Genomic DNA, 116,567 nt, shown 5'->3' with positions numbered 1-116,567 from the left:
TGTGTGTGTGTGTGTATGTCTGCAGCTTTGAGGAGAGTGTATCTGTGTGCTAAGACCTGCATGGCATGTGTGTCAAGCGCAAGCAAATGCACACACAAAATGCAGTGAGCCGTGATAACTCTCAAGCTACTCCGTTATTCTAGGATTATTGAAAGACTTTGACTTTTCTCCACCAGGGACGTAAAACATGAAGCTTTTAATCATGAAATAATCGAAAAGTAATGTTGGGTAATCGTAAAATCACAGAAAAATAACATGAGAGATGGTCTATGGAATTGTGCAGTAAATCCCGAAAGGTGACCAGTGGTACAAATTAACAGGTAACCCTCACTGTGTTTCAACTTGTGTATTTTCGTATTTACACATGCTGTTTTGAGTGTTTAAGTGCGTTCACACTGATAATTATGGCAACTTGTAGTGTGCTACTTCTGCTGCCCAGACAGTGCACTTAAAATGGTCAAAAGGTTGATTGTCACCATCTTGGCTACGAAGCAGAAAGGGCACGACCACCAATATATTTTCAAACTTGTGAAAATGGCAGGTGAGGAAGGAGGACACATCCTCAGCGCTGATGGTGGCCTGATGTCCATGTCCAGGGGGCACACACAATATAGTAAAATGTTAATTCTAAAGTCAAACAGGAAGCAGATATTTTGGCGACAATCACGGTCAACTGTTGCGATCCTCATTTACGAGTGCACGATGGCCATGTTTGATTCGAGACAACACTACCCTCTTGAAATTCATGCCCTACACCAGTTACTATACTGTGTACACACTGTACTACATTTAAGTGCACTAACAGAAGTATCAAAATTGAGACACACGGACTGTCTCCAACCTTAAGACCTACAATTCAGGCACTTATTGCCTTCAGTGCCCTTAAGCAAAGCACAAAACCCTGAACTGTTCCAGTACTACAGCCTGGAACTGAACATTCCCTCAACCTCCCTAAGAATTTGATGATTTTAGACCTGCATGCTCTCTCTCTCTCAAACACACACAGACACACATTGTCATGCTAATATAAGGTCAATTGTTGCAAGTACTCAAAATCTACTCTCTCATAACAAGGACCAAATCATGTTATTCATGGATCAGGGTATGTTGCATAATGGAGAGGCTTTTGTGGAGATACAAATTTCAATAAACTGTCTCATGATTTTCATGATTGTTCATCTCTCACGTGATGAGACTAAAATGTTACAGGGATCGCTGAGTCCATTCATGTGAGATCCCAAACTCATCCTGCCCACACTGATCTCTCTTTGAAATTTAAGACCCACAAAGAGTTGCGGCACACTTGCTCCTCTTGTCATCTGCTGTATCTTCCCTGTGCAGGGAGGTGCACGCTCACTTATCGCGCAGCCATCTTATCTTCATGGGCATTTAAGAGAATAAGGGCAAAGGGATAACAAACTCAGCAGAGAGGAAGCGTCGCCTAAATCCCAGAGAAGCATGCAGGCTAGGCGAGTGCTGCTGTTACAGGCTGTCTACGCCGCCATTAGACCGATATATTGGTTTTTGTCAGTATTGGACTTTTAATAAATCTGATGTACACTGACTGGTGGTGTTGGAAACAGCAATGCACCAATAAAAGGCAGGAAAAAAGAAGGCAGCGTGTGTGAAAAATACATGTTTTGAAAGTTTTCAATTGTTTGACCACAAATGAATTGCATTTAATGAGTTTATTTAGCCTCAAAGATGCATAGACTAGGAAGGTGAGATGGTTCATGCAAACCCACTAACCCTGAATTGCTAAGTGCTAATTCTAGTTTCATTTTTGTCTTTAAGAGACAATGGAAAGTATACAGGAGATGAGGGCAGAGGAATGTGGGATGGCATGCAACAAAGGCCACAAGCTCAAACCAGCAACATTGCATTTACCTGGTCGATGACACCAAATTAGGTGCATTAATACAAAAATATTCACAGGGCTTAACAGTGCCATCTAGCTGCAATGACATGCTCAAGGCCAAGAACAATAGGACACAATTACTTGTAGATTTACTTATAGTTATATACAAGTTTCTGATGTCACTGGGAGCACTTCTCTGTTAACACACTGTTCACAAGATTTTCCTTTTTTTAATGCCGTACCTACACAAATATCAGTATCGGTCTTAGTTAACCAAGTGTAACTCGGTCGACTGCTTAAAACATGGTGGCCCAGTAATTCCAGCTTGCAACATCCAGATAAATGCACATCAAAGCATTACGCTGCTCCAAGACGCTGTGAGTTTGTATTTGTGTGAGATAATGGCAAACCTTTGATGCCCAAGAGTGATTTGGTGCAAGCTTTGTGGCGCATTATTTCCCTTTTGGCCTCCTGGAAAGAACTTTGATGAGGACCCAGAAGAGAAGACCCTTATTGCCTGCACTTACTGTGTCAATAATGGAATTGTTTTGGAGACTCCCCCCCACATCTCATCTTCTTCTCTTCCAGCCTCACATGCAGGCAGCCTTTCATCTATCTTTGCTATCTTCTTCCGTAGCATGCAACTGCTGAGATCACCAACCCACCGCGCTGCCGCCTCTCACTGCTGGAGGAAGTGGTCTATCTGCGCCAGTCGTCTTGATGACGCTCAGCGTTCACTCTCACTGATACACACGGGATGAGATGATGAGTGCTGTGTTTACACAACGCATTCATAACACGCACATGATATGATTCAAAGGTACTCATGAGTGAACAGACAGAGGTTCCTCTCTTTGTTACACCTTTAGATGATATTTAGCGAAGTGCTACAGGTTTTAAAACAAAAATCCTAGTGTCCTGTTATCTGAATGACACTTAACATCTTTCCTTTCATATTATTCTGCTTACATATTTTAGGGTGTGTATTAAAGGCCCAGTATAAATTGGTATGTGTTTGTGTATGTGTATTGGTGGTTTCCCCTACTTAATCTGGTCCATGAAGGGGGATGCAAATGTAATTTCCCAATTTCTCATGTAATGGCTTTAAAAGAGCTATTTGTAAGTTTTGCTATTATTAATGTTTGCATTAACAGCTGGTTACTAACCAGTCTACATAAAATGTAATGAGTTCAACATCAAACTTCATACCTTTACTCATTAATGTCTTTAAGAGTGGAAAGCAACCCTCTTGTTTTGCTTCTATTTCTATCCCTTCTTTTCTTCTACTTAACTTAGCATGCTAACTTGCTAACTCAAGCGTGGATGGACTTTCTCACCATTTTCCGATACTGAGTCACTGTGGTGTGTAGGCTGTCGCGAAGAAGTTGTGCTGCTCAGAGGATGTATCATAACCTCTTGTATTTTAAAAGCAACAACAGCTGAAGCACTTGGGAAGACTGGTAAGTGCACCATTAATGCTAACGCTGGCTATGTAGCAATAGCAAAATTTACTAGCTCCTTTAATTTTCCTGCATGTGAATAGAAAACTGCATTTATCTACAGTTTATAAGCACCTTTGTGAAAATATTACTGCCATTATGTGTTACTTCACAGGATACAGTACTTCTCATTAACAGATGCAGTAAGCAGTTGTATTTTGAAACTATAGCGCTCCATAAAGTGGAAAGTAGCTGCAGATTGAGGGAATAATTCTCTGTTGGTTCATCACTATGAATGCCATTGTCATTGTCTCATTATTTTCACGTTGTCATTTAAAAACTGTTTTTTTTTTTAAAAATCTATCAAAATCAAATCCTATCTTTTGCATGAAAGGTTACCTCACTTCTTGGTCACACACACCAGAGCCCAGAACCTAATTCCTGACAAAATTAAGAAATTGTTAAAGGCTATACATCATTTTTCAGGCCCCACTGAAGAAAGCGGCTGTTTCTAGTAATTACAGGGAATCAAAGACTAAGTGGTGCAAGATCAAAGGAAGGCATTCTTCTGTAATCCTGGGGTGTTGCAAATCTTTTGTAATCTGGTTGCTGCGTTCCACCACTGTTTGACATCTATTTACTGTATAAAAAGGAACGGTGCCATCAATTATGGGCCTGCTAGTGCTATTGTTTACTTATGCCAAACCCTGAGTGCCGGGGCCCGCTTTGTGAAATATAGATCTCCCCTCTCCCCTGTTTGCTCTCCGCAGTCGAAGGTGTGCTCTCTTGCTTGCCCTTGGCTTTGGGTCGGGGGTTGTCTGGCTGCTTCCTGGTCTGTGGTGTAGGCTGAGAGATTACAAGGGATAAGAGTTTTGGCGGTTCTCAGTTTGCATGTTTGTTCAGTGCTGAGATGTGGAAACTGACATGCCCCTGTCTATCAACTGGATGCAGTGTCGCAGTTAGTCATGTAATCTCTGCTTTCTTTTTTTATAGTTTCCAGTTTGGTATGTATTGAAGAGCTAAACCCATTCCATATGTCATTACAGAAAGACTCCATGGTATTGTGTCATGAATAAAGTTCAATGAATGATTAAACACAAAGGCAATTTTGTCCAGTTATGGCCTGTTGAATGAGGCTTTTATATTTTCTGTTTTAAACAATGAAACCACATCTAAAATCCATGGAAGACATCACAGCACTACCCAAACTGATTTGCAGGTGATCTGTGGAAAGGATACCACACTACTGAGCACAAAACACTGACAAAATCAAACACGTACATCTTGCAGGGTACCATGTTAAATAAGTAAGTTATTGTAGTGCATATGGACTATATTTTGAACTGTGTCACTATAAGCTACATCAGTGGTTCAACTTTTCTGTCTTGTGAACTCTTAAAACAAAGCAATATCCTCTTGGCTTGCAAACATATTTATTTTAAAGGAGCTATTTGTAAGTTTTGCTATTGCTCTATAGTTAACAAAGTTAGCATTAACAGCCCTACTTACATACCAATCTACAAGAAATGTTGCAAGTTGAGCGTCAAACTTCATTCCTTTATAGTAACAAAGAACTGTTTCCATCGGCGAAAAGCAACACTAATGAACTTTGTCTCTATCACGTCTTTTCTTCTCCTGAAGTTAGCACGCTAGCTAGCCACTTTCTGATAGCGACTCGCCGTAGCCTCCCATCTGCCCTGAAGATGTAGTGCTGCTCATATTATAACCTCGTCTTGTAAACGCAGTGATGGCGGAAACTCTTGTCAAGTGACCATCACCACCACTACTGGCAAGCAGAGAAAACATGCAACGTTTTTTATTGGTTTGTTTTCCTTTTCTGTTAATTATCTCGTGAGCTCGTCGACATAACTTTTAAGATATTTAAACGTAGGACTAATGGATAAAATTGAAGCTCTTTTCCAATAACTAGAGCGTGTTACACTGACTTTACTGTGAGTAAATGATGAGTTTGTCTCACAGTGTAACTGAGATATGCAGGTGGAAGGCTGGACTGGTGATGAGATTGCTGTGTCACGGAAGTCACAATCAGCAGTTTTGTGTCTTGTTGAAGTGTCTTTGAGCCCTGGGGGGGATATGGATCTTTGTCGCATATCATCCCCATCTCTTATCTGTCTCTATGGGCAGAAGTTCCATAAAAATGATCTTAAAAAGAATGCATTTGGCCCTGTTGGCTGAAATGCAATCATATAATCACAACATCCTGTGTTTGGATCTGGCCTCTGATCCTCGTTGCATGTCATCTGTGTCTCTTTAAACGATCAAATAAAGTCTTTCCTTTATTTGATATAAAACTGTGTTTGTTAAAAGGAAGATACAGAGATCAAAAGATGCCAGATTTTGAAGCCAGCCTCTGACCTGGAGTCAGACAGGGTGTACCTATTGTCTGGTTGTATTCCTCTCCTGCGAGGCTTGGCCACAGCTGGAAAATGTGGAGGTTTGGCGAGGACAACCAGTCCAGTGCACATATTTCCCAACTAATGGAGAATTTGTGAGTGAAAGCCTTTAATTTTCCGATAGGTGGGTGGATCAAAGATTTGATATGATTAAAGGAGAACTAAAGCACGCTGTTCCGTGTGAAGTAAGTGGACAAGGGATTCTTTCAGAAGCTTTCTTTACTTGTTTTGTTGTATTTAGTCACCCCCTTTGAGGACAGGGTCAAATTGAAGTGGTTTTATAGCCAAATATGCCTTACCCCATGAATGTTGTCATGAACTCAGTCCTCTGCTGTTGATAATAGAACTAAAAATATACCCCTAGTTAAGTGAGTCCTTTGTATGGACTTCTCAGGGGACTGACAGGAATATTACTTAACTCTGTGTTCAAACCACCAGCAACCATAATAATGTTATTTAATGGCTAGTGATTACTTCCTGTGCTGTCAGTTGTGTTATGCAAATCAACAGCTCTTTGCTGCAAACTGAGGAAATGAGGCAAGAATGAACGTCTAAATGGCAAAATGTAATTCAAGAAAAGATTTTATGACTAAAACCTTTTTCATAAGAGTGCAACAATCCAGTCAAATCAGTGAACACGATAAATCCAGACACTGGAGAGTAAGCGGTATTTGCAGACCAAAGAGGAACATTTCTCATTGCTCTGTCAGAAGTTTGTAGGATGTGAACATTTCAACATAACAGCCAAGTTTCAGCCCAATGTTAATCCACTGGGAAATGTTTTCTATCTCGGTGTTATAAGATCATTAGTAAATAATTAATGTTCTATGTTAAAGCTATCAGACCCAGTTTGACCAGAGATTTCCAACTCCTTTATCTTGTGATAAAACTAACCCTAATCCTTGAAGGGAGATAAAGGAATGTCTAATTGTGACTGCTTATGGCCTTAGTGTGGACATAAATGGTGAGCAGTCCAACCAAAAGCAGATTATTATTACTCAGATTGGGTCATTTTTAGGATTAATAAAGATGATGAGATATTTGACATTTTACAGGAGAAAATAAAAAAATAGAGAAAAGTTTAAAAGAAAACAAAAACAAACAAACAAACCTATCTTGTCATGTCTTGCACATGGTATCAGTGACAACTTCGCCTCATCGCGTAGAAGGAGTTTTCTCATTTACATTTGGATGACATCACAGATAAAAGATTCCTAGTTCGGTGTAGGGGGTGATCATATTTCAAATTGAATGATATTTGCATTAACTCATACCTAATTAACTAAACTTAAATCAGGCCACATGCCAGTTTAATCAAAGATCCCTAATCACCGCTGCTGCTGTGAGTGCTTTGATAAGACAAGAGGAGCCAGCCTGCTGAGTAAATCTTCTTGACTGGGTGAAGAATTGTCTGTAGGTGGTCTAATCATCTCAGCTCCTCACCCAGACTCATCTTCACAGGCACTTTTTTCCTCATGGTGACTTCACTTGAGTCTGTGACATACACACACACACACACACACACACACTCACACTCACACACAGACACACACACACACCTCACATATGTGGTGCTGCTGAACCAAGAAGACAAATCAGAAAAGCCTCAGGCCTCGGCCTGCCCGACCAAAGAGATGAGGTCATCCGACAGAACCTCATTTTCCCTCAAATTGCACCTCTGATCAGCGCGGTGTTTCCTGCAACAATTATACTGACCCCAAGTCCTCATTAGCAAATAGTGTGGAGGAGAAAAAAAAGGACAAAGACCACTTGGTTTACGAAGAGCAGGATGTTTAGTTCAGGGAGGGTTGCAGTGTTTTTCTATCCCTCCTCTTTATCTCCCGTCATGTCTTGAGGCTTCTTCTCAACATCACCTTTTGATTAGTGAAACCTGGGTTCTGCATCATTTGCTGGGAATCTGAAGATGAAAGCGCTCACAGTAATGCGGAGGTCAAGGTACCACGTCCCTCACAAGAAGCCAGTTTGGGGTTTTGATAAATGGATAGACTCATTCCAAAGGGAGATCTCTGCCATTTAAAAGAACACTCACCATTAGGAATGAAGGTAAAAAAAATTTAAGTAGTAGGTTGTTAGCTATTTTTGGGCCTTGAATTACAAATAATGAATCTTTCTTTCTTAATTCAATTCCGTCAACATGGGGTGCTTTATTAAATGTGAACTCGTATTGCAGTGAAGCTACAACTTGCTACAAATGTTTTGCATCCAATTAGCAGGATCATATTTCTCCATAATATGGTTCACACACACACACACACACACACACACACACACACACTCACAAAGACAAAGACACACAGGCAGACTCTAGACAATGTGCACCTGGCATGGTTAAGGTCAGATACAGGACAACTATGGTACCGTTTGTTTATTGTTTTGTGGCTGCGCTGGCAGCATGGCTCCAGGGATGGCAATGTCTCAGTCTCAGCGACTATGGGACATATTTGCCATGACATGTAATATAGATTTTCATGTGCTAAGGATGAAATAAGGATGGATTCCTGACTTTTTTTTTTCATAGCACCACCACAAGTTTGACATTTTTGGTTTTTAATGCCTTGTCTCAACAACTACTGGACCGATTGCTATGACATTTTGGTACAGGCATTCATGGTGCCCAGAGAATCTATCTCTTATTTTATACTATCTTATCAAACCTTATCTGATCTTCATACATGCTAAAGCCTTGGATCACCATTTGTGGTTTTGAGTGACAACATTATGTATGGATTGGCACTAAATTTGGTACAAACCTTTAAATTCCAGCCAGAATATTCATCAGTATTGTCATCTTAAAATAATGACAATCACTCTGTTTCTCTTATGCTCACACATAATTTATGCAGTGTCATCTCACTCCTTTTTTTTGCAGAATTATGTGATTTTAGGGCTGCAAAGCACAAGGAGATTTGTTAAGATGGACAGTTTGGCGATGCAGGAACTTGATTCATCCCGAAAACACGGGGGCCCTCCAAGTAAGAGCTGGAAACTGTTATAATTCATTCATGTTGCTCCAGGCCAAACAGCTCCCACTTGAATCAGTATGATCTACGAGTGTCCATGAGCCCCAGACACATGTAAATGTACACCAAACTAATTGGTGCAGCAACAGTCAGGGGTTTTAAATCAGCGCTTATATCACCTGTTCTTTCAAACCAGAGGGAGGGAGAGAAGAGAAACACCTTCTGAGATTATTTTATGATTTGTTTCAGCTTCTCACTTTCATATCTATTTGACTGTGTGCCCAGTTTGATCGTTGCTCTGTGTTACTGCATTTGGAGATACAGTTTTAGGTCATTATAAGCTTTTAAAAAGGTTCTTGTAGAGCTGCTGGAAGGACAGACAATGATGAATTGAACTTGCCCTAAACAGAAACACTGTTGAATGGGTAACTCCAAACACATGTTTATGTAGTTTTTACTTATTCTAACTCTATAGCAGTCAGGGTGCATACAATTTCACAGGGTGAAAGGAAGAGAAACCTTAAACAGCAATGCAATAAAAGTTACAAACGCAATAGATGCAAATGTTTGATTGGCCATAAAGATGCAGATTTCCTATAACAAACTCAAAACCTAACAAAAAGGTGTTAACTGGAAAGCAGGCAACAAACTGCAAGGAAATCAACACAAGACAACATAACTTGTTGGTGACATTTCAGACAAACCAGATGTTTAGAGTCATGTGAAAAATTTAATTAACCGCATGTGCTGTGCAGTTTAAAGCCAAAAAGCCAATCTGACATTTCTTTTTCTCTAAAAGGTGTCTCTGGGGATGGACATGGGCAGCACAAGACCAGACATATTCTAACTGAGCTGCCAGCAACAGCATTAGGCTGTGAGGCACTTTTGTAGTAGAGGCCAAAGTTGGAACTGCAGGTCATGTGACAGCCACTTAGCCAAAAAAGATATTTGTAAGTTTTGCTATTGCTACACAGCCAACGTTAGCAACCCTTTTGTTTTTCTTCAATTTCTGTCACTACTTTTCTTCTACTGAAGTTAGCATGCTAACTAGCTAACCGAGTCACTGTTGTATCCAGTCTGCCTCTGAAGAAGTAGCGCTGCTCAGAGGACGTATTATAACCTGTTGTATTGGAAAAGCCAAGATGGCTGAAGCTCTTGGCAAGACAGGTAGGTAAACAACTGTTAACGCTAAAGTTGGCTACGTAGCAATAGCAAAGACTTACACATAGCTCATTTAACCCCAGGCCAGCAGGGCCTCTCTGAAAAGACTTTTAGTATTATCTAAATTTTACTTATTAAGTCCAATAAAAATGAAAAACTCTTGAAGGGTTGTACCAGTAATTCACTTTCAACTGACAGTAATCTCCATCCTTAACTCATAATTCAGATTCATTCATTACTGCAGCCCACCATCCAGCACTGATAAAACAGTTCTGACTTTCAAAATATTTTGCTTTTCTCATTACTGCCTCATTGTTCATCTCATACCGCATCACTGTATCAAGACTGTCCTCTGACAGAATCTGACCCAGAAAGTACAAGACTGTCAAACATAGCATGCTTTCATTTATCTTTACAGTGCAAACCTGACACCATACCTCAGCTGTCATATAAAAAACGGGTGGGGATAGATTCAATATTTGACCTTTGCTAAACAAAATATTAACATATTTCTGTAGTGATCTTGTGTTGGCTGCCACGCTTGTCAATGAAAAATAGAAACTCTCACAGTTTGTTTGGATGACACTAAATCTAATGTCCTCGCTGCTCTCTTTGATGTCCAAAGTTTGTGTTAGCTTGCAGAAACAGCTAATGCAGCCCATACCTAAACTTTACCTGAATGACAAAACATGTTGGAGAAGCTGTCCAGGCTGAAATGATCATAAAGAACATTATAGAAGACAGACACAGTCGTTGTGCTGAAGATTTTGACACTCCCTTGGTCAGTTGAGCTGTTACAGGAAAGGCCTGTGGACTGTATGAGCACTGTGCACTTCTGTTTAACTCATATACACAGCAAACTCTCACCTTTACCTCCATTCTCCCCTCCATGACACTGTGTTGCAGACTGAGAGCGGACCAGTCAGCGAGCCTATCTTTATATTTCAGAAAGATTTCTACTTGCAAGGAACTGGTCGAGCCAATCACAACCATTCCTCTAAAAATGGAGTGGAATTGGTACGAAGACTGACACAGGAGCACTGCTGAAGTATTTTAAGGAAATAACCAAGATGGCTGACGCTGAAGCGAAGTGGTCTGTTGAATTCGTTATCACAACAGTATGAAACAAAGTGGAGTATATTTTCTCTAAAAGAGGAACAATTGCACTTGTTCCCGCTGTAGTCCTGCTGACACATTTCTGTTGCCCTGGCTACGTCACACTCTTCGTTGCTCTGATTAGCGACCACTGATGATGCCCCCTTGGAAATCAAAAATGGACTGAGAGTTTCCAGACGCATTTGCAAATGTGAATTGGTCTGGTGATGCGGGCATACAGTTCTCCCAGTTTACTAAGAGCTAAGTAGCCAGCAGGCCAAGTATCACTGTTTGCTTCCATGATGCTAATGCTAGATGTACAATTCCCGAGACTGCAACAGCATTTGACATCCACTGACCTCTTACTTGTTATGGTGGTACATTAAGCATCAGAGACCAGCTGGTTTGTCAGTATATGCATGTAATTTACTGACGTCACACCACTGTTACATCACTATCAAATATTTTCCAAATCACACCATTAAAATGAGATGTGCATATTTGTCAGGCAACATCACCAAAATTGTTGTCATTGTCTCTCCTCTGCGAATGGCTCAGACATACAGCCTCATGTCCTGCATGAAAACATTTCTATCTTTTTTTCTTTTTTTTGTCCTCCATCTTGCAGGGATTATTGAAAAGGTGTGTTACCTTCACTGGTACACACCCTCACTTTCACACCTTCACTATATCACTGACCTTACTTCAAACCAAGTCTCTCCAAAAGTTCCATCTCAATGTGCAGTCAGGGTTTCATGCAGAAACACATCAAACTAAGGATTAAAAGATAGACAGAGTATTTATAGTTTATTATGTCTGAGGCCCTGAACTCGTCTGTTCCTCACTCTGTTTTTGTAAGCACTTCTCCTTGGTGAGACATACCTGGCTCCTACCAAACACACACTGGCAAATGTTTGACAACTCTCGGCAAGTTTTCTCTCCCTGCATTGCTTTTTGACAGTACAAATGGTCTTGGAGACGAACAATACAAATGTCCAAATGAGTTGTCATAGTCAAATGTATATGCCATGTTTCAGTCAGTCATCTTGTCTAACGTGTAACCTTAGTGCTACGTGGCAAGCCGACACCACTTTTTTGTTTTCTCTTTAAATTGTTTTCATCCTTTTCTGTGCAACTGACACATCAGTTGACTGGTACGCCGATCAGGTGCCTTGCACATGCTCATGCTTGCTCCCCTGACACACGTTGGAGCCGAGTTTCCAGCAGAGACAGTGGTGCTGTCACTGCAGACACCTGAATAAAAAATGTTGCAAATAGTTTGCAAGCAGATATGTGCTGGCTCGTTGGCAGAGTCGAGGGGCTTTTGTGGTTCAACAAGAGGCAACTGAATCCAGTGTGTGCAGACAGAAGGAGAGTGAAATGCTCCCATACAAAGATAAACAGAGAAATGCATGCATGCACATACACAGACCAGAGGATATATAAATACGTGTGTGTGTGTGTGTGTGTGTGTGTGTGTGTGTGTCTGAGGCGTCTCAAGGATTCTCAACAACGGATCAGATTTTGTGCAAGAGGAAATGCTTCTAGAAATATAACCTAATACACTTGGGTTTGATCATGCAGTCATAAATATCTCTGTGGTCGTCATTTTACTCGGTTTGTATTAGTTTCCCTCAGCTTTTTTGTTCATGTGGATTGAGTTCCTGTCTTACACACACTTCAGCTTTAGTGGTTATTGCAGCTCAAGCTTACTGTGAATTTCCCCTTAATCAATAAAGCCTTATTATTTTTTTAATACTGAACAACCAGTGTCCAACTTATTTAGTCACTTGTAACATTATCAATTGTAAAATTGCATCGCTTCACGAATTATTCATCATTTCACTTACTTTTTTTTTGCACATTGGATATTCATATTTAAAACCAACAGAAAACAGAAAACAAGATTTAGCTAACATTTTGAAAAGCATTCTTTTTAATATTACAGCTATGAAATGTCCTGTCCTTACTTCATTTAATACAAATGAAAAACCCTTAACTGGTGATTGAGTGCTTTCCTTGATTGATCCATTTATTCAGGTTTACATGAAGGATTTATTTGATTAATTTGTGTGAGTTTACCCTTGTTTTATTTCTTAGCTTGGTTACAAATTAAAGAGCTGTCCCTACAGTGTCACTCTAGATTGAGATTACAGCTGTCTTGTAATTAAATGCTACAAGACAATGAGGAGGAACTGTTTCCCAGCTCTGTTGTGACTACGGCCGCCCTGTTGTTCTCCACTCAGATGGGAAAAAAATCAGTTGTCTGTTTCAGGGGAATCACACTCCTGCAACCTGGCAGAGTCGAACACCGGGTAACGCTATAACATCTTCCAGAGAACAAACATTCGCAGGACACTGGGGAAGATGATATCCAATGCCACCCAAGGACCGTAACAAATGACTCAATATTTCTTAGCATCAAAGCCACAGTGTGCAATGTGGCGTCTGACCTGCGAGGTCGCTGGACTCCATGACATCAGACCCAGCATCACGTCATGGTCAACCTCAGCCCCTGAGTTGCTAATTAACACCAGACAGAGGGATCATGGACAAAGCTCTGGGCATTACCATTCATCACTGAGCAGCTTAGTTTGTTTATTTGCAGATGTAGGAGAGAGAATAATAACAGATTGTGCAAATTAGAGGAAAGAAAACCCAGGGGATGTATCAATTAACAAATAAAAAGGTGGGTGAACTTAGCGTAGGAGGGTTTTCACCGTCTGCTACATCCCAGCATCTCTGCCACACTGCTGATTGCAATGCAGCGCCGCACTCCAGGCCTTTTCTCTCTTGTGACCCAGCAGCCCGTGAAGTGTCATCAACCTTTATGAGATGGAAGGACCCAGAACAGAGGCCTAAAAGCCTGTACATGAAAGAGACAATGTTTGCTTTGCTGCCTTTAAATAGACTCAGCAAAGAGCAGCTGAGGGAAAAAGAAATGCAAGAAGAGAGACGGTGAAAAACAGATGCAACTGATTCGTGGAAGCTCTTTCTCTAAACACTGAGCAGCAAGTCCTCCCAGTGCTTTTAAACATGAATTAATGTAGATTCCAGGCGTATTTTAAGTCTGTCTGTGACGCCTCGACTCACCGGTATGGTGGAATTTCGTAGGGGTGCGAGAATCTTGCTGTAATGGGCATTCCAGCACTGCAACATTACCACCATTTCCCAACAATCAATCATGGTTAGTGTGCTTCAGGAGGAAGAGTAAAAAAAGAGGCTGCAGGAGTCTGTCATGTGCAAGAGAGTGTGCATGTGTGTACTTACTGTAGCTAGGCCTAAGAGGTGTAGCCATGGGGGATGAGTATATATTTTTACACCAGATAACCAGTCCCATAGGACAGAGGGTAGATCCTCTTACCCTGAGAAATGGAAGGAAAAGAGAGCATAACACTGCCAGAGTTCGGGTTTAACTCTAACTTCTGGGGCCACCCATATTAAAGCAATGTATGCAATAATGGTAAAACTGTGTGTTTTGGAAAAAAGCATTTACCAAGCTAATGCCAGTCACCAGAGCCGCTGAAGGTTTTGCAGAGACCGGCATTTTTCCAGTGTCAGTAAGGTTAAGGCTACATATGCACTACTAGGTTTTAGTTTAAAAAAACATCTTGTTTGCTATGTTTACGCCTGGCATCCACACTACTACGTATTCAAGTGTCGAAAACAGAGACTTTTGGAAACATTGCTGACCCCATTTTAGTCTGAAAACTCTGTGGATGCGTTGTAGCCTGGACCTAATGTCAAACTCTGGGGATGAAAACTGAAGCCAACAGGTTAGTATCAAAAAACTGCATTTCCTCAAGTGGCCACTTGAGGCTGGCTCCAACAGTGAGTCAATCCCCACAGACTCCCATGTTAAAATGCCCAACTTCACATGTTTCTCTGTGGCTAATTTCCTCCTTCATGACAACTTTACAGGGGGTGATTTTTTATATAACTCACTTGATTAAATTTGTTAAGGCTTAAAGTTATTGATAATTGAGGGCGTGGCCGCTTTCAGTTACAGACCAGTGAGCATACGCTTGCCAAAAACTGGCATGCTCCAAAGTCTTGGCTCCATACCAACCCACCTCTTCGCCTATTTTTGGATTAGCCAGAAGTTAGGCATGGTCAGGCACTGCCAAGATGGTGACGGTGGAGCAGCCCACTTGGAGTTTCAAAACTGGTCTTCAGAAACCTGTGGGTGAGGTCACAGAGGCTACATTTATCTTTTTATACATTGTATGGTCTGGATGGGCAAAAAAAATGTTTGCACTTAACCAACTGCAGAGTAGACACTCTGCTTCCTATTTACACCATGTGTTTTCAGTTGTGTTATTACAGCCAGAGATTATTTCTGACACAGAGCTAAAATAGTTATCTGGATAGATGTAATTTTAGTTTTAAAATGCTGTTTTACAATGAAAACATATTAGTGGGGATGTAGCCTAAGTAGGAGCGTGCTGGTGCTTTTCAAAACAAAGAGGAATGTCATTTGCTTGAGGCTGGTCTTTGCTAAAGCCATACAAGAGCTGCAACTAAAAGATCAAAGACAAAGGCAGTTAAAACATGAAAAGTTACAACAATCATCACACGACTTGAGAAGGGGAACAAACACCTGTATGAACAGCCCTACTGCACTACAATATCTGCGAGGACTGGGTTGACTAATCTATGACAGTGACTAAATGTTTATGCTAAGATTTCTGTTACCGTCTGCTCCCACCCCCTAACAAGCTAGATGCAACTGTAAAGATTAAAACACCTTATTCTCAAGCCTTAAAAGGCAACCCCACAGCAGCTGAATCATCTCAGCATCATTATGCATCGTAACACATGACCTCTCTGCTCTCACTGGCTAGCTGACTCATCTCTTTGATGTGAAGGTGACTTCATTTTTTGTGTCATGCAGAAAACACACTGAAGTGCCTGACCTGTTGATATTCTTATAATTTCTACTGGATACTGATAAAGGACAATGAAAGTCATAGCTCTTAATTTGTGCCCCTTTAATGGCCACCACCCATTTAATGAGACACACACAATGTGTGCACACCCTCCTGTTGTATATCAGAAAATTATCTCATGTAACACAATGATTTTTTTTCCCATGCTTAGTGAAGTACGTAGCAACTGAGTGGTGTCATCTGTTTATATTATCTCTTCTGCTCATCATCACAACTGTTTTTACAGCATAGACAGCGAAGAAGCCCATCAACCACCAATGCACAAGTGCTTTTCTTTGCATTCATGCATAGTGCTGTTGCACTGGAGTATAGTATGTATCCATTAATCTGTAAACCATCCATATGCAAATCTTTGGAATTGGCTCATGTTGGCTTGACAGGTAAAACAAAGACATGACTGTAGCTTTATCGTCAACAAGTCCTCTTGGGTGTTGCAGTGACTTTATTGCATTAGGAAGGGTTGTGTAAACGATCTTCACTGCCACCAGATGTTGCACTAGACCACCAGCATCTCAGACCAAAACAAATGCTTTGTCAGCCACACCAGAGCCAAAAAAAAAAACAATCTAACCACAATCATTTGCCCACGCTTGCATCGGCGTGATGCGCTGACAGTCAGCCAGCTAGCGATAGCAACATTTGCCAAACAAATTCATAATATTGGTAACAGCAAGTTAGCTTATGTTATCACGTTACTGTAGTCGATCAAGACAGACATGTAACATTTTGTAACATGAAGTTACTTACACATTGTGTCAAGCTGGAGCCCTTTAGCTGTTCGTAGGATTCTGCCAGGCCAGTGCTGGCTTCATGTTTGGACTGGGAAAGAAATTCAGAAACTTTATAGACTTTGATGTCGAATGTCTATATTAATGTCCACCAGCTGACTGGGATTTGAGCCAGTTGTCCCCATGGCCTGTCAGCCTGTGCTCTGGTCTTACCTCTTTCTTTATCAGAGCCTTTTAGGCAAAAAAGTGGTTTTCCCAAGTTGAGGAAATTCATGAAGGTCACTTTCACCTGAATGCTGCGTACATCCAAATCATGCTTTCCTCATTTTTCTTTTTATCTATTTTGCTGCTGCTCTTATCCAAATCAATGTCTGATTTGTAAGCAATGGTAATTTACCATGCAAGAAACATAAGTACATAAGTAAGGGTGCACACACCTTTGATTTGAAAACAGTAACCTCGATCTCCAAGGCTGCGTCATGATCCCAACAATGCATGTACATGAGTTAGGTGGATCTTGCCCCTTTTTTTCTCTTTTACGTTTGGTCACAATGGCTGCTCAGATGTGGCCTGTAGTTTTCTCCAGTCAGGCAGAATATGATATCACTCTCTGGCAGACTCCTTCTGTAAAAACAGGTAATTGCATGAGAAGCTTTGAAAAAGACTTCCTCTGTACATATGTGTTTGAGGGCGGTTGCAGAGAAGAAGCATTGACGTGCTGGGCAGCGCCTGACTGTTTGACATTGACACTGCACATACGCTCTTTTTGACACCGCTGACGGCCGGCACATGTGCTTTGCTCGCCGTCGGATCACGATCACCCTAAAGTGAGGAGGGAGGCGGACTATGTTGTGAAGCAAAACAAGAGGGCGTTCACCACCGTGTTCCACACATTCTCAGCTAATCAGGAACTGCCCAGCTCAGAGACACACAGTCCACTGAATAACAGCATGCAGTGATAAGGTCACCAAATTAACTAAAGCTGGAATCAAGAATCCAAAGCCCTGTCTAATCCGTGACTGACAAGATTAGAGTTTTTCCACTCAACATATGAGTCACTGGAGGAATCACTCATGGACCCGAGCTGTGGTGGACTCAGAGAGGTGTCTGAATTTCAAAAGCTTCGCTCCAAAATTAAACTTCTACCTTAAAATGGAAGGTGTTTATTTGTAAGGCAGTAATCACAGGATTTGTGGTTACTGACTCTCAGTTAACAACATATAAAAGTTTCTTTGAGACAGACACTCAACCACAAGCTGCCCCTCAAGGCTCTGGCTTGATCAGCTCTGTGCTGTTTTCTGATATAAACTCTGAACACAGTCCTTTCCTTTTCACACATACAGGACAAATCAGGAGATGGTCCGTCAAATACATTCTCACCCACTGGAAATAAAGGGAGTGCTGGCTGGGTAAAGTGTGCAGGAGGCAGGAAATAACACAAAAAGTAGGCAGTGGAAATCGCTTTGTACACATTACAAACAACCAAATCTCTTCTTGGTTTCTTGCTGTGTCTTGAATTTGTCTGATGATTTTGACATAAGTTCCCCATCTCGTTGGTTACACATTTGTTGGTATTTCCTTGGTGTATAATATTGTAGTTTTAATCAGTGATGAAGACACTTCTAAGTGTTAATTAATGTATTTGTCAAAAACTGTAACTGCAATTGTAACAGAGGATGAATGAAAAATGGAGAATCAATTCATTATTTTACTAGTAAATAATCTTTATATTTATCAGTTATTTATTCATTTATAAATAATTAAACTGCAATGACACTGAGCAAACTCTGTCTGCTGATGAAGGGCATGAGAAGTGGCTAAAACCTCCAGGAGACATTGCGTTAAACCTTCAAGATCAACATGTCTCTCTTCATTATTATGTGTATAAACCATTTTAAAGGATGTGTCTGTATATGTAATATAATGTGTAATAATATCAATATCTACACATTTCCTCTCAGATTTCATTAGTTGCCGACACTCCATCATACAGTAGACTGATGAAGCTCTTTCGAATTCCAAGAAAAAAAAACAAAACACAAAATTAATTTTATAGTTTGGAGAAAAAAATAGCTGACAGGGATAACTTAAAGGTGAACTGAGGTTACAGTTCTTATGAAAATCCTCTAGTGATCTCAAACGTTGAGTGTCCTGTGCACAACAAGAAGCACAAAGAGACAGTGAGAAGAATTTGTGTCTGGTAGAAGTCGGACAATATGCAAAACGAGTGTGTGTCTTTTCCCAAAGCAAAGGCAGCCTCGTCTCTGAAAAGGTTCCATACATGAGGTAGCGAGGAGAATGCCACACAGGCTAAAAAGACGAACTGGGGAGAGGAGAGAATACACTTTCTCCCTCCCTCTCCTTGCTCAGTGATCCAGCACAGTGAACACAAAAGCTACTGTTTGCCACTGGGCTGAGGAATCCGACCAGTTACCTCAATGAGAAAAAAGCCCCAAAAGTGCTTCTCATAGAAAACACAATGCGAAGGATCAGAAATCAGAAAGACACGTCTCATTGGAAAAGTGAGATATATTATTTGAGGTGGAAAAAAGATATTTACTTCTACTAAATGATAATATAATAAACAATTATACACCTCACATTTTAGCAATATAAATTTCAGTTAACACATTATTTCAAAAACTCTGTATGTGGATCCTACAGACGTATTTTAAAATGTGCAATTAGTGTTGAGATAATTTATATGAAGCTGTATTTAAGGGCACACACACAGTTTTGATTTGATTTGATGATGCTTCAAAACAGCCACTGCTGAGACCTCCACCAGCCCAACTCCACAGCAACATCCCAATTAATCTGGATCATCGTCTCTGACAACAAGTGTCAATCATAAAAGCAGTGAAAACTATCCACAGCAAGGTTTGGGACTTGAACAAAATCTCAAGACTACTAAAGTGGTATTTTTCTGGTTATTTGATGTGGGGTTGTGTGAGGTACTTACCTATAATCAGTGTATCACCTGCAGTAGATTCAGACCAGTGTGCTCCCAGTGTAGAGAAGCAGCCAGGAGCGCTGGCACAGACGCTGAGCGATGTGCCGCCCAGACTATCACTTTAGGGTTAAAACCTGGACAAATAAAGCCCAAATATTCTCAGTTTGTAAAGGTAAATGGTGTTACTAGACCATGAATGTACCTTGACCAGTACTGTATCAACAATCATGTTCTGATGCCTCAAATATGATGTTGTTTCATTTTCCTTGGACTCATTGGATGTGCACCAGCCACTGCTTTTAATGTCAGTATCACTTAGTTTTGGGCAGGTTAACAATCATCTTGTGTGTGTTGTTACAGAGTGGATTTTATTTTAGTGCAACTGGCAAAACATTCCTTTCACATGTCAAAGATAAACAATAATAAACCTGATTAATATGTTCAAAACCATAGCTAACCTGTAGCTATTATATTGATTTACCGCTGCATAGTCAGATCTGTCCTCCTGAGATGAGATGCAGTAAACATAAAAAAGTGTCACATCTCAAAATGTAAGTACCTCACTTGAGGAAATGTGTTTTGACACTGGCTCAAGGTTAGCAGAGAAACTTTATTCATGTTACGCCTTTTTGCAGAAATTCGGTATGTGTTTATCAAATTTCTCCGCTCTTTTGCAATAAAAAATCTGAAAGCTCTGCATGGTAAACAGTGTTAAGTTGGATGAGTTATTGCGCTCAGTCCAGCCCAGATTTCTTCCAAAGATTTCTTCATCTTGGTGTCTGTTGAGAACCATGCGCATCCATGATAAATCCTCAGTGCTTTATGCTGCTTTTAGAGGAGCATAATTCTTGCAGGCTGGTGTTTTTATCACCCAGTGTTTATCCTGGGAAACACATGCTCACCAGACAAATTTCACACAGTGACTACAGGAGGACATTTATCTCTGTTGGAGGGAGATCTCTCTGCAGATCTGTGCCTTTTAACAGTACTTACCTGCACATTTCAACCTGAGGAAAAAGAAGCACTCACAGACCAGAATCAAATTATCAGCCAGAGAAGACCTGATTATGTGGTTTACAAGTGCCGCCGCATTCATAACGTTCTTTTCTATCAACACAGTTTCATGTTGCAGCGCACCTCTTGTCAAGATGTGATGGGTGAGATTACAGGGTTTTAGTTCAAGATTTGGTTTGCTATGTTACAATGCACGTATTTCATCAGGGTAAAGAATTAAGAGATGAACTTATCAGTCCCCAATTCTCAACGCCTTGATTTTCAAAACACGTCCACAGATTAGAATCTTGCACAATTTGGAGAATGTGAAAGATGAAACTCAGGTGATGAATTTTTTTTACTTAACAAAAATAGAAGTGTGGCATTTCAGCAAAGCACTTGGGTTTATTTTATTTTTCACCTGTAGCAACTGTCTCTCCTGTGTTTTATTTAGAGCAGCATTCCAACTGGACCACATTTAGAGGAAGGTTTATCATACCTGTCATACTTTCAGAGCCATTTCCCTCCCTTACGAAGCCTAATATGCTCAGTCGCATTCTCAGGATGAGACCACACAGTTTCTTACACAACAGATAGCTGAAGCCAAGCCACCTGATTGGTCGAAGATGCGTTCCAGCCGTCCCGGTAATCCCACAATGCACTGGCTGGAGGTTATGAGAAATGGAAATGGTTTTCGATACTAACTCTCGGTAACCAGGGAGCTCGAAGACAATCTGTCTTGTTTTCCCACTGTGTCAGTCTCATATTTGTAATTCATTTACCTCAACAGTTTTTTAAGAAACGTATGAAGCCTCCTCACTGCTGTTCACAAAATCGTGTTAAAGAACCCTCTCCTGGATTTTATTGCTGTAATAAAGAATATGTGCTTAAATTTCACTGGGGACCACCTGCAAATTTCAACACTGTTCACCGTTTTTTCCACTGGACTGGGTTTGTTATCCTGTACACATGTACAGTGTGTTTTCCTTTTATTTATTCATTTAATTTTATTTTTGTTTCAGTGCAATCTTGGTATAAATCATAATCTTGTTAATTTGAAAAGATTGTAATGTAAGCAAACATTTAAAACAACAAAACACTCCAGACAAATAGCAAAGAAATAAAGGTGCCTCTGAGATTATTAGTCCACATAAAAGTGTAAAAATCTGAAATGTTTTTGTATTAATACTGAAAAAAAAAATCAACTAAAAATATTTTAAAACCGCTGTTACCTTTTTGCACAGCACCATCTCCAAGTTAGAGCCCTATGAGGGACAAGGAATTCCCCCGTCAATGTGATCATGTTCCACAAACAATAATTGACCAAAAAAAAGCAAGTCAGAAAAAAATGTTTTGTCCTGTTTATTTATGAACACTATCTCAGATAGCTAAGTAAACTTATTAAATGACATAATGCTGAATTACAGGAAAAACATGATTAAAAGCAATATATGAGTAGAAAAAACACAAATGTCCATGTTTATTTCATAATAGGTAAATAAAAAACTGGCCACAGGACAATCTGATGCAGGATACAGGATCACTGCTCTGTGAGGCCAGTGTACTTTGATAAAAGCTGAAAACACACACAAAAAACTCCCAATGCACTTGTGTACTGTTGATGTTTACAGTAGCCAGTTGTGCTGTTGCTATATGAACATGTAGCCAGTGCTCTCAGGGTTTTATTTTCAAAACTGAACCGTAAAACCACAGGGTAGTAATCGGTGCCATTCTGTGCTAAACCATATTCACACTCAGCACAGGTGCAGTAGAGAAAACCTGGCCTGCAGTTTTATAATTGTAACACAATCAACACACAGTCTGAGTACTCAGTGTCAATTAAATACACAGTACACCTGGATGTACATTCAGATGGGCCTGGATGTTAATGCCACAGAGTGAAACCATTCACATACTGACCCAGCAACAGAAAGCTTTAACAATATGCCGTTAATTTTGGATCACAGCTTATCAAAATATTTTGCTCCGCCTTTCATCAAAATACCTCAGTAACCTTGGAATCTGTCAAAACAAGTTTGGGTGCATCGAGTTTACCTGACGGCATCCGATTCCGTCAGAATAGACGTCTGAGATACTCCAACGTCACAGATTAGTGGGTGTTTTGTTAAACAAAGGTGGGTTTGATTCTGAGCAGAGCTCAGCACTCCACCTCCCAGGCATTACATAAAGCGTGAGCCTCCACTTGGCATTGTCCGCCTGCAACGGCGCTCCATGAGAACATGACTGAGCAATGCTAAACCCATGACCCCACTTACGCTTGTACCCCACATCACCCTGTCACCCCCTCGACGGCTCATTCTCTCCATTTCAGTCTTTCTCCTCCCTCCCTCTGTCTTTCCGCTTACAACTCATGCTGTTTTGGATACAAAGATGTTTGCAACATTATTGTGGAGGAATGCAACAAAATGATCGCTGTAATTAGGAGAGTAGCAGCAGTATTTGCTCTACTTGAAGTTGCAATACTAACACTGCTGTAGTTGTTTAAGACTGCGTCCACACTACTACCTTTCCATTTTAAAACGGTGTTCTAAAACTAAAACAATCGCGGTCCAGACGACCATTTGAGCTCCGTATCAGAAACAATCATCATCTGTACCATCACACATGAAAACACAAACATGCATGACCATTCATGTACACTGAGCACTCACGAGCCAGTGTAAACAGCAGACTGTCTACTCTGCAGTTGATCAGTTGCAGAAAATACTACAAACGAGGAACAGCATAGACAGTTGTAATGTTAAAATGCAGGATTTAACTGCACAACAGCTGCTTGCAAAGACAACAAAGTCAGTAACGCTTGTAATTTGTTATCCTTGCTTTCACCACTCGTAGTCGAGGCTGATAAGACCCAATCAGGGAGCAACTGGGTGTGACTTCGTCATCGTTTCCAAAAGTCTCAGTCTTTGCCCGTCCAGACCACAACACAACCCCGGAGTTTTCGAACTAGCAGCATTTCCAAAAGGGTCTGTTTTAAGGAAATAAAAAAAAAAACTCGTAGTAGCGTGGACGTAGTCTTAGTAAAAGTACTAATAGTATCACTGGCAGCGGTGATAAACACTAGGTATTAGTGGTAGTACCCCTAGTGGTCATGATTAAAAACAAAAGCAGTGGAGTAATGTAGCTTTGCAAATGTTCAGTCAGGAAGAATCTCCTCGCACATGCTCTTTCTTGCTCTCTCTCAACTCCACCAGCTCGTTCTTGCTTTCACCCAATCACAACCTGACACGTTGGCCTTTAGCCAATCACATGTAAGCTGTCAAAAAGTTTAAGTGTTCCCTCTCTCTGCTGTCATTCAGCTGTCATTTCAGCACTGTGAAGATGTGGCGACCCACCTCCAGCCCCTCACCACCTCACCTGTGGATGCCTGGACGTCTCCAGTCAAACCCTCCAATCAGAAGTTTCCCTCTTACAAAAACATTCCCATCCTCAAGCTCCGTTCCTCATCACCACCACCAGTGTGTCGGCTACGGGAAAATTATTATAAAAGGACATCAACAGATTATGTCACTTTTAACTGTTCTGTGCTCTGTAGTAACAGGCTACTGTTGCATCTGCTGCTGGGTAAGAACTGGGGGCAAGACTAGCTACATCCAATCCTACTAACAACCAGTGTCATACACTGTGGTGGCTGCTGTCCACTTTCTTTAATCGATCGTGTAAAGATGCTTAATATAAAGGGGCTACTGGCAGAAAAAAAAATTCTCCTCCCTTACCAAGATTTTGGTAGTGCAGTATGGTGGTAGAGGTTTTGGAGTAAAAGATGTTGTGGCGGTTGCTGTTTAAGTGATGGTACTAGTAGTTCTAAAACAGTTTTTTTTTTTAATCATGATTGTTGTTGTTTCTGTGTCTGGCTTCGTCTCTGTGGCTGCCTGCTAAGACTTGCAGTAGTGCAGGTCCAGCCAGTACACTTTGTACCATAACATAATCTGCGATACCGGAGCTTCAAATCTTTCTCATCCTATTTGCTTTGTGCCTGACGCTGCCTCGTACATCCTTTCACGTCGTGTGTCATTTATTTAATCACACATCAAAAGGCCGCTCTGTTTGATCACAGCAAATCAAATCATATCAAAATATCATCGCTGTCAACTGCTCTGTTGTTATAAAGAGTGATGACACTCTCGTCCGCACTCTTTGCATATTTTTTGTGGCGCATCGCCAAGCAAAGTAGCTATAGGGACATCAGTTAATATTGTTTTCAGTCACCCATACACCAACTGTCTCTGTAAAGATGTAAAATATGGAGCGCAGTGCAGAGATGCAGCTTTAAAGGTTGAGAAACACAAGACAGTGGCGAGAACGGTCAAGGAAAGAACTGACACCTTCACATTTAAACTAATCTAACCAATCAATTTCAACTAACTACCTGGGCTGTTTGAGTACCACAGAGACAACAGGAACTAGGATTGACAGGTTTGGCCGATATGTGTTTTCTCCCATGTAATTTCAACATGAGTATTCTTTATTAATAGTAGAGACAGCAACATGGAGCCAGTTGAAAGGCTCAGTGATCTTCTTTTGTGTTCAATCCAAAAGTGACCAAACATTCAAACATAAAGTGTCCATCAATGTAAACATAATGAATGAACGAAATAAGGTTACTTAATCCATATGGAGACTGCTGCATGGCTCAACAATTGTGTCCTTTACAATAATTTGTATTTTGTCACATTGACCGCTTCTCCTTGACGCGACTGCCTCTCGATTTCATTTAGTGAAAGACACAATGTAAGCTCAGTTTATTCAGGGTTTGTGATAGTTGAAGCATCTGTCTAGTGTTGCAGTGGTGCCATGAAAACCAGCAGGTAAAACACCTCAGCAGAGAAGCATAAATCAGGTTTCATACTGTTGGCCACAGAAAAGCTCCAATGGAGGGCCAAGATGGAGGATATTCAAGGACGCCTGAGAACGAGCTGTTTCTGTGTGTGTGTGTGTGTGTGTGTGTGTGTGTGTGTGTGTGTGTGTGTGTGTGTGTGTGTGTGTGTGTGTGTGTGTGTGTGTGTGCGCAAATGGAGTGCTTTTCTAGTCATACCGACCACTCAAAGGGCTTTACAGTACAAGCTCATAGTTTTCACCAGGAGCTCATAGTTCATCCGAGCTCACTCACACATGCAATACAATGCATTTTCTACGCTCTTTATTATGTTTTAATCACACGTATCACTTTAGTCACACATACACTAATACACCAATGATACATCGGGGGGCAAATCAGGTTGCAGTATCTTGCCCAAGGGCCCAAGGACACTACAACATGTTGATTGGAGGAACCGGAAAATGAACCAACGACCTTTGACTGACCGAGGATTCGAGGACCACCTCCTCCTCCTGAGCCGCCACAGCAGTGTTTGTGTGTGCGTGTGTGTGTGTTTCCACAAGGTAGGGAAGTATAAGTAATCATAAAGTACTGACTGCAGACAGACCAGTGTTCAGCTCAGCTTAGTTGAGCTTGGTTTGCTTAAGATGGGTCAACACGCTCCATTAGCCAAACAATCAGCGACTGAAGACCAGGTCGAGGCCTCGGCCCTGGAGGACCTCCCCGCCCACCTCCCCACTCAGTGACAGACCGATCATTGTCTCTCCACCTCTGATGCAGCCGAGGATTCTTTGGGGATTGAATACATGCAGGTAAGTTACTGCTTTGACAGGGAAGAGAAATAGTCCTATATTGTATAAACATTACATCACCCACCCTATAAGCTGTAACTGGCAATTGTCCACAAGTTATTGGATGGATAAACGCAATGCTTTGTATCTGGGGTCTCAGTGTGAGGATCTTTATCTGAATGCAAACAAGCTCCATAGACAGACAGACAGACAGACAGACAGATAGATAGATAGATAGATAGATCTTTTCTTTGCTCAAACAGTAGCCAACCACTGGAGACTTACAGTGCATGTTATTGTGCTGTTGTGGTTCATGTGTCAGCTGTAGTTACTCACCACTTTGGATTTTCTGGGTATTTAAACCAGCAACTGGACATTCCCTTAACCCCTGAGCCGCCCCCCTCTGCAGTCAATGAACTGAGTGAAGCTTCATGGCCAATAGACACCACAACCCTGCTGGGGCTGATGACAGACAAATATTATCATCATCTACAGGATAAGCTCTGTTTAATACCAAGACATTTTCTTTTATTACCTCTTGGCGCCTTTAAAACATTCCACTTATTTTGTCCCTCATCCACTCGTCCATAAAAATCTGATAAAATAACCAGACTTAAACACTTTGGAAGAGACTGAACCTTTTTTTTGTGCAAGTCAAACATACTTTCTCCCCTTTTTTTTGTTGCGTGGGGCACTCTTCAGTGTAAACCAGACGTTTTTTAGTTTTAAAAGGTCTGTGGGAAAAGACAAGACACAGAAGTCGTCGGCAGTCAAAACTGTGAAGGCATTTCTATATTTTCCCTCCCCAGACAGAAGGAGCTGACACAGGCACACATCTGCACTGCTTTTCTGACACTGTCAAGCAATACTTTTAAAACACTGTTGTGGTTATGCTTATATTTATGCCAAAGGATCTGTGAGAAAGAATTTGAGCATGCATTCACATGATAGGAGGAGGATACATGTTGTCGTCAGGATCTGACACTGTGAATATTTGGTATATACAGTGGGGTCAAAAAATCTGAGACCACTTTCAAGTGGTTCATTCTCTTGTAAGGCGCGCTCCCTCCACCACCTCATCTCACTGGTCTGTAGGGAGGTGATTCAATAAACATATCAAAAATGTTTCTTAGTGCATGTTTAAATAAAAGCTTCTAAAGGAGCTATTTGTAAGTTTTGCTATTGCTACATAGCTAATCAAACTTGATTCCTTTACTCACCAAGAGCTGTCTCCAGCAGTGGAAAGCAACGCCAATGCCAATCTGCCCTGAAGATGTAGCACTGCTCAGCGCACATTCAGCGGCAGAGAAAACGTACAAAGTGCCCTTTAAATTCTCTTTCCCTTAAGCCAGCGGTGTATCGTGAAAGCCTGTTGGCACTCATTCATTCCAATTAAAGTTGCTAACCTAGCTCACATTGCAAAAAAGGGTTTTTGTCTCTGCTTGGTTGTTTTTCATTCTGCTACCCAGCTCTTCATACATGCCTACCTGAATTTCCTCAGTTTTTTTTTTTTTTTTTTGTTTGTATTTTTTTAATTGTCTTGTTAAGGTATTTTCTTTCCAGTGCAGTGTGGTCCTTGTCATCACACTAGCGTTGACCTAGTGAGTGTGTAGACATCTTTGTCAATTCAGATAAACATGCAGTTACCAGCCACTCCCCCTCTTTAGTAGGTCGCCTTAAGACAAGTTGCAGGTACTACAGCCAGGGATTGACTGAGGTCCCTGCAGTTGGGGTTCCTGCAAAGGTGGGTGATTTTTCCTCATTTTTACTGTGTGCACTGTACTACTTTTATATTTTATATAATGGGGTCCAAACGTCTGAGACCACTTTCACGGAATTGGACCCCAGTGCATGCAGAATTTCAAACATAGCACCCCCACCCCACGGCCCAGTTGTATTAAAAAAGACACTAAGGCAGACAGCCCTGGATACAATCCTGGGCACTGGAATGGACACACAGACTACACAACAATGTTCACTTTAATTGTCCTATTATTCAACTATCACGTATGCCATCAATAAATTAAAAGTATGCGATAATCACATATGAATTGTACACACATCTTAAACAAAATTAAACTTTGCATTTTATGTGGATACTCTGAGTCACTGGGTCATGTAACTACTTTCAAAAGATCTTTGTCATATCTACATTTCTGTCTTGTAGTCATTTATCATTTTCCTCACAGCTTGGTGGGATCGTTCTGGGCTGAAGCTCTGGTTTCTCATCTATAATAGATGATGGATCAGCAGGAGCTGCTGTAATCTGATCATAGATAATCTGAGGATAATCTGTGAGACCATACATCATAGTTGTATGACAGCCGTTTCAGTTTTGACCTCCTCCAGCTTCTTGGATGACAGTGAAGTCTGTGCAAACAAAAATCCTCTGACGGGCAATCCGTCACTATCTGTGCAACCTGTACATGACAAAGCAACAAATTGCCTTTGAATTGCTTGTTGCGGGTGAAATCCCAGCTTCAGGGTAGAGTTTTTCTCCTCCTCCCTCAAAGCAATGAATCATAAAAATATGACAAATATGGTTTGACGTTGCTTTTTGGGGCTGATTAATGAGTGTAGCTATAGTCACAGTGGAAAGTCCCACACAGACAGGTTTGAAGATTTCTGTTTAGCGCTGGAGCAGTGAAGAAAAGCCTCTTCATGTGTGTCCTGGCGTTGAACACAGGTTGGGTGGGTGACATGCAATCAGGTTGTTCTCCTCATGTGAACCTTGAAATTTACTTTAAATCTCGCTGCTGTCATTTTAACTGTGCCTACAGTTACAACAAAATGCTCAATTTGTCATGTCTGTATTAACACTTTCTGTCATTAGAGAAGTTATAGCTGTTTTGTAACAGCAGCGGGGATGTTAATGCAGTGTTTATAAGAATCATATTTGTCTTCAGTGTGCAAGATTACCCAGTACAGATAAGAACACTGTCATGGGTCTGGTGTACTTAAAATAATAAAGAAATACTGAACGTAGTGAATTGAACATAGGCAGCAGAGTAATACTAAAGTGAAGTAATATTGTACAAAAATAATGACACACCACCATAAAACTTAGGCATTAAGATTTCACTGTTTCTTCAAGGAGAGGCTGATGAAACCTGTGGTGAAACACATTGCACAGTACCACTTGTTTTACAACAACTATGAACTATTAAAGGTGATTTATACAAGGCTCCTGGCGTGTGATGATTCACTTTTGATTGTGCTGTGATCTGACACCTGCTTTGATGAGCAGCTGTGACAGCTCTGCACAGAGCAGTTCTGCTTGTATTTGGCATTTTCTATTGCTCCACCAAATGAAAAAAAAAAAAAAACATTATTAAAAATAATGGAAGTTGAACAAAGGTTTGACCTACAAAGACTGCTGGTGTTGGATGGAGCTCACACTGAAATCAGAAACACATAATCAATGTGCCTTCTAATCCTCCACATCATCATCATCTGTATTTAACCCACGTATAAATAGAAAACAAGACATTGCATTTTAACAAACAGTCCTACAATTTGGATGCATTTACTGGCCATCTAGTAGCTCTGTAGAAGTCACGACCTCAGCTGCACGGTTCACAAGACTAAACGCCAGTTCATGGTTACCGCTTGCTCTATAGATGTGGACCATCCATCCAAGGGTGTGTGTCCACATAAGCATGCTCCGTATGTGTGTATCGCTGCACATGCTCCCAAACAGCAGCAGAGATGTAAATATTGCAGCATTGAGAAGGATGTGAATGAAGCTAACACATCCCGGACCAGACTCTCTACTTAAGTCACAGCAAGATGTCAAAGAGTGTTACTGGGTTTATGTAAATACTGAAGTATTAATTGTATTCCCTTCTCCTACTGTTACTGAGAAAAGTCACTTCCTGTAATGCAATATTAAGTAATGTATTACTGCCCAATGCTAGCAGCAGTAGTGATGATAGCAGACCATTTGCAGCAGTGTAGTATTACCTGGAGTTTAGTTAGAGTGGTTATACTGGCCATTCTGAGAACAGGGAAAATAAAGGACTGTGTTGTTTCAGAGCTTCATGACAAAGAGACACAGTTTAACTGCTCAGTGGATATTTTACAGTTGAAAGAGTTATAGCAGTTAAACATGAAATCATCATCTTCAACTATAAAAAGTCGCTGGTATTTCTGGTGTCGGCGCCTGTGATAGTAACCATGACTTCATACAGAGCTGTTTGGAAACAACCTCTTCATATTCGCTAAACTCTCACCGGTTTATTTTATTTGTCACCTGTAGCAACATGTTCGTCTGTGTTTTATTTAGACGAGCATTCCAACTGGACTACATTTAGAGAAAGGTTTATCATACCTGTCATACTTTCAGAGCCATTTTCCTCCCTTATGAAGCCTAATATGCTCAGTCAGACCACACAGACCATACAGCTTATTATACAACATCCAACAGAAGTGATTGGTCAATGATGCATTCCAGTCGTGCTAGTAATACTCACAATAGCTGTGTTTTATCAAAAATCTAACTAGTTGCTGTGGTAACTAGTGGCAACAAGGTAAGAAGTCAGATGAAAATGCACGACTCTCTTAAGAAAACATACCTGACTGCATTATTTTTGCATCCATACTCAAAGTAAAGCACACTTTGTTGGGAATTACAGTGAAGTCACGTAATAGCTGTCAGGATTTCCCATTTCCTTAAATTTGCCAAAGAAACATATGCCATTGTTCAGGGTTTTTGAGGAAGGTGGAATATGCTCTAAAATATACTATTACAACCACGACTACATCACCATCCAGTGAAAACAATGTATTTTTTTATGAAAGCATTCAGAAAAGTTTGACATAGATTGTTATTTATACAGATTATTCCTTTTTTATTTGATCCTATCATTTATCGTTTTACTTGTTATTTCTTTTGTAAAGCACTTGTAACTTTGTTGAAAGTGCTATATAAATAAAGTTTATATCATTTTTATTATTACTATTATTATAATTACTGAGAACAAACAAAATGTTCTTATTTGGTGACTGCAAGATATTCACTGTCAGTGTTTTTCAGAATATTTGTTCTTTAAACGTAACATATCATGGCAACTAAAGCACAGTTAATTTACAGTTGAGATTTAAACCACTTGGCAAACTAATTCCATCAACTGAAGGGCTTTTTGTTGTGTCCAGCTCCATGCACTCTAGTCTGAAATTAATTTAGTTTAACTAAGTCTTGCACTAGTTCAATGTTAGCATTAACAGCTGCTTTAGGTCTCGCCACAAGCTTCAGCCATAGTTTGCATTTACACCATAAGATGTTATAATACAACCCCTGAGCAGCACTACTTGTTCAGGGCAGACACGACGATACAGTGACTCATTATTCTGAAGTCCTGGAGATGGTCTAACTGGGCTGGGGCTAGCTGGTTAGCATGCCAACTTCTGTAGAAGAAAATAAGCGATAGAGATAGAAATTAAACAAGACAGATGCTTTCCACACTGGAGACTGCTCTTGGTGAGGAATTATTTAACACTTCAATTTCACTTTCTGCATCTCACTCTCACACTGTTATGGTTCATTGAGACTCCTGAACCATTGTTAATGTTATTAGTAACACCTGGGGTTTTCCTACGATGACAAGTCTGAATGTCTGTTGTGAAAATGGCCTATTCATACCCTTTCCAGGAAGTACAAGGACTAGTGACGAGAAAACTCAACTAACTAGCTTATGAAAAAAAGCAGTACTGAAACAACTGCACTAAAGGACCTATGACAAAAATGCAACTATGCACTGGTTAAGACAAGGGTTTTTCCTTACTTCCTCAAAAGTTGCTATGTTTGTATCCCTGCAGACAGACAAGTAATGTATTCTAAGTGGGATAACAGTTCTGTAAAGCAACCCCACCTTTAAATGACGGATTAAACTAAATGAATAAATTATATTAGTAACTGTAAACTACACAATATCCAATACTTATTGAAAACTACTTAGAAAAATAAAAGTACTAACCTTGACAGCACAAGCTGAATGCAGCCATGATAAATTAGAGGCTATAACGTAACAACAATATAGGTTACATCAGCAATGAAGTGCATAAACAGAAATAAAATAAATTTAATAACTACAAAATCTCCACAATCACAGCAGCCATGTTTGAACACATGACCTGGATGGTCTGTAGTGATAGCATTTTTGATTGCAGGTCCATGGAAAAGAGGAATAACATTTTGCAATGGAAAAGTTATGTTGTGGAAAAAAGAAAAATGTACTGCAATGTTTATTTTGCTTTTGTTGTAAGTTAAAATTCACAAGGTTTTTCTCCTACTGAGTGAGCTCAGGCCCCTGAAACCCATTAAAACCTTTCTGTATTTATTTCAAAACCCCTTGATGTCAATAAGAAAACAAGCATTCTTGTCATTCTTTTCTCTGTGGTTTTGTCCCACAGCTGCAAAATAGCTGTAATAACTCTCGTCCCGTTACAACAGACTGTGTGATTTCAGCATTGTTTGGGAATTTCCCTGAAGCAGCTTAATATTGCAGAATATTATTATGCCACAAGACTGCATGACGACTTTGCCTTTGGAATAGGTAGAGACAATTTTTCAGATGATTCAGCTGCTACAATAATAAACATTGACATTCCTTTCTTTATCTTGCTATCTAGAGTTACCGCCAAAATGAGCAAGGTGTTTTTTTTTCCCCCCAGTCTGCGATATTTATGATTATACACAAGAATATTTGTTACATATCTTGTCAGGACACTGTGCTCTTGACCCTTAGTCTCTTTGTAGTAGTGGCTTGTAAACTTATGCTAGTAAAGCACTAAATGCTTTTAATATTTGCTTTCATGTTCATGCTGATATTTTTAGAACCTTGAAGCTAATATAAATACTCAAGATCATACTGAACATATCTGCAAAACATTCGCTGTCATTTTCAACTCACTCATAAAGCCCAGTAAAGATAAGATTAAGGTAAAACAAGTTAAACCATTTGATAAACCAAGTCAACTTTTACTGTTATATGTTTAATGCCTCGGGTTGTGCAGTGTGTTCATCCTCTACCTAATGAAGACTAACACAGGTGAAGTTAATCTTGTTTAACTTTGGGACAGCATGGTTAAACCATCATTGCTCAAAACTTAAAGTAAATTTCAGGAAGGATTACGTGTTGTAGAGTAAAGCCACAACCTGGTTTAATTTACATCCTTTCCAGGAGACAGGCCCAACTGGAGAATCCAACTACATTTACAGAGCTTTACAGCATCTTTCAGCTAATTGTTTGGGTTTTATGGTCCACAACTTGTTTTAGTTCATTCTCACCACTAATCATCAACCTTGTTTCCAGCCACAGCATACAGCTGTTTTCAGCTCAGATAAACTCACTGTACACTACATGAACATTTGGACATTTGGACACTTCAGTGAAAGAAGAATAAATGTTGGACTTACATTCATCAGGTGGCCAGAGGCACGAGTCCAATGTAATGCTAATGTTGCTCTGTGTCTGCTGGTTGTCTAAATAGGAGACTGGTTGCATGTTTGCACTTTTAACACTATAATAAGTCAATTTTGTTTCCACCGCTCCAAGTGGCAAAGAATAAATTAATGCTGCTTTAAGATTAGGCAACTTAACCTACTTGCTTAACTCATTCCATCAAATTACAGGCTTTTAGTGCAATAGTCCAGCTTTGATGAGCAGCCTCAGGCTGGTCTCTCACTAATGAGGACTAACACAGGTGATTGAAATTACTCTTGTTTAACTTAGTCCAGGCCTCTGTAGTTAAGACATCACTGATCTAAACTTAAGAAGAGTTACAGGAAGGCACCTTTTAAACAGGATTAACTGTTGTAAAGCCTACACCTGGTTTCATTTATATCCTTTCTGGGAAGTCTGCCCAACTGGTGAGTACAAGTACTAATTCTTGTAATTCTGCAGACAACTTCCTCTCCAAAACAAAGAGCATTGCAGAAAGTAGTCTCAATGACTTATTACAAAAATATAACCTTGTACAATATTGTTAATGTGTGCACAAGCAAATTGTGAACCATAGCAATGATATAAAAACACAGCAAAAACTATATTTTTTTAGTCTGTAAGCTGCGCTACTATTTTGTTTTTGGCTTCTTGGTGGCAGCAGAACAAGACACATATTAGCAAATAGCTACAGTATTAGCTTTTATTTGGAGTCAGGTCTGACCACTTGAATCCAATATGCATATTTCCCCTAAGTCCATTTTGTTTTATATCAACTCTTACCTGGAATATTTGGCTCTAAAGCTCTTTAGCTCTTTAGCTAAATGCTATGCTAGGTAGTGGCCAGCTCTGCCAATCTGTTGAGGCTGCAAATGAGAGTGTAGAGAGTGAAGTACAACAGTTAGCTGTGGGCTCTAAAACCAAAACAAAGAGCTGAAAAACACTAGAATGCTTCATGAAATCGAGGGGACCTTTAAATTTGGGTGCTACATCTCTGTGGATATAAGTGACCCCTCATGTAAATATAAAAGTGTAGACAAGTGCACCTTAAAATTGAAAATAAAAAACTTGAAACACAATGTCGCGCTGCAATAACGAAGCCTTCCATCCTCACCAGTTGAAACGCAGGAGGCTACATGCTAGTGTAGCCAAATATAAACTTTGTATCAATATGGAGCCTTATCCACCAAATCACAGTGCGTATTTACACAACACAGCATAAAAACACACTATATTCTCAGAAACCATTTCACTGAGAACTGATCACTGTTAGATGAATAACTTCTCTGTTGTGTTGCTGACTTTTTTCACACGCGTTCGGCCAGTCGTGGCAGAGTGCTGTTGGCAGTGTGCGCTGTTGCGATTGGTGGTGTTGATACGTTTCATTAAGAGGTAACTCTAGCTGCTCATATCTCTGTTTCATCCTCACAGAGTCTCCTGGGAGTGCGCTGGAAAACAAAGACTACAGGGTCCTTTGTGGGGTTCACTTAGGGCCGGTTCCGTTTACTGTAAACACACTGGCAGGGGCATCGCAGAGGTCACATATGAGTGTTTGTGTGTGGGTGTGGAGGCTTTTGTCACTGTGCTTTTACAGAGTTAGGTTGCAGTTAGTGATGGAGAATGGAAAGAGGGAGAAAAAACAGACTTCTTAGAAAATTAGGGAGGAGTAAAGAAGGTAGAATTAACATTTGGACTATTTTTGATGTTGTGAGTGAGTTCATAAATCTGACAGTAGTTAATGTTCTTTTGTGATGACACATTTTAAGACCTGATAGGTACACAGAGGGTACACAGACATGAGTTCTTATCAGGCTGATAAAATGCTTAATCCTAAAATCTTAAACTGCATTCACTATCATCAGACTATCACTCGCTAAAACCCAAACTGATCTCTGTGAAATTTTCCCGGCATCAACAGATCTTTAAAGCAGGGGTCCTCCCGATCCCAGGAGGCCATGTTGGTCCTCTCAGGTGTGCCGATATGATGTCATGCTGTTTAGTGACCTTTAGCCTGTCTTGACTAAACGGAAGAATCTCCTGCCCAATGTCAGTTATGATTATTCCCATTTTTAAAGTATAACAAATTCATTTCTGAACTTATTTTTAGGATGAGCTTGAAATTTGAAAAAATCCATGAATTTAAGAGTTTGGGTAAAACACATTTAACTAAAAATAAACATGTATGCTTGGAAAATGCATTTTAAAAAAAAGTGATCCTCTTTTGTTGATGGCAAAATTAAAACAGTTTCAGATTGACTTTTGACATGTGTACAGCTCCATTTTTTCTCGGTGTCGTCTCATAGATGATTTATTCAAATAAACACATTTCTTTATCTGTTCTCTTTTTGTTGTTTTAAGTTCAGTTTTTTTATATTAGAGGGGCAGGCTCAGTGGATATTTTTAGTGGACAACTGAAAACACCTGATCAATTTGGCCTTTAATTAGCTCTTAGAGTTTTTTTTTAACTCATTGTAATCATTTATGTTTTTAAAACATTGTTCTTATTATTTTTTGTGGTATTTTCTGGTATCATGGACGATAAGTTATAAAAGCACTTCAGATTATTGGTTTATGTTTGGTTTGATATGTGTGGTTGTAGTAAAGGACAAAAACTGCTGTCAGCTCCAGCAGTGACTCAGTACATATCCAGAAGAGGAAGGTTAATTGTTGGATGGCTAGTTAGCAGAGGAACGCCTTAGAAAAGATTTATTTGGTGTTTGCCGTTTGTCACCTTGACCCTCGGCTGTTGTACAAACACTCTGAGGTACAGGCTCTGATGAGGCTGTGCGTGAGTGTGTGTGTGTATGCGTGTGTGTTGTGCTCGTACCTTTTCTGACACAAAGGTCAACCAGTCAACTAGGTGCTGAGGGAACAATTTTTCACAGGCTTTGATTTGCCTGTGAGTAAGTTGGCAAGTATGCTTTCAAAGTCCAGTAGTCTGCGGTCCCAGCAGACCACCACAAAGGAGCTAATCCCCTCTATCACAGCCAGCGCAAACACATTAGCCACACAACATCAACACTGCACTCAAGAGCCCCATTGACAAATCCTCCCTGCTTTCTCAATGAAATTCAGACAGGGAGCCACGATGTTCCTTTCCCAGCAAATCAAGGGGCTCAGATGTTGAAATTCAAGATGCTGTGAAGAATAATTAAAGCTGCAGCCCACACAGTTTTATCTTAAAATAACAATAACTGAAAAAGACTCATTTATATTGTCGGTCTGTGTGTGCTTTTGACACATTTACTCACCATATGAACTTCAACAGGGCAAAACACAGAAGTACAGTGAACTTCTGCGGATGAGGCTCACTTGAAAACTTCCTTTGCTATTTGTTTTGTTATATGTTGTTATATGTTCGCCGTCTGTCTGCTGACTCTGCTGGCTCCACGGTTGCAGGTTACCTCAGCCTCAGGCTAGATGTTGTTTCCAAGCAGACAGGTCATCAAGATGACTGACAGGTGCTGCGGCATGAACTTGACTGAGGCAGAGTTAACAATCAACTTCCTGTCTCAAGGCCAAAAGCCATGTATTGTTGCTTTAATGGTGCTGCTTACAGTTCACTATAGAAATAATGGAGAATTCAGCCATGGACAGATTAGGAGACAATGGGCCCCTGTGCACAGACACTTATAGGCCCCTCTTCAACCTTTCTTCATGTCACTCACGGTTGGTTGCACATCTTTTTCATGCTACTTTCAGGTTATCTTTAACTGTGATGTTCTGTTGTTTGTTGAAAACTGTACCTGCACCTCAGGTACAGGTACATTTGGTTCATATAGTAGGAGATGAAACATTTCCATCCTGCTGTCAAATATGTTAAAATCTTTTAACTCTGCTGCTATATTATGTAGTAAAAGAGCAAAAATGTGATTGAAAAAAAAGTATCAGATCAGACTTAAAGGATCAGGACTAAAATGATGATAATCAGGACCTCCCTAATACTGACCGAGCTCTTTTGGGTTCATTTCTTTTGGGTTCAGTTCATTTCATTTCAAATGTTATTTGTATAATAATATTTCATACCAGGTCAGTGGTTCTCAAAGTGGGGTCCAGGGACCCCCAGGGGTTCTCGACTGGGTTCCTGGAGGTCCCCAGCAAAAAGGGGAATCATTTATTTTCACTGTATTTCCATCCATAAGTAACACAGTGACAGAGTGTATGACTATGGGTCCTGGGTTTCGAACACTTGCTGTATTAAAACATATAAAAGCAAAAATCTTATCAGATGGGGGTCCATGGTGTCAGTTTAGGGGTCCTTGATGTGCCAAAAGCTTAAGAGCCACTGCTTTACACAATATATAATAAAACAGAGGGGTAAATATTAAAATATACAAACATGCACATATCTATACAATTGTAAGATGTGTTTGTAAGGTTGATTTGGTTGGCCCATTCAGTATTCATCGTGGTTTGGAGCAAGTTTGTGCTTCTGTATTTCCCCGTCTGTGTGTGGGGGCAGAGGGAGAACAGAGACACCTGTCAGAAGCTGTTTCCTGTAACTTCACCCTTGTCTTGGCAGTTGAAATCCATCCCATCATTGCAGTCTGAGCCACAGTTCATACTGACCACAGTCACTCCTTCTCCTCATCTGACAGTAAACTTTTGGTAGACATTCCCCTCTGGCAGCCAATCACGCACCAGCGTTGCTTGATGTTCCGCCTCTCTCTGTCACTCTGTTGGCACCACACCCTGCAATCAGGCCACTGAAAAGTAGAACGCCGATGTGGATGCTAGCGGTGTGAACACAGAATTAGTGTCGAGCTCCTGAGAGGACGTCATCCGAGGCACAATGGGGAGTGGGCAGCGGGCCCTTGGGCCTCCGTGGGGGTTGCAGGCTCTCGAGTGAGAGCCCCGTGGACTCCCAGCTGTTCTATGCAACATGCTGAACAGTAGGGGGTCACCCTGTGTTTGTTTAAAACTAACAGGAGTCCCATTAAAGCCCTGACTCCCCTCATTTAGGACTGCCATGGGGACACAAAAGACAACCCTGGGAAGCGGCACGTTGCAAGGGACACCAATTATTGAGGCGAGGACACAGGCCAGCTTGTTCCTGCTCAGGGACATGTCAACTCGTTGGACGACCCCCTCCGTCAAACCCATTGACCAGAGCGCACGGAGAGGCATCTTAATTGGTGTTGGGCAAACAGATTTTGTCACAAAGTTGCAAAGGAAGCTAAGTAGCTGAATGTTCACATTGTCCAACCCCTGACCTGAGCTTCAGGGGCTGTTCCGACACATCATTATGCTCCATTACTTTGAGTAATCGTCTCAGACTCGTCCTATACCGCAGCGGGGAATCCAGGACAGCAATTAAAAGCAATATTCTGGCAATAACGACAGCGTAAATAAAAAGTGAGCCCTTTTCTCTGTGTACAATGATATGATAGTGGCAAGGGGTAAGATTTGGCACAGGAAGCAGCTGGAAGGGTCTTTGAGCTTCGCTTTGTTGAGGTTTTTCGACAACGTGAGGGTCGTCTCCATCGTCTTATTTGCTCCAACCTGTCTTCCCCTCCTCTTCAATTCCATCCCCTTGCCGGACCCCCAGAGCCCCCGCAATTCCCTCCCTCTCTGCCTCTTTGATTCTGTTTTAAAAGGGATTCTGTTAGAGGGAATCACTTGACATCATTAGTTTTGGAGAGCAGCCACCATGGCAGGGTTGCTTGTCTTGACTCATGAAAACATATGTCAGATTAGCAGCAGAGGACCTGTGTTTCGACCTCAGGTGAAAGGTCTGCATGAGTGTTTTTTTTTTTTTTTTTTTTTTTCCTCCTGTTCTTCCTCCTGTCTCTCCTACCAGAAGACTCTGGTTAGATAATGCTCCTAAATGATAATTTGCATTAGTTTTAACCTGTTCAAGGGCTGAATAGTCTGAGTTTGGCTTGTAGGATAATACAGCTGTCCCCTCTTTGCCGTCTTGCTGTAGGACAGCCCTGCTATGTGTGCAGTTTTCTTTTTGAGCTTTATGCAGGCATATGAACTCACCAGGGGTCCTGAGGCAAAAATCAACCATAGGTCCCTGCCAGCCTCCCCTCTGTGAACATCCCCTGTCTGATCCAAGTGAGTACAGTAAACACCCCGTCATACACTGTCACTTAAAACAACAGTAACACAAGAAAAAAACAGAACAGGCATAATCAAATAAGATTTGATTAAAAGGAGAGCAATCTCAAAATCGTGTCCTTGTTTGTTACACTACTTCTAAAACAAACCAGGCACAGCTTCCCTGTGACTTTGCATTTCAGATTAATGTGGAATTAATTTTTAATATGTGCATGTACAAACGCAAAGAGGAAGTAATTTGACTTTGTGGTCGTCAGTATAGTGAACCTAATCTCTTGAAATGTTAGAAACTGAGCACAGTGTTTTTTTTAAATGTACGAACCCCGTGCACGAAATATAAAAGAAGATGTGTGATAGGATTACATGATAGGAATCAAAGCAGGAAGCAGTTTGGTACTCAAATGAATGAACGTATAACATGATTATCTTCTGATATAGTGTTTACATAATCCCTTTCCTGCTACGTACACAGAATACACAGCTCATGCTCATTGCACAAAACTTCCAAGCCAGACTCACCTGCAGCTGCTCCTTTGCCTTCAAGATTAGATTTGATGAAATATTTTATTTTGTTTCTAATCATTTAAAATGTGTCCAAAAGCTTCGATTTTGTGACGGAAGTGCAGCCATCTTTAAACATCTTGCCACTTGTGTTCAATTAAACATTGAAAATATACCATGTATTAAGGATTACAGTTACCTTGATTTTTACAATTACTGTTGATTTATTTTGATTAAGCGGTTGTTATAGTGTGAGGCCAACATCTTTTTTGTTTGTTTGTTTTAATGGTCTTTTTTAAAGCTAATTTATTTATTGTCTTCAGTTTTTATTCTATTTGAGCAGTTTAATGTGTTGGCCTTTTGTTTTAATTTCTACACTGTGGGCAATTTAGTCAAGTGAGGTTTGAAAACACTTTTCCAAATCAGGAGTTAAATGGTGTAAACCGACTGTATGACAAACCGTGACAACATTTTTCAACCACGTCTATACATGTAGTCCTCTTTCCCTCTCTCACCTTGTCTTTCTGACTTTTTACACACACACACACACACACACACACACACACCACATCTGCTTGGTGCTATTTTGCAAACAAAATCAATAAAAGTTGTATTTTGACAGATTTATGACAGCCCAGCAGTCCTGGTAATAACCAACCAGAGATCACAGATTGAGGAAAATAAACAAGCCGAAGATTAAAGAGGACGATGAGTTATGACATGAAGGGCAAGATAATGAGAGAGCAGGCAGCGTAAAACTATTCATCTTCTAATAGAATCGTAGCTTAAAGTCACATAACGCCATCAGTACAACGTCAACAAAAACAACTAAATTAGAAGAAAAATCAAACCATTACTCTGTGTCACTAACGTCTGAGCCAAACAGCACGTCTCAGCTTAGTTTTAGACCAACATCAAGCTCCAGACAGGTGGAGCAGCAGATCGGGACAGCTCAGATGTCAGGTAAGTTGTCGCTTGCTGAACTAAAGTGATTCTCTGGTGATGAACCAAACTTTCAGGCACCAACTGCTTTGTTTTACATAACAAACTACAAATCTGGCACTTCTACAGACTTAAACAAACCAAAAAAAAAAAACAACTCTCAAATGATATTTGACTATAGGTAAAAGAATAAAATGGAGCAATGCATCCATTCATTTGTCATCCTGCATCTATTCTTAAAAATCACTCTTGTGTCCCGATACTTCCATTACTGGAAAAAAAAAAAAAAGGCGTCACAACTTAAAAATTTGGCCTTGATAGAATCAAGCGGCTTCTGCCCATTGGTGGGAAAGTGCTGATTAATTGTGTCGTAGCCCTGTGAGAAAGTACGCCCAGCGCAAAGCACTAATTATGGGCCCTGCCTGGCCGAGAGAAAAGGGGGCAAAACTCTCAACAAAGGATCATCTCATATCTCAAGACAATGAGGAGCCAAAAGAATAGGAGAAAGGAGAAGTTAATGAGCTGTGTCACCTGGCATCTGTTGACGCTGGGATGAGGCTTGACTGGTGTTTGTGTGTGTGTGTGTCTGTGTGTTTGTGTACATGTTTGTGAGAGATAGTTTTATATATGTTTACATGTTGTTCATCACCGTGGATCCTTCCTCCTTCTCTGTTCCAACAGAAAGAATGATGCAGCAGGTAAAAGTCATAATTGTGAATGAGGCTTTAATCCTATAGGAAAAGTATTTTATTTTGTCCCCAGCTTCGTTGCCAAGTGATCGGTGTGTTCAAGCACTTTATGTTCCACAAATCTGTTAATCAGTCAGAAAGTGGTGTGAAGTTTTCTTGATGTTTCTGTTTCTCTCTTCGTAGCGGCCGTCACTGCCCATCCTGATCACCCCGTTCACACAACACGGGGCCGATGGCCGCCCACCCTGAGTCTGGTTCTGCTCAAGGTTTCTGCTTCTGAAGTTTTTCCTTACCACTTTCGCCAAGCGCTCGCTCGTGGTGGGAATTGTCGGGTCTCCTTTAATCAATGTTATGAAGAGTGTGTTCTAGACCTGCTCTATTTGAAAGGTGCCCTCAGATAACCTCTGCTGTGATTTGGCGCTGTATAAATAAATATTGGCTTGACTTGTTTGTGGGCTTGTTTTGTTTTTTTCTTATCTTTGCATGCCACTTTTTCATTGGGTCTTGGCTGTCATCATGTGTTCCCCTACTTTGCTTTCATCACTATACCGTCAGTACTGCTGCTTATTCTATTACTCATTTGCTTTGCTGCCTTTAATACCACTGCTCTTACTTCATCAGCTGTCATGCATGTGTGTAATGATGACAAATAGATCGGCAACCTCAGTTTAGTCTTCAAATCCAAGACCGTATCAGTGCAGATGTCATTCCTGGTGGAGTCAGATCCAAGATTGTCATAACTGCATGTGGGTTTCCAGCAGCTGTAAAATTTCATTAAAGCTACTGGTGTTGTGACATGATGTTATAATGCATTTACTAAAAGGGTACTCAAACAAGTTATTGTTACACTTCCTTGACGTTGGCGGGACTGTCTCTTAACTTGAGCAGAGTTGAGAGACAGAGTTGTGAAAGTGGCCAAAACTGAAGCAGCAGAGGTTGGATTTTCGTCTGCAGTAAAAGGTCAAAAAGACATCATTTGTTAGACCCTCAGTGCCTCGTCTTTTAAACTTCACTCCCCCAGTTAATAGAAAATTGTTCAATGTCTGATTGACATCATTAGAGTTATTTTCTCAGACTTAATCTCCCTTCAGAGCCACATAAGGCAAAATACTGTTTCTGTAGGCTATGTAGTTCCCATGACAAATACACAGATCCTCATATGTAAAATTTGCGCAAATCATCCTTTAAAGTTTTATTTTAAGGTACACTGTGTAATCCAACAGTAAAAGTCAACCAACTACCAAAGTTTGCATCACAAGATCTAAAGCTGCCATCATTCTCAAAGGTCTTTTAAAATTCTCAACTAACACTGAGCCACAACTGAATCTGAAAAATGTTACGGGGATGCTAAATGTTTATTTAAAGAAGTTAAAAAAAAACTGCATTTTTTTTATAACCAGTAGAGAAAAACACAAGATGATGATTTTTAAAATGTACAATAAGTCAAACTTTTTAATTATGAATGTGACTACATTTTATATGTGTTTATTCAAATTCTAAATTAGGGATTCACCACTGGGTCCAAATAAAACTAAATAAAATATATTTCACACTAAATAAGATGGAAAATGACTGACCTTTATTTTGACCCGTATTCATAACACGCTGGCCACATGTTGTTATGAGGAGAACACAGAAGAGGTCTGGCTTTCCAGAAACTGTATGTACAGTAAGCACATTTGTAATCCTGTAAAAACACAACTCAGCCGTGTGTTCAAAAATACTTTGAGAATCACAGTGTTTCCCCTGTGGATTTCACAGTCATGAAGGGCGACCAGTCCACTGTGGTTTAGCGTGTAGAATGAGTGAGACGGGCGGCAGCAGCAGTCCTGTTTTGACAGTAAATGACGTGACGTGAAACTACATTTAATGGCACAAGGTATATTACAGCTTGGACTGTGTTTTGTTTGGCGTCAGAGTTTTGTTTTTCACTGACCTTGAGGGACAATTTCAGTAATATTCAGAGAGACAAAACTTGTTTTATGTCTCAAACAGAACAGATTTCTGTCGACAGGGCTAATTGTTAAGTGTGTGGTTGCTGATCTCGAGGCCAGAGAACCACTTTTGGTTCTTCCACTAAAATGTGTGTAACTTATTCAGAACCACAGAGTTTTTCTCTACATTGACACTGCTCTCTGGTCATACTGTACCCATTGTGCACGGTTTCAATGTGCTGAGATTTTCTAATAATAGAATATAAACTACTTGGCAAGCAGGACTGCATTTAAAGATTCCACCTCCTTTGAAAAGGGGCTGGGCTTTGCAAAAGGGAATTCTATGTTTCATTTTGAAGTTATTGGTCCAGTTCCAAGACCATCTAGCCTCCAATGATCAAAGGTTGAGTCAGAGAAAAGCCTAGCGGGAGGCTTATGCAAAAATGTCGTCTCCTTATTGCGAATCGGCCGTCGCGTTGGAAGCATTGGTGCTCGTTTAAATGTCAATATATCCAGATGCAGTTTGGCTGTGCTTGGTCAAGTTTGAAGTATGCAGATGGAGAAGAAAAAAAAAAAAAAAAAAACTTGCATTGATTAAATTCCTTGACCATGCACAAGGCTGATTTTAACTTCCAGAACCTCTGAGCACCAAATATTTGCCAACAGTGATGCACAAGACAACACTTATATAGGAAACAGTGCTTTAAACATTTTTATTAGTGGCAATTTTAATTGTTGCTGCGAAAGATTTCATATATATTATTGTCTGCAACTGCTGCTTGTCGTAGGATTTTTGTCATCATTCTTCCACAGAGGAGATAGTAAGCAGCCGAAAGAGATGAAGACAAGATGAAGGAACATAAAACATCCCGCAGTCATTTTAGCCTCTCTCACTAACCCCCCCCCCCCCCACCCCCACCCACCCACCCACCACCCACCACCGCACCGTCTCCCCAGACAAGCGGGATCTTCAGCACTGATCTATTATGTTAATGGTGAATCACTGGGTCACACATCAAGCACTATGTTTCCACCTCTAAAAGCAGACCAGACGTCCACAATCCCATGACGGAGCGGGGGGACTTCTGGATCTGTTGGAGGTAACTACCGGAGTAGAGTGAAGTTGGAGAGGGGGGGGGGCTGATAGCATTGCTAGGAATTTAAACAAAAGTATTTTTTTCTCTCTCAAAGCTGCCATCTTTCAGTCTGACGGTTACTGTAAACATCATTCCAGCACACAGCATTATAAGACATGCTACTCCACATTCCTTTGGCGCTTTTAAAAGATGGAAAATTGTCTAAAATATTCTGTGTTTACTGTGTCTGGAAAACGAAGCATTTACATCAAAGTGTGTTGTGTTTTAAGTGCTCAAAGATTAGAAAAGGTGCATCTCATATCATGTCCTTCACGCTAGACAAATAATGTGAATTTGTGTATGTTGTCACTCCTGTGCCACTTCCTACAGCTGTGATTGAACAATGAATCCAATTTCACAAACACACGTATCTTCATTTTTGACAAAAGCAAAGATAAAAGATAAAATATTACTTTCTTCGCCAGAAATGCTTACATGTCATTATGTAACAATATCAATGTTTAAAAAAAGCACCAACTGTGAAATCTCACTGCCCTCCACAGAGATATAAAAAGCCTTCAGCGATGTTGCAATAGACCTTTCTCAATTTAAAAACCACTGACCTTAAAAGCAGTCTTCACGCTTTGGGTTTGTATATAAAAATGCATACCTTGGCAGTATGCAGAGAAGGGAATGTACTCTATGTCCAACCGATCGCTGCTACCTGCAGCATTTCTCTTTTAGGCAGCATGATATTCAACGTGCACAACATCAAATTCCAGTCTAAACCAGGACATAGAGGCACATTTACCTTTCTTAACAGTGCAATAAAGACATAAAATAGATCCTGTTTTTTTAAAATATAGTCCTCATTTTATTAACAGAGGCCAAATAAAACTCATCACATTTTATTTACAAAGGGAGGCAATAAATATCTTAATAATAGTCATAAAATTATTTTTGCTTACATTTGTTTAAAAAAAAAAAAAATCATAAATGTGTCATGTTGTTAGTAGCGACTCATACAAAAACCTGCCAGCAGACAGGTGAATACATACTACTGGTGAAAAGAGGCCGGAGTTTGTCGTCAGTGAGAGGAGGAACGCTAGAAGCACAGACTTTTCCCTTTAGGATTCAGACACAAACTCTACCACATGTTGCGAAGAAAAAAACGTTCCCTGAATCCTGGACAAGTTGGTCATCTGGGTTTTTAAGGGGGGAAGTCTTAATTGTCATGTGGATTTATGAAATGATCAGCTGCAGTGTTCCTGTGTGGATCACTCATCTGACAAACAAGCACAGGGCTACACTTTCCAAAAGCATCTTTGAGACTTTTCATCCAATGACAGTGAAAGGAGCGATGATGAGCTCAGAGAAACAAAAAGATGATTGCGGGAAGAAGAAGAAGAAGAAGAAGAAGTAGAAGAAGAGCCTAGTTCAAGCTCAGCGTTGACTGAAAAATTCTTGAGATTATCTGAACCCAGACAATCAGACTAGATAAAGATAAACTTAAAGAACAAGGAGATAGAGGAAGTCTTCATCACCAACCCCAAAATATTAGCTAGCTCACACTCAAAGAATCAAGGTATCCTTTCCCGGAACAACTGTTTAACACATGCGATGAAGAACTGTTGGAAAAGTGAGTCTGATGGGAGACAAAAGGGATTAACATCCATCTCTTATATGTGATGAAGCTGGAAGACTCTGTGGAATTATGAATCACATCAGCTGTTATTTTTTTGTTTGTATTGAGTTTTTTTTTTTCTTACTGTTTAAACAAGACTAAAGCCACGGCTGGTGCCTGACTAGTCAAAGCATGTCGTGTTTTAGCTGAATCACAAGCTGCATGGAAATGTCAAGGAAATCACACACAGTACTCGGAGGGTTCAGCGCATTCCAGGAGCCACGAGTGAAGCTGAGGTTGAGAGACATATGGAAAAAAAAAGAGAGAGAGAAAGAGAGAGAGAGGGAAAGAGAGAGACCTGTAAAATATTGCACTCAAAGCTACACAGTCATCCCGGCAGCACAGTGTCACCTGCGACTGCCACCTCTCTCCGTTCCGTCTCCATGGTGTCTGATTCCAGTGGAAAGTATGGGATCCGCGTTGTCAGGGGCAACACAAACAAAAACCGACAGGTATTCCAATAAATCTCTAGTTGGCTGATTTTTATAACATTGCGTCCACTCCTGCTTCAGCCCCCACTGTCAAAAAGAAAGTACGCCTTCAGCTTGCAGTTCAAACGTAGCTGAGGACGACAGCGACAGGAATTCTCTCAAGGTCCTTTAGTTTATCCAGTATAAATAACATGACAGACACATTAGCACAATGACATCAACCCAGAAGAATCCAAGAGTTAGGAAATATTCAGTCATCCTGAAATACAAAAATAAAACATCTTTGACTTTTTTTTTGTTCTTTTTTTCTGTCTTTCTTTTACAGAAGTGAAGTCTTTAAGGTGATTCTTTTAAGACAAGAAGCTTGAGATTTTCAGTTACAGTTTTTTTTTTCCTCCCCCTTGAGGAAAATTAGTGCTGTCCCATTGGTCCCATCAGTTCCTCTTGGGGTTGGGTTTTAATCGCCGAGCCCTTCGTGTCCGCTTAGTTACTGTGGTGAAACGAAACTCTTCCAGTGGGTCCACCCTGCCCTTTGGCTGGCGCTTCATGAAGTGGACTTCCTGTTGCCTCTGCGTGGTCCGCGAGCCTTTCTTGGGCCGCCCCTTCCGGTTGAAGCCAAGGTACCATCCTTTGTACTTGGCCGACACGAGAGCTGTGTAATTGTTCTCCAGGAATTCCTCGACAAAGACGCACTCCTGTTTCCTTCCATCGGGCTGGAGGAAAATAAAATAGGTCATTGATTAATAATTAACATAGCTGCGTGGCCCCATGTTCAGCTAACAGTCTTGCTTATTGCCATTACATCATTGCATTGTGGCTCAGAGTGATTTGCTTTTCTTTTGGTATTTTTTGCATTTTCCAGTTTCGTGTAAAATCAACAGTTCATTACATGTCGTTACATGATGTTACAAGGTGAATATATCATTTTCACAAATCTATAGAATTGGGAGGGTTGGCTAAAACATACATTCAGGCAAGTAAAATGTCATTGAAGGACAGAGTTAGCTCAGCTGGCTCAAATTGAAGGTTTCACTCACAGTAGAAAAGATTAAACTAAGGTTAACAAAACTGAGGTAAAATGCAAAAGTTCACATGCCCAGTCCCCTAACCTGCAAACAGTTTCACATTTTGGGTGATGCACTTATTCGTTTTCCAATTACCATATCAGTCCCATGTCTGTAAGCTAAACGGTTAGCTAGTATTGGGACATAGTTAGCTTAGATTTTGCATAAAGACTGGGAAAACAGCTAGCCTGGCTCACTCCAAAGTTGTAGTTTTAACAGGATGGTTATGTGCTGGACTACTTCTTTGCCAGGAGCAGTGACTTCTTAGAGCTGCCATTAGTTGCCTGACAATGCAACCTGTTTCCTGCTGCCTCCAGTCCTTATGCTAAGCTAAGTACTTCCTGGCTGTATAGCTTCATAATTAGTAGATACACAATTAGCAGATAAAAGACTGGTATCAATCTTCTTGTCAGCTTTTAGCAAAGTGTATTTCCCAAAATGTTGACCTGTTGGTGTAAGATATAAAACCATATATTCAGCAAGATGTGGCTTCATATTTTTGTTCATAAGACATTTAAATACAAATAAAAATGTCAAATACTTTTAGGATTACACGTCACTGTCAAAAGCTTTCATAGAGACATTAGCAGTTCATAGTGCAGTTTGTGGTTTATCCAGATTAACAGGACCTTGTTTCTGTAGAGGAACACATTGCTGCTGGATTCTTAAAATTGGGGTGGCAGTGAAGAATAATGAAAATAAAACGTTGGTGAAAAGACCCTTTAAAAATCTTGTTGCCAACACTAGAGATTTTAATTGCTTCTCTCCAAATTTCTGTGATTTACAGTACAACTTATTTTTTATCATTATTCAAGCTGAAAACTAAAGACTATCAATAATTTAAATGTCATTTTATACTGTTTTTTTTAATAAAATAATCCTAGAGTGGTTTAAAGGAGGAAGTCAAAGTACATTTTTTAAACAAATGAGGCCCCTGCAACTAAAACTCAAAATGCATGCTCCTAACAGATGACCATGATGAGAGAGTGAAAACTTGTGTGAATTGCTGCAGCCCCACCAATGCTGACAGCATGAGTTATTAATGCAAGAAAATCACATGTGTGCCTCTGAAGAACAGTATACGTTTTCAAATATTAACTTCTTTTCCATATCGAAGCGGTCGTCCACAGAGTCACATGCAGTCACATCCTGCGTTTGTGGCCACCTGGTGTGACTAAGTGATATAATTGCAATGGCATTCCTCCTAAGTGACCATTAGTCTCTCAATGCATTGTGGTGATTGCAGTCCGTAATTGACTGATCGAGTGTCAAAGGAGTAGGCCGATTACGTAATGGAAGAATGGCTGTGAGTTATCAAAGGGGTTTTGTTAGGGTGTACAAAAACAGCAGGAGAAAGCAGATCTGAGGCTGTGTTTAATTCAGCCTGGATTAACAGCTCCCTTAAAATATTCATTTTGGTATTAGAAAATGGCCGATCAGTCTTGTCACTGAAAATATTGAACTTTCACCGAAGGATCAGTCATTTTTTATAATATTCTCGAAGTGAAAACCGACACTCACCCTTCCGACTATTTTGCCTTTCTCGTTCATGCAGATGTAATGTTCGCTCTCTTTTCCTTTAATTCGGATGTGGCTCCCAAAGGTTTCTGTCTCGACCACAAGAAGAGCTGGAAAAAAAGAGAAAATAGACTCTGTTAAGGGCATGTATAAATCTTTTCACTCACATAAATATGACTGAAGTATATCCATACATTTAAACAAAACTGATGAGAAATTCCCAAGATGGACAAGACCTAAAAATGTCCAGTCCTGCAAACTGAAGTATTTAAATTCAAAATGCTAACTCTTTGCTAGATTTGTATGAGCCTCATAAAAAAAACTCTGATATTTAGCATACATTGTGCAATAATGAAATTGTTAACAGTTTAGGGTTATAAAGTTGATACTTCATGAAAACATTGCCAGTTTTCATCATATACACCACCACAAAGCTGTCAACCACCAGTATTATTTGTAACAGAGATTAAAATCCCTTTAATCGCATTAAGGATTATGGGAAATAATTGATTTTATTAATTGAAAATCAACAACTGATGAAATTCTCTAAGATCTAGGACATTTTCAGAATTTGGCAAAATATGATGTTTTAGCCTGTTTTCTAACAAAAAAATAGTTGAATTATGGGTCTCCAAAGCAAATAATTCAAGTCTTTTAAGGGTAAATTAAGTGAAATACCAATGTTCCCTAAATATTACCATATATGCACCACAACAACAACGGCACCATCGCTTCATCCTGACACAGCAGTAATCCACTCTAAAGACGTATCCTAGCGGCTCTTTTTATTTTTCGATCCCCCTCCCCGACCCAAATGTTAACCCCTGCGAGGTCACCTTTGTCTCTGCTCACCCCTCAACCAGCAAGGAGATCTGCCAAACATTTGTGGAGCGGTTATGTGCCCCTCAGGATTAGGTTTCAAGTTCCCTTTAGTCTGTGCTCACTCAATCAAAAAGTTAAGATGATCCATTTGTTTAACACACAGGGCCATTCAGTAGCGCTCAAGGGAGCAAAGGAAGAATAGACGAAGGGGATGGGACGTGCTCGGGGGCAAGAAGTAACTCCCCTCCTCCCCCCACAACCCTAAAATCCAAACTTGGGAGGAAAGTGGGAAGAAGGAAACCTGTCTTAAAGGTGAAAGTGAAAAAAGAGAGAAGTTATTCCGACTTTAGTTTTGAGAGGTTTCTTTGTTTGTATGTCTTATTTAGGAGAAAAAGAACCACGTTTGACTTTATTGCTGACAAGATCCGTCTAAACCTTTTTTGGGGTCCTTAAGAAGGAAAAATATTCAACAAGATGATGTTTTAAAAGATAATTCTACTCTGCAAGTCAAATCAGGAGTCATTTGACAACACTTTGGCCTTTTTGACTGTGAGTGGGTTTTGCAAAAAAACCCAAAAATTTAACCTCAGGTATGAAGCTTCGACCCAGAACATCAGATAAAACAATATTTTCCTCCGTGCTATAAGCTGTCCTCTGTCCACAACCCGGGCCAAACCCTATCTTCATTTTTCTCAGAGTAAACCACTGATGGTTTGATCTTTGACAATGAATAGTCTGGCAGCTGCAGGCTTCGGCAAACTTAATTAAATCCTGAGTCATAGCTCCATTAAAACACAAACACTAAGGGGAATCACGCTGTCATCAATACCACTAACAAGGAGCATTTAGTTTACAAAGGAGGGAATGCGGTAGTTTTATTTCCAATGTAAGCACTTGAAAACCATAATCCATATAATCCATGACCTTAAAAAAATCTGGAAATGTACGAACACTACACTTTGATAATCTCTCAGAAGCTGTTTGAGTGCAGGAATCTTAGAGGTCGCCCTGTGGTGATGATGAAATAACAAAAATTGAGTCTGAAGCATGAAAAAGGTTAATTGATTTGATCAGAACAGAATGCTGTATATTGGCTGTGGGTATTTTTTAAACTGAATATTTCATCTACTTTGTAGACTGTGGGTTATGAAGCTCCATTTCTTCTTTTTTTGAGCAGTGTTTTCCTTTTCGTGCATCGGTGCAATATGAACAATGTGGGGCCATGGACATTTATCCACCTCATTGTGGGGTCACCTGTCAAAAACACTGAAAGCTCCTGCTTTAATTCCAGATTGCAACTTTCATCAGTTTAAAAGCCTTTGTGGTGATCCTCCGTCTGGTCTAAGTGGACAACATGCATCAGCTACAAAGGACTGTTCTGGGAAGGGATTGTTCTAGTCTCTTAAAAATAATGAATATGCTATGCTAATACCTAAGAAGAATTACAATGCCTCTCACTTTAGCTGCACAGATATGGACTTGAAGCGATATATTTCCTCTGTGGTGGTTTGTGGGACTTCTTCATGGAGAGTGGATTAGAGCAAGGAGAGTGTCTTCTTGAGCATTATTAGTGAGTGCAAAGGAGTTCACAGGTGCCAGGTACTGCAGCTGGATGGGGAGGAGGAGGAGGAGGAGGAGGAGGAGATGGGGGACGGGAGGAGGGGCGGAGGGCAGAATTGGCAAGGCCTCATGGGAAAAATTGGATCTGCTTCCACTCAAGCTCTAACAAGCAGTGAGGAAACTTCGCCTCGGCGCATCTGCGACTGAACACACTCACTCAGAGGCATTCAAGAACAGCAATTTTAGAGCTGTGAGTCAGCTGTTATAAGCAAAATATCTGCAGGAAGGCACAACACAAGTCCTTCTGCCTCATGTTTGTGCCTCTGCATCAAAGAGGGCTTGAATGACCATCAATTTACTCATCTGCCAATTGTGCTGATCGGAAATGGTGAACAAGTCCACACAGAAAGCAAAGAGGATATATTTATGGTTGAGAAGCACAATTGTACCTGAACTATTCAATTCATTGATTAAAAATACTTTGTGTTATTTTTATGCTTATTGCTAAACATTTACAAGTTGACATGGGGTACTTTCACACTGCTTTATTGTGCCAAATCACCATGTGACATTAAATGACAATAACCATTGCAAACCACTGCGTAGGGAAGCAAATTTGTCTTGCTCCTTCAAGGACAATACAATTGTTTTGCACTCTCCAACATGGACAATCACAGTCCCGTTCCTCATGATCAATTTTTTTTTCAACCTTATGAGACAATACAGTTGAGTAATTCCACAGGATTGCATGACACATGATCTTATAACACCATAGGCTAAAACGCAAAACCCAGCAGAGATGAATATTTTGCAGAATGGAAACCAACAAGTCAATTTTGGTCCATATTAGGTATTCTGACAAAAATTCACATTGCTAACCTAAAAATCCATCAAAATAAAAATAGACCTGCTCTGGATACCCAAATGCTGCAGTAAACATCCTCTGCAAGGTCAGCAATTTCAACATGTTTTCATCCACCCCAACCAGTAGTTGGTGGCTTCCAAAAGTCACCATCCACTCTTGCCCAAGCCAAACACAGAGCATGGAAAACTACCTCCAAACAATGGATAGTAAACAGCCAAAGTGGCTGGAGGCGTGAGAGTAAACCCCCCATTAAGAACTCAGCTGGTAGCTGGTGGTGATTTCTTATTCTGTTATAGCAGACTAGCTAAAGTGTCAAGTGAGATGCACAGGAGTTCTCCCATACCATACTTGCCCCCATCATCTCCGTTGGCGTTGATTTTCTTCCCCAAGATCTGGACATGCTTCCCTGTGGTTCTACTGTACAGCTGGTAGATCCGGACCTGCTTCCGGCTCAGGTCGTCCGGGTTCCTTGTGTGGTTCTCAATGTAAAACCTGAAATCAGCAGAGCTCTGCTGGGATTCCTACACAGTGGTGTGAGACAGGATGAAGCAGAGAGAGAGAGAGAGAGAGAGAGACAGAAGATGAAGAAAGATAGAAAGGAGGAGAGACAGTGAGAGATCGTCACAACACAGGTGTTGATAGTTATGTGTGCTGTTGCTTTTATGGGCTGTGTCAAAAAATTGTGCTTCAGGGGCTAAAAACAACCTGGAAATTATGACTGTGGCATTTTAGTGTTTCTTTCCTCGCTTTCAACCGGCACATGTTATATGCGTTGCATTTACAAGCTCCTAGTTATCCTACAAGATGTGTTAATGAAATATAAATCCCACAGAACAAGTGTACTGTTGTGCTGTCTCTTTTGAGAGAGCAGTATACTATGTGCCCTGGGCGATATTGAGAAACCTGTGCTCCATTTCCACAAGCAAGCAAGCCACTAGCAATTATACACCTGAAGCATCCAGACCTGTTGCACTATCATCAAACAAATATCTGCCTGCAGGCGAAGCAGGGTCCATAAATTAGGAAGCGCAGGAGGCGGAAGACAAGGCCGAGATGGCAAGAGGCACCTTGAGCCACAAAAACACTCATGTAGAAGGAATTTTTCGATTAAATTGTACCAATCTGCCTTTCAGAATTCACTAGCCTAACGTTTACGAGTCACCTTAGACCTGACATAAAACCTGCGGAAATCGTGGACTTCATCGGCATGTCAGAAAAGCAACTGTGTCACCCAACATGTGGAAGAGCAAGAGGAAACGTATATTTTCAGAAGCCCTGGAATCTCAGTTCAAGCCAAGATCCCATTGCCCCAGCTGTATGGGGTGGTAATTGCACAGTAATGGCTTTTTATGTGGCTGTTCTCAGGTGGCTAATTATATACACATTACATACCCTGAGTCCTTGTTATTCTAACTTCAGTAAATTAATGACATGTAGTGAACATGATGGGAAATTGTGGCTACAGTAGATGAAAACTTAATCTCAAAGAGGAAAAATAAAGTTTTGTAAATTTGAGGGCAAATCCGGTTCCCAACGTGGCTTCTCTGAACCAGGTGTCATACAAGTCGTGCCCCAATTCAGGTGCCTACCCTGTGAAGAACGCTGTCCATGGAAATGGGTCCTTCAGAAAACCTAAAGACAAGGTTGACCCTATGCTTTCCCCACGAATGAAGTGGTTTTGCCTCAAAGAAACCAAAACTAATGACACGTTCAAGAATCAACTCATCAAGCTGTGGATTCTTGAAAAGCTTACACAAAGACTTTGCTCCACAAATGCCCGAAAGATCATTAGATACGGCAGTAGGCAGCATTTCTCAGCCGCATTGGCAAGAGTCTTTGAAATAGGAAGGACTTGTTGCCTTGTTATGACGTATTCGGTCTAAAAATGTGGACCTTGGAGAATCCAGTCCCTGAAGTGGGACACAGCTTCTGTATCTTGACATTTAGGAAACACACCCGTAATGTTACTTTTGGCACCAGGCAGTGTAGAAAATGAGAGGCTGGATATCAAAATGCATTACCTACTGATGCAACAAATTTGCGGTGTTGACTTCAAGGCATCACAGCCTGTTGGGAACTTACAAATGTCAACGACTTTTCTACCTGTTTAATAGGATTTATTATCTGGGAAATCATTTTTATGCCCAATATCTCTTGGGAATAGCAGATTATGTGTTTCTCTAATAATAATTTCCCTTTTTTCAAGGCAAAGGTGTCAAACTTATCTATGGTTGATATGGTTGGTTGAAATTTCCTTCCATAATTCCTAGACCAACCACTTTTTTTTCGACAAGTCAGATTCACCCTAACATGCAGCACAACCTGTATAAAATAACTGCACAGCCATGATTTTTTTTTAACTACAGTGGACACAATATGGCAAATATGAATCAAGGCTAGAATTGTTGCCCTCAACCAGTTTGTCAATCCTAAACTCAACCTGGACCAGGACTCTATCAGGAGATAGACAGTTTTACTGCATGACAAGGCACGTTCAAGTCAGATCAGGGAAATGATAACCCAGTGCAATTGATGTAATTCTAGACAAGCATTTGTCATGTCCAGCACACTTCTGTGACAGATGTGTTTGCCGTTCTACACAGTCTGTGTTTAGTAGGTATTCCATTTTAGGAGCAGTTTACATGAACAGCCGCCTCCTACATGACTTTTTATTCAAGGAACAAGACGTTATATTACCAGTTAAACTGTATAAATGGCAAGTGACCTCTGCACCACAAAAACACTAATGCAAAATCAAAGATGTTACTAAAAAATAAGATGGATTACTACTAAATACATGCCGATTCAAAATTACATGTGTGCAACAGAAAAGGATTCGTCCCAAACAAGACACAAATGTGTTGAAAAATGATGCATCCACTTAAAAAGTCAAACACTGGCATCATCATGTTGTCAGCTCTCTCTCAAAATGAGCCTCAAAGCTGACGAGCAAACACACAACAAAACATGGCCTAACTGGGCTGCTGAGGGATTTATCCCAAATCTCCCCCATCTCTAAACAAACATAAAAGTGTGTTTGGTAGACAGTTGCATTTTCGCGTCGAGGGAAAGGCAAGCCTAAGCACATGGTTGAGGTGAACACAAGCGACAAAAGTTTTTTATCACGCTGTCTCCTTTCTTCAAAGACATAGCATGAAAACGGATATGGTTGAAACTTCAAAAGTCTGGTGCTCATCTTCACTGAGGAAGCTTAGTTGTCGCATCCATCTAAGATACACCTTTTTATCTGCTTGACACACACAGACGGGGTCAGACAAACACACAAATAGGGAAAGGCGCACATGTTGGCAGTGGATTCAAAGTTAACATCCAAAGTTAACATGTGGTTACTTCTTTTGTTTGTTTTCCTTGTAAAATCACAACCACAGACCCATTGACTGTAACAGTGACCTGGAGAGGCAAGCTCTGCAGATAAAGGGCTATTCCTGCTTCTTTTTTTAGCTTGATTATTAGGCTGAAACCACTCAGAGAGGCACAATACCTTTTCTTTGTTTTATAAATGCCTTTATCTATAATCTGACTTTTTCTAAACCACAACACACACCCACATCACAAATAAAATAACCGAATCAGGAAATAGCATTCAACAGTCCATCTAATACTTCTGTTGGGCCACATTGTGCATGAGCTTCATCCTGTCTTACATGTGAGGTGTGGTCAGTCAACACTATAGCTTTGTTTGTGCCAACTCTGTTGGAATAATCAGAGCACAGTTTTCAAAGTTTGGGGTTTTATTTATTTATTTTAGCCCTGTGAAATTGCATTTGAAATTCTGGAGAATTCTACAGATGTACTCCAGTTGTGTTGAGACCTGTTATTTTGTTCCTGAGAGCTAACAGTTGCCTGACCAGGACAGGGTGATACTAGCTGCACTAAGTGAAAAGAGAGAAAAAAAAAATTGCGTTGTGTAACTGATAAAATGTAGTTTACACAGTTAACACAGGCTTTTATTTGTCCCAAAAGGTCAAATCCTAACTCTCCAGCTTGGTATGATTTAGTGTTCTCTGACAAAAAAAAAAAAAAAAAAAAAAAAAAAAAACTTTTTTGTGACCTGTTAAAGACACAATTACATAAAAACTACTACAATTAAAATGTTACCAACTGTGAGATTATGATGTCGAAGAAGGGCTGAGGGATGCTGCCTGATCTGCAGTTTTTGGTTTTTTTTCTATCTGAGATCATAACGCTGAGAAATGAATTTAAAACAACAAGCATGTGGAATATTATGATCACACGTCATACCAATAAAGCGATCAGATAGCTTTATGAGTGGAGGAGCGTGCTCTCCGCATCTTCTCGCTCACTCAATTAGGTGAGTGGATGCCTGCAAATCATTACTGTTCAAAGTGAGACGCAACTAATAAAAAAAAGTGAGGCAACAAGCGCCAAACGAGCCCATCTGTTCAAAGAACAACTTTTAACCTCGGGGATCAAAATATCTATTACACAATTCTGCTGTAAAAACACTGAAACTGCTACTTGAACTACAGATTAAAAACAACAGACTTTATTTTATTTATTATATATATATATATATATATATTTTTTTTTTTTTTTTTTTTTTTGCCAGATTGGAAGTATTGATTACAGATATCAGAAGATTAAGACGGGGGACAAAACAGTCGATACGCCTCACTCGATCGTTTTCCAGGTGCCGAATTGTTTATTATGCATTTTTATCACTACATGGTGTTAGTCTGTCTGCATATGGAATTTTATAGGGATCTCTTTGCAATAATTAGGCTCTGTTTCGTCTCCTGTATCATGTCTCAGCAACGCCGCTGTAATTTCAATGCTGGGAACTGTTTGGAGCATTCAGTGAGTTAGGTTAGGCTACGTTCATAGTCCCTTTTTCATTGTCGCTATCTCAATATAATATTGTTGTTTCTTCAGTAAATCTGCTGTACTTTGTTATCACCTCTTTTGTTTGTTATATGCTTGTATGATATATTTGGCGTAACAGGCCTATTTTTGAAAAATAAAGGCAATTTTTTTTTTTTTTTCTATCCTAATTCATATGGATTTAATTAAAGCAAGTCATTTAATATTTAGGGACCACCCTGAAAATACCTTATACCCATCGGCAGCATTATCCATGTTGAAGAGCTGCACAGACACATACACACACGCACAAAAAAAAAGGAGTTGAACAAAGGCGTAAACATACCTGTAGCTGGAAATAGAGCACCAGAAAATGTAAACACCTAAGTGGAGAGAGAAGACGAGAGAAGGGAGGAGGGGAGTGAATCACACAGGCAATTACATGAAGTATAAACGCAGCCTACCTGAATGACAGCAATGCGCAAATATGAAGCTTTTGGCGACTTCTATTGGTAAGAATGCATGGATTTGTGTGTGCATAAGAAAACGGAGATGTGGAACACTTACAGGTATATGAACCTCGAAGGCAGCAGAGACATCTTGACTTGCAGAAATACACCTGAAATACACCTGCTTGCACAGATTTAGGGCCCCAGGAAAGGCGGCGAAATCGCCCCCCTCTCTCTCTCTCTCTCTCTCGCTTTGCTCCCCTTGCGCGTCCTTTACGCACACACCTCCGGGGGTAAGTAGGAGACTGAATCCCAGTATAAGGATAGATCACCGGAGAGCAGGAGCAGAGTCACGGAGTGCAACATTAGGTGCTTCCTTGTTGGGGGGGGGGGGGAATTATCCAGAAGATTATTTTTCTCAGCTGAGTCTCCACCGCTGCTCGAAATCCCGCAACGTCTCCGTAAATCGGTGCCAAGCGTGCAAAGGATTCAGTGTTCGACCTCTCCAAAAAAAAAAAAAAAAAACCTCCTCGTTTAAAAAATATCCTTCGAGTTTTGCGCACCTACAGCGTAGCCCGAGCTGTCCCACAATCCAAATCCTGCTGCTCCAGAGATCACAAGCTCCTCAACTCCGTCCGTACCTGCGGGGGACTCACACACCTTGCATGGGTCATTTTATTCTACCAAGTGCTGCAGAGGAGAAAAAAATAACAGCGGCGGATAATGATAAAACGCTATTCCACCAAAAACAAACAAACAAAAAAAGTCGCTAAAAAAGTCTGCAAACAAACTTATCCAGGCATACAAAAAAAAAGTTGTGTTTTTGTGTGGAAATTGCAGTGGCAGCAGCGGCAGCGGATCCCTGGAGAGGTTTTTTGGGGGCTGATGATGGCGCAGCAGTGCCTGTCAGTGGTGTTTGTGCGTCTGTGGCTTGAGATTTGGGCACAGAGAGGCTTTTTTGTTGTTGGTGGGTGGAAACATGTCAGCGGTTTGCACCTGATAGGGTAATCTTGGAGGGACCATCAGCTTGGAGAGGGTTTTTTCCTCTCGGTGGGCAAAGCGCAGCGCAGAGGAGAAGTAGAACAGGGAGGTGAAGAGCTTTTTGCGTTGTTTTTTTAAAAAAAAAATATTATTTTGTTTGTTTTTGTGTTTGTTTTGTCCAATTGTAATTTTGTGGAGAAGCTTTAATTGGTCTGCAGATATGGACACGACGACCTGATTTTAAAGACCTGCATCTAATCGGAGTCATGGGATGATATGAACTATATGATATGAATTTATTTATCAATTTATGAGTTTGATTGTTCAAAGTTTTAATTACATTTTTACGTTTTACTTTTAATGTATGAATTAGGCCCACTTTACAGTCTATCATTATTGTTGTTATTATTATTATCATAATGATTGCATTGTTACCGGCAGTGACAAACAACCCGAGGTGCTGTTGTAACTGCAACAGAAACTGCTTCCCTCTCTGTGCTTGTTAAACTGCTACTGGTTTGTGGATTGGCCCCGGCTCTCCCAGACAGCATTCAAATGCAGGTTGTTGTCGAGCTCGATTTTTTTTTTTTTTTTTTTTTTTCAATAATGTGCTATAACTTATCCCGCATTTAAATGAAAGAGAGGTGTGAATGTGTTTACGAGCGCTTCAGAGCTGGCAGCAGTAAAGTGAGCCCACATCCCTGCTGCCATTATAAAAAAAAAAAGAAAAGAAAACCTTTGTGGTTTGCCTTTATTGTCCCATTAAAACTGGATCCTCGGCATTCCTGCCCCATTGATATTCAAAATGATTCTAAATGATTACATACATAACTTCCCATCTTGGGGATTTCAAAGGGCCTCCTGTTGTTAGGTTAGTGGGAAATGAAAAGGAGTGTAACTAAGAGCTCCAGCTCCTGATCAACATAAGGCAAACAGACACAAAATAAACAAAAATCAATTACATTACAGGAGAAACATTAATCCATGGCTTTCCTTTAAAACACCAGAGTGTTTATGGTTAAATCACAAAGCCTTTATCTTTCAGTGTGTACAAATGTGGATAAAGTTGGTTGATGTGGGTTTACCCCGTGATTCATGGCTGTCTGCCTAACAAGAAGGCTTGATCCTGTCAACCACAGTGCACTTTAATAATCCCTGTAACACAACTGATGTATAATGTCATTTAAAGCATGACTAATTTAGCCTTGTCTGCCTTAGGGAGGGAAATCACAGCAAAATGGAGCAAATAGTAATTATCCACAAAGATAATTTGATGATTTCTTCACAAACACAAGGCTCTGGGTGTGTTTGATCAAATAAGGCTTACATTAGCTGCTGCTCACCACTGAGGCAGAGTTCTCTGGAAGTCCAAAATAAAGGCACCTGACAGCTGATTTAAAGAAAGCGGGATGAAAAACAGCAATTACACCACACTGACTGTGTAGAGCCAGCATTGTTGGAGTCACTCATCGCCTCTTAAGCACATGTTTGTGACAAACTTCTCGGAGCATGGCTGTAAATCCACCACAGAGAAAAGAGAGAGCAGCAGCGGGCTTGGATGTGGCCACCTGTGAGTCACAAGGAGGAGGAAACATATCGCTGCTCGTGGCAAAGAGGAAGGCCTCTGGTTTTTAGGGGACTTTTATCATCTTATCAGTCTTATCAGTCAGGAGCATAGGAAATAAGTAATGGCTACAAGCCAATCTTTTGATGAGTCTGCCACACAAGTGTTTGGACTACCAGTTGCTTTGCAGCTAACTAATCAGGAGTCGGAGGGAATAATGCAAAATAATATGTGGCACAAAAGAAGATCAAAAAAACTTTTCTATCATAACTACACATAATTTAACCAACACAACAGGATTAATAATGACCTCAGTTCCCTGTTGAAATTAAAGAACCGTGTCTTGCACTGTCCTTCATCTGCACCAAATCCACAGAAGACGCAACCTGAGCAACTTTTAATTTTATGTGGAGAATAAAGTAACAGGTATATAAACAAAGTAACTCCTGTGCAGGACATGTTACAAGTTTCAAGGTTTGAGTCACACAAATTATAATAAAATATGTTTTCTAAATTATAGAGCACTGTCCTGTCATCTAGCATTGCTTTTTGTATTTATTAGTCTCTGATATTTCTAAGATTGGAACAACTCAAGTAGGTCCAATGAAAACAGCTCACAGTGTGTTGTGCAGATTGTCCAGAGTAACCGCTGAATTTCTGAAATGTAATTTTACAATGCTTTGAGCACCACATAGAAAGATCCATTCACCTCTACTGTAATGGTGTATTGGCAAAAACCACAATCTGAGCAACTAAAATCAAAATAAAGTTAGAAGAAATATTTTTTTTTTCTTGATTTTTTTGATTTGGGTGAATTGACCCTTTAGAAGGAAGGATTTTAAATGTAGATAGAAAAAATATATACATTTTCACGCCGTCATTGCTGCTACAAATTGCCTCTTGACACTATTCAAAAATTCCCTGATAAAACAGTGAGAATTAATCAAATGCAGGCTGCCACTGGTCGAGCATGACAAGAGTGAGCTTTATGAATGGGTAGAGCTGTTTCAGTCCAGTTTCTGAGGCTGGGAGGAGGGTGGGGTTGGGGGGGAGCCACTCAAGAGTTGGGATAAGGTTACCCACAGAGATTAGCTGACAAGAGTGAGGGAGTGAGAAAAACAAGCAAGCAAGTTAAAGGTCTTAGTTTACCTGGCTTGCTGTGCTTGGCAGCCAATGAAAGTGCTTTGAAACCACAGATTCAAACAGTGCCTGCAATGACTCTCTGCGGCCACATTTGCCTATTCTGTTTCAAATTTTTGATGACAATAATTTCAACTTTTAAGTCAAGAGCTGTAGAGTGGCAAATGATGTTATTTAGACTCTTTTCAAGCCTTTGAATTTGAACCTCGCCGTGTCCATGCAGCTATGTCTGTCTGCGGCGACAGGACTGTGGGAATGTCAGCGAGGATATCTCATTGAAGCTAAAGGAGGAGGCATCTGAAGGCGGGCAAGCGCTCAGCGGTTCAAAGGACCCTAGCAGGCATTTAAGGCTTGACAAAAGAACTTGGCAGATCAGTAAGTGAAGCCCAGTGTACTACATTAGTGTCAGGACCCCCTCCGCGTCCCTCCCACTTTGCACTTTCATCTCTGACACGGACATATTGACTTAAAGGAAAGGAGGGGTGTCAGGGCCGCGAGGGAGGGGTGGGTAGCTCTGGTGTGTGTTGGGGGGGTGCATGTGTCCCATTCAATTCCCAAGGTGAGGCAACTGATGCAGAGGGGTGACCACTGACTCAAATAAGCCACCCAGAAGCCTTTTTTTTTTTTTTTTTTAAACCAGAAGTCACAGGCCGACAAGCGTGTGAGACCTAAACAGGACGGCCCTCTTCCTCTCATCTCACTGAAATCACCCTCACTCCATTAGTATACGCTGACCCCACCCCCGCCTTTCCAAACACACACTCACATCGCTTTTCACACTGCCGACCGTTCCCCCCTCTGAAGGCTACCGAAGTCCAACGGCTAACGTGGGTTCGGGTCGTAACGGGGTCGCGACACCTTGACATTGTGGAGGGTGACAGAGAGAGGAGCCAGAGGAGGGAGGGTTGCAGCTAGCCAGCTACCTCAGAGACCTTTCAAGTATCACCTGAAGGAGAGGGAGGAGGAAAAAAAAAAAAAAAGCGGGAAGTGTTTTAGTAATTTGTCCCCCGTCACACGTTGTTTGCATGGAGTCATTAAGGGCCATTTAGGTTTTTGCCTTCAAGGGAAGAGGCCAGAGAATTTGGGTGCGGGCACTTTTGAGAGGGGGGGGGACTCTGGGAGGGAAGGGTGAAAATTAAAGCGTCGCTCTTCAACATATCATCTCTGAGCACCGCGGTACATGCAGAACATATTAATGTTTCCATTAACTTCAGTTGCCTGTTTGACATTAATGATGATTTGCTCCATCGCAGTTCAGCAGGGAGTCTGAAGTTGTCCAAAAACATAAACAAAAGTATGGGCTGTCTTGTTGCTAGTTGCTAACACATGCAGTAACTTTATGTGACTGCATGCGTTTTGAAGACATCACTTAACTTTTCTTGCCTAGATGGATTCTTTGGCCGTTGCTCAGTGGAGAGAAACTGCCAAAATGTGTCACAGTGCTACAATTGAATAACAGTCGGCCGACAGACCCCAAGTGCTCTAAGTTTTTGGCCTGTGTTTGACAGATAAATGTCAACTCCCTTGGACGAGCAGAGGTAATCAGAAAGTCTTGTTTCTCCACTCAGACTTTTGCTGAACAATATGAGAGCCTTAATGACATAATAAGCCTTCAGAGCTGGGTGGACTGGTGGTGAAAGTTCGGAAAGTAAAATGATGTAAGTGCTTTTTGTCAGCTCTTTAATTTTTTTTCCTCCCCGAATTGAATGACCCCATAATTGTTTTCTTGGATGGCCGTAATTACCAAATTAAGGGGCTGGTTGTTTGTAAAGTGGCATTAAATTGCTGTGAGACACACAAACTGTCCAAAAGCTTTGAGTCATTCACACAAAATGTGATTTTTTGGCAGTCATTAAACACACCTAGATGCCCTGCTGTATTTTAGATCTTCTACCCTTGATGAATGGCGGTTCATAGATCTCATTAATGACACAAAGTCCAAAGTAAATTAAAAACCAGCTTGAAAACAGCTTTGAAAAGGTGATGCTTTAGAATCAAAAGGATGCTGAAGCCCACCAAGCGTGTGACCTGGACTCACCCTCATAATTTGATGAGGACTTTGATTTTAAGTCATTACCTTCCTGTTAGGGGTGAGAAGTACTAAGTGAGTGTTCAAAGCTGAAACCTGTCAGGCTAATGCTTATCTGATTACCGTGCTGTCTGAAAAGCACTTCCTAAGGTGCGAGTGGTCTGTTGTGTCCTTGAAATTGGTCTCATCTTGTGGACCATGATCAAATTCAGGAACTAGACAGCGTTGTAGTTTTGATTATGGTCATTAGAAATGCATCATTTGTATAATAATTACAATACTTTGCATCCTTTTATTCTCCCTCTCTAGTTAAATCCAAATTTGCCACATATTTGAAAAATAGTTTCCTCATGCCTGTGTTTAAGGCCAAACTTTTAAAGTAGGGTTGTGTTTTTGAAACTACAAACAGCAATTTCACACTGCTGACCAAAAGCAGCATCATGAGGCAACTTTCTGTCCACTTTTCACTCTCCACCTCGACCACCTACCTACTCACATGCAGCATAATGCAGCCCTTTCTACACTAGTTTCTACACTATTTCTAGTTTGCTCTTCCTGTTAATGGACAGGTACTGAATTTGAAAATACAGCTCCATCGACAGGGGAAATACCTGGCATCACATTTAGGCAGGGTGATACTGTATTTCTCGGCTGACCCACTTTTTATTTAAGGCTTTTGTGCAGGTTTAAAATGTGGGCTCAAGGCAATAATCAACATTTTGGGTAAAAATCCATACTTAAGGTTGACCCTAAGCCAAGTTTCAACTTTGCACCTTGGGGACAGAGCAACAACCGAGATCCAGAGTGATGTTGGTCACTGGTCAACTATAAAACTCCTGATCCTCTCCTTTACAATTTAAGTTCAAGAGTAAGTTGCGCTGGAGTGCAGCTGCTGCCTACAAGTTCTCTTTTCCCAGTCACGAAAGGTCCCACAGCAGTTGGAGTGGAGTCCCTCCTTGATCTGTCTCTGCTCTGGTAAGCTAGCCTGAACCTGCAGTTCCACTCATCCTAATCGCTGAGCCCAATCCATTCCCCTGTCTAGCACCTCTTCAGAGGCCGCTCGCCCCTTTGTTCTGACAATACACAAACGACCATTCAAATGGAGGGACTCTGTAATCAGTGAAATACTAGCCTCTGGGCTTTGTAGAATAGAAAAAAAAGGGAGGGAAAGAGGGAGCAACATAGAAAGAGAAGAGAGAGAGAAAATCCATCCATGACCAATCAACTCTAACTACCTGTCTGGCTTTTTAGCTGCAGATGTTATTTAGAAAAGAGGGGAAAAAATGTGCCCATTCCAGAAGCAAGATGTACAAAGGGAAGGCAGGCTGGTACCTCCACCCACCAAGAAAAAGGCTGGACCCTTCCACACCCATCCAGCTTTGATATGGCTAATGTTGTTTTTGCCCTTGCCTACGCTATTGCCTTCAAAGAAATATGTGATGCATTGCGTCACCTTTCACTAAATTTAGACAGTATGAAAGATAAAATAAACTATGATTGATGCTGTCTCGCTGTCGAAGCATGCTGAGATCTTACAGGATCATTTGGTGCTGAACTTCACCTGGGAGTGTTTCTGGATCTTTTATGCAGGTAAAAAAGTGTATAAATATTCATATGAGGGGGTTTATACTGGGCATAATCCACCTCTGAAAAATACAAGATGTTTTAAAAAGGATAAGGGAAATTCAGCAGGAATCATTACTTCCTATTTAGGTCAGATGTCTTCTGTTTTAATCAAAAGGTACCAAAGAAAAAAATACAATATAAGAGGTTTGCTCTGTTGCTACTCTCTTTTAGAGCTAATTAAATTAAGTGCAAAAGAAGAACATGAAGTAAGCTAGGTCTTGCCTGAAATCATATAAGTGTCTCAGGGCAGCTTGAGTGCATGCATACACACTGTGACCATATTTAATTTATATATGTGAATGTATTACACCAACATACATTTAAATATTCTCTATATTTTTCTTATTAATTTCTCATTGATTTTAAACATGCCTTACTTCTCATTCTAGGAAAGTGGTCTCAGCCCTTTGGAACCACTGTGTATAATATCAACATAAATTGACAGGTTTTGGGATGGATATATATTTATGTAAATATGTCTAGAATATAAGCATACATACATAAACATACATATTTGTATGGGCTAGACATATATGTAAATATATGAAATTATCTGTGTCATTGTTGGTAGCATAAATAAAGAGAATATAAATCAAAGAGGAGTTGGCAAACTAAAAGAAAAGCAGTTAAACCTGTAAATCAGGTTAAAGCCCAGGGCACTGTTGGTAAAAGTGTGTTGTAGGTCAAGAAATGCATTAGTTAAATCCAAATTAAGTGTGGGATGTTTTCAATTCTTATGAGTCCCTCCCCCATACTCGTGAAAACTATTTTTCATTTCCAATCATGGCCCTGCAGCTTCATCTACCTGTGTCTGTGTGTGTTGGGTTTCAGAAATTAGACCTCCTATAGTGTAGTAATATTCCTCCCTTTACAGGAAGGATTAATGATGAATTTCCATGAAGGTTCATTTCAATGTTTGATATATATATATATATATATATATATATATATATAAATATAATTGTTCCTTTCTCTTTTCTGTTACCTGCTATCTCTATTATCTGATTTTTGTGCTACTTGCATGTCTATGATAACGTAGCTGATGGAGTGCAGTCAAAAAAAAATCTGTTTTATTCTTCTTTGCTTTTATCTGTTACTGCACTTCACGATGGGCTCTAAATACATTTCGCTTGTCTTGATGTCTACTTAGGCAGTCACTTCCTTTCTATCCTGTGTCCTGTGACAGACAGAAAACAACAATTGCACTGGCAGAGAGAGAAAACTAGCCAATCATAGAAGCTGTGGTGTTGCTTTTACAAAATGGAAGCCTTCACCCTGTTTAAACTGGGGAACTGGAGAGGATGTTAAGTGAGACGATGTGCAAGGTGCATAATGGGCTCTCTGACCTCGGGGGCTGAAGTTATCACAGATATCCGCTTTTTGAAGTTAAGAGACTGACAAATTACCTTGTTGAACTGCACTGGTTTGAGTGAGGCCTGTCTGTCAAACGTCTAGTAAAAGTGCTGCTTAGGGCTGTTGTTGGACTGATCTTGGACAGATAAATGTGAAAGAGATAAATGTGCATTCAGCGGAGTGAGCCTGTGATGTGGTGATAAATTAAAGTTAAATTTAAACTCCTGCCTGTGGTCACCACAAGGTAACTGACCTTGTGGTATCTTCGTACCTTTGGCCAACATTCCTATCAAGTACGATAACATGGTACTCACCATTTATCGCGGGCATCTGGGGATGCAATGACGTGTTAGTATGGAGTCCCTGATGCAGCAACAGGAGAGATCCATGATTACTGTAGACAAACCCTGCACATTAATCATGTCTGTTACACATCAGGGATCAATGATTTATTTGAATGACTGATCAGTATTACTTACCTGGAACTGATGCTTTTATTTAAAGAAAAACTCACTCATTCACCTTCCATTCCCTATCCTGGTCTGAGTCGTGGTGGTAGCAGGCTTGGCAAGATAGTCCAGGCAACTCCTAATGAAGAACTAATCTACCATGGTCACAGTGTGAAAAAGCCAACAGAACTACAGATTCACAGATCAACAGATTTACATACACCCTGGCATAAGCTTTCCTGGGGAGGATGAGCAATGTGACGCTGATAAATGAAGGACACACTCCAGTCTCCTATAAAAGAATCACCACCGTCTAGCAGGCCTTAGTTCCTGTTAAGGCCTTGACATGACATTGGAAAGGTGGGTCAACAAGACAGCCTAGCCATATTCAGGTAGATTGTCACTGACCCCCGAGTCAATAAGAATGTGTCTCAGTGACTTCTTCCTGAAAGAGTCTTCTGGCTCTGCCTCCTCCACAAAGGTCTTCTGGTCAGCTTCAGGAGATCAAGTGTTCCTTCTAATCCTGGGCCATCTTCCAGTTTAGCAGGACTCCAGTAAGGCAAATAGTCTGTCTTCAAATCTTCCTCACATCTTTCCCACTTCTTTCCCCAGACTGCTGTTACTTCCGTGTCATTACAGACTTGACAATGTCAATTCATGCACATTGGTTTGAACCTGGCCCATCTAGATTCCATGTCCCAAATCCCCTTCGGGGATGCAATTGAAGACTTGTAAACAGGGGCATGCACAGTGGTTGTGGCATAGACATGACTCTATAATCCTCCAGGGAAAACTTCACCACAGCAGTGTTGAACCAGGACTTCATGACACCTACATGCACCTGATACATCGCACACTGGAAAATTCTAGAAAAGGAGAGAAGCCTTAACCAGAGTTTGATTCTAGAGTTGGTGGTGTTGCTCCACCTCTTACACTAGCTTTGGCTTTCACACCACCAGAAAAGTGGCACAATACATCCCACAAGCCAGAACTGCTGGTGAGCACACAGGGCAGTAGGAGGATAAAACCTGAGATCATTAGTAATGTATTCTTTTTAATATACTCTCTGACCTTCCACTTCCACAGAGATGCCATTTCATGTGGCTGTGCTTTGGTATTGTACAAGGGTTACTTCAATTGCTGGGTAAAAAAAAAACTAAGGAAGTAAAGGAAAACTAAGAAAAATATGCAGTGGTCTTTCCAGTTCAGCGAGTTCTCAATGGCTATTTCAGGTCTCGGCTCAATATTCTACCACTCTTCCTTTCACACTACTGGATATCAAGATTTGAAATCTGGGAGACTCTGATCCAGTCAGTAAGATTAAGCTGACTAGCATACTGCAGGAGTATTTGGGCAGATTATCGATTAAGACCAGCCTCAAATCAGGAAAGCCCCACGCGATTGTCGGGAGCCACAAATCAGACACAAAATCTACCCAATTATCGTCCAGCGTGGGGCCAGCCTAAGTTGTAGGGGCTGGATTTACAAGGTAGTTGATTAGCAGTAATTATCAAAGATTTATCAGAGGTTGCTGTATCCGTAACCTTTTTTCACATAAACTTGAGATTTCCAGTTAGATTTTTTTCTAAATTCCCATTGATGGTTTAATTCAATTATTATTTGAATGTGTTATAGTCATGTGCTGCATGAGTTATTAAAGCCACCAACTCACGGCAAAAGTTACACTGAGAAATGCTGCCATTCTTAGGTGGGCGAACCCTCTTAGTCCTTTCCAATCTAAATGTAAGTCAAATAGTATCCACTTGTGCAACAGTATTAGCATTAACAAGCATCTTATGCCTATTGTGATAAGCTTTGTGATGGGGCGATATGTTCAAATATTGCGAAATCAAACGTAACACTGAGTCATAAAGAAGTTGGCAACTCAATGGAAATTTTATGAAATACCAGCTCATCCTCTGAAAAAAAGCTGAGCTGCATAATGCCATTATTACTCTTAGTGATCTATCTAGTTCAACCATTACTAAAAAGGAAACAGAGATTGCAACATATATTTTTCAGTATATATCAAGACAGCTCTTGTCACATCCAGTATTTAGTCAAATTTTCAACAAAAAGAAAATGAGAAGAACTTTAACAAAATTATCATGCAACTATAATCTTAGAGAGATGAATATGTGGAGGTTATCCAACAGAACAAAGTCTTGTTTAGTTCCCTTTCACAAAGCCTGAGCCCTAAAACTCCCCCATATCTGAGCTGAGTTACTCTCAGAAGCCTCTCCTCTGCATTAGGGGAAAGAAACTCTGAGTTTGTGGGCAGAGGAATGCAGCTCACATCTTTGCCATAGCAGCCGTAGAGGTAATGCGCTCGCGTGTTGGCGCTTGTCGAGGTGAGCGCACCTCCCTCTTCTGTATTAATAATCGCATGTCCTATTGCTGTACCAACTGGGCTGTGTTTTACTGGGCCAGGGTTTGCTTACGGGAAGATAGATGATGAACTCCCCCACCTCTTCCTCTAATTTACACAATTACTTCCCCCGATGTCTGTTTCACTGAAGTGTTCCCAATTCCTGCATGAACAACCTTTACCATATATTCCCGATGCCAAAAGTATCCAAGAGACTTCAAGAAAGAAAGAAAGAAAGAAGGAAAGAGTGCAAGGGCTTCATTTATGACAGAACACTGACATCTTAGAATGTGACTAGAACAGTTATAAATAGCTTTGTTTAGTATTCACACAATTCATGATAATGCCACGGAGTTCACAAATCCTGACAGGAAAAGGTTTGACTGCTTTTTTTGTGAAGAAAAATGTTTACATAAGCGCATCATCCGTGACAATTGACTTATACATAGAAGGAATTGTTATTAAGATACAGTCAACTGTCAAAATCGTGCCGTGAAAGAGAAAATCACCAGTGATGACAATGATGGCTTCCTTTCCGTCTAATATAAACATACCAGCATGATCACTTTTTCCCCCTAGGGCAAAGTCATTGTTCCATTTTGAAAGCTCTCTGTGAATGCTTGAAATGTTCCCTTGATATTTTTTCCCTCTGCTCGTTTATTTGCTTGTATCCAGGTGATGTGCCAACCTGTCACATCAAGCACAGACGGCCTTATTTCCTCAGAGCAAAGGTCAAAACAATCGTCATGGGAGGGATGGGCGTACGTGTGTGTTTGGATGGGCTGACATACAACACTCAGTAGTTTTAGTTTGATGTGTTAAGTACAAACTACCCAAGGAAACGGATATTGTTAACAACATGTTCACTCTAATATGCCTGTGAAAAAGATTTTGACATTTAGGCAGAAATGTTCTAACACAACATTCTTATCAGACTAAATCACAAACTGTAGCTACAGAGAATTTCCCTTTAACGGAGACCATGTTTTGGCATATTTGTCTATTAAATTAAATTCATCTGGTTTGTTTGTGGACACAAAGAGATTAACCATGACCTAGAGGAAAAAAAATAACTTTATCCATCTGTCCAAATCACATTACGTCACATTACATGGCTAATAAAGGCTAATGAAGTCAAAAAGCCCCCAAATTCAAGGTCATCTTTCATTGCCACTTGAGGGCGCCAAGGTGCAAACTGGACGAGTGCAGTTTTTTTAAAAGAGAATGCATCTTTTCCAACACATCTGCATTGAAGGGCAAAATACTTTCCAACCACACTCCATCTTAATAACAACACTTATCACCAGTTACAGTACTGACCGCAGGTCCTAACCACAGAATTATTATATAGTATTAGCACATGTTAACGACACCTGTTGTTGTGTAGTAAGTTTTTTTTTTTTCCCCAAACTAGACACACAGATGTGTTTAAAATCACACATCCCTTTGGGTCGTGAGAAAAAAAGAGGGCGGAAATGTACATGCCTGCAGAGACATGACCTTACATTTCTTTCCAGCAGAGATGGAGTGTGAAAATATTATCCTCAATTTGAAATTCTACAAGTAAACCCTACAAAGACAATTTAACTTAAAATACATGATATCAATAGACTTTTGCAGAGCCTCTAACATCGTAAATCAACACTAGACAAAAAAACAGACTAAAAATGACTAAAAAGGTTTTCTCAAAAGGTGACATTAACAAAAAAAAAAAACAATTAGAGTAGTCGTACTTGCCATCTCTGCTTTTAGCTACCAAAACTGGAGCATTAAAAATGCAGACTGAGCTGTTGTGAATAGAGTGATATAGTCAGTCTGACTGTAGTGTTAGCATTCCCTGAAGGCAGTTTAAAGAACAGTGTAGGATGAGGTTGCATAATATGTGCCTCAAATTCATGGAAAAGAATGCCTGGTCTTTGAGAAAGATATACTGACACTTCCAAGACGTCTGGAGAGAAGCATGTGGAGTAACACTCTTGGCAGCAATGCAGGTGACTATCAAATGGAAATTTGTAGCTTAATTGATACTAGTTGCTACAAGCCGTACTAACAAAGACGTGATGAGATGGTGAGAGTTCGATTCGTCAAGCACACTTGAGCAGATAGTCAAGAATTTTTTTTAACTTTTCATAAATGACTAAATCACAATGGACAACTATCTGGAATCTTTAAGTGAATGAGGTTAAAGGAGCTATTTGTAATTTTTGCTATCATGTTTTTTCTCCTACTAAAGTTAGCGCACAAGCCACCACCCATTTCTGGCAAAAAAAAAACAAAAAAACAAAAACCTGTTCTGCAGCAGAGAAAACTTACAAATAACTGGAGTTTCTGACCACTTGTAGCACTATACAGAAATGTTTTTATGGGCGGGTCCGTATTTTGTTGTTGTTGGTTTCAAGTTATTCTGTCAATCAACAGTTGATGGTTGTAGCATGCCAAGAAATGCAGCAATGTGCCAACAGAGGCAGTGCAGACGAACACAACATAGCAAACATAGATGCAAACAATGCACAACGCATTATTTTTTAAAAATCTGCTTTGCAAATGTTTTATGAGGAAGAAAATCCATTCAACATGTTTGTCATGGAAACACAGTTAATTCTGGTGGGAAACACAATGTAAACATAACTTTTACAAGTTTACATGAAAACTCCACAGGGCGCCTTTAATTTAGGATAGAATTACAGCAGTACCTATAAACCAAGAGAGCTTGAACATCATTACTGGAGTTCAACCAGAATGGGTTAAACATTAGTAAGAATCCTGTCATATAAGGGACAAAAATATCCTGGTAGATGTCTATTTTTTTGATTTTATCTGTTAAAAGCCAGCAACTTCTGTAGTATTATTCAGTTTTTCTCATACAATCCTGTCATGGCTCACTGACCAGGTAAATCCAAGTGAAAGCTGAGACATGTTATTACTTTCATTAATTAAATCCACTACAACCAACATAACTGGAAATAAAGGAAACATGCAAGCCAAGAGAAATGGATTTTGTAAACCAAGTCGATTTTAGTTGGCAAGTGCAGAGTGTTTAAAATCTTCAAAAAACATTCTTAAATCTATGATTAATAAACTTTAATTTGCAGTGTAGCAGACATTACTTCTGTCCTCATACATTTTTCATCTCAGTAATAATGTGGCAATAACTTTGTTCAGGTTTTGTATTTTGGTCTGGCTAGATGTTGTTAAGATTCTCATCTACTATCAGTCACTTGTATAACATGATGTACTGGTTTGTATTACAAGTATTAAATTCTTTAAAAAGTGCTAGGAAGTGTTTTAACAACTGTAAAAAAGGATCGACAGATGTTTTTTTGCTGCTTTTACAACAGACTGTTTGAAAGTACAAGAACAGCCTGAGCCTATTAGATGTTATCTACTGTACCTCCTCTCCCCCAATTACAATAAGTGCTGTAAAAACAATTATTTGTCTGTGATCATGTATGGTTTGCAGCACTGTGTCTCTACAAAGAACACAACATCCATGAAGCTGCAACTTTTTATATCTTAATCTAAAAACATCACACGCAAATCATGTTTTGTTTGCGCTGCAAGGACTCTGAACAGTACAAATGATTCACTGTGGATGAAAGATCATTTAATCCAGCCCCCAACACACACACATGCACGCACGCAAACGCGCATGCATGCGCACACACACACACACACAAAAACGCTTCAGGCTCTTAATAAGGCAGGTGGTTGTATAAGCTGGTTTTACAAACTGCCCGTTCTGTGCTTCACTCACACACACACTTCACAGAGGACACAAACATGCTCACAAACAAAACACACCTGTTCTCCTCAGAGAACACACACACACACACACACACACACACACACACAGCATGGAGGCATCTATGACTGAGAACAGATTGTCATGACTATCCTGTCCCATATCGTGTGACAGCTGGATTAGAGAAAAGGGCGATATTTCCCTAATGGCCTAATGTTGTGTTTGGCTGCCACATGAAGGGCACAGATACCTGCGGTCTCACATGTACAGGGCACCTGCCTTGTTCCTGTGTGGTTTAACTGTTACAGTATGGTACTAAAACTAATAGAATAAGGACTACTATTAAAGGGTCAGTTCAACCAAACTACAAAGAGAAACATACAATTTTCTTTTTCACTTAGATCTAGTGGGTATCCAGCCTTTAACTCTCATAACTTTTTGTGTGCCTGTTGACAGTATGTTCTGTGGATTATCCAGAGCAACGGGGAATGGAAAGATAAGTTCATGCTGAAATGTTTCAATTAAAATTTTCTTTGAGTTAGTTTACGGGGCATTTTTACCTTTATTGCGATAGCCGCAGTGAGAGACAGACAGGGAAGTCAGAGAGAGAGAGAGAGGATGACATGCAAGAAAAGGCCTTGAGGCGGGCACAAACCTCAGCCTCCCCTGTAAGGACCTCAATGGTACGCACTCTAGCAGCTGAGCCATCGGGGTGCCCTCCAATTTAAATTTTCAATAATCTGAGCAATGCAAACTAAATTCCATTCATCTCCATCATACTGGGGTCAAAGAAGGATACCACTAGAAGCTAGTGAGAAACTGTACTTTTTGTAATATGGGTGAACCAGTTTTTGTTTGAGTATTGTACTAAAGATATTATTTCACCTACGGTACAAGCTGCCCTATGACAGACGGTGCAAGACTTGTAACCACAGTATATATTCCTGTATGTAAAGATGCTGTTTGGAGAAATGTTGTAACATATACAGTGGCTTTACGGTGTTGTTGATTTATTCGTTAATGGATGAAAGTGCCATTTTTACCCATCAATCTACACTCATTAAGCCTTAATGACAAAGTGAAAACATGGCTCTATAAAATTTTGCAATTAAATTAAAAATCATAAAGTGAAATCCATCATTTCATATTCGGATCCATCTGTTCACATCAGAATATACTTCCTCATGCTCTTAATTGAAATGCTGTTTGGAAAAACTTAAAGCAGGCTGCCATATGCCTTTTACTTTAGGTGACTTCCATCTACTCAATCATAAAGGCCTGATCGATGGAGAGCTGCTGTCCCTCCAGCAGGTCCTTCCATCTCTGCAGAGGACTGCTGCAGCTCAGTCAGGCTGACTGTTGGGTTCTTGGTCAGGATCAAGGTTCTTTTTGCCCTGTTACTCAGTTTGCCTGTGGTTCCAAATGTCTTTCATTTCACAGTTATTAAGGCCACTGTTGCTCCTGGGAACACTCAAAGTTTGAGAAATGGTTTTATACCTTTACCCTGATCAATACCTCGGCACAGTTTTTTTTGCAGAGGTCTACGGAAAGTCCCTTGGACGTCATGGCTTGGTATTTGTTCTAACATACTGTTTGAATTGCAAGGCCTTATATATACAGGTCTGTACCTTTCCAAACTATGTCCAATCAATTCAATTTGCCACAGACAGAGCTGAAGGATAATTGCAGCAAACAGGATGCAGCTGACCACAGTTTGGAGCCACAGCAAAGGATCTCAATGCTTTTGATAGCTTTTCTGATTTTGAAGAAATTTGCAAAAAATTTCAAAAACATGTTTTCACTTTGTCATTATGGTTAATTAAGTGAAGACTGATGGGAAAAAAAATTACAATTCTATCACAATAGTGAGCAAAAGTGAAGGGATCTAAATATGTTCTGAGGTCACTGTGATTATGTTTAAGTGATTGATCAAGTGGAATTTAACCAACAAATCAAACCCTGCAAGTGCCAATACTGCAATTTTTTTCCCCTCTCCACTATGGTACTCAGACTAACTTGTTGTAACTTCTATATATGTATATGTGTGTGCACTTTTGGATTTTGGTGTGTGTGTGTGTGTGTATGTGTGTGTCAATACCTTGAGGCTGGTTCAGTCAAACCCTGGACTGGAATTCAAGTCAACCACAAAGGGGGGATTTCCACGTGCCTCTCACTCATCTTGTGTGGAACATAAAATTGTGCGTCATCCCGTGGCTGCATCCGCTAGTGCGCCTCACTTCCTCATGGCTACGGGGCAAAAACTGTTCAGCTGGCAGTGAAGTAATGTTTGACTCACACTTCAGGTAAAGGCTTAATCAATTTATATCATTATGGAGTCTGGCTTTGAAGTTAAGTCGAGACTTCAGTGCCACCCAGTGGTGACAACAAAGATGGATGTGAATTACAAGAAAAAACTGAATCTGGCTCTTTTATATCCCCTTCAATGAACAGCACTGTCACCTGTTTAAATTTTGTTGGGCATCACCAAAACATCTGAAAACGGATGTTTCAAACCATCACAAGTGAGCAGCGAGGAAGTTTGCAGTGTCACCATTAGACGGCAAATCGGCATGCATTACACTAGTGACAGAAAGGGAAATTTTAGGGGAAATTAATTGTTTCTTTTTGCTGTGCAGTCCTCCTAAGTGTGTAAACTTCAAAAGTCTATCACCAGAAAATTGCAGTCAAATGGCCAACACAGGCTAAACACCAGTTTATGAACTGTGATGATTGACATCACAGAAAACTGGAAATCAGCAAATATACAGGGCTTCCATAAAGAGTTTATGGCTGGTTTCCAGTGTTCACATTTTGCAGCGGCTTTTTCATGGGTCCCATACATGACATAAAAAAATGATCAATAATCACCTGGATGGAAACCCTGACTTGATAGTTTTTCAATTTTACAAGTTCTCAAGGACAAAGAGTGTGCAGCATATTTCACCTTAATAACAGGAATCATAAAAAAACACTCAAAGGCAAAAAAGTTGAAAAAAAAAATGCAAGAAAACAAAATAAAAGTACAGAATTAAAACATTTATAGCCATACCAGGAGAATTTTCAATATACCAATAACAAGGTCTTCTATTAATCATGATCCCTGTCAATTCATGTCGGTCAGGATTTCTCCCATAACTAGTTGAACCATACTCATAGTCCTTTCATCTGAAATTGGATATTACCTCGCTACTCTCTCTATTCTAGGTCTATAGGTAAAAAACTTCAGAATATGTGACTAAAGGCCTGTCTGGATTCACTTTATTCAGGTAAATGATACAAAAAAAAGCATGTTACGTTCATCTCAACAAACCATGGATCCACCATCAGCAGTCATGCATGAACTAATCGATAAAGTTTGACTAAATGGACAAAATTTCCTTCAACAAGTTTTGTAAGCCTGTCACTTTCTCATACAAAATTAGATTTGACTACACAGTTTATTACAGTTAGCATTAACATCATGCAGCAAACATGTACTTATTTATCTACTTTTGTTGGTTCAGCCTTGTTTCTTGTTGATTCAAATTGAAGACGCCTCTCACTTCATACTGATTTTACAGTAGGTAAGAAAATACAGACGGAGTCAATGGATTGATAAAGTATAAATGATACATAAATCTTGTTTACAATGGTAGACCAACTACTCAAAACCCAGAAAACCATGAAAAGTTTATATTGCTGTTCTACATGTGACATTTTATCATGCTGGCTGCATTGTAAATAGATTTGAAACAAGGTTTGTCCAACAAAGGAACAAGGAACAACCCGTTGAGTGTGTCTATCAAGATAATTATAGAAAATTTTGCTGAAAACTGTATTTTTGAAAGCCAAATTTCAACCAGATTTCTGTTATTACTTATCAAATAAAAAATAATGACCCCCAAAAATTACATTAGGTCATCAACAAAGATCACAATCTTGTCTTTTTTGTATTTTACATGGCCACATTTAGATACTGGCTTCATAATTATTCAGTACAGAATCAAAAGTGTGTTGAATGACAAACTAAATAGAAGATGAACTAAACATTAGTGCTAAACTGAAATATTAAGAACAGGACAGTATTTCAAACATTTGAAAAGGGGTTTTACAATCAACATTAAAAAAATCCTCTATACCACGTAGAGCACAACATTTAAAATAAAGATGATAACAACAGATCTAAGCTGCAAAACCAGCTATTAGCAAGGTAGGATTAAGCATAAACTTAAAAATATAAATGTTCAGCTGCCGTATTTGCAAATAAGCTCACAGACAAAAAATTAATAAAGTTTGATACAAAGGAAATATTAAAAAGCATTACAGAAGGACTCTTTGCGTAAAGCAAAAACTAAACCCTAGGGGTGGCAACCCGCTCCTACTGAAACCTCACTACAAAGAGGACACTACAGATATTCAAAATCTAACATTTAGATTCTGGTAAATTATCAGGGTGACTTTAACGATCTAAATTTGTTGAAGTAGTAAAGTTTACACCTAAGAAATGTCAAATATCCTTTACAGACAACAGGACGGCTGAACCAAGTAATCTGCCTGCTTAAGGATGGTATCCAACTGCCAGCATTCGGCTCATAAAAGGCATTATACAGGATCATAAACACATTATAAGCACAGAGCGAGTGCCTGCTTATTGTCATCAGAGCACTGCCGACAAGAGTGCAAACAGTTATGGGGCTGAGTTCTTTATGGGGTTTCTGTAAAGGTGATGTCGTGACTGTGATGTAATTTTCTGATACATACTTTATGATTATGTTGTAATAAATAAGATAACCTGTGATGATCATGGGCTTGTAATGTGTTTTTAGTGCAGTAGAGTACATTGAAATACAGTGGTATCAGTGCCAACTCGTAAATATACTCCTGGAGCTGGTTAACAGTCTATTTGTTTTGTTTTTAACTTTTTGTATGTAATGTATATTACTTTAAAGAAAAACAATTTGGTCAGCGCATCTGTGTTGGTTTTATAGAGGTCATAACACTCTTGAAAATGTTTTGTGTACTGCACTTATGAGTGTTGTTGCTACACATCAGTTTCTGTAATGTATTCCCTCACAGGTCATGACAGTTAATGGGCTTGATATGAATTCATCCTCTTAAAAAAACCCATCTGAAGTTGATCCAGTCAGCAGGTTTGTAATATTTGCAGGTTCTGAAAGTTAAATTGAACCTAATGTAAGCTTAAAAACATCTGTATTGCAAGTATAACAACAACAAAAAAACATTAAGAATAACACTGTTCTCATCCCGCAATGTCAGGTGTGTTCCTGGAAAAAACAGCTCAACAGATTGACTGGTAAAGATATATAACAGTAGTAGATTACAACTGCTCACATCCATAGACGTATTGATCATATTGTTTCTAGCTTGCATTTTAGCCAAATGTCTAAGGTAAGGTAAGCTGTCTGTTTTTATCTTATTTACTTTACCATGGCAGGAAACAGAAACGTTTCTCTTGGTGTTGTTGGCCAAACTCTTAAAAAAACACAGTTGCTGCATCTCAGTGTGATACAGGAGCTGCTATGAACAAACAGACACACAACTGTTAAAAAAAACATAACCTTAATGAACACTAACAAATTTCTGTACACTATGAATGAAGCAGACATATTAACAGTACGATCTGTAACCATGATTGCAAGCTACAAATGTAAAGCCAGACAGAACCGAAAATAACAAAACAACAGGAAAAAAACCATCATCACGGGTTGATGATAGAACATTGTCCCCCAATATCAGCTGTTTTGACTGTCCTTGTATACACTGCTCAAATTCACACGAAATGGGACTCTGACTTATATCAGTTTACAGTAGAGATATTTAAAGGCACATTCTGCAATATCTCCTATTGCATTATTGACTTAACGAGGACACACTGTCTTGGATGCGAAGCACCTGAAACCAGGCGCAGCCCTCATCCTGGTTCTGCAGAGGTGCAGAACCAGCTGTCCTGGGCCTGCAGCTCCAATGCAACATGCACCACCAACAGGTAAAGAGTAAGATGTAGACATGCAGAGCTCGCCATCTACAAGCAAGGTAAGGAACTACTACATGCATGTTCAACAGTATTTATGACATGCAGGTAATGTGTGTTACAACTCCCGTTACTTTCATTTTTATAGTTTTTGGGACATTTTATGTCACATCTTAGGAACTTCATGTGCAGAATTTGTGATTTTTTTTTATTTCTGGTGATTCCTGGTGGCATAAAAATATTTACTGATTCTGCTGCAAACCTCACAGAGACCTGGTTTATGTGTTAAAAAAAGGGGGTAAGAGGGTATTTGTCCCGTCTGTTTTGGGCTCTGAATACTGAACTTTAAACTCTGTTGTTACCATATAATTTACATATCTGTTATTTATTACAGCTATAAAAAAAACTGCAGGTGCAACATTTATTGCCTGCAGGCGGCACAAGTGTTGAAATTGCAGCAGCTATTTCTGTCCTGTAAGAAACCAACAGACATCCAGACATCTGCAGGTCTTAATTGGTGCTGCTATTATTTTCCTTTCCTGTAGGTGGTGCAGATTGGCATGTGATGAAGCAGACAGTTTCAGCCTGTGGATAATCTGCAGTCTGCTAAACACGAATGAGTGATTTCGTGAGAGACAACAAACAAGCTCCAGAAGGTGCTTCGCATCTAAAAAAAAAAAAAACAATGACACCTGAATCGTTAATGGCTTTACCCTTTGTCAGCACTCAGTTCTTCCATAGTTAGCAATGATCACACAATAAGGCTGAGTAGGAAATCTCGCTGACTGTGCCTTTAAATGTCCTGCAGGATGCAAAACACACAAATGCTCCACAGCACAAGGTTTGTTACTTCTTCTCAATCTTCAGTGTTTGTACAAAACTCCAGAGGTCCTTGACCACCTGAGGAAGGTGTAAAAGAGAGGGGGAGGGATAACAGCAGAATAAGAAAGAGACAGAGAAATTATAAATCATCCAAATGAGGTGCTATACAGCATGAGACACATGACTCACTTTTACTACAACATGCTTTTGTGTGTCTCACCAGTGGGAATGCTGAGTTTAGATGGGGCTGTTGGGGAGCGACAAGGGGTTGGGTGGGGGCAGCAGTACATACCAGAGTATATGACTAGGTGCTCCAGGTCTGACAGATCTCAGCCTTGGCTGATGAAACCAAAGCACTTCCACAGATGTTTCTACACACTGGGATCAACAAGCTCTCCCCAACCCAACTCCACCCCCACTCTTTTCCTTGTCCGCCCAGCCCTCACTCGGCTCTAAAGAGCTTTCACCTGCTCTCATAACTGTACAGTTAACATTTTTAACACTGCAATGAAATCACAAATGAATGTTCAAACAGGCTTTTTCGTTTGATCAGCAAACAGATGTTGCAGATACAGAAAACACAGCATTGCTACCTGATACACTGCCTAGAATAATCTATAGGTTTTGTGGTGATTAATTCATGCTCTGCAAAACAATGTGCAGGAGCTGATGTTTATCTTCTGAAATGACAAGCAGTATTAGAAAAGATTTAAGTCCTGCATTTAGAAAAACCCTGTTTTGGGGTTGGTCGAAGACCTTGAATGTGAAAGAGACTGGTACCATCCACATACCACAGGTCCCTTCATTAAGGCTAAAAAAGACACACACCCCAGTAAATCACCAAGAAAGAGTTTGCCTTGGCAGGTGTACTCCCATTCCATCTCAAAAGAGCCCGCTGACACAAAATGAATATAATTCAAAGAGAACACACTGTGCTGCAGAGACGTTTGCGGCATACTGGACAGTGTAAGTGTGTGACTAACAATAATGGATTCCTGGGTATCTATCAGGGAAAAGAGCTCTTTAAGCTAAAATGAAGGTTGTTGCAAATGTGCCCCCTTGGCTAAATGTTTAGGAAACTGAACATGTAGATTATAAAAGCAAAAAGCAGGACATTCATTCAAGTTACATGTTTAACGTAAAAGCTAAAAATGTAAAAACTTAAGATGTAAAACTTAGACTTAAGTTTTTACGTTTCCAATCAAGTATATATGTATATACATATCAAAGGACTCATGGTTACTTACTTTTTTGTCTGAGATTTTAAAAGAACTCCTCACGAAGTTCTCAAACTTCTGCTCTGTCTTCGGTAGGGGTTTTCCCTGACGAACAAGGCCATTAAATCATCAGCTTAACTGTGCAACAGACATTCAATTAAGAGTGGTAATTTGCAAAAGAGGATGACAGCCTTACCTCCTTGGCTGCTGTCGACAACTTGCTCTTAATCTCAGTCAGAGAGGGAGATTTCGACGGGCCGGCTTGGAGTTTGTCTTTTCCTGCGGCAGGTGTCTGAAAAAATATATCAGCCAGATAAGAAACACTGATTGATAAGTCAAATAGAGAGAGATTTATAGAGTTGTAGATGGAAAGATAACTTCATATTATGCAACTATATCTCTTCTTTTACCCAGGTTCAGCTCTTATAGCTATAACTTTTTTACTTTTCTGTGTTCTCATTTGAACTCAACAGAAAATTACTAATTCTGAGTTATTGGTGATGAATTCATCCGCTGACCAGTCTGGGCTGCAGCCCTATTGTGACCCATTTAGTCAGGTCTGTGTTTACAGGCTTGGCGTGGGCAGCCAGCTGGAAGAGGATAAAAGCATTAGAAAGGACAACAAATTCTAGCCTAATTACACCATCTTTTTTTATATAAATACATCAGGTACAAATTATGTTTTTTATTGTTTGCAAGCAGGAGAGGGCAAGCCCCAACTCTCCAATGAGCAATAAAGTGTTTGTCAAATGGGTTTTTCCACTGAAGGCAGATCCTAACAGCTGAACTAAAGGAAAAAAAGGTCAAAGTGCAACTAATGTTCTTGTGCTTGTTTTACAACAAAAGTTATAGTGACATTACATTCAATGACATTACAGTCAATGACTTCTACAAGAAAAGATGACACCTTCTCTATTTACTGTTTAGAAGTGGTCAAGTCTAAAACAAAACTGTCCCAAGGAACTTTTTGGCAACACTGAAAATGTGCTTTTGACCAGCAAAGACTGTGTGTTTGTGAAGAACAGAGCAGCATGAGCACTGAGCCAGCAGGCCCACAGGTGTGTCCAGACCTCGGCAGTGGAGGCCCCCAGAGGTCCTCGATTAGGGAAGTGTCTGAATGTCACACAACAACAACAACAACAACAACACACACACACACACACACACACACACACACACACACACACACACACACACACACACACGCCATACACCATGACTGCATGTTACACAAGTCATGAAGCTTGTTCCTACATGCAAAGCCAGTGTGGAATCCAGTGAAATTGCAGGGTTTCATTGATAGCCAGAGACACATTTGAAAGAAGAGAGGAGCAATTCATAGAGCAACGTTTTTTACCGAGCAAGACAAAAAAAAAAAAAAAAAAAGAAAAACCTCAGGGGCCAGTGAACAGTTTTGTGTGTATGGGGTTCTGTTTGGTTGATAAACACTATGCTATTCTCCACTATGGTTCTGCACTTTAGTGGGCTGGAGAATGTCACTGATAATTTCAGGGTCTGGGTCTTTACACCTACTGGAATCCATTCTAAGTGGGTTTGAGTATTATTTGGATTCAAGCTTTTTTGATTCTGATTGCTGCTCATTCATTCCAGTTTTGATCATATCCTAGTTCCAAACTCTGTCATATTATTTGAGTAAGAAAATAAACCAAAATATGTTGGTTTAGCAAAAACTACCATCATATTCAGCAGATTTCAGCTAACGTGCATAAACACAGATTTGCCATAAAAGATCTTATAATGCGACATTTGTTTTATTTAAAATAAGAATAAAGAACATAGATATGTGAAACCTTCCCATGCACAACTTACAAGTGCAGTTTAACCACACCTGAAACCTGCAGCTCCATATGCTCCTGCACATTGTAGACATGTACAATATGCCACAGAGACTGTAACTGGGCAACTATGATATAGTAAAAGTGCAGTAGATGACTTAGGAACAGATATAGTAAATCAAAAACCATGTTTCTTGATAAAATGACTGCTTCTACTACTTGAGGAACCAGTTCAAATTCAGAGCTCGTTCTCCAACTTCAGGCTCTGGATAGCAGGGTAAGACATGAAATGGTTAAAAAAACAAGTGGAATGATCTTAAGTAAATTATCTCTCTAATTTTCAAAAAATGCAATAATCTGTCCCTGTCCCTTAGAGATCTGCATTTTATAGCACAGATCAAAAGGTATAAAGTGGAGAAAAAAATTTGACACACATGCCACACTACAAAAAAAGAGCACATATGCTGCTGGCTCCTGGCCAGACAAATGCACTACGTATTTATTATTTACGGGCAGCTCTCTACTTCCAGAGGACAGCTGTGGACCTGAAACAGCTGATAAACACACAAAGCCAGCAAGCTTTTTCATCTGGGCCAGACACTGATTACAGATGCCACGAGACATGGAACTTAATCACAAGCACGCTATCATTTGATGCAATCTCTTGTCTTCAATCCAGTGCAAACACATGGTTGTGACACCTTTGCTCATCAGGTCTGTCTGGGATGGTAATTATCATTTTGTTGGAATGAGGGCTTTGGGGGCCCATGTCTAGGGAAAACATCAGGTCACTGGGAACAGTGGCTCTAATCTGATGGCTTGGATAAGTATATGTATGTATGTATGATGTTTGGTGTTATGGACATTTTTCATGTACAACAACCAGCAGAGTCATAGTTAGATAAAAACATCCCTAAACTCACAGGAAAAATAAATAAGCACTAACAAGATAGGCACCTGCTGCAACACATGTCAATCAGTCGTTAAAACAATGACTCACACCCTTTTGGGATAAGCCTGAGTGAAGTGGTTAACAACTTTACGACTGTGACGTGTGCTTGAAGGCATCGACTTCTCCAAACCCATCAATCACAAGACACCAGCTGCGAGATAAAGTTACTTCAGATCAGCACAACTCGAGTTAGCTGGTTCTCATGTCGAGCTTGTTACGCAAGAAGGTGCAGCTACATGCTGGGCTGTGAGAGGTGCAAACTGCGGTACTGGCAACAGATCTGACAAGCCAATCTAATGACCAGTCACCTGCATTTAGGAAAGGAAAAAAACAGACATCCACGCCCGCTTCCTCGCTCCTCAGGGGCATCTGGAAGCGCAAGCTGCACCAGACATCAAACGCTGGTAATGAGAGCAATTGGGAGAAGGTGTGTCCAGGAAGTGAGGGGTGTGAAGAGGTTGTAGAGAGAGGGAACAGTTGTTGTGCAGAAGTGGAGAGGGAATGGGGGTAGTCGAAGCTCCACAGGCCAGAAAGTTTAAACCGGCTGGACGGTTTCGGCAATTCAGCTGCGCCATCGGCTAATCCCCTAGAGCATTTCAAGAGCCACTGTGTTATGTCTGGACAACGGCCACTACAGAATTAGCTGCACTCTCCCACGCAGCAACAACGCTGACCCTGAGGGGGATCGCCCTCTATAGCCTCAGGAGTTTAGCAACCCTGTGGCTTAGAGTTTAACATGATAAAAATCACAGAGCTTTCTATCAAGACGATACATGAGGAATGACAATTTTCTTATGTGCAAGTGAGTGTTCAACGGTGTGTGTATAACGGAAGCTGTGTTTTTATCATACAAGCAGCCAGGATTTGCATGCCAACACCTTATCTAAACAGAGCTCATTTTTAATCACACTGACATGCTCTGTTAAATCTGTAAACTTGCAAAGAAGCTTGCCAATTTGTATTCCCTGATCTGTATGTGTGCTGCAGGGGGTTGGGGGTGGGGGTGGAGGGGGCATCAAAGGTGGCTGCAACTCAAGACGGTGGGGTCAGGCCAAGGGGTCGCAGGTTTAAACCTTGCCCCAGGAAACCCGTTTAGAGGTCAGGTGTGTTTGCTTAAAGAGAGGCAGAGTTCAAGCTTTGGGGTTTGAGGGGCGGCTGTCCAAGACATTCCGCTCAAGAAATTAACTATCAGGTTGAGCTAATTGCAATGTGCATTTATCACATTCCTTGTGTAACGGCAAAGCTCTCCAAGGGGTTTTTTTTTTTTTTGTGCCTGTTTTAATTGTGAATGTCAGTAAATGCACACTCTTACCCTTGGTCACAGATGCCCTGTGTCTTTTCAGGAAATCATCTGGCACAAAAAGATTCTTATTTCTTTTTAATCAAGTTGTCACTTCAGACATACTGTAAAAAGTTGGAGGTCCATGCCTGTTTGCAAAGAGCGATGTTTTAAATTTGGCTGGCTTCCACTGCTTTATTCATTGGTTTACTAGATACAGTATGCTATGACACAATATGTTCAGTAACATGACACACATCTATCAAAGTTTCTTCTGACTGAGGCAGCAGGTAAGTGGATACTTCTTTTGTCTACTCCTCTTTAAAACGTGTCTTTGCCTACTTTACAGAGTGACATGATGTCTTCCATTAGGAACAGAGTTGCTGGCTTTGACTCGTCTGGCATCACTGCAGACCCAGTTAATCAGTCAAACAGACAATGTCCATTCCGTCTAGATCTAAACTGACCTGCAACACAAATCTAGCTGCGTTATTTTCAAACAAATTCTAAAATAATGAAAAACCATTAAAAGAAACAGGCCTAGGATGGAGGGTAGAATGGGGATTTTATAGGGAGGGGTGTAATTTTGTTGCTCTCATAATTGTTTTCTCTATATTTATGGATTGACTCAACAAACTTTAACCATGTCCCATTATTTTGTGTAAATAAGAATAAAAAAACAAAAAAAAACAAGAAAACACAGGTCTGCCTTTATTGCACCTAGAAACCCGCACTGCCCTTCCAATAAACAGTGCCCAAAAAACTGGCTCTCAGTTGAACCTTACACTTTATCTCTATTCTACACTACAGTGGCTATCAACCATTTAATTCAATAACAACAAGCCAACCACAAGTTTGCAAAGCTGAGCAGGTGATACAGCCTTTCCATACCTTGATCTGTGGTTTGACTGCTGATCCTGATGGTTTCCCTGCAGGGCCGTTTTGTTTCACTGGAGTCTTGTTGGGCTTCTTTGCTGAAGAGTCTGGCCTCTGAGAAAGCAAAGAAACAAACCCAAGATTCATCAGCGAGATATCTCAAGAGTAACATCCCTATGTATGAAACACGGGCTTTAACCAGTTAAATTCAGTCTGCTTTGCTGAAATGTTCCTAAAACATGTAAAACAGAGATGATAAAACACCAAGCAGAACACTGTCTTTGTATTTAAAGCTCAGAACATTAATCACAGGAAACAACCAACTGTCAGATGAGCAACAAACACCAGTATGTGCTTCATGAAAAAGTGCTTCGACTAAATTAGAGGGCACTGAATTAAAACTGAAAACACTCCTACAAAGGTCATTCTGTTTAGATTGCTAGCCCATTTCTACACTTAACAACCGCCTTTATACTGTATCTTTTTATCATATCCCTGTTGGTTAATGTTAGACTATGATTGTGATTCCTATTGTCAATTTGCGACATTCAGTCTGTTCCACATTATGTTGGATATTAAAATAACTTCAGATAGTGCTGTTATGTTATTTTGAAAACTCCCATATCAAAGCATTGATTGTCAGGCCTCTTCTATAGCTGACAAATTATAATTGGCATTTAACATAAAGTGAACCACATCTGTTTCCATTTGTGGCTAATTTATATAAAATTAAGTATTTTGCCATGAGGTGTTCATATTATTTTCTCTCACCTCTGTAGCATCATAGTAATATCAATGCTGCACATGTAGACCAATTTAAAATGCACTTTAACTTTTAAAGACAAAAAAGAATCCACACTGTGCAACAAAAATCAGCAAGGAAAACAGCATCAAGTCATTTTAAAGCTCAAGGAGAGGTGGCAGCACTAATGTTCAGAATTAATAATGTATTCTAATCTCAGTAAAAGGTTAATCCATCTGTACTAAAAACATAACAAAAAAATCAGGAACGATTCGTAACCAAAACAGCAATTATCTCCAAGTACCAGTGCTATATGAAATTACAGAGTAAACTCTAAACATACTTGGTAATTTCTCACTGATCAGATACTTAGTACCCCAATGACCCATCATTGTTCTTCTCCACACTGAAGGCCTTCCCGTCAGGTTTCCACTGCTCTCAGGCACCTGTGTAATTACCTTGTAATAGCCGAGGCAAGTACCTGCATTTCCTGAGCACCAACCCTTTCCTTGCAATCACCTTGGAAGGGGCTAGAAGTGTAATTGCCTGTGTTGACATAACTGCTACAAGGCAATTACACATGTAATTTCCTTGAGCAATGCCTGGTAACACAAGATGCTGGGAGGCTGTTTCAAAGCTTTTTAAAAAAAAAATCAGAACGATATCAACATACAGAGGACCCTTAAATGGATGCACGTGAGTATATGTGTTCAGTATGACATTAAAAGATATTATTTGAGTGGCTGTCTCTTGTTACTGTGTTCATTTTTTCCAACAATTAGTTTTACCATGAAGCGAAGTGAAGTGAAGTTTAGGTAAACATTAATCAGGAAATTGTGACACAATTTTTGTATGTGACTAATTAAAATGTCATGGTATTGTCCTGTACTGTCCAGAGGTCGGTCCAGAGGTTTGCCACAGAAGTTAGTCTTTAATGTTGGTTGAAGATCTGCTGAGTGTTTACTGGACTCTTTTAGAATGTAACCCCATTATCTCTTTTTCAGAATAGTATAGTTAAGTTATATATTTTACACACACTTATCTGTACTATATAGATAATTATGCAACATTACCATTGCTTAACGATCACATTATAATACATTTCTATCACAAGTCCCAGTGATCACAGTCTGAATGAATACTGCTGAGAGGGTGTAGCAGTGTCAGGCCTTGTGTTTAGGGCTGGCCCCTGATAGTCAACCAAACAGCAGTTGATGAGTTGTCATGTCTTAGTCACCAGGTTTTGATTGGTTAGTTGGTCACAGGGGAAAAAAAATGTAACTCCATAGGAAGTGTCACTCAGTCAGACCTGGGCATACACTGTTTACACGACTGGTCCCTGCAGTTATTAGACAGTACTGTGACTCAGCGTCTTGGCTTCATCTAACTGGGCATATTTAGTAATAAACTAATATGCAGGACACGGAGACGTAGTATGATGAACAGCAGCAACAACTTCTTTACTTTTACTAACACAAGTGTGTCACAAGCGGGACTCCGACAAGAACTCCTGTCTTACAGCAACTCTTTGGCGACACACTACCTCAAATATCGCAGCACATAGTAAACCCAGGACAGTCTGTTACAGTAATTACACATCTCAAACTGGAATCCAAAGCGTGGGATCATTTCGAGAGGCTAAAGGACGACCGGCAGAAGGTGACATTCAAACTCATTCGCTGACCTCAAAGATGGTTTATTATATGAAACATGTACGTAGCCTAATGTTAGACACTTAGCATGGCCACTCGCTCTAATGTTCTCCTGCCTTTTATTACAGTTTTGTATTTCTCTTAGTAGAGTTTTAGCAATGTTACTTATAAGATTCTTTCTCAGCCCTCCAAAAATATATAATTAATTAACTAAATAAATATCATAATGTGTGACAAATAGTCGACCAATGGCTTGAGTTAATGACTACTAGTTGTCGAGGTAACCAAACCTGTGTTGGAGTAGTCAGAGACATTCAGCCCTGCAAACTCATAGTCCAGGTTCCTGTGTTATCAGAAAGTTCTATCACGGGAGCAAAGATTTGTTGGAGACATGAACTATGGCCCAGGAGAAAAAAAAATTCATCCCAGTGATTGAAACACAGGTAAGGGTTATGAGTTCCTAGAGAGATTCCCAGGTTCCTGGGTAAAGATCCTGTTTTACAAAGGTGCTGTTGCTGTTTTTGACTGAACAAAGGACTCCTTAAATCTGATTTAGTAAACATTGTCTCTCTTTTTTACTTCGGTGTGTATTGTTCTCAATGCCAACACAGCCAGGCTGTTCCAAAAATGCCAAAATTATGATAGTTGTCTGAAGTAATGATGATTTTCTTGTCAAGGCAATGCTGTCAAATTACAATTCCACCATCTAAATACAAGTCACATGTAGGCCATATGCCTCAGGATCTTATTTTGAAACATCCAATCTGGTCCAAATAAGAACAGAAAATTATGCAACTCTATAAAACGTGTTTTCTCTCCGCACAAGGCAGAAAACTTCAAACCTGTGTCATATGTGACCAAAAAAATCAACCCAAGCACACTTACAGCTGGGTGTAATTGAGCCTAAAATTGAGCTCAGACTAGGTGCTTGAAAATGTGTCAATACAACAGTCAGTATGTTATTTAGCACCATTTCGTACCAGACTAAAATTTGCAAAGTTGTCCAGATTTCCTATATGTGAACGAAAAACAGATTTTGCTATGTACTCAAAACTGTGCTGAGGTGGAATATGACAAAAAAGAAAGAAAGCTGTATTGAAATCTGGCTGAATTAGCAGTAAAAAAAAACAAAAAAAAAACATAAATGCTCCCAGCCCTGCTTCCTAGAACTTAGTGCCTTCATTACTAAAGAATGAGACAGGACAGCTATGGAGCTAAAGAGAAGAGGGGTGAAGAAAAGGATTAAGGTCATAAGGGAGAAGGGGGGGCACAGAAGGTGGAGAAACTGGAGGAGAAGACAACAGAATAAATCAACAGGTGACAGAAATGCTCAGCTGTCATCTGACCCGGAGGCAAGGATCGGCACTCACGTCGCAGGTATGCGCATCTGCCCTGCTTTGATCTTTTGCCTGGCACAGTTTGCACTTGGATGCCGCGTTTAAAAAAAAAAAAAATGTAAAAATGAGGCAGATACACACATGCACCCCCACACTTGCAAGTGATTGTGGTAACACGCAAAACAAGTGTTCAAAGGCAAAGGCCAGGTGCAAAGCTGAAATGGCATGAGAGACGATAAAAAGGAGCAATCATATTAACAGTGGGATGACAGAGGGACAAAGATATGCAGTGTTACAGAAAAATGGGGGGAAGATTTTTCCCATAACTGGTGCATGTGTGTACGTGTGCATGTGCGTGTGTGCGTGTGAGAAGAAAGCTTCTCTGCACGTGCACTGTAGATGCATATTGTTAATGTTTGCAGACTGAGTGCATTTTTGCAAATGTATATGTGTACTTAAACATTTCAGTGTACATGTCTATAATGTATATAAGTACATCTGACAGCGTGTGTGTGTGTGTGTGTGTGTGTGTGTGTGTGTGTGTGTGTGTGTGTGTGTGGAGGATAACATAGTGCTGTCTTGTTGGTGAGACGGTGAGAATTCAAGCAGATTACAGAGGAGAAATCCGATCATTACGCCACACAGACCCTGTGTTTTACTCAGGGAAAACAGGTGGGTACATGAGCGAACAGGATGAAAAAGTTCCACGTCTTGTCTCATACAAAAAGCCGGACGGTCAGTGAGTGCAGGAATGGGAAGGGCTTGCTGAAACTAAATGCTACTATAGGGTACAGTCTGTGGGAGTTTAAATGATGTGGTAGAAACTAAAGGGGAGTGGGCAGACTCCAGCAACACAGACAAATTCCCTTTACACAAAAGAAATCTGAGGGCAAGCCCTTGGCTGCCCTGACACCTTGTGGACAACAGAGGATTGGAAACACTCCAAACAAATACAATCTAGTGTGAAAAAGTTTGGTGACCTACAAGGACATTTAGTTTGGTTTGAACAGTGAAGGTGATGGAGAAAAGGAGTCAAAACAGTACACGAATGAATAAAAATAAACAGAAAGGTTTCTTGGCTTTTTACACATGTTTAAAACATATCTCAAATGACAAGAAAAAAAAACTAATTTGAGTCTATTTATTGTTGTTCAAACAGTATCTAAATTTTTAATGCTCTTTAAATTCCTTGGTCTTCAAACCCTCAAAGAACAGATGAAAGGAGCATCAGTTTTGACTCATTTAGTTACTATAGGATTTCCAAACTTGTGGTGCATATCAAATCAAAACAATCATCCCTTTATACCCATAACCATTCAGAGTTTTTCCCCTATTTTGCTTCAGAACAAGTTTAAAATACCTACAAATCATGTTGCAGTTTGTTTTGCAGTTAATGCTGCATTAGTTTAGTTACTTTGGGCTGTTTCAAATGATATTGTTTTAGATGAAGCAAACTGAGTAAATCCTCCAGAGCATCAATAAATTGCTCCACAGGAGCTCTGGATTGGTATGTTGGTGTATTGTCATGACGGTCAACTAGGTCATGCATGGCAGTGATTGGTGAAAAGTGTTTAATAATGGCTTATGTTGGCTTCTAAAGACACAAGTGTTTTGCTACATGTGATGTAAAACCCTGCAGCTGCTGGTACAGCCAAAGTTTCAATTTTATTAGTATCTATCTATTGAACAAACAAACAGACCACACTTACTTTTCCATGCTCTTTTCCGACATTTTTCTGAGGCTTCGCAACGTTTTCATCACTGTCATCATCGTCATCATCACTACAAAAATGAAGAAAAGAATAAAACTGAGGTCAGGTTACGTAAAAACCAGTATGACAAATGCTAGAAAAAAGTGGAAAATAAAATGATTCCTTTTATTATATGTGCCTCTGATTCAAATAAATACAGATATATGTGACTGAAAAAGTATAATAATAATACATACTCATCATCATCATCTTCGTCACTGTCTTCTTCATCATCATCGTCAGAATCCATCTTAAGTTTTTTCTACAAGAAAAATAAATGATCAGAAAAACTTCAAATTTTAAAAACAAATTGCAAATAACCAACATAGCCTGAGAAACCTTTAAAACACAATTTAGTTTTCTTTCTTTTTTTTTATTATCTGAAATTAAAATAAATACAGTTCAAAAATGAAACCTCATTATTTAAAAAAAAAAAAAGAGGAGAGCTCTGTTGCCAAATGAATTGAAAGAACAAACTGAGGTCCCTACCAACGGAGGCTTCTTCCCCGACATCAGGCCTGCAGGTCGTTTCACTGGTGACGTGTTGTTCTCTTCCTCTTCATCCTCTGAATCCTTCACACCTACAAAACAAACACTGGTTACCAGTTCATGTTTTAAAGATCTAAAACAAGACTCCATTAACTTCACTGACAGGGAAGGCAGAGCTACCGACTCACTAGTTTACATGATGTTGAGTAGGTGAATACTTCATTTTAATGATGTAGTGAACTGTAACCTAAGTCACAGTTTGCAAGTGTGTGTCTGTAATTCTAGCAGACAGAAAGGCAACTACAGCAGTAACAGCTGTTGCACTAATACTCACTAACAAAGTGCTGCCCACTGATGTGAACTGGTCCAGAGCCAGACTGGAGACGGAAGGTAACTGGAGGAGTGATCTCAAAGCCACCTAAACTCATCTGGACAATATAACAGAAACAATTATAACTACAACATAAGATTTTTTTAAATAATAATAATAAATAATAATTAACAATAAGAATAATTATACAGTGTAGTATCTGTGTTATTTAGGTGTTCTCAGTTTTAGTTATTTTGTTGAGCTTAAAAGGGTCTGAAAACTGAACTATAGTCTTTATATATATCAGTGAGCAGTGCCTTAAATGCTTCACAAAATTCTGTCAGTGTTGCCGTTGACTCACAGATGGCAGGACGGACGGCTTCAGGACAACCAGTGGCACTTTGGTCTTTTTCCCATCATAAGTGAGGCCCTCGACTTCCACCATGTGGAACTTATCCTCAGCCTCAGCTCCCAGACACACCTGCAACAGCAGCACAGCTGATTCTTTACACCACCACCACCACCACCACCACCACGTCATCACGCTCCTGATGCACCACGATAAACACAGGTTTCAACTGACCAACTTCATGTTTCTTCATTTTTTTTCTAATAAGGTTTTCTAACAAGATTTCTGCCTCCACTTTTCTGAAATACCTGGTAATACCAGCTGAAGACTACAGTTCCAGTTTGACTGATTAATAATGATCTAATTAATGAAAGTGTTTATATGAATGATTAACCGAACGGTAAACTATGAGCTGTCATTTTCTCAGTAACGATAGCAAACATTTGAGGGTACACCTTTTAAAATTAGAGCCCAGCCTTTATAGGGCAGTCTGAATTTTTTGGGAATTTCATTGCTTTTCCTTAGTTCACATTCTAGAAAATTCTTGTCTTAGAAGAGGAGAGAAGAATCCTCTTTTCACTTTCACTTTCTTGACTGACTGCAGGACAGAATGTGCTTAAATTTTCTCACATCTACCTGAGCAGCTCCTCTGTGCCACCAGCTGCCACAGAACCCCGAAACAGAATATTTCCACCTTTCGCCCCAGCACTTATAACATTTAGTAAACTTCTGCACAAAATAAAAAGTATTGGTGTGCTAACATTTTAAAAAGGCTCATTTTTAATGTCTGTTTGCTGCAGGGGTTGTATTTACTTTTACTTCAAAAATCAACATCATATGTAATTTGCCGGGGGATGCTCAAACTCTAAACTGACCTTCTGACCTGATGTATTTGCAAAATCAGAGTGGATGTACATCTTAGGTACAACAGCACTCAAACACTGTTGCTTTCTCTATTTTCATATAGCGGTAATTTGTTTTACATTGACCACTGTTTGTCTTCCTTTCGTGCATGATTTTCTATTACTTTGGCAACACAGATGTCTTAACATTTCATGCCAGTAAAGCAAATTGAAACAGACAAACGGACAGAGGCTCAATACAAGTAGGGCTAACTACGCTAATGGTTGCATATATTTAACTCTAATAATGTTTCCCTTTGAAACACGTCTTCCAGTCGAGTAATTCTGCTGGAACAGCTACTCTACGTGCAATGGAAAGTGTCTTCCTTACTGCTTTGAGTGACAGCTGTTGCTCCGTATCATCGTCGTCTACGTCAACTTTGAACTCCCGTTTGTCCGATTTAAGGGTGCAACCTTGGGGGGGAAAGACAGACGTGCAAACGCGTAACTAATCTTGTGCTTGCACTTATCTTGAACGACATACACAAAGTCATAAAAGTACTGGAGATACCGGGGTTTACTCTTTGCCATGCTTATGCAGCCCCGTGCCTTGCTCGGCTAGCTAACAAAAGAGCTGAATTGGCGCCGAGTGGGGGTAAACAGGTTAGCAAGCTATTTAGCTAACTTCCTCCCTCTCAAAATGTCAAATGGCTATTTGTGCATGATAACGATGTAGTAATTCTGATTGTGCGACCGAATAATTGTAGGTTTGTCAGAGTAAGCGAGCTCACCAAACAAGTACATTTGTGGTCGGCTCAAGTCTGAGATATCGTCCTCCATCTTTGAAGTGGGTGGCGACACTTCCGTAAACTGGTTTGACGGACACATCACCGAGGCAATGAGGAAGAACGACGTCACCGAGGATCGAAAACATTTGAGCAAATAGAATTAGAGACGAGGCGGGACGAAGGAAACTGAATGTTCTACACGATGAACACAAGATGGCGCTGTCGTTTTATAGATTGAGATTAAACAAATTTGGAAAATACAATAGCCCAGAGCAGTGAACACAGAAACAAACACACACACACAGTAACTACAGTAAATCTAGGATCATAATGCTAAGGATAGTGCCTGTGTAAATGTTGTATATAGGTAGTGAAAATCTAATAGGCCTATAGCCTATATACTCTATATTGTTGCCTTAATTAATTTATTCATTTCTTTTATTTAATTAGTTTATTGACAGGGACCATGATCATTTATCAACACTAAAAAAAATGTTTCCTGGACAGATGAATTCAAATACACAAAATAATAAATATACACAAAATAGTACAATACTCATCCACCAGCAAATTATATCACATAATAACACGTTAGCCACAATCCATACTCAGAGAGAAAAAGAAAATTGTGCAAAAAAAGGTCTGATCAAGACAGACAACAAGATGGCGGCAGAGATGGTAAATAAGCATCCTCATGTTCACATGTTTGACTGTCAGTCACTGCTTCAGCTGGGCAGTAGCTGTGACAGGGTGCGTCATTTGAATTGCATGGGCGAGTGATGAAAATACCTACACAATGAATCTATATTCATTGCCTGCCCTCATCACTTTACTGACTAGCTGCATGTTTTTTTATACATTTATATGTTTCTTTTTATTCCGTGCACTGTAACTGATTCCTCAAATAAGCATAATGGCTTTTATATTAACACTGGGACATTCTCCCTTATGTTCATCACTTAGTGTGCTGTTTGGACTAAATAAAAGAGGCCTTTGGTCAGTGATATTAAAAGTCCAGCCCTGGGGGCAGTTGCAGTCTTTGAAGAGTCTACTGTGGTTGTTAAAAATATTGATAATAACATGGAGAGCCATTGCAGGATCAGATAGCACAGGAGAAATGAATTTATGAAACTTTCCAAACTGCATAATGAATAATTTTATTAATGCAAGGGTTTGTTTTAGGGAAAGCACCAGGGACACTTGTATGTGTATGAAAACATTCCTCTTCATGGTTTGGTGATTTGAATTATGACCAAATATTCTCTTTTAATTTAAAAGTAAAATATAAATCAGCTGACTAATTGAATATGTTGCTGAAAGATCAGGAATGCTAAAACATCCCTTTATTGTACCTACTTTATTATTATGTATTCATTTATTTGACAGTTCAGTAGCTGGACAGTCTGCTTACCCAGCACGTTGTTCTGACCTCTCTAGTTCAACACTGACGGCATTTGTCACAGGCAGAGAAGCAGCCTTTCACCTCCAGTCTTCCAACTTGACATTAATTGATTTCTGATGCAAGAGAAAAGATCTCAGGCACCTTAAACCAAACGTCAGCAATCTAATTATGAAACAGCAGCCGAGTTGCTAAACGGGGAAGTGTGTTTCTAACCTTAATAAGGGCCTCATCGTGTGTCAGTATCTGGCCCGTACTGAGCAGGTGTTGAGTCACTGGGCCACAGTACCAGTATTATCCAAAAGGAATGAGTCGTCTTCATGCATGCCTGAAAGCTTGAGAAAGCTTAAATGTGTCACACACTGCCAGGACATGTCTGCAGATCCTTTCTCATGGTCGATATGACGCTGATGCACATGTACTTCCTCAAGACATTTGCCTTGCACTTGATTCCCGAAGGTGTAGGGATATAAGATGTTGCTTTTTTATGTTTACTTACTGTACCATTCACTTCATCTTCTCTCTATCGCCACACAGCCTGTTTCAGATGTAAGTATATATTTTATATTCTTTATGAAAAATGTTAGGTATTTGTTTCCAGTTACACTACAATTTGTTGCCATTATGGCCAAATTTAACATGAAAGTCAATCTCAGCATCAAAGCTAAAGGATTCGTTCTTACCAGCGCTTGCAGTGCTAACCTGGCTTCTCCTTACCACTTGTGTTAATGGGAATATATTCATATCTTTGTGTGCTTGTGCAGCTTTTTGTGTGTAAGTATGTGCATGCTTGCTTTTTGTCCCTATGGACTCTCATATGCAGACATACAACTGTTTGTACATGCATGTGTGATCAAGTATGTGCACGAGTGTGTGTACATATGAGAGAGAGAGAGAGAGAGAGAGAGAGAGAGAGAGTCATGAAAGCATGCCACGTCACCAGGTTGAGTTAGTTCTGAAGTTTCTGTCACTGCTGAAAGATCCTTGTTCCTCACTTGACTCAGCTGGAAGTGACTCCGTGCTCCAGGATTTTCCTGCTACAACAGCCAACAAGTTGTTCAGTAATAATCACATTGAACTATAACTTACAGTACTATAAGGTTATTCCACCCCATATGAATATTTTGTTAGATATTGTCCACTCTATTGATTCATTTGTTATAGATTTTTAATTAAAAATGCTAACATTTGATGACTTTTGAGGGGTTTAATTTGAATTTATAGCAATAAAAACTAAGTTTCTAAGACTGACGGCATTCAACCAGATTTGCTTCCTAGTGGCCTCTTAATTCGAAAACAAAATCTGTCTATAGTCAAACCAGTTACCATCACTTGAAACAGAAAGTCTCCACTCAGGAGGTTTACATCATATGAATTAAAAGAAGCCAAATGAAATCATGAAGAACAATATTTTGAAACTTGTTTCCTGAGCCATTACACACTTGAGGACTAAACAACAAAACCAAATGATGCAGGATTATTGCATCTATCACCAGCGCATTGTGCTTCTGTGTCACTATGTTGATTATCAGTGAATAGGTTAAAAAATACCATGACGTAAATGTTTTCATTTCACTGATTGAATTGAATTTGTGCCCACTTCAAGATTTTCACAACTCTGGTTTCATCCGCAAGTAAAAACCTGTTTATGAATACTTCACACTTGACCAAACATCAGTGGGGGGAACTCTACAGATCATTAAACATAGGTAGGTTGTAGGGCAGTAAATGTCAATATCCGTCCACAGCAGAATTCCTCTGCAACACGCCCACGCTGTTCTCCAAGTAACTCAAATTATCAGGCTGTAGCAGTGTTTTAAAGTCAAGAACCGTAAAAGCCTTTTGTCAACAGAGCCTCTCATGTCAGCACATTAGCAGTGATCTAATAGAGTTTGGCAGGGTGAGGTGGCTCCTTCCCTCCAAAATCTGGGGGCTAGAGCAGCTGTCATAGTCCGAAAACAGTTGTTTGGACTGATATTATTCCACCTGCTATCCAGTAAAAAAAACAACAAAAAAACTTTGTCATGTATTGCACAATTATGGACGTACTGCAGAGTTAAATAAACCTATGAAATCAACCAGGCTCTTCAGTAAACTACAGCTAATCTTTATCTAAACACTGCTAGACTTATGCTCTGCTCTGTGTATATCAGTGAATGTGCCACCAAAGAAGATGAATACATTGAATCACTGAATAAAGTCATTATCAGGATTAGGTTAAGTGACTGAAATTTGAACCGTATTTTGTGCCAAATGTGCACGATCACAGGCTTTTTCTTATTTATCTTGCCTGTTATACACAGTACAAACCACCCAGGACATGGGATTACAACACTGAATCATCATTTATGAACTGAAATATAAAAAGATTTATCATGTTTATGTAGCAAAAGACAAATTATTGAACACCTCAGTTATCTGACAGCCAAGTATCAGTATTGGACACTATGATCTGTATAATCAGTATGTATAGAGTGCCACAGGGATGCCGTATTTTTGCAGGTTCACCCGTATGTTAGCATCACCCTGGTTCCCTCATCCCAAAATCTAGGGTTTTTTTGGATTACTGCAGAAAAAAAGGTCTATGACAAACGAAAGTTTATTATACTGACACTTTTTGTTCAGCGGGATAATCTTCACAAATGGACGCCACTTAATTAAGCCAAAAGCCTAATACGATCCTCAGAAGTGAAAAGCTAACGTTCAGCTATCAAAGAACAACACCACAGTCACATGACTTCAGCGTCACCACAGCTAAACTTCCTTTTCAGTTTGATTTAGTTCTTACCTACAAAAGCCTTTCCTCTTACAAAGTTAGTGCTAGTTTGCAAAGGCTTTTCATGTTCAGCAAGATGATGTTTAACGTCCTCGACAACCTCTGTAGCCTCATTTTTCACTTTTTTTTTTTAAACAAGCATAAAAGCTCAAAGAAATCACGAATGGGGTATTTATTGTATGTAGAAAAAAATGTGAAAATATCTCGACCTTATTTTAACCATCTACGAAAAGCCCATTAAAAAAAACCCATACACTTTGGGACAAGGGAGCTGGAGGTGCTACAATCCTAACAAATTTCCAGGTTTTAGGAATCATTCCTGTGGCACTCGTGTCATTGTCACTGTGTGTTTAGGAATCAATCTTCCAGTGTTGGCAGTGCTCAGGTCACCCCATCAGTGAAACTTTAACAGCTGTCTCATAATGACTTAAATGTTTACTGTGTTTCTCAAGAATGGAAACAAATGATGGGAGCAGACGGAGCATGACACAGAACACAACACAGAGTTATGCGCTGAATAGTTTTTTTGTTGCCCCTGTTCAAAACAAAGTGTTTGATAGGAAGTCTGATATACCCCGAGCTTCTTGCTCCTGTTCATCTTGTGTGGTGACATTTTATTGGATAAGGAAAGGGCTCTGTGGTGGCGACAGAGAGGGGGTGAGAGAAGAAGAAGAAAAAAAAAAAAAAAAAACACTTCAGAGCCATGACAGGAGAGGAGAAAAAATCTTTAAGCACCTGTAGTAAAACACAATGCGTGGTTTTGAAAACAGAAAAGGGAGGAATTTTTCGAAAATGGGCCAAGTCACGTCTTCAAGGCATCCGAGACAGAGAGATGAAAGAAGCGGCAGGGAGCGGAGGAAATGGGGGTTGAGGAGGCGTCACCTGGAGAACTGTCTGATACTGACAGGATCCCAACCAGGCAAGACGCCCGAAAAACTGACTAAACATAGACCCTGTGTTTTAGGGAAAGCAGAGGGTTGTTGAGGTTGGATGCAGTTGCAGACAGCTGTTTCGAACCACATCATCAACTTGCCCTGAGCGAAGGCTTAGACCAGCAGGCAGATGCCTGTGAAATCCAAACAAAAGGCACAAGAGGTTTACCCTGGAGTTTGTGAAACACAGGTCTGTCTTAGAGGCCTGTGACAGGCAATCTTGGCAGTAGCAGGCACGGCCAAGATTAACAAGGGGCCAACGTTATGCTTAAAGAAATCGAGTGATTCGATGTGGATGAGAAGGGGTGGTGAGCGGCGAGGCCCATTTCCTGTGACATTCATGGTGTTGAAGGCTCATTTACAAGCAAGGAACCTGAATGATGTGTTTACTGGGCTTGTAGATGGGTTGCCTTTGTTATGACTTAGGTGATAAGCATTTGCATGATAGGGTGGATGTGGTGATAACAAATCTTCACGACTGTCTGGTGTCTAGGTGGCCATGATTCACTGAGACAATAATGTAAGCCAATGGTGAAAAAATGGTGTGGGAGCTAACATCCACAAAAGGACTTGCTCAACCCAGCTTAAAACAAACTCCTGTGCCAACTAAAAAGAACATCAACCTAAATAAAAAATCTATACAGTGTTGTCCAAAAGCCTGAAGTGGTCTCAGACTTTTGAACCGCACTGTACAGTACACGACATTATTTTTCAGGTGACAGGCATCTGAGGAATTTATTGAGAATGTCCTCCTGTAGGTGTCAGCTGATTGACAGGAAGCAGACTGTGACATGATGCAGAGCAGATACAAAAATCAGACGAACTTTTGCCAAATACTGCAACAGCTTCTTGTTTACAATAGCTGATCGTCTCATGCGAAAGTCATTTTTCAAGCATGAAGGCAAGGAGGCCATTCATCTAGTTTTGCAAACTCCATCCACACTTATACATTCTAGTTTTATAATGCATCACTTTCTCTACATTTATGCCTGGTGTCCACACTACTCTGGGGTTTTTGAGCCCCTAAAATGGCGACTTTTAGTTTGAAATCTCCAGGGTGGCATTTTAGTCTGGACGGGTAGAAACAGAGACTCTTGGAAACAAGGTCGTAGACACCCACATTCCCATCCTGATTGGGTCTTATCAGTCAGGACTACCTGTGGTAGATACAACATGAATCAAGAATGACCTTTCTCTTGTACAGTAAAATTCTGCATTTTAATGCTACACCTGCCCTTGCTGTTCTTTGCTTGCTACATTTTCTGCAACTGACCAACTTTCACCAGTTGGTGAAAGGTCATGTGATCAGCGATTTCAGGTTTGTTCGCATAGATGGACAGTATTTCTGATAGGGAGCTAAAATGCTCATCTGGATGGAGATCATTTTAGTCATCAATTTGCAGATGAAAATGTATTAGTGTGGGTGTAGCCTGAGAACCTTGACACAAGTGACAGAAATTCAACAAACACCTGCATCATGCTGTCATCTGCTTTTAGGTTTCCTCCTCCTTAATGATTCTCACGATAAGGTGTCCCACTGAAATTGCTGTAATAAAACAATTATTAAAAAAAAAATAAATAAACAAAACCCAGAGCGCTGCCATTCAAATCTTCACTTCGCAGCTGCACAACTTGTACTTTCTCACGTACTCCCATCCAAATTTTAACTGGCATCAGTTTCAAAACCTTTGTTTTCTTTTTCCAGGGACGGTTTTGCTGAACCCTCTTTCAGCTACGCCCCGCTTCATGTTCACACATGGGACCTGTAGTCATCAGTTTGTATAAAAAAAGTATTGCGATGTCCTTCTGATACAATTTGATGGTATCTTACCTTTGGGTGGTTTGAAACTTTAATGTGTAATCATTGCTAAATCCCACAAGGCTAACTACCTCGACACTAAAATCATAAAGTATTATTGCATGGTTTCATAATGGTGACAAACACCAAACAGGCGGTGTGTGAAAAATCCAACAAGACAAACGGAGGCAAAGAAAAACAGAGAGGTCTGTCATCCTTTCAAAAAGTCACAATATCATTTAATATAAAACACCTTTAAATTGAACATAATGAGGAATCCGTGATCAGGAGTTCCACCAATCCACTACCACTTGAACACTGCGGTCGGGGAGGAGCTCCACCTCAACGGCAGCTGACTTCAATGGTACTTCCGAGTGCACACAGAAAAGGGTTGAAACATGCATTTACTACATTGTACAAAGTCAAAAGCGAAAAACAGGAGGTCTTTTATTTTTTTTGCCATTTGTGGCAGAAAGTCTCTGCCGCCTCGTGAGGGATCCAGAGGCAAAAGAGGGGACAGTCTTGGTAGTTGGGCATGTACAGAGGTGTCCATTTGTTTCCTGGCACTTAGGGATAAAGTGCCCTCCTCTCTTTTAGACCGACAGCTGAAGGGAAAGCGGAAACTTGGTGTAAGGCAGGAAAATGACTGAACATACTTCAGATATTTAAGATAACACTTGCAGACTTGCTTAATTTTGACAAACAGCAATGTCAGTGCGGCTCCCGTGCTGTGAAGTCCGCATACAGTGTTTTGTAGGTCGTGGTAGTAACACATAGCTGTCTCTCTCTACACATGCTCCCCCAACATATTGCTGGTAACGATCAATGAGTGAGGAGGCACAATGTCCATTCAAATATGTTTTTGTTTTTTTTTCCAAAGCAAGCATCATTTTCCTGTATCTATAACAATCCCATCATGGCGCTGCGTTTTTGAACGTCAGCCACGTCAGAAATAATGAAGAGATTCCTCCCTCTTGTCCATTTACACTGAGGACAATTTGATACACACATTTTCATTCCCAGCTTCACCCCTCCCTCTGTCCCTCCCTCACTTTCTCTCGCCTGTACACACACACACGCACGCACACATATGCACGTTCACACTACAGATGCCACGGAGGTGACGGAGGTCACCTTATTGTCTTCTGCCCAGGGCTGCAGGTTCTGCAGGGCGTAGAGGGAGGAGTTGTGCAGGCAGAGTGGGTCCGGCTGCAGAGGCTGGCTCAACGTCTTCTGGAAAGCTTCCTGCTGAAGCTGCAGCATCAGCCGGTTGGCCTGCTGCCTCTCTGCCTCTCTCTCCTCTGCAGTCTGTCTCCTGGGTGAATGGAGAGACAAAAAGGGGAGCAGACGAGGATTTAAGACCTATATACTAGTTTATTTTTACAAGGACACGTACACAACATCGATTAATTTCACATACAGCAGAATTGTTCGCAATGTTATGTCCCATAACCTATAAAGGAGCAATCTCAGCCTTTTTTTCAAATAGACAGGATGTTATTTATTTTTAAGCAGTGGTTCGCAAACTGGTCGTTGGGACCTCTGATAAATCTAAGGGGTCATAAGATGATTAACATCTTAGAAAAGTAGAGGAAACATGCCTGGTACATAAACATATTTTTTAAATATGACTTTAATCTTCCACTTTCCTTGCAGATTATTGAATTGTTTTACTTCTTTAGGCCTCTAAGATATGTGAATAAACCAGGAGACATATGCAAACAGTGACAGAGTCTTAAGTATATGGTGTTCGGTTTTAAGGAGCCACAAGGAGACTGTCATCCTGTAAAAACAAGCCCATGTCGGCTGTGGCAGCAGCTTATTACAACCCATAGTTACGTTTTATTGCTCGACCTCTAGTGGCCATTGTAATTATGACGGGGGCAAAGGAGGAAGTCAGGTGACAAAGTATAAAGAGCAACAAAATCTACGTTATGGAGAGGCTGGGGTGCATGGATGGGTCAAAAAAACAAAGACTTTGACCCAGGAGACCGCTGTTTGGTTCCTATTTGTAACCATGACGACGAAGGTCTAACCTTAAAGAAGTAGTCTATTTATTTTAAACTAAACTACAATCTTTTCTCAAAACTAGCCAAATAGTTTTTGTGCCTAAACCAAATCAAACTGTTCCGGTTACATAAGCTTAACCACATGTTTGTGATTGTAACCATATGCCACAGGGGGACTATTTCAGGAGATGCTCTTATGAGTCAAAGGGCCAAATGGACTATATGGTTGTTCAGGTCGTTGACTTGTTGGCCACAAACCAAAAAGAAAGGTTGTGAATCACTGCATTAAAGCTGCAACATGCATTTCTAATTAAAAATAACAAGAAATAAAAAGGAAACTGGGTTTTCAGTGCTGTCCTTTTGTGGCATTTTTTTCATGACTATCAAAAGAAGGCACTGAACAGGGAAGCGAAAGCAATGAAGAAATCAAGTAAAAAAAGTAAGAAAAAGCAGGTGCAGAGAAAAATCTGTTACAATTTACCAGTGAAACCTGCAAATTTTCATACTGGCTGCTTTTACTGTGTGTTTATTAAACACCAGTGCTTCAGTGCTTCACTTCAACTTCAGGCTACATGACAGCTGATCAAGATGAGTGACAGGTGTTGGTGAGGGAACGTGACTAACGCAGGGGGAGGAGGAACAGTACACTTTCTGCCTCAAGGTGAAAAGTTACATCTGTTTTTTTTTTTCTTTTCTTTTCTTTTCAGCACAGCATATGTTCACAGTAACATACACCCCGCATGTTGTGTCAGTAGGTGCTGATATCAGCATTTGCTCATAGGAAAACTGGCCCTGATGTGTGTTTTTTCCTGAAACAGCACGGTTAATATGATCTGTCCTTTTAATGGAGGAGTTGGGGTGTTTGTGTTGGAAAGTATCCAGGAAGCGTTCACTCCGAGTGAGCCTGCAGAGTAAATAAAGAAGTGGACTGATATGATAAATGCAAAAGAACGTGGACTTAATAAGCTTCAGACTGATTCAGAGCAGCTGAAATGGTGCTTTCGCTCACAATCTTTTTCTCCTCCTGAGTTGAAGGTTCTTTAATATTCAAATCAATTCTCCTGACGCATTTTTACATGGTAATTAGGACATTTTCTACGGTATGTGTGCGACAGGAAACGGTCCATATCAGCATTACAGAATAAATATATGAGGCTCTTTTGCAATGATGGTGGTGTCGCTAATAACACAAATCATAATAAAGAAATAACTGCTGTCAAAATCAAAAACAAAATAAAAATGGCTGGAAGGAATCGCAGGCAGAAACACACCTCTAAAACACTCTTTCATGCACACCAACCTCCATCCATTAGCCACACATTATTGTTAACAGCATTATCATAATCTCATTCGCTGCCTGTTGATTTGATCATCCTCTTGTTACTAGCGTAGTCGTCACGCAAAGACATCCCTCATGCTCAGCCTATCAGGTGCACACTACAGGGAGAGACATAAATCTCAGCAAAACTAGGAAATCAGAAAAACGAGTTAAGCCAATTCCCTTGTTACTCGTGACATGCCGCTCAGTCTTCAGGTTCAGTTCGGTTGTGTTTATTTTAAGCAAATTCATTATTACATCTTGTAGTGAAAATGTGTCTCGGTTTTTTTCAGCGCTACAGGATGGGATTGATGGGATTAAATGCACATCTTTATTCTTTTACTTTCTTTTTAATGGCATCATCAAACCAAATTCCAATATTATATGTTTATCTAAGACAACTCATGAATGTTCAGTTTTAAGTGTTTTGTTTCTGTATGAAATTCAAAACTGCTTTAGGATCATTTAAACATTAAAACCCTTTAGGTAATGCAGCTTGTTCGTAATGTGCCTTTGAAAGATGCGTCCTGCCCCTTTAACTAAGGGCAGGGCATCATAATGTGATTTCCTACTCATTTACTTCCAAATGGCTATAAACAACAGCTAGAATGAAGTGAAGTAGTGTGTTTGTGTTTTTTTTTTTTTTTTTTTCTCGTCTGTCTATGGACTTGGCAGTCAATTCCTCCTGTGAGTGTTTCAGTATTGCTTTGGACAGCAATTTTCTAAAAGGCCTTTCAGGAGGCTCAGAAGTGATTGTGCTTGGTCAAGTGAACTGGCTTCGACTGGCAGCTAAGCTAAGCAAAATAGGTGCTGCGTTGTGTCGGCTGCTTCAGCTGCAGACCGTTTTATTCGTGTACTAGTAAAACACTAGTGACCATTTTGTAAGAGCAACAGAGACAAATTCACTGCTGTCGATTTATGGCGCCAGAAAAATTTGGAGGAGTGGCTCTTCTGAGCGAGCATCGTGCACTCATAAAGACAAATAGCTCCTGAAAAATCAGTTTGTTTTGCCTAAGTAGATCATGTGGGAGAAAAAAGGAGCAAAATATGTCAGGTGGAAGAGTTATGACACTCTCACGTTACTGCTCTCTGCTTTCACGCAGCTAAAGGATGCTGAAGTGAAAGGAATCAAGTGAAATGGTGCTCTGCTGGAATCTTACCGCCATTTTGTCCGTCTGTTCTGAAACCAGGTCTTGACTTGTGCATCTGTCATCTTCAAGGCCTTGGCCAAGGTGGCGCGCTCCGCCGACGCCAGGTACTTCTGCCGGTGAAATCGTTTCTCCAGCTCGCAGATCTGCACCCGGCTGAAGGAGGTGCGGGGCTTTTTCCTCTTGGGCGGCGTCCGGTTTTGGTAAGGGTGGCCGATACGACGGGTCACGGAGAAGGGTGAGAGGGCAGCTGAAAAGAGGGCGAAGAAGAAAAGAGGAGGATTTCTTTGACTTTAGTCAGGGTGGTTTAGTTATTCATCAAGCATTGTGTATGTAGTGGATTGAAGCTTAAACCCTATACACGTCATTCTCAAAAAAGTCAGTGTTAGCATTAGCAATAAGGCTACTGTAAGTAACTGAGGTGTTTGGACTTAAAGAGGTGAAGATTAACGTTTGTGTAAGTAGTTATTTCCATTTCTAAACTACAATGATTTGTGCTACTGAAGAATAAACTTATTTCCCTTGAGGTTTTGTTTGTACACACTCACATTATAAACACAATTTTATTGTCCAATCCTTGGTTAGATAAAATTAATACTCTGGAAAAACCAGTGTGTTTTGTCAGGGAGTCTAAGAGAAGGCCCAGAAGCTGCCAAGTGAAGAAGATAAATGTAATTACGACTACAATTCCCCTGCCAGATTTTGAAAACCAAACAGCACAATGAAATGTACAGACAGGAAGTCAAAGGAAAAGTCATAGAGGGACATTTAGAAAGGGCTGGGTTATGCAATATAAGTTCAAAAAAACTCAAAGTAAGATGTTGCTTACAGCTGGTGATGCACTGACCTCTTAGCATTAAAAGATTAGTACAAATCTAAATGTTTACCTTTACTTTAACAAACATTTTTAAATTTTCATAAAGACAGAAACATTTCAAAGTTTAAGTCACATTAATAAAAAACTCTTTGCAGAGCACATTAGAGGTCTAATGGTCTGTGACACAAGTGGGTGAGGTAAGGGAGGTAGTTGGTGGGGGGGGGGGGAACTCACCTGGGCAACCCCCCTTTGGGAAAGGATAGTCTGCGAGAAGGCCATTGCCATCTCGCAGGTGAGCGAGCTCGGGGTAATAGCATTTGGCTAATGTCTCCACAGTGCTCCAGACAGGGACCCTGCCGATGTCTCCCTTGGGGAGAGGACAGAGGGACCCGGCGGCCCCTGGCCCCCCTGTGGCCTCTCCGGCTCGGCTCTCCTCTGCCTGCTCCCCTAAAGGAAAGGGAGACACAGTTGAGGTCCCACATCTGGAGCACAGCAGCATCTGCCGCCGGGCAGGCACCGACGCATAGCAGCTAATCACATGAGGGAGGCCTGAATGATGAACAGAGTCTACTTTAATGTTATTTACTGCTAGTCTCTTAAGTTAGCATTTGAAGAGGGCTTGCTAAAAAAAATTAGATAACTTCCATTTGGAAAAATAAGTGACATCTATCAGGGTTACTAAGATAAATCAAGCACATACTAGTCAGCAAACCAGAAACAGGCAATCAGGGTCATCTGATGATAATGTGATGAAGGTCAAAATATGGTTGATAATGTTAACCTACTTAAAACAATGCCACTAATAAACTCAGAACTTTTCACAGACTTTGAGCCTAACCAGGTAAAATGTTTGTAGGGTTATGTTTCTGTAATTCTGGGGACATTTTGCCATCAGTCAAATCAAACTAAAACATACACCATTTTTGCACAAAATACCTTCCATACAAAAATCCAACATTCGTCATCAAAGCTAGTAGCAACGACCTTACATGATTGATCATGCATATATGGGGCTGCGTGTATTGACTGGACTCCTTTATGTCTTTTTAGCTGCTTTGTCATTTCAAAAAAACATGAATTGCACACAGTCATTGAATGAGTCCGCATTGTGTTTTTCCTCTATCTAATCCTCACTGCCTGGTGCTTCACTTTCATATATCTGGGTATTAATAACAGCGTATCTTCTGCATCATAAAATATCTATGAATCCTGTCTATTTTGTCAGCCATGGGTAAACAGAAGATCAATAAATGTAATGAGATCGTTTTTGGCCATAGATCCACTTCCCAAGCCACATTCGCATTTTGAGGCAGGATGAAAATCAACAACTCTTCTCTCTCTCTCTCTCTCTCTGTATCTTTGCGTCATTCCTCCCCAGCACGGTGTTGTGCCTGCTGTCTTACAGGGTGTTTATTTGTTTTTGTTTTGTCAGAAAAGCTCACCAGGAGCCAAAATGAATATGAAAACATCTGCATAGGTGTCCCCCGGGGGCCACGTGCTGCTGCTGCTGCTGCTGCTGCTGCTGCTGCTCTCAGAGTCTCAGCGACCTGAAAATTCATTTGCCACACAGACGATGACAATTTGGATGGAAAATGGAACATGAAGCTGTTATGCGCTCGGCAGTCGTTTCCAGGGAGCTGCCGACATCCCCTGATGGTGCTGAACACGAGTGGCAAATTGAGGCGTGCACGAGCAAATGATTTGTAAAGTAAAGATAAATAGCTGCAACGTGCAGTTACAGTAGGTCACACAAAGTTAACGTTACCTGGGTGTAAATTAGCAACACAGATTTAGTGCCTGAAATGAAAACTCGCTACCTTTTATTGCCTTTTCTACTGGATTTATAGTGACCTTTTCTTTTTTCTTCTTCTCATTATTATTTTTAATCTCCTATGGTAATATAACATGATTATCAGGTTTCACATTATGTGTTACTCTGATGCTCAATAATAGTAAAATGGTAATTGTATCCTTTTAATATTCCTTTGGGGACTTAGACGGGCGTCTATGGTATTTAATCATGAGTTTATAGTGAGTTTATTTATATTATATTTCTATACTATTCCTGTAGGTGCTCAGAATGGGCTGTAGCACCTTTGTAGCCCTTGATAGTGAATACATGGGGACTTATTGCACTGCATGATTTGTTTTTAAATCTCCTGTGTTTCCTGCTCAGGTTCTTTCTATGGTATTTCTTTAATATATACATTAAAACATAGGCTGGCTGTTACGTTTTGATTGGCTTCCCGTTGCCCAAAACTATGTGTAGCCTTGTGGGTTACATGCTGAATGCGAGCAGGCCTGTTGTTGCTCCCAGCGGCAGGTCTGGCTGAATAATACCGCATTAGATGGCTATTTTAGGCCATCTGTAGGCTAACTAATGGACCAGGCGCATAGAAGCACGTTCAGATGCAACCCAACATGCAGAAGGAGCCCTCTGGACCTGCCAACTGCAGCAAGGCTTCACTTTACACTGTGCAAAACACTGATAAATATATGATACTGAGATGCTTTGGATGCTGCATCAGTCATGTTTAATGTTTTGACTGAAGGTGTAAGCCCAAGACTGTTCAGGAATCAGATATGCCTTCAGATTTATTCCTTTCTATTATTACTGGGGCTGTAAACTGCTGTATATATAGAACAACAATGATGCAATGTTTGAACTCATGTAGTCCAGCACTGGCTTGGCTTTCATAACGGCATCTAAACTGAAAGACTGTCCCTGCTCAACTGCATCGGTTCTAATGAAATAACATGAATCAAAATAAAGCCTACTCATAATATTCCTGTATTCTTGTGTCAGATCTGCTCATAAAAGCCTCTTCTATCGCTATGAAATAGCCAGGCTCTATAATATTGTAGCTAAAAAATATGTATAACATTACCTACAGAGTATAATGAGTGCCATAATGAAAAAAAATATTTTTTTAAGAAAGAAATTGTAAAAACTCCGGATTAAAAGCCCAGGCAGAAATATTAAAGGTAGCTTATGCAAACGTGTCATTGCAAGAATGATGTATTTTTCCTCTAGAGTCTAAATCCAATGAGCTAAATAATGACTGTAGTGCAAAAAAATTTGCATCTTACATTATTTACTTATCCCTAAGCATTTACTATAGAGTGTAAAAATCCATTATTAAATATTGCTGTAATACTTAATTATTTTTCCTGAGTATTAATAGTTTTCCTGAACAGTCCGGAAAACTGTTAAACAGTTAATGAAGTATCTGTGTGGAGGATGTGGAAAATCCTGTTCACAGGGATAGAGGTCGTGTGTTGTACTGCAAACTGAACCACAACGGATCATATACTGTATTTAAAAATACTGGGGAAAAAACTGTTCCCTTAAAATAGGCTAAATACATAAATAAACCCCAAATCATCTGATTTCTTGTTCACCTTTCACAAATGAAAAAGAAAATGGGATAGAATACTAAATCTGCTGCCTGGGTAATACAATTTAACATAAGCATATCAAAAAATAAAATGCTACCGTGGAGAATATGTTTCCCATAATAAAACCACTTATACTTAATAATACTTCTCGGTGACAGCGCCTCCCTTCCCCACTGCGGATATTACCTTTGTAGCAATCTAATAAATATATCCGTGAAGGATTCTAAAGGGGATATTGAAATATAACATGAACATATATTGCTATTTATTACACTATACGGGACAAAAGACAGGGAGACTGTCTTCTGTCACAGCGAGAATCAGGGCAGCTGGAAACACACAAGGACAAGAGCGGGTCCAACACGGAAATAAAATCATATTTTTCTGCTCTGCTGTCATTAAAATCGAGACAGAGATTTACTGGAGGAAAGAAAAAAAAAAGGTTTAATTATGTTTTTTATTGGTGCTATGTGGTTTGCAGAGCTACACATGCTGTATTATGGCTGTGCTTATTGCAAATATGCCCAAACGAGCCACATTATCGTCTGTCATTATTATTATTATTATTATTATTATTATTATTATGTCAGAGCGTCCTTTAGATGACCGGATGAGTGTTTGGCCATCGGCAGGCCACATTTAACAAATATCACGTCTGTCCACATTATGACTTCTTTATGGTTTCGTTTTTCAATGTATTAAAATCGTCGTTAGCATTAAATTACTGTATTTTCTCTGTTTTTATTTTATTTGTATTTTTTTGTTTGTTTGTTTGTTTGTTTGTTTAATGTGTTTTTATTTAATCCAGATCCTTGCCCGAGAAATGAGCAGATTTAAAACAGATTGAACTAAAAATAAATCCAATAAAAAAAAATCTATCAATCAAGTCACCTTTTTTTTTCTTTAAGGCACACAGAAAAATCAAACGGCTGTGGTTACAATTATAAGATACTACTAGGCATGCTACTACTACTACTACTACCTACTACTACTACTTCTACTATTACTACTACTGATAATAATAATGTCAAATTAGTGGTGAAAATTGGGATAAAATAATAAAACATAATTGAAATTAATAAATCTAAGCCCATAAGCCCTGAGCAGAGGAGTCGGTGATCAACATGAGCCCTCTACGATATAAACAAGTCGTATTTTCAGACGTGGATTAAATGATGCTTTTAACACCCCCCACCCCCCACCCCCTCAGTGAATCTGAGCCATAAGGACACATGTCAGTGTGAAAAATGAGAAAAAGCTATTGTGCAATTTACATCCAAGCAAAAAACACCTCCCGCGGCTGCCAGGGTTGGGGGGCCTTTGGCAGCACGTTGGGCTGAGCGGGGCCGCTTCTTCTCCTCTGGTTTCAACTTGGAAAGCGACGAGAAAAACAAGAAGCAGAGAGAAACATTTAAAATGGTTCTCTGCCGATCAGGATGGATGATAGTCGATTTGATTTACGGCCTTTTATAGAAAACAGAGCAGGCTAAATCTGGATGGCGTGTGTGCATGTGTGTTTGTGTGTGTGTGTGTGTGTGTGTGTGTGTGTGTGTGTGTGGTGCCTCTGTAGCTGCTGCTGATCTTTTGCTGATCAATACAGTGGAAAGATATAAGCTGCGAAATAATTACAGCGACACAAAGCTGGGAGAGAAATTAAACGAGAGGCCCTCGGTGACTATGAGTAAAATTGATAAGCCTATTTACACTGTATCTTTTTGCAGTTGACATATCGTCCCCCGGTTTTTAATAATTAATCAGCGAGAAAGAACGGAATGGTGAATATTTAATGCGTGGAGAGGTGGGTGCGGGGGTGAGAGGGCGCAAATAATCCATGGTGTTCTTCATTTTCATCCTCATAACGATGAGGTCATGAGGAAAAAAAATAATAAAAAAAAAAAGGTTGAACCAGCCCCTTAAATATGGGAAAATAAATATCATAACCTACATGCAATGAAGAATAATGTAAAATGTGGTCACCACGGCAGAAATAACCTGCAGGTTGAGAACTAGCCTAAAGGAACATTTCTTAAAGTTACATGTAATGTTGTGCTATTTTAACCCCAGCTAGCTTTATTTGCATTTCCTTCAACAAAGACAGGCTGTGGTTGAACATGTAGCCGGGGACAACAGTTGAGAGTGGGCCTTTTGGCTGACTCTGGCATATTATGAGTTATGTTCATCAATGAGATCAATTAAAAAAACTGCCTTTTTTAAAAAAAAATTCTTGTCTTTGAGGCTGTAAACGCCTTTGGTTTTACAGGTGAGACGCAAAAGCATGTAAATAACAAGAATGCATCAAAAGGTTGCACCCATATGTGAGTGAGCAAACACAAAATATCATCGTGTAAGCGACTACAATCAACCTGAGAGTGAGTAATGCAGATTATTTGCACTAGACACAACAGTAGAATTAGACTGTCTTGTAAAGAATAATTATAAAATAATTATGCATCCTAGATTTTTTTAATTTCTGTTTATTTTAATGGGAAAAAAAATACCTATTTATCATGTTCCCGTCTTTATTATTTTTCAAACATGTGTTAATAAACTATCTAAGAACAAGAAAGAAGCTATTGTCATCTTATTCTTGTATTGTTGCTGTGTCATGGTATTTTTTTTAATCATATGCTATCAGTTATTTTTGCATTTCCTTCAAATTCAGCAGCTTACAGAGAAAGAGGCCGAGCAGAGTGATTTTAGATGACAGGAAAATTCTGGGTTGACGAAATCCTCAGCCTGAGCTTCATTAGTCTGATGACAGTGAACCAACGGAATGTGAGTTCTTTGATAGTTGTAACTGAATGTGAATTATGCAGAATAATTGTGTATAAAGCTATTTTCAGACATTGCATTTTAATATGCAATGTTAGAAATTAAAAAAAAATTTGAATAAAACACGTCATTGTGCACTATCAATTCTAAATGCTGTGAAATGTGACGGCATAATAATAATAATAATGATAATAATAATAGTAATAATAATAATAACTGGTGATTATCCCCTGTTATATAGATTTGAACCTGCCATAAGTTGTTACTATTACGCCTCATCTTCCTGTTCTTTCTATTGGCTCACAGAAGAAGAAAAAAAATCATTCATCCTCATGAAAAGAAAAAAAAAAAACAAAAAAAAAAAAACGGGGGACGTCGTTATCCGTCATCCACTGTAAATGGAGAGTGATGGTCCAATACTGATTCATCAGCGTGTCCATGTCAATTTCTCCACTCGTTTGTCAGGCTGCCCTTCCAGCATAATAAAACTGACTCTGTGTGTGCATATACGATTCGTTATAGATTACAACCTAAAGATGAAATCACCAGCTTCCACTTTGTGGAGCTATTAGGCCCAGTTTAGCCTCCTACACTTCATTGTTCAGGGCCTGATTTAAACACAAATGTCAGAAAAAAATCACAATTCGAACCTGCACGGCCTTGAGGGGGAATATACAATACACAGCCACTCTGTAGCGCAGGGTTTGGGCTTGAAGGTACAAGAAGGTCTTCTGTAGATTATACAGGACCCCTCTAGCCGACATCTGTTTTAATGGGACACACAAATCAGCATACAGGTGCTGCAGGAGCACTGGGAAACTTGTTACCTGTTAATCTGTCCTTGGCAAACCTCCTGCTGCTCTCCATCCACGGGAAGGTGAAGTTCGCCGCGTTTCCCATCCCCATCCCGGGCACCGAGGGGATGCCGTGTCCGATGCCCGGCGGATGCGTCGAAGGGGGCGGATGTGGCGCGGCAGCGGCGGGCGGTGGTGGCGGAGGTGGCATGGGTCTGTGCGCCGGCACCCGGATCACGCCACCGGCGCCGCCCGAGTTCACGTTAACGTTCATGTTCATGTTCATACTGACGTTCATGTTCATGTTGACGTTGTAAGAGCCGGCCAGACCCGCCGCCGCTGCCATGGAGCAGGCCGGGTTGTAGACGCTGTTGTACCCGTTGCTGTAGACGTTGGGGGCCAGCGCGTAATCCGGGTCGCCGGTCCGGTTGGGCAGCATGCAGCCGCTGGACTGGTCCGAGCTGTTCAGGATTTGGTCGATCCCGAAGCTGATGGGTTCATGCTGCTGCTGGTGCGTCTGGTTCACCTCCTCGATCCCGGTGTGCTCCATAGTTTTATCGGTTATGTGTTTGTCAGTGTGTTTTATCAGTATAGGGATGTGTTTTTGTCATCTGGTTATTCGCGGATCGGAGAAAGAAATGTTTGTATGTTTACTGCTGTACTGGGTTGTTTTTTTCTGTTTTCAAGCATCGACACAGGCCTCCTCTACTCCCAGGAAACCAATAACGTGTCCAGCGCTATCCAAAATCTTGCCATTATTTCTGTCCAGCTGCGGGATCGGCTGTACCCTAAATTAAATGCCTATCCGTCGGGCAAAGAAAGAGCGTATCCATCTTTTACAGCATGTTTTTTTTTTCCCCCTCCGTGAACTAGACACAAGGCAGCCTAACAACAAGAAAAGCAGCACAAGACGCTGAATGGTTATCCGGATTACTTACAGAGAAAAATCCGTGATTTCTTTCTCTTGTTTTTGGAGGGGAGGCAGTTCTCTGGAGGGGCTCGATGCGCTTTGTTCGCCTACTCTGGCAGAGACGATCCATACGCAAGGAGCATGGTCGGACACCCGAGCTCGTCGCATCAAAATAAAGCAGCAGACAAAACAAAACAAAAGCCGAAGAGGCGAAAACGAAGCGCTGACCTCGCAGGCTGGATATTAATTGGAGGTGAGAGCGAAAGATGGCTCTGTTGTGCTGAATGGTGAAGCGCGTTTCAGCAGGTGAGACAACCCTCTGCGTAAAAGCTGCCATTCGGTCATCCAGCCAAACCTCCCTCCACTCCCTCCCTCTCCCTCACCCCCTCCCTTCCTCCCTCCTCCCCGGCAGGACAGTTGTTTTGCTCGGATGTCTTAAAGAAACCGCAGCTTTTTTTTGTTTGTTTGTTTGTTTTCTGCAGCTTTTCTGGTTTTAAACAGGAGGGTTTGTGTCTTTTAGTGGAGCTGAGGCCCGAGTTAAATGCTTTAGACGGTTTCATGATAATACTTGTCTACACATTTGAGGTTGTAGAGCAGAGTTTGGTCTTATGTTTGATGTATTGTTCTATAGTTTCAAATTAAAACTGTGGTTTAAACAGTACCCTAGGTCATTTATTTAAAGGTTTGTCTGAAGTGTCACCGTATTAAAACCATTAAAACCCTCCTTATTTCAATGGTGATAGATTTTTGCGGGACACGTCGAATTTTAAATATTTATTTATTTATTCTTATTTATTTGTTTAGTTTATAAGTTTTTTGCGTATCCACCTCTGAGAGTTTTGCTAAGTTTTTTTTTTTTTTTTTTTTTTTTGTGGTTAAAATGTAATTTAAAACATAAAACCCAGTGTGTTGTTATGGTTCAAAGCTTTCCTGTCCATGCCTCCAGAGAAACCTCCGCTGTATAAGAGTCTGTGTGGAAAATCCTCCGCCACCTCTCTGTTGGACATGATTCGGTACAGAGCTTGACAGCAGGTGAGCACTTCAAGGCAGTAATGAAACATGGGTGTCTCTCCGTGTGTGCTCACTTTCTGTGCAATCAAACCAGACACAAATTTTACCCATGGCTCCACAGAACTCGTTACCCCCCGACCCACTGGAGCTCCCCGGTACCCAGGAGCACCCACCGACATTCGGATCAATGAACACTGAGCGTGGGTAAGACGAAAACGCAAGGCGCCCAGAATGGGCCTGGATGGTATCCCCTCATTTATTTATTTCTTTTTTTTATTATTATTTTTTAAAGGCGGGTTACGTCAGTACATGGTTGTCCTGCAGGATGCAGCAAATACTGGTCCAGATTTATGAGTGCGGGCCGGGCTGAAGCAATAAGCTGTTGCGCTGTTACGCACAATGAAGCAATAAATCCACTGACATTGACGGGAAGTGCGCAGAGTAAAGGCCTGATTTAAAGCCACTGATAGGCCCAGTCCAACACAGAGTAATGAAATGTAAACCCAACAGTAAGCGATGCTCAGATAGATAGATAGATAGATAGATAGATAGACAGATAGATAGATAGATAGATAGATAGATAGATAGATAGATAGATAGATAGATAATTAAACAAATAAATAGCAGCTGGAGTCACATCATGAGGCCAAATGTGAAACGCGGCGTTGCTGATTTGCACAAATTATTTAACCTTTCTCCGCCCGAAGCGACGACGCGGATCGCCAGGGTCTCAATTCAATAAAGATGAAAAATGGCTCATAATAAAACCGCGACACGGGGAAAAACGAATTTAATATATCACCGTTTTATTACGCACTTATTTCACTTTCTGTGCGAATAAAGATATCTCTCAACTGCACAAGGTGGCTAGAGGGAAGCATAAAAATCAATTGTGTGAATTCAAGGCCATATCAATAACGGTACCGGGGACGGGAACAGTGCGAGTCTAGCTGCTATTAGGGCTGTTTATATTTG

At 40.2% G+C, this 116,567-nt stretch overlaps 3 protein-coding genes across 7 annotated transcripts; all 3 read right to left on the bottom strand.

The window, feature by feature from the left end:
* Positions 1–45,699: 45,699 nt before the first annotated feature.
* On the bottom strand, positions 45,700–59,016 carry fgf24 (fibroblast growth factor 24). Its single transcript, XM_071458074.1, has 5 exons — positions 58,203–59,016; positions 57,982–58,018; positions 53,137–53,314; positions 49,550–49,656; positions 45,700–47,677 (listed from the first exon to the last, which is right to left on the bottom strand). The coding sequence occupies exons 1-5, from the start codon at positions 58,232–58,234 to the stop codon at positions 47,399–47,401; spliced, it is 633 nt and encodes a 210-aa protein (XP_071314175.1). The 5' UTR covers positions 58,235–59,016; the 3' UTR covers positions 45,700–47,398.
* Positions 59,017–76,577: 17,561 nt separating this feature from the next.
* On the bottom strand, positions 76,578–94,604 carry npm1b (nucleophosmin 1b). Of its 2 annotated transcripts, none has more exons than XM_071457499.1 (11): positions 94,513–94,604; positions 94,113–94,195; positions 92,892–93,011; positions 92,555–92,648; positions 92,221–92,312; positions 91,929–91,993; positions 91,690–91,762; positions 86,265–86,363; positions 81,543–81,638; positions 81,377–81,451; positions 76,578–80,207 (listed from the first exon to the last, which is right to left on the bottom strand). In XM_071457499.1, the coding sequence occupies exons 1-11, from the start codon at positions 94,559–94,561 to the stop codon at positions 80,154–80,156; spliced, it is 900 nt and encodes a 299-aa protein (XP_071313600.1). In that variant the 5' UTR covers positions 94,562–94,604; the 3' UTR covers positions 76,578–80,153. The 2 variants fall into 2 exon arrangements, with proteins under 2 accessions (XP_071313600.1, XP_071313601.1); XM_071457500.1 differs by having other exon boundaries at positions 80,003–80,207; positions 94,524–94,579.
* A 7,021-nt stretch (positions 94,605–101,625) lies between these two features.
* tlx2 (T cell leukemia homeobox 2) lies at positions 101,626–114,945 on the bottom strand. 4 transcript variants are annotated; one of them, XM_071458171.1, is made up of 5 exons: positions 113,705–114,945; positions 106,941–107,153; positions 105,902–106,139; positions 102,549–102,729; positions 101,626–102,019 (listed from the first exon to the last, which is right to left on the bottom strand). In XM_071458171.1, the coding sequence occupies exons 1-5, from the start codon at positions 114,219–114,221 to the stop codon at positions 102,008–102,010; spliced, it is 1,161 nt and encodes a 386-aa protein (XP_071314272.1). In that variant the 5' UTR covers positions 114,222–114,945; the 3' UTR covers positions 101,626–102,007. The 4 variants fall into 4 exon arrangements, with proteins under 4 accessions (XP_071314272.1, XP_071314271.1, XP_071314274.1 ...); XM_071458170.1 differs by having other exon boundaries at positions 101,626–102,729; positions 113,705–114,924; XM_071458173.1 differs by lacking the exon at positions 106,941–107,153 and having other exon boundaries at positions 113,705–114,919.
* Between the last annotated feature and the right edge of the window lie 1,622 nt (positions 114,946–116,567).

This window comes from Trachinotus anak, unplaced genomic scaffold, assembly GCF_046630095.1.
Source record: "Trachinotus anak isolate AG129_WGS33_773 ecotype Australia unplaced genomic scaffold, CSIRO_AGI_Tana_v1 ptg000021l, whole genome shotgun sequence".
NCBI lineage: Eukaryota > Metazoa > Chordata > Actinopteri > Carangiformes > Carangidae > Trachinotus > Trachinotus anak.
The sequence above is the reverse complement of the archived record's forward strand: the minus strand, read 5'-3'. Positions and strand labels throughout refer to the sequence as shown.

Bases quoted from the DNA above. Each gene is read 5' to 3' on its own strand.
- npm1b (XM_071457499.1), bottom strand. From the start codon at position 94,561: ATGGAGGACGATATCTCAGACTTGAGCCGACCACAAATGTACTTGTTT. The intron at 93,012-94,112 runs GTAAGGAAGACA...CTGCTGTTGCAG, and splicing joins AACAGCTGTCACTCAAAGCA to GTGTGTCTGGGAGCTGAGGC. The intron at 81,452-81,542 runs GTAAGGCTGTCA...CTTGTTCGTCAG, and splicing joins TGTCGACAGCAGCCAAGGAG to GGAAAACCCCTACCGAAGAC.
- fgf24 (XM_071458074.1), bottom strand. From the start codon at position 58,234: ATGTCTCTGCTGCCTTCGAGGTTCATATACCT. The intron at 58,019-58,202 runs GTAAGTGTTCCA...CTCTCCACTTAG, and splicing joins CCTTCGAGGTTCATATACCT to GTGTTTACATTTTCTGGTGC. The intron at 53,315-57,981 runs GTATGTTTACGC...ACCACTGTGTAG, and splicing joins TGCTCTATTTCCAGCTACAG to GAATCCCAGCAGAGCTCTGC.
- tlx2 (XM_071458170.1), bottom strand. From the start codon at position 114,221: ATGGAGCACACCGGGATCGAGGAGGTGAACCAGACGCACCAGCAGCAG. The intron at 107,154-113,704 runs GTAACAAGTTTC...CCTTTCCTTTAG, and splicing joins TGCCAAGGACAGATTAACAG to GGGAGCAGGCAGAGGAGAGC. The intron at 106,140-106,940 runs GTGAGTTCCCCC...CCCTCTTTTCAG, and splicing joins CCCAAAGGGGGGTTGCCCAG to CTGCCCTCTCACCCTTCTCC.